This window comes from Sturnus vulgaris, chromosome 1 (assembly GCF_052056855.1).
Source record: "Sturnus vulgaris isolate bStuVul1 chromosome 1, bStuVul1.hap1, whole genome shotgun sequence".
Taxonomy (NCBI): Eukaryota; Metazoa; Chordata; class Aves; order Passeriformes; family Sturnidae; genus Sturnus; species Sturnus vulgaris.
Window position 1 is genome coordinate 70,423,986 of NC_142243.1, and position 142,713 is coordinate 70,566,698.

At 44.5% G+C, this 142,713-nt stretch overlaps 5 protein-coding genes across 6 annotated transcripts; 3 read left to right on the top strand and 2 right to left on the bottom strand.

The window, feature by feature from the left end:
* Window positions 1–496: 496 nt before the first annotated feature.
* GCM2 (GCM transcription factor 2) lies at window positions 497–5,190 on the top strand. Its single transcript, XM_014878787.2, has 5 exons — window positions 497–541; window positions 1,766–2,018; window positions 2,378–2,490; window positions 3,949–4,074; window positions 4,304–5,190. The coding sequence occupies exons 1-5, from the start codon at window positions 500–502 to the stop codon at window positions 5,183–5,185; spliced, it is 1,416 nt and encodes a 471-aa protein (XP_014734273.1). The 5' UTR covers window positions 497–499; the 3' UTR covers window positions 5,186–5,190.
* Window positions 5,191–13,111: 7,921 nt separating this feature from the next.
* Window positions 13,112–43,433, top strand: MAK (male germ cell associated kinase). Of its 2 annotated transcripts, XM_014878778.2 has the most exons (15): window positions 13,112–13,189; window positions 18,369–18,705; window positions 20,364–20,418; window positions 21,346–21,467; window positions 22,509–22,588; window positions 24,425–24,557; window positions 24,649–24,820; window positions 29,070–29,237; window positions 30,750–31,064; window positions 32,093–32,283; window positions 32,802–32,932; window positions 34,849–34,980; window positions 36,795–36,869; window positions 38,344–38,472; window positions 41,162–43,433. In XM_014878778.2, the coding sequence occupies exons 2-15, from the start codon at window positions 18,605–18,607 to the stop codon at window positions 41,311–41,313; spliced, it is 1,956 nt and encodes a 651-aa protein (XP_014734264.2). In that variant the 5' UTR covers window positions 13,112–13,189; window positions 18,369–18,604; the 3' UTR covers window positions 41,314–43,433. The 2 variants fall into 2 exon arrangements, with proteins under 2 accessions (XP_014734264.2, XP_014734249.2); XM_014878763.2 differs by lacking the exon at window positions 36,795–36,869.
* A 1,614-nt stretch (window positions 43,434–45,047) lies between these two features.
* Window positions 45,048–48,700, bottom strand: LOC106854736 (transmembrane protein 14C-like). The gene is made up of 4 exons (XM_014878797.2): window positions 48,516–48,700; window positions 48,110–48,211; window positions 46,064–46,148; window positions 45,048–45,836 (listed from the first exon to the last, which is right to left on the bottom strand). The coding sequence occupies exons 1-4, from the start codon at window positions 48,589–48,591 to the stop codon at window positions 45,785–45,787; spliced, it is 315 nt and encodes a 104-aa protein (XP_014734283.1). The 5' UTR covers window positions 48,592–48,700; the 3' UTR covers window positions 45,048–45,784.
* A 150-nt stretch (window positions 48,701–48,850) lies between these two features.
* On the bottom strand, window positions 48,851–72,105 carry GCNT2 (glucosaminyl (N-acetyl) transferase 2 (I blood group)). The gene is given in 10 exon segments (XM_088169563.1): window positions 48,851–55,511; window positions 57,354–57,446; window positions 66,605–66,838; window positions 66,841–66,950; window positions 66,952–66,980; window positions 66,982–67,078; window positions 67,080–67,248; window positions 67,251–67,715; window positions 69,071–69,218; window positions 71,763–72,105. Coding segments are annotated over 7 exon segments (1,011 nt in total). The 5' UTR covers window positions 67,588–67,715; window positions 69,071–69,218; window positions 71,763–72,105; the 3' UTR covers window positions 48,851–55,511; window positions 57,354–57,411.
* A 23,612-nt stretch (window positions 72,106–95,717) lies between these two features.
* On the top strand, window positions 95,718–110,618 carry TFAP2A (transcription factor AP-2 alpha). The gene is given in 8 exon segments (XM_088169566.1): window positions 95,718–95,909; window positions 95,911–96,111; window positions 98,452–98,886; window positions 101,807–101,858; window positions 103,506–103,737; window positions 104,693–104,811; window positions 107,128–107,269; window positions 108,823–110,618. Coding segments are annotated over 8 exon segments (1,662 nt in total). The 3' UTR covers window positions 109,112–110,618.
* Window positions 110,619–142,713: the final 32,095 nt, after the last annotated feature.

Genomic DNA, 142,713 nt, shown 5'->3' on the forward strand with positions numbered 1-142,713 from the left:
CGCGAAGGGGAAACCTGCTAAATAAGGCCGATTTCGTTTACGTCCAAAGAGTGCGTTATTCAGCATCTTTGCCTCCCTCCGGAAGCTTTACAAGCTTCGGGCAGCTCCGAGCCACGCACAAAATCCAAGATCAGGAGGACCCGGTGGGGCAGAGACGAGTCCCCCAGCTCCGCATCACCCCGGCCACCCGCGGGAGCGAGCGGCAGAGCCCCACGGCAGCCGGGTTGGACTTCCAAAACCTGCTCAAATTTGCCCAGGTGACGGCCCCCAGTGCTCGGGGCGGATTCGTGCACAGCCCCTGCTTCTGTCCCCGTCACACACCTTCAGGTGAGGGTAGCGAAACTCGCCTGTGGCGTGGAGGGGGAGCGCAGCTCCTGCCCAGCCAGGGGCCTCGGTGGGGTTCGGTGATGGAGCTTCTGTCCCTCCTACGAAACCGGCTAAGAGCGACGCCCCGACAGCATAAAAAAGCGGGAGCCGCCACCCACGGCCACTCTGCGCCATGAAGCTCACCTGGGACATCAACGACCCCAAGCTGCCGCAGGTAACGGGAGGCGGGGAGGTACTGGGGAAAGTCTCCCTCCAGGTCTAACGCGGAGCTGGCGAATAGCGGAACGAACTTCACTCTAATCAAAGCTTTGGTTTACTTCTGCTTTATTTCTCCTGCGCCTTCTCACTTTTTAATTTTTTTTCTTGGTTTTGTAGTCTTTATACAGTGACTTGTAATAAAAGTATGGATTTGATACATAACTTGGCCTAGCTGGATATTTGGACATTTTCCTTCTCCCTCCTTCCCCCCTTCCTTGTTCAAGAAATCTTGAATAGGAGTTTGAATTTACTACTGTGATCCAAGTTATCTAATTATTTCTTTGGTTTATTGATGCAACACTTTAATGCCAATGAGCACTCCACTCTTGTCTAGTTGTGAGTTTCAAATGCGTTTTTTACTTTGCAACTTTTTTCATCTTAGAGTTTGAATTTACAGAGCCCATGCTGTTATGTCTTAATGCTGTACATGCTGGTAGTTTCCTTCTGTTTGCTGGGATTGCTCTCACATGTGGTACATACATACGTTAAATATGTATTATAAATATTTGCAGTTTAAAATCTTCTTTCGTAGTTCAGTGTAACTATATTGGAATAAGGAACTCCAGAAAGCCACGAAATCCCAAATGAAAGTTCTTTGTTTGCGCCACTACACATATACTGGAAGTACATTTGTAATGACAAATTTTTTTATCTCTACTTTTTGGGAAAAGCCTTATTCAAATCATATTATATACACTTTAAGAAGCCATTCTGCAGCTAAATTTTCTAGTTTTCTGCCTGCAGGTGCATGGTCCCACAACAAGAAGAACTTAATAGCAGTCATGATCAGGATGGCTTGTGTCCTGTCTGGCCATATTGATAGTAGACTACTCAGTAAATTCTGGGAGTAAGGTTGATGTCTTATAGCTGGTAACCTCACTGTAAAAGGCCTATTGTCAGCAGAAAGTACTGCAATGAATCAGGATGCAAAAGAGGAAAGGATCCTGACTTTCTTTTCCGATATGGAATCTCAGACTGCCCTAGCCCTTTTAGAGAGCACTTCTGAACAAGCTCTTCTTTCATTGTTTCTTTTTCTGTTGCTTGGCTGGTTATAGAAAAAGCTTTTTTTCCCGTCATGTGTTTTACAACAAGGCAAAATATCAGGTTGTACTATGCCAATAACGTTTTCTCGCTCTTCTCCTTGCTGCCTTGCCCTGCCACCCCACCTGCCCCGCTGCAGGAGCCCAAGCACTTCGATGCCTTCCAGGAGTGGCCCGATGGCTACGTGCGGCTCATCTACTCGAGCGAGGAGAAGAACGCGCAGCGGCACCTCAGCGGCTGGGCCATGCGCAACACCAACAACCACAACTGCCAGATCCTCAAGAAGTCCTGCCTGGGCGTGGTGGTGTGTGCCCGCAGCTGCTCCCTGCCCGGCGGGGCCAGGCTGCAGCTCCGCCCCGCCATATGCGACAAGGCTCGGCAGAAGCAACAAAGTGAGGGACCCCGTTTCTTTCACCTGGGCTTGGTTTCCAAACTCGAGTCGCTCTTACTCGCGTGTAGATTAAGGCATAATTGCAATGAGTGGTTAATTCCAAATTTCGTCGATGTCTGTTTGCAAATACTTAAGGGGATATGGATTTAAATCTTTTAAATTACCGGCATTTATAACTAGTGGGCAGCTCTGGCTCGTATCATTTCGCTATGTTTGGTAGTCCATGTTGCATTTCCTTGAACACTACATTTTAATCTGAATTTTGGACAAGTCTGATCATGTTGCTCTTGAGCTCTGTTTGCTCTCAGGCAGCATCCTTGTCCTTAACCAATCTCTTCAGCAGTTTCTGTCTGTTCACAGAGAAAGCCTGTCCCAACTGTAACTCTGCCCTCGAGCTGATTCCTTGCCGAGGACACAGTGGCTATCCTGTCACGAACTTCTGGAGGCTTGATGGCAAAGCAATATTTTTCCAGGTAGAAAACAGCTGAATGTATTTGTGCACACTATAGAAGTTATACATGTATATAAAATAATACCTGTAAAGAGAGAGATTTATTCCTCCTTCTCCCCCCTTTTTTATGTAACACAGACCATGATGAGCATGATGGAGGTCTAGTCTATGACTGAATTTCTCTTTAGTATGAACATGATAAGAACAAATAAAACAATAACACTTGGCTGTCTCTTTAAAAGCAGTACTTATGGCTTGGCAGTATTCACTTTTAACTACAGCATCATCAATGGCTAAAATTATCCTGTTTACAGAACACAAATACGAACAAAGAAGTTGTCTTGCACCCTGGTGCGTATTACAACTGAATCTCTTCAATGTTTATTTCCAAATTTATTTCCTACAAAAATAAATAGGAAGAACCTTAATTTACATGAGTTGAAACACGAAAAATCTACTTCATGTGAAACTTGCTTTCAATTTTGAAGGATTTAAAATCTTGACAGAAAAAAAGAAGAATCTTAGCTGAAATCTGAAATTTCATCTTGATTTTTCTTTTTTTTAGCAACATTGGAACAAAAAATAAACAAAAAGTTTCTGTTCTATGAGATTACGTTTTCTCCTAGAGAAGTTTTTCCCCTGACTCACACAGCAGTGAATTCTGTTCTCCAGTCAGTAAGTGGAAGAAAACCGGCTGTATTGCCAGATTCCCTCCTATATTATTCTTATTCAAATGTTCTCTTTGCAAACATGCAAAACTGGAAGATTTTACTATCAAAAAAGTTGATAAATCCTTGCTTAGAAGTTAATTTCTGCTTGAGAAAGGACAGTGTTTGAAAAGCAACTTTTAGCTTCCTACTTTGTATTAGGGACTGCATGTAGATCTTTCCAGACAAATGAGTAAGGAAATGTAGTGTCCATTACTTCATCGTACATCAGTGTAACTTTGGTTGCCTAGATATGCATACCCACAGATGTTTTAATAGTGGAGCATCTTCAGATGGTTTTCCAGGATACAATTTTCAGTCCTGTTCAAGGTGGTGTATTGCTTTAAGAGAATATTTGTCATCCTGTGGCATAAAACCTCTTTAAAGCCTATTTATACTATTTATACATGTGGTTATAAAGCAGAACTGAGATGCTAGATTGCAGAAAACCATTCAAACAAAATTTATTTTTTCCCCCCTTGGTTCTAATTATCTACTCCTGAATGTCACAAACTTAGGTAGTACTTTTGCTCTTTCACCAGCTCCTTAGTTCTCACTGAATTCTCCCTCACTTTTTCCTTCTATCTACATCCAAATAATGATTTATTCTATTCATTTATTTTCAAAATGAATTTGTCCTTTTTTACTTTCTCTTTCCTTTTTTTCTTGTGCCAAACCACAGACCATGCTGTGACTACCTACTACTTAGAGCTTTTTCTCTTATCTTACCCCCTTCCAGGTTCACATCTAATTCTCATTTAATCCTAATTTAGGCTAAAGGAGTGCATGACCACCCCCGGCCAGAGAGTAAACTGGAGGCAGAGGCAAGAAGAAGTGCAATTAAGAAACAAATGTCCTCTTATCACCATTCCCAAAAAAAGAGATCTCTAAACTCAGAGGTAAGTCAAACTTATTGGTGAAATAACAAGGTGACATAGATGAAGACTTTTCTTTGTCGATTAAAAAGGTGTGATAAGCATGCACTTGGGATCCCAGGGCAAAACAAAGCTTTAGATCATGCTGCATCTGTTAATTTGGGGCTGAAACTGGCAATAGCACAAGCATTGAGGCATATGTGTGTGGGCAGTATTGATTCCTGTGTCTTAAAGATCTACTTCTCCTCGTCAGGCAGGAAGGTACCATGACAGCAGTGGTTACACCAATAACCTACAGAATTTTCACTGCATGGATGGCCCAGAAAGAGTTGGTATCTTCACAGACACCAGTTTTTCGATTCCAGCCCAGTCTTACCCTTCGCTGCAGAATGCAGACCTCTACAAGGCACCTTACGACTCAGCCAGCTTCCAAGAGGACCAGCTGTCATCATACCCCAAATGCCCAAATCCAAGGATCTACATGCCCATGCCATGCAGTTACGAGTTTGGAGTTCCTACCTTCATAAGCTCGAGCCCTTACCCAACATTTTACAAAGATCTGACCAGTCCTGCCATTGATGCAGACCCCCTCAGTCTAAACGGGTCTCACTACAGCGCTGTGACCACCCACGATAAGAGCTTTGACAGCCCTGGCAGGCATTACGGACTGAAACCAGCGTGGGGGAAACCCGGCAGCGGAGACCGCAGTGACTACGGGCAGATGCCAACAAGTGCTCCCCACCCTTACTACAGTGGGGAGTATCCGTGCAGGTACAGCCCCAGCCCCGCTCCCGCGGCCCCGCCGCTGCAGACCGTCATCACCACCACCACCAAGGTGTCCTACCAGGCCTACAAGCCACCCGCGCTGAAATACAGCGACGGCCTCTGCGACGTGAAAAACCTCCAGAGCTACACCCACGTGGCAGAAAACGTCTCGGGTGCCATCTACTCAGGGATGAAGATTCAGGAAGACTTTGGGATGATAAAGTCAGCGTTGCTCTACCAGCACGACTCCATCCCCATAAAATCCAAACCAGCTGAGAGCGTGGAGAGCTATCGGTATGGGCTCCCTCTGGGGAACAGCTTTGCTGAGCATGAAGGCCAGGCCCTAAGGTTTGAGACCGCTGAATATTGACTAAACCGTGCCTAAATGGCAAATACCTGCAGATAGGAGAACAGATTATTGTGCTGACCATGTGAGTGCTAAGCCAAGTGCTTTAGGATTTGAGGAGATGTAAGGAAGCAGAACATCAGCTTTTTCTCAAAAGCAGTTTTCTAGAGCTGTGTGCTGAGTGAATTACACTTTGCATCTAATTTCAAAGAAACCCCACACAATTTCTAAAATGGCACAAAGAACTGAGCCCAAAACACACCTAGGAGAAAGTAATATGGAGGCACAGCTCCTCTGGAAGTCAAGTCTCTTCTGACAGCAAGTGCAATCCACTTACAGCTACAACTCCTGCCAGATGCCGCAAGCTTTGAGAGAAATGTAAGAAGGAAAAGACTAATCAGGTAATGGAAAAAAAATGAAGGAAGATGGCTGTAGATTACAGTCAACTGAAGGAAATGGCAGGGAAAGAAAGAAATAAATGTGAAAGCAAGACAATTTGTGGAATAATTCACCTCCATGACCCTTTTGATGAATGGAAAGATCAGCTAAGTTTCTCTGAAATGTGAAATGAAAAACCTGAAAGCTAAGAAATGAAACATGCTAAATTCATGTTGCTTTTTGATCCCCTATATCCAGAGTAGCGACTACCCAGCCTTTCTACATAGGAAGGAAGCCCAGCACAGCCACACCAGGAACTGATGCCCTGTAACACTCAGCCTGGAGGCAGGAAGGCTCAGGTGGCCCCCACCAAGCCTCCTCAGCATCACATGGCTGCTAGAATTAACTTGTGTGGTCCTGAAAACCATTTGCAGTGAAACTGGTTTTTGGTTAACGGGGCCTGGCAAGCTGGTCATTGGTTATTGGTGCAGAATTCTCTTAACCCATGAACACAACTCGTCCTGTCTAAGAATGCAACATACCAGCTGCTTAGGATAGGTCAGTGTTGAATGAACCTTTCCTCCCTGCCTCTCTGCACTCCATCTCTGTCAGGTCTTTCTCCATCTCACAAGGGACTTCTGGTGATTTTCCTCTCTCTAATCATAACTCCCCATCACAGCACTACTTCGGAAATTAAATAAGCAGCCAACGGAGAGGTTACAAAACAAAATCTCCGATCTGAACTAAGCAAAGAAAATGTACGGAAATACATTCCCAGATTCATCCCTAAACCAACTAATTCTTAATTAATCTGGAAAGAAGAAAAAAACAGAGCAGTGCTAGTTTAAAACTAAAGATATTTTGAAAGCTGCCTAGTACTGGGGAATAGAACCCTCATCCAAAATGTGTGTTCCAATCAAGGGAGCTAAGACAAGGGGCATTGATCAGGGTCAAAAAATTTCTTTTGGTAACATTATTATTAAGTTACCAGGTATCTTTAACTTTTTGAACTTTTTACCTATGTCTTATGTATATTTTTGCATACTACCGTAGTCTTGCAATAAATGTGAAATCACAGTTAAAAGCAAGGTACCATGTAAAGTAATGTGACCATTTGGCTAGTTAGAATTATAAGGTTCTGTGCACTGAAGCCATCATTAAACTGGTAAACAAACTATATTTTCAAAGAACAGCATACAATTATCTGAGGTTTAAATATAGTTCTTTCTGATGTAGTATATTTTCTTTCTTTTTATATTTTTATGAAAAACAAGGAGTTCAGTCTGAGATGTGAAACTGAGCCCAGCAGGAATTTGGTAAATAGCATCCTGTTTCAGCAGTGGATTGTTCAGCATTTTAAAAATTCAAGCCAGACAAGATGGAATTCACAAAAAAGACTACATTAATTTACCTACAGCAAGCTTACTCTATCTTTTAGCTCCAGTGTACTTGCTGTGTATGTCCCTTGGCTTTTGTTAAACTCTTATGGCAATTCTTCTACCAACTGTTTTGAATTACTGATAAGAAGAGATTCAGGTGAACAACACCAATTTGATAATTAGCCCACATACTAACCTTTAAAAAAGGAAAAAAATAAAGGTGGTTTGTGAGTTATTACCCAGAAAGACTGACACAAAATTTTAGAGTTTAGGAATGTATAACACTATGCCTGTTTACAGAACTGGGATTTCTCAGCTGTATGCCAAATCGTATTGAGGCATTTAACATGTAGAATAAAAATCAAGGCTTACAGCCTTATAAGTTTAAAGGGGAAAAAAAGTATAAGAGGGGAATAAGGCCAAACAAAATGACTAAAAAAGCTAAAAGTATTCACCCCAGATGTGAAAATCAAGGGAGATATTAAAACTGTAAATTGCTCTATTTTATAGTGATTTTAGAGGAATTAGCCAACCACAACTCAAGCACAAGTTATTAAAATACTACACGCTATTAAAACTGACAAGCTGTGGGGGTTGCATGCTGTTTACATTCCTGGTATAAAACTTGTCATTGTAGTTGTATGCCTAAATCGTTATGCTATCCAATTAAACATAGCCTTTAAAGCAGAACTTTGTACACCAGTAAAGCAAATGCAGCCAATTGTGTTAAGATGCTACTTTTAGGGTGTGGATTTATTTATAATAAACATGACAGTTGTTTAAGCCCAGTGAAAAGCTATGGTGGTGATTACCTTGCTGCATCATCTGAGCAGTACAACAAATAAAGCCACTCTAAAGGTTATTGCAGTCTTTCTTCACCTTGATTCCTCTCATGTACAAGTGTCTGAGATTAGCTGTATGTTTGTATGCATTACCTTTTACAGATAAAAAATCAGATGAGAAAAGTCTAGAGCTGTAGGCAGTTTTTCTCTACAAAATACATAAATGTAAAGTCAATGGGAGTTTCTGTAACAAAAAAACCCAAACAAACAAAAAAAAGGCTGAAATTGAAAGCCTCATTGTAGATTTATACAGCTGCAGCATTGAGTTTAAAAGCATGTTCCTCAGGCAAAGCAGCATCCTGAAGCAAGATAGTCCCTGAGTAAGCACCTTCCATTAATCATCCCTTTCAAGTGTGGTTTCTGGTTCTGCGTGGAGCACCTGAGAGGAGCCCTTCACCAGCCTTTACCCTCTACTCTGACAGACATCTTCATCTAACAAACTCCAGTTGTTATGGCAAAATCACAGAGGGAGTGGAGGAGAAGGTGCTTTCAAGTCTCAGTTTCCTGTGGCTCTGGCTTCAAATGGGTTACAAGGGCCCTACTGAGGTAAAGTACCATCTGTCCCCCTGCTGAGGATGCCCTTTGTACCAAAACAGCAGCCTTACAATAGCAAAGGTTAAAAGCTCAAGCGTTGAATGGATGCCTCCCAGAGACAAGAGGCCCCGTGACAATGTTTTTCAGTCGTGAACCCATGAAATGCAGCCATGTGTCACACGCCTGACAGATGCAAATACCTATGGGCATCACATCATGGTCACATCTCCTCGTGGGGAGCAGACAGAGCCTGGCACACTGTCCTGCTCCATGACCATATGCATCCACCCAGTCCTGCTAAAGCCTTCCTGTGAGAGTTTTACTAAGCCTTTGCTCCTCTTCTGGAACCAGGTTATCTCTGGGCTTTTCAAATGTGTTAAATGCTACAAACATGGCACACAGGAACTTGGCTGTTTTGGGCTTATTCAGCCTGAAGTAGTTGATCTCTTATTTGGGGGTACAAACCATCACCTTAGAGACAAGCTTTTCTCTGAGTTCCATGAGTGGAAACCAGCAGTGTAAGAGTTGAATATGATTGGAGACTTCTTCCTTCCTGGGGATTTTCTAGGATTTCTTGGGGTTTTTTATTGTCTTTTTGGGGGAAAGCTATCTAATACAACTGAAACAGCTTTCACCAAAGTAGGTCATGTTTCTTGAGAGACATCATTTAATAGGATGCACAATGCAGCTCTAGGGGTGCATTTAGGAAAGTTCATGTCATTCCCACCCTTATCAGTAGAAGTCACATTCAGACAAAAAGGAGAGAACTGAGGCATTTTGTATTGGAATGGTTCCTCTCAACATGTACATCAAAAAGTTAGTCCAGGCCTGTTAAAATCCCTCTGCCTGAGAAATAACGAGAGTGGTGTACAGTGGTTATCCACACCTGGATTACTGCCTTTGGTGTTCTACCTGCCTAAAGTTAAGTATCTGTCTGCTACTCACAAGCAAAGGGAAGGTGAACCAGATAGCGTTTATGTAGTGCCACACCTGGGGATGTGCACAATGGAGAGTGCATTTCAACACAGCACCTCTCCAGGGTTGCAAGAGTCCACACGAGACACAAAGATCAGTGGGATGACCCAGGTGCAAGTAAGTATCACAGGAAACATTGCTAGTTTGGCTCAACCTTATTCAAACAAACAGAAAAATGAAGTTTACACAGTCCCTATAAGCTTCAACATGCATGCTAGCACTTATGATGGTGTTTGGGAGAGGGTGGTTTCAGGTATTTTGGCTGGCACTTGAGCGTAGCATCAACACCTTTAAGGACCAGAACCAAAGGAGGTTCTTTCAACAGAAAATTACCAGTGGGTCTGCTTGTGTTGTTTTGTAAAACAAGCAGGGAAGCAGGTGCATAAGGATGTTCTCAGGGGTGCTTTAGAAGGGTTCACAAACATCCTGGCTCTCTTTGTTCCATCCTGTTGCCTTTCCTTCAGCTTCCTGGTTCATAGCAAGAGCACGGGAGAGCATCTCTCTCCTGTCTTTATGACAAAATGAAGTGTTAAGTGACTGGCTTACAGCGCTTGTACTGCAACTCCACACCATGTTGCAGTCTGGCTCAAACACTGGCAAGTGCTGTCTACAGCCTTTTGTCTTCAAGTGTGTAAAATGTTGGGGACCATTAAAAAAGTACCAACAATTGACAGACACAAGATCCTGGAAACAGAATTTAGACTTAAGTGTTTCTCTTGTGCAAAACTAATACAGAAATTATTTAAATATAAACCCCTTGCTTGTGCCAGATCTCTTATAAGTGACTATAATTAGACTGGAAATGCCTCACAGGCAACCAAAAGCATTTTCATCTTGTTCAGCAACATGGACAGTGGGATTGAATGTACCCTCAGCGTGGTTGATAATGACACTGAGCTGCGTGGTGCAGTCAGCACGCTGGAGGGAAGGGGTGGCATCCAGAAGGACCTGGACAGGCTGGAGAGGTGGGACTGTGTGAATCTCATGGAGCTCAACAAGGCCAAATACAAGGTCCTACACCTGGGTCAGGGCAATCCCAAGGACAAATACAGGCTGGGGGAGAATGGATTAAGAGCAGCCCTGAGAAGGACTAGGGTCTGTTGGCTGCTCAGCATGACCCAGCAGTGTGTGCCTGCAGCCCAGAAAGCCAAATGTGTCCTGGACTGTATCCACATCAGCATGGCCAGCAGGCTGGGAGAGGTTATTCTGCCCCTCTGCCCTGCTCTGGTGAGACCCCACCTGCAGTGCTGCATCCAGCTCTGGGTCTCCCAACATAAGAAGCACATGGACCTTCTGAGCAAGTCCAGAGGAGGCCACGAAGATGTTTATAGGGCTGAAGCTCTTCTCCTATGAAGACAGGCTGAGAGAGCTGGGGTTGTTCAGCCTGGAGAAAAAAGGGTTCTGGGCTGACCTTGTAGCATCCTTCCAGTACCTAATGGGGACCTGCAAGAGAGCTGGAGGAGGACTTCTTACATGAGCATGTAGGGATAAGACAAGGGGGAATGGCTGTACTGTGAGACAGGGTGGGTTTAGATTAGATATTAGGCAGAAATTCTTTATTCTGAAGGTGGTGAGGCACTGGGACAGGTTGCCTACAAAAGATATGGATGGCCTGGAAGTATTCAAGGCCAGGTTTGGATCAGGCTCTGAGACATCTGGTCTAGTGGAAAGTGCTCCTGACCATGCCAGGGAGGTTGGAACTAGATGATTTTTAAGATTCCTTCCATCCCAAATCATTCTGTGATCTTATGAAACTGAGTGGCAGCAGCAGAGGAAAAGGGGGGAGCTCATCACTGGGAAAGGACAATCATGGGATGTGGCTAAACTGTAGAGAGAGGAAAGGATACAAGGGCAGGAAGGGGACATCACAGGCTAACTGCTGCATCATTTCCACTGACAGTGGAGAGGTGTTTTCTCATATATAAGGTAGGGATGTATCCATGTAGTAGAGATGAAACATATTCTTAGAGGTTAATGCGTGGTTAAATTCTTTGCTATGTGCAGTCAGCTCTTGTTGAATCTCTGCTTGAATTTTGCTGTGTGGGTTATGGTACTTTCTTCTTTCTCATGCCTAAGTCTCACCTTTGAACTTTATTTTACCTGGCAGTCACCTCTGATGTTTTATTTCAGTAAAGAAAACAGGTATATTTTGTTTCAGAAAATATAATGTTGTTTTCTTGTACTTTCATTTTAGCAAGCTATGTGCAAGTAGTCAAATCCTTTGAATTCCAGAAAACCAATTCCCATAGCCCCACGTTCCACCCAGTTGACTTGAGGTAGAATCAATTAATCTATCAACAGTTCTTAAACCATCACAAAGTTACCACGCCAATTAATGAGGAACAGGGAGGAGAGAGAAAAAAATGTAAAATGAAGACAGCATCCCATTTTTGCTCAGCAAGGCTGAGCTGCCAGCAGATAGGAATCTGAATTTCTAGAACAATTTTCTGCCTTTCCCTCTATGGCTCTTCTAGTAGTTATTCTGTTGAAATGATCTCCTTTTCTTACCTCTCACTCTCAAAAACATTAAAAAATAGGAAGCTCAAGCTAATGTTGAGAATTCATGATTAAAATGAGACTTCCCTGCCAAAAGCATCTCTGGATCAGACACTAAATTTGCCATTTTTATTAACTGTGCCTTCTACACACCCTGGAGAAATGCAAGATTACAAAGGAACAAGAAGTTCATTATTATTTTTGTAATAGAAATATATATATTTTAGAATGCATAGAGCACTCAAAATTCACCCCCCTCCATCAGTACTAACAGCATGCATTTTGACAAATTGCTTGCAATAAATAGTTTTTAAAAATGCTAGGGGGAAAAATTCCCTCAGGTTTCACTACAGCTGTGAGTATTACAGGTGGGAGTTTCTGTACAAATCCTAAGTACACTGTGGCTTAGCTGGTAGCTTTATTTCATATGATCAGAGAATGGTTTGGATTGGAAGGGGACCTTGAAGTTCATCTAGTTCCAAAACCTTTGCCATGGGCAGGGACACATTCCACTAGACCAGGATGCTCAGAGTCCCATTCAGCCTGTCTTTGAATACCTCCAGGAATGGGGCATCCACAGTTTCCCTGGGCAACGTGTGTCTGTGCCTCACCAGCATCACAGTAAAGATTTCCCCCCCCTAATATCTAATCACTTTCAATTTGAAGCCGTTTCCCTTTGTCCACGCTCTTGTAAATAGACTCTATCCATCTTCCCTGAAAGTTCCCTTTAGGTACTGGAAAGCTGCTCTAAGGTCTCACTCGAGCCTTCTCTTCTCCCGGCTGAACAGCTCCAGCTGTCTCAGCCTATATTCGTAGGAGAGGTGCTCCAGCCTTCTGAGCATCACAGAGCATCCTGGCTCTGTATTTGCTCCAGCAGGTCCATGTCCTTCCTGTGCTAGGGAACCCAGAGCTGGATGCAGCACTACAGGTGAGCTCTCAACAGAGCACCAAATATATATTCAGCATATCATTACTATTAGCAGTAATTATAATATAGAATTATATATATTTTATATATTACATTGTAATTATAATATATTGTTAAGTAGATAATTAAAATAATAGTAATAATAATTATAGTGACTGTCTAAAGACGATCTCGCGTATCATGGGGCCACCTTCAGGGAACCTGTGATGGGGCTCTCGTCATCAGGCTCAGCTCCCGTTGGGCACCACTCCCTTTCCAACGGGGCGGTGTCCCCGCTCCCCACAGCGCTGTTTATCCATCACCTCCGCGCTCCCCCGGGATCCCCAGCAGCCGTGCCCGCGGCCGTGAGGGCGGTGCTGGCGGCGGGGCCCGCCCCAGCCCGGGCCCGGCCCCGCGCCCGTCGCCCCGGTGACAGGGCAGAGCGGCCCGGCCGAGGGAGGCGGCGGGCGGGCCGGGGGCTCGGCGGCACCGGGCTGGCTCCGCCCGCAGCACCACGGTGAGTGCGGGCCGGCGGAGACGGGGCGACCCCCGCTGGGCCGGGCCGGGTCGGGCCGAGCCGGGCTGGTGAGTGCCCGTGGCCCGGGGGCTGGGCCTCTCTGGGGTCCTCCCAGCACGGAGGAGGTGCTGGTCTGGGCTGCCGCGGGAGCGTTTGGAGCTCCGCTCCTACAGAGAGGAGCTGGAGCCGGCCCCCAGCGCGGTTCGGAGCTTGGGTCGCTGGTGGGGTGAGCTGGCGTGTGCGGGGAGCTGCGCCGCTGCCGGGCTGGGCTTTGGGAGCGGCAGCGCCGCGGGGGTGCGGAGCCGGCGAGGACACGGACCCTGCCTGCTTTGGCTTCCGTAGGTAGGGTAGAGCCGGCCTTGGCGGCCTCAGAGCTCCGAGGTCAGTGAGAGGAGGTGAAGTTTTGTTTAGGAGAACTGGGGTGAAACTGGCAGGCCGGGCAGTGCCGAGTGTTATTGCCTGAGTGAGCGGCAAGAGCGCCGTGGTCCCCTTGGCGCTGTGAGTGCTAAGGAAGGTACCTGAACACTCTTGGGAGGCGACTGAATGTCACCCGGTGGAACTGAAATGGAAACAAGCATCTGTTTCCATTCTCAAGACTGAGAGGGGATCTCACTAGTGAGTATAATTATCTCAAAGGCAGGCACCGAGAGGACGGTGCCAGACTCTTTTCAGTAGTGCCTGGCGACAGGACGAGGAGCAATGGCCATAAACTGAAGCACAAGAAGTTCCACCTCAACATGAGGAAGAAATTCTTTACACTGAGGGTGGCAGAGCACTGGAACAGGCTCCCCAGGGAGGGTGTGTCGTCTCTCTCTCTGGAGACATTCCAAACCCTCCTGGATGTGTTCCTGTGTCACCTGCTCTAAGTCACCCTGCCTTGTCAGGGGGGTTGGACTGGATCTCCAGAGGTTCCTTCCAATCTCAACCATTCTGTGTTTTATTGAAACTTACAGTGGATGCTGAAAGATGAGTGGTTCATGTTCCTTCTGGACACTGCCCAAAACTGGACACTTGAAATTCCAGCAGCACCGAACCATTGTTATCCTGAAACTTGCTGTAGTGCATTGTGAAAGGGGGTTTCTTGGGGGTAGGAAGAGGTAGCCTTGCTGGCATGGTGGGAATCTCCTGAAAAAGTTGGTGTAAGTAATTTTGGTTTGAAACCAGAGCTAGTTTGGAACAAAACGGGATAATACTACAAGCAAACTGGAGCTCTTGGTTTGATATGCCCCATCCTGAATGCCTGATAGACACAAGTAGAACAATGTATTAGATTTTTAAAGGGACTTAAAAAAAAAAGTAATTTAAGGCAGTCTATTTCAAAGCACTAGTATTTATTGTCAATGTTACTGACTTCTTTCTTGCAGCTGAGAGTCCTGCTTTTAAATAACTGCTGGTCTTTGATTAGAGTAATGGATTTGAGGTTAATCTCAAGAACTAGATCCACCTGTCACGGGACCTGATTACTGGCAGCTTTAGTAATGTACAGTCACTACCAAGAAGTTTCTTGTAGCAAAATCTGTTGTTTTGTGGTTGGATTTGGTTTTGGGTTTATTTTTACTTTTAAAATCTCTATCAGCATATGTTCTGTGCGTTGCAATACTGCCAGTTCTGATCACTGAGAACAGTACTGTGCCATGCAAACAGTTCTGGTGATTTCATCAGTTACTGTAAGCAGGTTGGTAAAATTTGATTGTGAGTGTTTTGCTTCTCTGCATGGGAGGTCTTATCGGGTCATATATCCTAGTTTCTATTTATTTGAGGGTAGTTTGTTTAGGATGCAAATGTAGAGCTCTTGGTAAAGCCTAGTATTTGTATATAAGAAATGTAGGTGATTTGCTGCTGTTCGTTACATTTTGAAATGTAATTTAGACATCTAAAATAATACAAAATTGTTGTTAGTGCTTTAAAACATCAGTAACACAGTAAAAGTGATGATTTGTTCCAATTTCCTAGTACTTGTTCAGATTTGCTAAATTTGCACAAATTATAGATTCTGTCAAGCTATTGTATTTTGTCCTCTATTTGTCCCTGGCTTTAATCTATCCTTAATCCTGTGTAAAGAGATTATGCACACGATGTCATTAGGAGTATTGAACAAGCTGTTGTTTAGACTAGGATTTCTCTTGTCTGTTTGTTAGCTGTTATGACAATTTTACATTTTAGAGCTTTGCATCACTGAGGAAATAATAACATGAGCATTAGTATGGAAGAGGCCACTCCAAAGGCTTGTTTTAACCAGAAAAGCTAGACTGGGCCCTTGCTTTTCCTCAGGTTGGTAAAAAAACAAAACTGAACTGCAGATTTGAAAACGAAAATACAGATAGACCACTGAGGAAAAAATTGCACACCTGAGCTGGGTAGGGTGGTGTAAAGTACAAAGTATGCAGAAGTCTGTTGTAGTGAAATGTGAATCTCTGGAGCATTTATGTTCTAATTATCATGCTCTGTAATTCCAGCACGTCACTGTAGGGTAGGTGTGATGGTACATGTGATAACACATTGTTATCAGGGTACACACCTTGTTTTGTGCATTTCCATGGAGTGGATTTGACACTTCCACCTGATCATTGAAGAAATGCGCTGGCTTTTCTGTACTTTACTTGATCAGGTGTTTTCATACCCTAAAAATCGAAGTATACAGCAGAAAAGGAGTAAGGCAATAAAATATATTACAGAACAGACAAAATTAATAATTAGGTCTGTGATGTGTTGTATTACACAGAATTTTTGGAGGAAAGGAACACTTCATATGAGGTTGTTTTGATTGCACGTGCCAAAATATCAGAATTGGACAAAAGGAATAATTGTAAAAGCATGTGATTAATATATACTCCAATGAAAATTACTTGGAAAGTTGATAGGATTTAGGCACCAGAATTAGAGGATTTAAAGGTCAAAACTTGAGGTCTGTGTCTAGATCTTGTTCTGTTTATTGCAAATACAAGTTTTCCTCTTTTTTTTTTTTTTTTTTTTTTGTTCACTTTGTTAGAGAGCAAAAGGTTGAGCATGAAATGCATGCAAATTCTCCAACTTAATGTAACTAGGAGTTCAAGCTAGGGCCATCTGTGGCAGATATTGCTGAATCCCCTCAAAAAAACCCATACCTTAAACAATGCACAGTGATTTGTTGCAACAGAGAAATACAAGCACCCAAAATTTGTTACATTTCACTTCACATGATATGCCTGTGTATACCTATACGCAAAATGCATATGCAGTTTATCATTGCTGATGCTTTAGATGTGATGCTGTGTTTAAAATGGATATAAGAATATCCTCAAGGTCTTTGTGTTGTTTTTTTTTTTAATATATACATAGAGCTAACTATTGACAACTTGCAAGATGTGTATGCAGAATGTATCTTAACTTGGACTAAACACACTTGATCATCTGCTTATTACCAGAGTCAACAAATAGCCTTGTTGTAAAAAGGCATTATTGGTGATATTAACGACTAGAGTGCATGCAGGTATTTTTGAGAATAAGATATAAAGATGAACTCTGAGAAGAGAAATTTGCTTAAATATTTGAAAGTCCAATTTAAAATCTAGTCATAATTTGAGATGTCTTTGTTACTTTTTGTTAAATCTGGTTTTTAGCTTTGTTTCAGAATACACTGTTAGCCAGAAATCTTATTTCACTATAGCTGTGGCTTTAGCGGGGGAGAGGTGTAGATGGGTGTGGAAAAAAACTTCTTAATAACTTTCCCTGACAAAATGAAGGTTGCCTGGTCTGAATATGTTAAAGATTATGAATTGAGATGTCCATTTGTTACTGGCATCTTGACAGGTGATGATGTGAGATTCTTTCCTGATAACAGAAGCAACAGAGAGTAACACTCTGTGTTATGACTTCTTTGAGGAAGCAGCATTTCATCTAAGAACATCTTAGAAACATTGGTCTATTGTCCAGGCAGCTGTTTCCTTTACATAGCAGGCTAGACTGCTTGAGAATTTATATTTCACACTCCTTGAGAGGCCAATTTTCTTGTTATTTTGCCAGGCCTATAAATCTCAAAGCCTGAGTCTTGTTATCAGCTGAATCAGACTTTCTTATTCTGTTTGAATAGACCAGACTGTAGCTAATTCTGGTATAAGCATAAGGACTAGAGAGTTGCATGCTGAGTTCTCTATCCCCTGTAAAGGTAGACTGATGGTGTGTTCCCATTGATTTGAGTTTAATTTTGTATTTTCAGACAGCAGAGGCAAAAGGCAGAGCATGCTGTTATTCAGTTAACATTCAGTGTTTGTTTGTGTATTAGTATTTGTGTTACAGTGAGTAAATGGTACAATGAGAGGTTGTTTGTTTTTCCTACTCCTGCATAAATAAGTGGGTGACTCTTGTGAGTTGTGTGTTTGACGTCAGGCAACTGGCCTTCATGTAAAGTGTTGGTGACAGATAGTATTCTGTGTAATGGAAGCTGGGGTACAGATTCAAATTTGAATTGGGATTCAAATTAATATTTGCATGGATTCAAATATGGTGATTCAACATTGTTCAATATGGATTCTTTTCCAAATGACAGTTCAGATTTAATCTTCCATACCAATGCATGGAAGCTCTATGCTTCTCTCTGCAAGCCTTGTAAAACTGAAGAATAAAATTAACTTTTCAGCCATTACCGTACATAAGAATTATGTGAACTTCAGAGCAAGATGTCCATGTACATGTACATTTATCAGCTTATGTGGGTGAAGAATGCAGCGGTTATCTTGCTGCTCCACCTCCCTTCCTCACTAACTTTTAAGTATAGAAAGCCTGCTTCCATCACCAATCCAAAACACAGTGTTTAGACCTGAAGTTTGCCATGGCACCCTGTGCAGAATTTGTGTCCTTATGTTTTCCAAAACAAACTGTGCCTTTATTACAGTTCAGGAAGCTGCTGCTTTCTGCAAATTCAGAGTAACGGCTTCCATCAGAATACACCAGCATTAAAACCACTTTGCTTGTTCTAGGGCAAATTATAGTAGTAACCTTGGCTCTTTAGTTTCTTTTTAACCCTAATTGTACAGTAGGCACCTTCTGTGGTTTGAAAAATTTAAAGGAACGAATTACATTTAAATCTATTTAAAGAGCACATATGACCCTGGAGCGTGCTATTGTTTGATACAAATAGTAGTGTCTCTTTTCTAAAATACTGTAAAACTACTTAGTCTTTTATTTGTTTGTTTGTTTTAAGGATCTGTATGAGAATGACCATGTTCTTCTGTCTCCCATTCTTCATAACTGGAGCTCAAAGTAACTACAGTTTGGAAGAGCGCAGTGAATATCCTGCTCAGTTATGAGAAACATTCACCAACATAAAACAGTCTGGAACAAGACTTCTCTTAAGAAAATCAAAGAGCACAGAACCCTTTAATAAAACAGAAGACATTTAGCATTTCATAAGCTTTTGGCTGTCTGAGTCATAAAAAAATGAATCGTTACACAATTATGAAACAACTGGGTGATGGCACCTATGGCAGCGTGTTGATGGGGAAGAGCAATGAGTCAGGAGAACTTGTGGCTATCAAAAGGTATGTAACATCTCAGTTCAGTAAAGGTGCTTGCAAAACCTTGGATTTTCACTTTTGACTTTATTGTTGTCTCCCATTTGTGTACAATAGAAAAAAGTCCCCTTTTAAAAGGAAATTAACATAACAACTTTTTTTTTCATTAAGATATTTAACAAGGTGATTGTGAGACAGATTTCTGGTAACTGATCAATAGAGACACATCAGTTTAATTTACTGATTTACATTGTCTTGTAAAATTGCATGCTGCTTTTGTTCAGTTTGAACATGCTTCCTTTTAAAAATGTTAGGCCAGTAGCCATGGAGAAGCAGAAGTGAATGTGATGAATTAGGGAGTTTATTTATATGAACTGCAGAATAGCAATATTAGCAGGTAGTTTTGAAATTCCATCCCAGCCTCCCAAATCTTTTTAAATACTGCACTAAGCTTCATGTGTTGCTACAGTGATAAATAACAGTAACAATCTGGTCAGGTAAATAAAGGCTGTCTCCTTGGCTCTAATAAATTCAGAGTTCTGTATAGTCAAGAGCATTGTCATACTTGCCTTAAAAGACAATTATGAAACAAGAAAAATTCTACTCAAGGCATGGCGAAGTTTGCCTTGTATTCCTAGGGAATTGCAAGCAGGATATAAAGTGTAAGTTGAAATACCAGAAATTGTATCTTGCTCAGATATGGATTTACTGCAGTAAGATAATTGTAATATAATTGACTGACTTTTTCTCTTTAAGGATTTCTGAGAATTTCACCATATTTTGTTGGTACTGTTACTGAAGTTAATATTAACCTAAGCTAAAGAAAGAATGTCCAATTGATTATTTTAATTATCTTTAGCAAAAGGAACAACATTTTGTGGGAAGTGGTTAATTCTTGTGATTTCAGGATTTGGAATTCTGTTGTGTGAATTTTTAAGTTTGGGACTTGAGAGGGTACAGTTTTGCTTGAAGATATTTTTATTTTAAATTAAAATCTTGGGTTTAAATCTCTTCACTTTAGGTGCTAAAACTTTACCAAAACACAGCAATGACATTCACAACTTCGTTCCAAGATGTGAGCAACACCAGATGTCCACATTTGGATTTATGCAGGATTTACAAATAAATGTATTACACTGTTATGTTTAACAATTAGTTTAGAGGCTATGATGTTGCTTGAAAAAAATGAAACCTTTTTTTTTTAATATCTTAGAAGAGATTTTTAAAATGACTGATACCTAATCAGATATCTAATTATAGTAGAAAGCAGTCCAAATATTTTGCAGATATCGAAAATTTAATTTTTTTGTTTTCCAAGAATATGCAACTTAGGCATAAGGATATGATTTTCCATATTATATGTGCAATGTCATTGTTGATTACTTTATTATTAGAAGCACAATTCAAATGATACAAAGGGGTTTTATGTCCCTTTTACTTGGAGCAGCATAGTCTCTGGCTGTACTTTTCATAAAAATATGTTTCAGTATTTGATGATGAATTACTGTAAATTTTTAGCAATTCTGTTGTTTTTAATTATATTGCTGAATGGGTATGCTAGAATGCTTTAAATTGAGTTCAAAATATAGATAATGCTAATCTGAGAAAATACCGTTTAGGTTTTCTAATTCTAAAAGCATTCTGTACTGTCCACTGAAAATACTTTATTTTGAACTTTATTTCAGAATGAAAAGAAAGTTCTATTCATGGGATGAATGTATGAATTTGAGAGAAGTCAAGGTAAAGTGGTGAACATACCACATTTAGAAATAAGTGTCTGGTTAGGCTTGCATGAAGGAAAAGGGCAGCTACCATATCCATGCCTAAGGCCAAACTCTATGAACTCCTTAAATGCTGACAGATTTCACAAAACCGTGGGCTGCTGGCACTCTTAGAGGTCCTGCTGATTTGTGGAACATCCTACTATTCTCAAGCAGTGGCCATGTCTCGTAGCCAAGCCTCTTGTCTTTGAGAAAGGGAAAGAAATTGATTTTGTATGTGGGTATTTCTGTGGTTTGCCATCCTCTTCTTTCATTTTACTTCCAGATTTCTAGCTGTGTATCCATTCTGTATATCTAGTGTTTAGGGCATCTGTAGAAAGCACTGGGAGTTTTGGCTAGCCAAGTGATAGAATAACACTTGAAAACCTGGGTTTAAATTCCAAATAATTTAATGTTTTGGGCATCTGATTTTCTGTATATACAAAGCTCCCAACTAAAGGGCTTTAGATTTAACTTATTGGAGATTTCACACAAATCAGTATGTCCAAAATGGACATCTGTAAGAGAATCCTTCTTCATGAAAGTTTCCTGCCAAAAGGAAGGGGGAAAAAATGCAGGTTTTCTTATTCAGTTCAGCTAGCACAAGCTCTTTCAGCTTCAGATTTGTCTTTTGTTGTAGGGAATTAGGTTTTTGTGCTAATCTTTACTCCAGCTCTGAGGTAATCCCTAGAAATAGGTTTAAAGTACTATTAATATAGTCGTTACTTTTATTTTGAAATTTGTTTAAACTTTTGGGTTGTTCTTTAAAACAGATTACAAGATAAGTAATGAGTATGAATATGTTGTGTGGATTCTGCGCTAGAAACTCATATGTTAAAAATTTAGTTCTGGTAAGGAATCAAGGTCACTGTGGGGTTATCTGAAGCTGTATTTTGCTCTACTACAGTCTCTGAAGAAGCTAAACCATGCCAATGTAATAAAATTGAAGGAAGTCATACGAGAAAATGACCACCTTTACTTTGTATTTGAATACATGAAGGAAAATCTCTATCAGCTAATGAAGGATAGGTATGGTTTTTTTTTTCCACATAAAAGTAGTGTGCTATGATACTTTATTTAATGATTCTCATACTACCTTGAAGAACACTTCAGGATTTCTGATTTTGGCTCTTCTTGCAGCCCCAATGATATGAACAGGAGTTGCTGCACATGCTTATCTGAGGGTAGAATTCTGCATTGCTCTGTTACAGCACTGCACATTGTAATGCTTTTGGAAATAAGTTTGATCACTTGTTAACAGGAGAGTTTGCATGCCTTTGTATACCATGAGAGAAATTCTAAATAGTTGTGTTTTGTTTTTTTTTTTTTTCTTCAATAGCCTTAATTTTAATTTATGAAGGATTGGGTGAACACTGTTCATGCTACTTTTGCTCATGGGTTTGAGTTAGGGTGGGGATGGTACATGCATGCATCCTTGTAAGAATGGCCTGTATGTAGGTTAACTCTGATGTTGCAATCTTAGACAAACACTACATAGCAAGGCTTGCAAGGTGGACTTTGGAACAGGACCTGCCTTTTCAATAACATTTTCCTTTGGTGATTTGTTTTGCCTTCAGTGTGGGTTTCCTTCAGACTTTCTCATGCACTTTTATCTCCTAATGTGCCAAGCTCTTGGGCTGACATCCTGAGGTGGCTGCTGGTGACATTAACACAATGTTACTCTGTGGCTGAGCACAATTGCTCTTATCAGGGTTCCCTTAAGGGCACCACTGGGTAGTGCACCTACCAGAGCTGCATTGTGCCATCTCTGCCTTGCTGCACCACTGTGCATTCCCTGTTCACCTGGTCAAGCACACTGCTGGCCAGCCAGCTTCTACAGAGAGCTAGCACCATGAACCTCTCAGCACAGGAGTTCTGCTGCTGCACTTGAAAGTGGTTGAGGTTAAGGCCCAGTTGAGTTTTGAAATTAGAGTTGCATCTCTCTTACTTTGACTTGATGGGTCTGTTTTCATGTGTTCATGATGTGTTAGGCAAAATAAAGAAACACGTGTGTTCTGAAGATACATAATTAAGAAAAATAATGTAAATTTTTACCCTGTTTCTTCACAGAAACAAGTTTTTCCCTGAGTCAGTCATCAGAAACATGATGTATCAGATATTGCAAGGGCTGGCTTTCATCCACAAACATGGTAGGTTTCCTACTAGAGTTTAACTGTGTAGCAGTTTTTTTGGAAAATAAGATCATGCACAGAAATAACATGAATAAAATAATCTAGCAAGGGCTATTATTTATCTCAGATAGAATCATGGTTACCTGTTTCAAGTGTGGTGCAGTTTTGAACTTTGCCTGAACTTACTCTTTGTTTTTGTATAATTGGATTTTCCTCTTTCTCTTGGAAAGCACTGGATGTTGTTCATACACCGTGCAGTAGTTTTTTTCTATTTTAGTTAGCAGATAAATAAACAAACTGAAGAATCTGGTGTGTTGTGCTATACTAAACACTTCTGCTTCCTCAAAAAGATCTAACCAAGGAGCACTGATACATCAATACTCTTCTGTTGAGATACTGTAACTAATGTGATACTGTACATATAAAAAATACTAAAATAACTTTTTCACTAAGAAATTTGAACAGCATCCTTATCAAATACAACCTGGATTTAAATATTTTATTAAGTGGGATGTTTCTAGGAATTACAGGCACAGTCTATGGTAAGAGGTGAGGTGTGCTTACAACAATAAAAAGTTTCACAGGGTTTGCAAAACTCCCAGTGCCCATGTTTAATATCTATCTGCAAACTGTATTCTGAAATACTGGTATGAAACTACTTTGCATTTAAAAAGGTCGTAATTTACTCTCATGCTAAGTTGGGGTTTTTTTGTCGTTGTTCTTTACATCACATTGGTATCCCTAAACTTTTCAAAGACAATAAACATTAGCTGAAAATAAAATAAGAAACAGTGTTCTAGCGAGGTTTGATTTGCTTTCAATGTACCCTGAAGAGGCGTGTTGGTGAATTAAATGAATAATTAGTTCTGTTCAGTATTATCAAATACCCAGAAACTGATATTTTCTTGTCCTTCTGATCAGGATCATATACTGTTCTCTGATTGTAAACATCCTTCTTTCCTACCTAATTTCTCTGTGAAATAAATGAGAAAATTAGATTTTAAGAAAAACTTTCAGTTTTAAGTTACAATATTAATATCTTGATTTGACCGTAAGTGTATAAGTGAACACCAGGTATGATAAATTTGAACATTTACATTTCACTGTAATAATTTCAACCAATTTCTTACATTAGTTTTTAATTTCTGCATGTAGTGCTTTATTCTAGCAAGTGGATTTCAATCAAATTAATGTAAAACATAACAAATTGTGTGTTCCAATTAAACAGCAGAATTAATTTGCTTGGTGACTTAACCACTGCCCAGATATAGAGGTCCTCAAGCCAACAACAAGCACTGAAGAAACTTTATTTACTAATTTACTATTTATTTTAATACATTTTATATTTTAGTAGCTTTATTTACTAATATTAGTATTTCTGAGCAGGATTTGGATATCCTTTATATGTGTATCTCCAAATTGTTGTCACAATGATAAGTAACTAGCTAAAAATCATTCAAGCAATTTTATGAATCAAGTAAGTGTATCAGATGCTCGATTTTCCATTATCCAAAACCGACAAAGCACTTGTAGTTTTTGCAAAAGATTTCATTGTGACATTGGTTTTTTACTTGATGTTGCTGCTATGCAATTCATTTTCCTTACTGTCCTAATGACAGTTTATATTTGTTAATTTAAGAACACTTGGTGTAATGATCACTGGAGGGAAAATGCATTTGTTGGGGGAGAGTTCCAATTATTTTATATTGAATTTAAAAACAAACAACCTGCAAACCACTATATTATTCCAAAACATCCTAAAGTAAATATAAAGTAAATAATTCCTATTAGAAGTTGCTGCTTAAGAAGTGATTCTGTGAAATCTGTGATTCTTTTCTGTTTGGTCTGCTACAGGATTTTTTCATAGGGATATGAAGCCTGAAAACCTTCTCTGTAGTGGACCAGAACTTGTGAAAATTGCAGATTTTGGGTTGGCTAGAGAACTAAGATCTCAGCCACCTTACACAGATTATGTTTCTACCAGGTGGTAAGTATATCAAGAATTTAATATGTTAGCTTAAGTAATTACCTTCCTATGACTATTTTAACTTATTTATTATTTCCTTCCATGCTCACAGGTACCGTGCCCCTGAAGTTTTGCTGAGATCTTCTGTCTATAGCTCACCTATTGATATATGGGCAGTTGGCAGCATAATGGCTGAGTTATACACACTCAGACCTCTTTTCCCAGGCACAAGTGAAGTAGATGAAATCTTCAAAATTTGCCAAGTCCTAGGGACTCCAAAGAAGGTAAGGCTTAAAAAACTTCACACAATTTTATTACAAAAAAAATTAAATCAAATTATTACAAAATATTCAGTGTTACCTTTCAGAACATGCACATTGAATTATTGTTTCAGTAAGTTTCCTGCAGACTTACTGTTTGCTCAACTATATTTCTTTTCAGCTTCCATTAAGGCATGTAATGATAATCTTTTATTGTATATCAGCATCTGTTGTATATCATTATGTGAAATCTTGCTCTCTTATGATGAAAGCCAGATAAAATTGTTTAATTTATATATTTAAAGCTATTCATAATGGAAAGCAAATCAAAAGTCTCCTGGGATTTAATTTACCAGAGCCAATTTTCTTTCCCTTCCTGAAAGTGTAATTCTTCTGTGCTGGCATATGGAATTTGAAGCTTGTAAAAATTACCATAAATAAGACAATTATGCTTTTCTTACTTTTAAAGCATAAAAGAAACATTTCATCTCAAACACAGATGTCTCATAAATATTATTAACAATAAGAAGTAATGGAGGGAAAATGTGCAGTATTTTAAAGAGGAAACAATTCTTTTTGCTTATTTTCTGGAGGAGCTAAATACTATGTAAAATTGCAAGGAAGGTTTGGGTAGTATAAAAATGGATGCACTTATATTCAGTTTAAAAGTTGTTTTAGTAAATGGGTGGAAAAACATGCAAGAAAGAATAAGTTTACCTTCAAAATTTTGAATTAACTGAAAAAAGATCACATGCTGTTAAATATTTTTGTAGGCTAAAGTAAGATGTAGATGTAAGATGTAAAGGCAGATGTATATCAGTATTTTATGGGTGCAAATGGAACTTGGTGGAATAACTGATCAAACACAGTCCACCTAGATCTGAAAATCCTAAGGGTGGAGAGAAAAACGTTTCATTAGTGTTCTACTTATATAAAATTCAGTATAATTCTTGTCCAGTAAAGGAGCTGTTATCAGTAGAGAAGTAAGCAGCAGAAAACTTAAAACAGAAATAGATTAAGCTTAGCTAGGAACATGCAGAGCTTGAACTGGTGGGAAAACATCCAAGAGAACATACTGAGAAACAGGTGCAAACTCCTGACAGAGCAAAGAGGAAAAGGTCAGGTGGAGAGTTATAGATGATATGTTGTGGAAGTGAAAATTGAATCAGGACTCAGTGAAAATTCGTATGATGTGTAAAACAGTGCTTGCCATGACACAGTCGTGCCTCAGCAATAATGTGCAATACGAGCACTGTTTTATGACTTGAGTTTTCAAATGCAGATGTGAACTTTCTTAAGCAGATTACAAATCTAGGATAGTAAGAGGAACATTTTGATGTATATGAAGAATATCTGAAAGACAGCACCATACTGACTTCTGGAATATTTTCAATGTACAGCATAAAAGCTCTGAAGTGCAGGGAGATCAGAGAGAGGTTTTCACTGTGTGCAGTTGCAGAGCTGCACTGAGCTGACTGCTGTGTTTTTTCTCTACTCTTACAAGGAGCTAACAGAAGCAAATCATGTTTAGAGTCTGTAATTCCCTGACTAGAAAGCTTATTGCTTGGGAAAGCAGGGAGCATTATCAGCTCAGTATTCCAGAGAAAACTTCACTAAAGACCTTAGGAGTTAAGGACCTATTTAAGTCAGCCCTGTAGGATCAGGAAACTGTAATTAATTACTTTGTGCCACTGTCATCTGCTGGGCAGACTTGAGAATTTTCTGTCCTTATGACAATGCTAAGGCATTCTTCAGGTATATTGCTGTGTAAAAGGTGTACTTAAATACTATGATAGGAATTACCACAATAAATAATGCATTTGTTACAAGTATTTAGATTCTGAAAAATGTAATCAGTTATTTTAATAGTCTGATTTTTGCTGATAGTTTTACAAATACTATTATTTCAGACATGCATTTGCATTTATTCCATTATTCTGCAATAATGAATTACAGGAATTATGCCCAGAAGCTATCTTCATTCCAGTTTACCCTCCTGTGCATAAGTCCATAACAATGTACCAATGACTTCTGTGAATATGGGTGTTTAAAAAAGTGTCAGGGAACTATTTTGTTTTATTTTATAAATTAAGTTTATAAAAACTTATTTATAAAATAAATAAATTTTTTATTTAAATTAAATTAAATTGCACCATTCAAGTATTGGCAGTGGTGGTGCACTTGTAATGTGTGTATTTATTGAAAAAATTTATGACAATCTCAATAGGAAAAATGAATTAAATAAATTTTCATTAGTTGAAGGTTGGCAATGGCACTTTAAAAAATTGCAAGTTATTTTTTTATATAAGTGTATTTTTCATTTTTGCTCTTGTACTGTTTTTACTTTATCCCTATGCTTCACTAGTTCAACATGCAGCCCTTGGTACTTGTTGTATACTGTTGCTTTATCACTATTTCTAGCAGGTAGAATGCCACCAAACTCAATAAAGAAGGCCAGTGCAGTGAAGGAGCAAGGTCTTTCTCCATTAATGTAAATGAACAAAGTGGTCTCTGAGGTGGAATAGGAAATCACTTGAAATCTTGAATATTTTTTTAAACCAGATGTGATTTACAATTATATTTGAGGTTTTTTTGTTACCATGGACTGTGCTAACAAAGCTAAAACTGTTGTACATAAAAAGATGAGTAATGGCTGTCATGGTACCTTAAGACCAAACTGTATCCAATCAGTCCAGTTTGCCCTGGAGCAGTGTAACAAGCTTGGTGGATAGAGGAAGAGCACAAATGTCATACCTTGTCTTCAGTAAGGTTTGTGATGCTGTCCCTCATAACATTCTCAGCAGCATATTTCTATACAAACTGCAGGGTAAGAGCATACCTGTTTGGAAAGACACAGAGACTAAGCTTCACTGGCTCTTATTGAGTGGTTCTGCCTCTGATGAAAGTTTTTAAATTGCATTGAAGGCTGTCTGGTGGAGTAGATTTTGCTACTTAAGATAGCAGGCTAAGAAGGATTATGTTAGAAAACAAGATTAGAATTTAGAGAGGTTTTTTAATGTATAAAATTAGGGATGTAGCTTTAAAGAAATCTTTTCAGTAGTGCATAGAATATTCCTGCTGAAGTACAGCAATCAGCTACATCAATAGCTGTGGACAACCATGCAGCTAACACTTCTGTAGGAGAGGCCATAGGAGCTGTTTAGTGTATTGTATGTCTAAAGACATATACCATACCAGTGTGTAGAAAAAGGAGTATTGCCCATTAACAGGTGAACTAATCTTTCTGTTTCCCTTGCTATATTCTATACAGTTTAGTGTTTTCCTTTTCAACAGAGAAAAAATCAGAGTCTAGAGACGAAATAAAACTTAAATATCCTAGACCCTAGGAATTGTTTTGGTTTCTTTAGCCTGTACAAAGAAAGACTGGAAGAAAGGAAAATAAATCCACCTCCCAATGTATAAAAAGGCCACTCTAGAGGGAAAAATCACATAGTCCTTCTTGGTATCTGATAGGACACTCAACAATGTTCATCTATTTTTGTACGAGAAACCTCCATTCTCCGAAGCTTGAGGAGATTATTCTCTGGGATAGTCTGTATAGACTGGCTGTGAATTGCCAGAAATTGGAAGCTTTTTGAGACTTAACACCTGTCAGGAAGAGACAAGGGCACGTAGTAAATGATCTCTTGAGGTCTTTGATAATCCTATAGTTCTGTATTCCAAGAATGCAGTTATCAAGCAAAAAAGGATTTCAGTGTTTACTTTTGGAAAGTTAAACACTTGAAAAAAAAGTTCTTATCTGGTGGTCATGGTTTTTTAATGTTGCAATACTGTCTAGTTGTAACTTAATAATGACTGTTGTAATGGTGGGATCAGTGCTATATTGTATAAGCTGCATCATGGTTATACAACTGTGGCATGGTGAATGGAAGGACATGGAAGGACCTCATCTCTGATATTTCCATAAAGAGAGCACGTTGAAGTCAGCTGCTGGGCTCGTTTCTGTGGCAGATGGGATGTTCAGTACCATTCCTGGTGCTGCTGCACTCTCGTCTCCTTCAGTTGGAATGTGTCCAAGTGTGTTATTGAGGGTGATGGTTCCACCTTTAGCTACAGGAGACCTCAGGGGGACCGCCATTGGAGACTGGTGCTGCATTCACTGGTGGTGTAATAATTGTCATGGAAAACAAGAATGCTTGTTTTCAATATAGGAAGGAGCCATGCAGACCAAACATGACTCAAGCTGCCTTAAATTTTGTCTAAATACATCTTTGTTCTTTTTTGGTGCTGATTTTTCTTTCCTTTGAGACAGAGTGACTGGATAGAAGGATACCACCTCGCTTCTGCCATGAATTTCCGTTTCCCACAATGTGTCCCTATAAGCCTGAAAACTCTCATCCCAAATGCAAGCAATGAAGCAATACAGCTGATGAGTGATATGCTGAACTGGAATCCAAAGAAGAGACCTACAGCAAGTCAGGTCTGAGCACATGAATGATTAAGTATAAGACTGAATTTTCTTGCATTGTTCAAGAATTGTAGATACAGAGAGCAGTTGATTGTCACAATAGTGATGACCACAAATGTCTCCTCATTTTGAACACTTTGGTGGGAATGAGACTAAGTGGTAAAAAGACAAAGTTCTAAACCTGGCTCAGCAGACATAAGAAATTCTTCAGTTATTTCTGCAATGTTGTCTTCTGTATTGGTTTATCTTAAAATTCTCTCTCTACAGGAGAGAGAAATAGCTTAGGTTCAAGTGTTTCAGTTGTGTCTATCAGTCACTTCTGCCACTTTTGTACAAAGGGAGCTACTGAAAACTTTGAAAACTGCTTTTTGTGAAGCTGCAGATGGAATGCAGTATGGGAGAGCTAAGGATTATTTTTACTTGGAATGTAAATTGTACTAAGTGATGAAGAAAGAACTTTGTGAAGAACATGCCAATAGGTCACAAAGGTCACAATTTTTCTCCAAGTTAATTTTCAAAAAGCATATTTCAAGGACAAAAGATAGTTACATTCTGTGGATTTTTTTCTTTGTATTATTCATACCCAATGTAATCCTATTTAGAACATATGAAAGAGGAATACAATTGGGAAAGAAAGGACATGCTGCAAGCTACCCTAGGTGGATGTAGTATAAGTGATTCAGAAGCAGTTTAGCAGATGGTACCAAATAAAGCAACCATTCCTCTTCACTTTATAAAGCATGTCTATTGTACAGTGATGGAGATCTATCTGTAGTCCAGTACTGTATACTCTACACAAAATACTGTATGGTGCTTTATAAAAGCAAATAAGCGGCTTTTACCCAGGTGAGTTATTGAGGAAGCAGCTGCAGCAGTTGTGTAATCCAGTCAAAAGGGAGAGTTTAATGCATACACGTGGCAGTGTGTTCAAAGGCAGCAATTCTTGAGTGCAGCTGAGGCAAAACATGTATTTGAGCACTAAAAAAAGAATAGGATCCTACCCAGAAGGATTAGCAGAGTAGGTTGTTTTGATACAGGAGGAGGTGTGTTACTAAGGTGTGTTCATGCTCTGCATCTAGCAGAGGACTTGGAAAGGCCACAGGAAAAGATCAAAAATGCAAATCAAAAAAGACAGAATATTGTATTTTCTTAATAAACACCATGAAGGCAAGCAAGCACAGTGAATGTATTTTAAAGATAAGTAAAAGCTGGTGATAAGAAAAATGGGGGAGAAACCTTGTTTGCACCTCAAAACACAGACACCTAGCAATAAAGAAGGGAACAAAAGGATATGACTGCTGTCATATGTACAAGTGGATCAGTCTTACTAAGTTATGTGATGGGAAGAGTTTGAAATACAGAACTGCCCGTTCTCAATACACACTTTACATATGATGTCATTATGCATCCATCTTCCATCTGTTCTGCTTGCTCAAATGCTTCAGAAACCTGCTTAGATCCTTGATGAGGTTACCAAAGTCAACTTATTGAAGTAAAATTAATGTGTTATATCTTCTTCTGCAGGCTTTGAAATACCCTTACTTTCAAGTTGGCCAAATTTTAGGACCTCCTCCACAGTATATGGAGAAGCAGACTTCTGTCAAAGTGGTTCAGCCAACAGAGCCAAAGCCATCTTTACCTAAACTGGAAGCTAAGCCAGAACCTCAGTCTTCACCTGATTTACCTGACAAAACACAGCCACAGCACTTGCCAAAGGTTAACCACCAGCCTCTCCAACAAATTCAGTTGCCTCAGAATACAGCTAACCAGCAAGTACCAAAGCAGCAGCAGCCACAGGCACAACCACTTTTTCCAAATATCAATAAAAACTCACCGCCTGTAAGTTGTCTTCAATAACTACATAGATGGTTTTATTAGAAGTTCTTAGTATGTTCAGCCAGGTGCTCCCTTGAAAATTGTCATATGTTTTATTAGAGGAGATACAGATAGATAACTAGGGACTAATTGAGGATAACTGTCTGCTTATTAAAATTTTATAGCAAGTCAGAAGAATAGATTGCTTGCAACAACAGTGTTCATTATAATAGCTCTCGGTGATGTGCTTAGGCAGTAATGGAGTTGAAATAGCTATCACTTATTGACCTTTGAGAAACAATTCACAACTATACTGTCAGTACACAACAGAGATGTGGAAAGGGAGAACTTCACTTGCCTCATGCAGGAAAATACCAAAAAAGGTTTACTCAGTTCCTAACCTTGTAAGAATTTAGCAATTATGATTTTTAGGGAGATGAATAGTAAACTTTGGTTTGTAATTTCCATTTTGCTTTCAACTTCTACTCACTGAACTGCAATACAAAGTATGTTAAAAATAATAGGTAGTCAGAGAATACTGGAAAGCAAATGATAAATAGAAGGACAGTTTTAAAACTTAGTAATTTCATTGGAACAGAATGTTAAAGAAAAGGCCTAATGAGTATCTTTTATTTGCTGTATTTGCTTTGGGCGCACAGCAATATTCTGCACCACTGTGCTCTATTTCTTGACAGCTCACCTACCACTGTTGAGAGCATGAGTTCAGCATGATGCCAGAAATAATGGTTGAGCACTGAACTGGGTTTGCAAACAGAATGTTAATCTCACTACTTCAGGTAGACTTGAGCAATTCAATTATGACAGTCTAAAGAATTACACTCCAAATACATGCTGGCATTATTGTTATGTTTCGTTTTTAAAGTCATAATGAGACTATGACCAAAATAGGTACAACACACTGGGAAAAATACCCTCAAAGTCTGCAAGCAGTAGTCAGGAGTTATACTAGATACAAAATATAAAATTTTAGAATTGAATTAAAGAGCTTTTATTATTATAATTTTAACTTTTTTTTTTTTAATTTAAAATAGAAACAAGCAGCTAATGGCCCTCTGAATGGTGTAGTAGGTCCTAAAACCTGCAGAAGACGGTGGGGACAGACTTTGGTAAAGGCTGTGGATAGCTGGGATGAGTTGGATGACCCTGAATTTGGAATGTCATGTTCAAAGAAGCCTAGCATTGCACTGTTAAAAGAAAAGAAAAACAAGGAATTTCTTTTTAGGTATGTCCTACAATTATAAAATCACATTTTCTTTTAGTAAACGGTGTCCAGAAATAGATTTATAGATTGATTAAGTTTATTAAAATTCAAGTCACCAAAATCCTGCAAGAATGCAAAGAATTGCATGAGCAGATCAGCTTTGGGTGTTATTATAGTGCCAGTAATATCCAAACAGAATCATATTTATTTTCAGGCACTATATGGTTCAGGTTGCTTGTTGTGTATTTAAGAAACTGTTTTACTAAAATTTGACATACTAACATTACTTCCTTTATCAGTTAAATGGTACTGTGTTCTGGCATTTGACTACATTTGCTTTTATTCCATAGTGTTAGATACATTTCTTTCTTCAAATCCCAGGTCGTGAGGTGTTAGGTTTGACTGTAACCTTGTGTGAACAGATTCTACTGAGAAAAGTAGGATAAGTGAAGAGCACTGTATTCTTCAAGCTAAGGTCAGCTTGTGGTATTCTGAGCTGGAGTTGTTGGTCACATGGTTTGAAAATTTTGATTTTTCAGTGTGCCAGAATCAAAAGCTTCATGCTCTATCCAGCCAGGAGGGGGAAACAAGATTCTGATGAGAAATGATTCTGAAAGATCAAATACATCAGCAAAAGATTACTATATAAACCAATCAAGATATCTGCCTGGTAAGGTTAAAAGTCAATACATATGGAAAATGCAAGCTGTGTACAATTTAAATACAGTACATTTAAGCTTTAGATTTAAACTGGATAGTTTTATTTTTCATAACCAGCTAAATTTTCAAGTTTTGGACTAAATGCCTTTACCAGAACATATAACAATAGATGCAGCAGTTCCTGGCTATATAAACATGGTAGGACCTCACCACTGCTTGTACACCATAAAAGTTCACAGGCCCTCTTATGACCAGTAACATAAAAAATCCTCAATAATATAAATCCAATGTATCTTGGATTACTAGGAATAGGTCCTGATTGATCTGTAAGCAGATGTATGTGAGGACGAAAGGAACCACATACATTTTTTTTCATCAGGACCATAGTGATAGGACTAGGAGTAATGGATTCAAATGGAAAGAGGGGAAATTTAGAAAAGATACATAGAAGAAATTCTTTACTGTGAGGGTGGTTGAGGCACTGGACAGGTTGTCCAGTGGACCTGTGGATGCCCCATTCCTGGCAGTGTTCTAAGGCAGGCTGGATGGAAGACTGAGTAACCTGATCTAGTGGAAAGTGTCCCTGTCCATGGCAGGGCCGTTGGAACCAGATGATCTTTAAGGTCCCTTCCAACCCAAACCATTCTGTGATTTTATATAATGCATATTTACCAATTTTGCAGTGTCAGGATGTTTGGGGTTTTCTGAACGTAAGTTCTGATAAACACAGGGGACTTCCTTGTACAAAGTGTTTAGAAATATCCATCTACTGACACTGGTAGGAATTCACACACTCACTTCCTTTCCCAAGGCAGTAATCTTTCTTTAGAAAGAGATATCTTAGTCTAAATCTGGGTGATTTTGTGAGGCAAATAACATGATATTAATTACTGGGAATGAGAATGTAAAGGAGAAAGCAAAGAGAATGTTTCATTTAGTTAGTATTCTGAATATATTCTATAATTAAATTATTTTCTTGGTGTCTCAATATCTTTTGTTACCGTGGTGGTTTGTACAATTACCATAATCATACCATGAATTCTGTAATCCACGTTTGAGAATTTATAGGGCTCACAGAGGAATTCTCCATTGTCAGGCAAGTTGTTTTGTTACAACATACGATTAATTTGTCAGGAACTCATTAGGGCAGTGATGACTTCTGAATATGAAATCAATTCTTGAATGTTCAATAGGATGCTCAGAGATTCAACAGTTAAATTCCAAAATAAAAGAAAAATATAAAGAGTGAGGAACTTCCCTATCTAAAGGTAACACAAATGGAAGACTCATCTGTATTTCTTATCTTTTTTAAGCACAATTCTAATATCTCTATGGTTTTCAATGAGAAGGCATAGATGTAAAAAATAATTAATTTCAACATTTAAGAGAATAATAGGTCCAAGAAACATAGTTGTTATTTATTCATATTACTTTAGTTCTGCAAGCACTAGATCTGGGAGCTGCTTTCCTGTGTTGTAATCCTATTAACTCTTTTAATGCTTGCAACATGCAGAAGTAACAAGAACCTTTTCCTACTTTCTAACTTAACCCTTGAAGAAATAGTTTATTTTCAGCCTTGGGAACCCCAGCGTTTGATAAATATTTTTAATTTGTGTGTTCTTTTTATGACAGGCAAAAATATCAATTATGAAATTATGGTTTTATAGAAACTAAGTACCTATACTAAGAAGTCTTTTAAAAGTTCTCTTGAAAGCATGAAGATAATTGTTCTTAAATTAATATCACTGGTTTTCATGGCTCAGCTTAAAAATCTAATCAATGGATATAGTTAATTTACATTAATGGTGTTTAGCATTATAAGGCAAATGATTCAGTGTTGGTGTTCTGTTCTAGAAATGTCATTTATTGGTTTAATTAGGTTTGAAATTCGGTATTTATAACATTTTCTGTCATTTGTTTTCTAAGGCGTGAACCCAAAGAGTGTCTCTTTAGCAGCAGTCAATAAAGAAGGATCACACGGAACCTGGAGCAACCAGTTGTTTGCTAAATCACTGGCAAATGCTGGGGGAGGATTGACTTACAGCAGAAATACTACAGGTAAAAGTGTAATTGAAAATGGTCGCATTATATCTCCTTATACTTTAATTAATTTAGTTAAGACCATCTGATTTAACTTCTGCAGTTAAGCTTAGATTCTAGGCTCTTTTTTTTCTCTTGTTTTAGCAAGAGACTCTTTAAAAAACAACTTTTTCGCACGTGATATTATGTATTTTGCTTTCTGAACAGAAGGTATCAACTAGCCCCTATTTATAACGTTCTGTCAAGATAAATTTTGTATATAATCCACTGAGACCATTATTTTACTGTATTTAAGCAAGTAGTTTGGCCTCATTACTGCCTGCTCCCTATGCCATGGAACACTGTCAAACAGCAGCCTCACCCACGAAAACAAAAAGGGTGGGTGGTGTGCTCATGTAATAAAAGTGCTGCCTAATATTTTAGATATATCTTTTATTAATTTACTGGCTTTGTCCTAAATCCGTTGCTGCAAGAACAGTCCCCTTATTTCCAGCAAGGAACTTCAAGTGAGACTATGTTTTGTGAAGAACACTAGTTAAACACTTTATCTAAGATTTCAGTGAGGAAAGCATCAGGCTCTGGACTGAAATCTGTCTTCTCAGCACCAAGTCCTATACCTCAGGTACCCTGTCCCTGTTATGGGAGGTTACCTTGTTAACAACTCTGCAGCCATTGTCCTGCTTGCACGAGTCACTCTCCAAATATTTTAGTGCCAATAAACCCCCCCTGCTTTACGTGCTTGTACAGCAAGAACTTCAGGAGGTTTGTTTACATGCAGATGCTGCACCCCTTCTTAATAGAACTTTAGTAGTGTCTGAATTCTGCACTGTCAACAAACCTGATTTTTCCCTCTGAAAGTCAGGTGAGCTGAAGTTGTTCATCTGAATTAACGTGCAAGATTTTAGAAAGTGGAAAAACAACAGCACCTACCAGATTTTTTTGTGGAATAGAAGAGGTTTTTTAAAGCAATCATCTTGCATATCTTTTTTGTTTTCTGAAATAGAGTATCCATGTGCTTCAGAAGTAAATTATTTATAAATAATCTTGCAAGGGACTCAGGTGCAGAAAAGCAAGTAACTGCTTCCAAAAGTTTTCATCAAAAGACTAGATATCTACCTACTGAACTGCACTGAAGATAAAATTATGATGAATGCTAATGGTAGAAATCCTGCATTTGTCTTACTACCAAGAATTTAAAGATAAAAAAGCACTAAAACTGATTAAGTTTTGTTTGAAAATACTTGGTATTATTTCCATCAGTATCTTAAATTGCATGTGATATTTCATATGCTGGGGAGACAGCAACATTTAAGAGAGACACACATGAAACCAGGATAGATGGATCACAGAAATACAAGACATGTAAAATATGTCTTTTCTCTCTTCATATTGACAGTCTGAAAGTGAACACTGCTGTGTTTAAATAACTATGTATAGTTTATTTAAGTAAGCTTTTTTTACATCAGCCACAACATTGCTCCAAGGCAAAATAAGATCAAACAGTTAATAAATGCTTTATTTATGAATGATTGTCAACTTTGAAGATATTACCAAGTCCTTAAAATTGTAAATGGAATGTAATTGTATTGTTGGTAAATCATATTGTTAGTCCATAATTAGAATGGACCCTGTAAAGAAGCTTGTTGGAGTAACGTTTCCTGCTTAAGAAAACAAGGATAAGACATTGTATTTACTAATGTGCTAGATATTCATTCTTGCTTGCCTTTTTTCCCTCCTCATTTCTTTTACATCACCTAGACTGGTTCTTCATATCCTTCTTCTAAAGTTCTGTCCTTCCATCTTTTTCTTCCTTTAATTTCTCTTGTCTACAGATGAAAACTTAATTATACCTATTGAAAAGCTATCATGCAAAGAAAGATTGAATGAAAAATTAGAGGATCCTAAAGGTAACTTATAGTAACTTATACCCTGGTTCTTTGTACATTTCCTATTTATGTTTTACAGTTTCTTGTAAAGAAAATTGCACTTACAATGCAGGTTCCTGATAATTGTATACTTCCATTTTCAGTAGCAATCTCTTTCATCAGACCTTGTTTCATTACGGCTTCTTATGGATTCTTAGAACTTACTGTGCTTTAAAAGGCAGAGAATATCTTATTACCTTGATTATAATCCACAGCAGGTCACTGGGTAATGGTGAGGAAGTGATACTAAAGCAGCACATGCATGTCCCCTCGGGGATAGGTTGTTTGTGACAGCACTCAGGACTTGCACCTTTTTCTGCATTTGGATTCTCTGTCCATTACACTGATCTTGCAGTGCTCTGCTTGCACAGGTTTTGGTGGAGTTACCTTAGAGTAAAAAGGAAACTCAGGATTCCAGACAGCCTAGTTTGTGCCTTTTAGTTCCACTGCTCTGAGCTCTGAAATTATCAAAGAGGTCTGGGAGTGTTTGTGTGAAGAGGAACTTTATGGGATTGCACAAAGGCCAAAGATTTAGAAGACAGAAAAACTGGCAAAGCAGATACTGTGTTTTGCTGCAACGACTACTGAGGCTATGATGAAGATGCTCACACTTGATGAAAGTCAAAGTAAACTACTCTGTATAGCCTTCTACTTCACAAATTTAATACTACTGAACACAGCCATACCACAAGAGAAAAGCATTTCTCTCTGGACATTATGCCAACACTGTCTTAACACTGTCCCAAGTGATGATAGACATGAAGAAGTAAGACATTTTCTTGGATCAGGGAGTGTAAGTATTGTAACAGATCTTCCACTGGACACTAATTTTGTGTGTACATGTATACATGTACATGTACATTGCTTCCCAGCTTCCAAATGAGGATGGTTATGTCAGCCTTCCCAGGGTAGCACTGCTTTAAAGAAAGATCTGGACCAAAACTAGGCACAAATAAAATTAAACTAGGGTTAAAGAGAGAGGATAATTGGGTCTGATTTTAATTTTATAGCAGGCTTTCAACTGTGGGAACTGTCAAAGTCAACTCCAAGTGGTACACTACTTTGCACAAGAGATGTTGGATTCCATTCTTTTCAATAAATTTAGGCCAAACATGTTGAGCACAAGAGTAATATCTACATTTCTCTGCAACTCAGTGTACAGCTTGCTATGTCGTCTTAAGTTTAGTGGAAGTACTAATGAAATGTTCATTCTGCTCTTTGTCTTTATTCCTGCTGAATTTCTGTCTTATTAAGTGCTGAAAAGGGTCCAACTAATCTACAAAGCAAAGAATTAATTCAGTGAATTTGTTTTTCAAGAGATAAGCACTAGGGAGTTTGTAAAGAACACTCATACTTGGTACTCTTGTGGTACTGCAAATATAATTTGAAGTGACTATAAAAAGTAGGCAGTGTTCTGAATGCAGCTGAAAATTCTAAAATTCTGTAATGTAAACAGGAAATCCTGGCTTTGTAAGTAGTGGTGCCTACAACCCATCAGGACTATACACCTCTTCCTTCCATAAAAAAGAAGTTGGATCAGCTGGACAACGGATACAGCTAGCACCTCTTGGTGCACCTGTATCGGGTAAGAAATATTCTTTTACTCCTCATATCCAGGACAAAGAGAAAGGTTCATTTTCCATGCTTCCTAAGAGATGTATTAGCCCTTGGTAAGGTTTTGCTCAAGTTTTGTAAATAAAATTGTAGGGCATAAATTCTTCTTAATACAAGTGAACTGCACATAGGTGCCTAGAGGCTGTCTTGATAGAGACACTACTGCTACTAATATTTGTTAGAAAATAATTACAAAAGGTGCAAAGAAGATTTGGACCATTTGTTAAACTACTGTTCATTAGTGGTGATGGGCTAATCAGACTTGTAAAAACATGTAACTCCACAACTCTATAGTAAATGTTAATGTAGCTGGGTCTCCATTCATTTGTTAAAAACAATGTGAAACATGTTCTGGATGTAACTGTTACCTTGGATCCTCTGCAGTGATGGTGACATTCTGAGCACCTTCTTCACTGTCATGTATTCTGATTCAGAGAAGATGAACAGGAGTGCTCAGGATGCAGGAGAAACTGGTTTGTGAGTGAAGATTTAGAGCTGTTGTCCACACCCAGCAGCTCCCTTCTCTAGTTACTTCAGAGGAAATAGCAAGGCCCTAAACCAATGGTGAATTGTTTAACCAAAGGGCCCATGGCAGACCAATCTGATATGGTCTTAATAATGTTGTCTTTTTGCTGACATGCTCCTTTGAGTTGCCTCTTCTTCAGAACTTGCAAGTGGCTTCAGAGAACTAAAGCAAGAGGGAAAGAAGATGGCACACACACATATATATAGAATATGGTTGGATTTATCCATGTTCTGTGTCTGACTTGATCAGAAACCCACCAAGGAAGGCTGGAGCTGCACTTTATTTTCTTACTGATTCATTGCTGAAACACAACTGCGAGAGTTGCTTTGTCACAATGCATGTATCAGGAACTTCACAGGACAAAAAATGCAATTCTCTCTAGACTGCTGTGAATAGTGCAAAAAAAAAAAAAAGGAATCACATGTGGTGTTCCAAAGGAAGTAGTCTGTAATTAGAAATGGAATATGTGTAGTACAATGTGTAGTAGAAGTCAGAAAGGCTCGCAGATGGAGGTCAGTTAAGATACTCTTCCATGTCCTAGAGAAGAACAAGAATCCTATCGTTTAAACCACTCGTATTTACCTGAAAGTCTTCAGACTTGTATGGGAAGAGAGAGAAGATAAGAACATAGCAAATGGCAGGTTTGATCTCCTAGATGTATTTGAACATTAACATTTTTGGTGACCCTTTGCTTTATCTTATCCAAAATGTAATAAGTTATGCTCTCAATTGTTTTTGCTCTTTTAATTTTCTCTGTTTAATTTTTTAGTGCCATAATTTTAAATAATTTAATGTAGCATACAAGATCCATTTTTCTGAGGAAAATACCAGGAAAAGTGACCTTTATTGCCAAGATAGTGCAGGCTGGAATCATACTTGCTGATGGAAGATAGGGAATGCCAGTCTACAATAAAAATAAACAGTTTTCAAAGAGGTCAGGGAGACCTGACCCCCCCAGCTTCAGCTCCTTGATGGTTCCCCTTTTTAAATGTCTTGCTCCTCACCTGTTCCTTAACAGTTTCAATCAGCTGCTGAAAAACGCTACCAAAAATAGGTGGCTTTCTCTAAGAAACTGAATGATACCTAGGCACCCATTCAGTTTAAATGTTAAATTTTGTTTTAAAGAGTATCAGTACATAGTAAGACTAAACTTCAAAAGCGGGAATGGAAGGGGCAGGATTTATCTTAGGAACGGTAAGGAAACAAGGGAAAGGTATAGCAGGAATCTGGATAAAAGGGGTCCTGGCTGGCTGATTTTAAAGACTTGGGGAAAATGGCTGAATTAGTCATGAACATGAAGAAATGTCAGCCCCTGCAGCAGGGCAATTACTTTAATCACATGAAACACGAGGAAGTAGCAACTACCTGAAATGTCAAAAAGGGAAATCTGAATAGGAAGGCCAGAAATACATTAGTGTGCTACTGCTAGTGCCTGAGATCAGGTGGGTGCCAATATTAAGAGAAAAAAAAAAGCTTTCAAACTTGGAATAAATCCTAGGAAATCAATGAAGAAATGGGAAATGGAGCAAAGAAGACTTACCACCAAGTACACCTGGAGTTCTGAGCTAAGCATGAGGGAAATAAAAGGTATAAAATCTCAAAATGAGCAAGAGGGCCTCCAGAAGTTGTCTTTCAGTCTAAGCTGTCTGAATCTTATTATTCAGTGTTATAATGACATGCTTATTTAAATATTTGAGATAGAAGAAAGAACACTTTTATACTGTACCAGTTTTGTAATAGGAGATACAGACTTGTAGACATTTGCATTCGTTTTTCCACTGAATTTCATTCTCAGTGTTTTTTTTGAGGGATTGCTGCAAAACAACTAATCAGTAGGTGAGAATAATACACACAAACTATTGGAAGAAATAACCTTATCTGAAACCAAGCATAGACAGCATGGTCTCAGGCACATGGTGACTCTTGGGGTTGTCCTGTGTGGGGCAGGAGTTGGACTCTTCATCCTTGCGGGTCCCTTCCAGAGTGTTTTATGACATATAGAAGACCTAAGCATCTTGCTACATTAGCATCCTTGAGTACCATAAGTCATCTGTAAGCTCTCATTCTTTTCTCTGTAGAGGTATATAAAGTACCTTTTTAGTCATAATTAATTCTGAGTTCTTGTACCTTTCAGATTATTCCTGGAAAAATAAGGCTGCTCGTCCTCCATTGCCAGGTCCTACTTTCAATGCAGCAGGAAAAAACATGAATATCTTAACTCGCCCCCCAATTCAGCGAGTACATGGGAGAACAGACTGGGTGGCCAAATATGGAGGGAACAGATAGAAAATACCATCCTGTGTGGATATTACATGCTCAGCGTTCAGTCCTCCTGCACTTGGAAACCTGAAAAGCCTATTTGCTCCAGCTTTTCCTAAGACTATGCAACAGTAAAGAAAAAAAATAGACCTTGTGTTCTGTTACCTGTATAGTACATATATTACCATGTAAAATACTGGCTGTAAAGTAGGATACAATGAAGTATTGTACAACAAATATTGCCAAAACTGAGAAGCAGATTTCACCTGATGTTTTCTACAGATAGATCTCCTGTTCTCGTACTCTTTGGAATAACTAGCTTTAGGGCTGTTCATCCAGTGCAACATGTGCTGCTGGGATGTGCTTGAAGCACACAAGTAGCACGAAGAAGGGCTGAAGCAGAGCAGCACCAGGCTTCCAGGTGTTAGGCTGGTTCCTTAGCAGGAAGATGAGAGTGAAAGCACAGATCTGGCTTTGTGAAAAACATCAGTCTCCTGCAAGGATTTCAGAACTCACTTGTAACTGAGAGTTACTCGGGGTCTGTAAGGTGCAAATATTCACGTAGCAATGAGAACTGAAACCCTTGTAGTAGGACATAGGCAATCCACTGATAGACACTACCCAAGGAAGGTCTAGAAATATGGCTGGTAGAGGGCTGTTGAATGCAATATTGGAAAATAGCTAAATAAGTACTGAATACTACTTACCAAGCTATGAAGTGAAGCCTAACAATCAGCTTCTGTTTTAATTAACTTGTTGCCATTTTTTGGTCAAAGATCTGTAGAGATTTATCTCTGTCCTGTCAAGAGAGTGTCACAATAACCTTTTAAAGAGCCTAAATCACTGCAATCTGTCAGTCATTTTAAGGGAGAATTAGCCAAAAATGCCTAAGTTATTACTAAACTCTTGTTCCTACATATCTTTATTGAGTGATCAGACTAAACTACAGAGTTTCAATAGGCTACATGAGGAAGAATATTGGTCTGTTCTTCAAAGACATTGCTTTCTGTTTTAGATCTTAAAGGCCAACTTAGGTACCTGAAAACACAGACAAAACTTTAATAATTCAATATGTCACTGTTTATATGTTCATTCAGTACCTTCCCCAGCTTTTATAATAATATTGCCCAAAGGACTTTGCAATGTACAGTAAATTGTTTATTAGGATGTTGAGCTGGGCTACTTCTGTTAACAACATTTAGAATAAATGCTTTAGACTTTATAGTAACATTAAACTTGCCATTTTAAAGTACAAACTGAATATGCTTTTTAAAGATGTAAAGTTGTTAATGATGACTTCAAGCATTGTAAAAAAAAATTATTTGTATGGCTTTTATAAATGGATATTAAAATTTAAACTCCTGTTGTTGACCCAGTGTGTCATAACATAGGGATTACATTAACTTCCTGGAAAGCAATTTAATCTAAAACAGTTGTACCAAAAAGTCAAATATTTTGTTAGGAAAATTGCACTTTAAGAAAACACCACTTTTTTTTAATACTTGTAGAGCTATGCAAGGATAGGGCTGTCTGGTTAACAATGTACTAGAGAGTTTAATTAAATTGCTACTGGTCTAGGAGTATTTCTCATTCCTTAGTACTAAGAGATGCCTCTATGCTACTTAAATGCATCTTAATTTAACTGTAGAACATATCTGTAACTTGCTATGGCAATGAAGGACACCCTCAGACAGTTTGTAACAAGCATAAAAGCTATGATTTTATAATTAAAAAACAAAATAAATTAATCACTTGTCTCTAGTGTGTGATGCCAATGACAGTGAAAAATCACAGCCTGGTCAAGGAATTTACCAATAATGTGCCCATAGCTCACGTGTCTGTGAGTCACCTTAGAGCAAAACAAACGGGTACTGTTTATGGCATTAAATATGGTTAGAAGAAACATGCTGTCCTTGTCACATGCTAATGAACCTTGAAAGGGCTTTGACATAACCAGATCAGTCTGTACGTGTCCACAAGCAAAGCATAACAAGTGTTGAAAAATTATTGTTGCAAACAGCAAAAAAAGGCTAACAGGTTTTGTATAATCATTTAAGTCTGACTTGTTGGTACACATGGGACTGCTAGTGCAGAAATGCTTAAAAAAAATATTATATTCTAATAAAATTTCAAAGGCGTAAAAAGCATGTAAGGCTAAGATTTTTGTCTTGTCCCTTTGCCTGTATTACTGCTGTTTCTCCTGAGCATAAGCGTTCTACCACAAGTTCTAAATGACTTCTACAAGCAGTTCTCAAGTCAACCTATTGCTTTCCAAAGCTAAGGAAACAACAGCAGGGGTTCACACTGATCTAAAAGTTTAAAACCTTACCAGTCCGGTTTTCTGCTTTCTATTGTCTTTATTATGTTAAAGACAACTGCAATCCAAATTCACAAGTTACCTGATTTGAGACCAGCATTATACAATTACAAAACTGCTGGGTCATGACTGTTCTCAGTTTATTTCAGGAGATGCAGTTATATTTGCATCCTACTCCTACAGAGGAAAACTGCTTCAACAGTAGCATGAAGAGGCAAAAAATCCCCCATAAAGCAGTTTAAAGAGAAGTGTCTTAAATGCTAATATCTGCCTTACTAACTTTCTCAAATTAGAACAAAGACATGGAGAAACCTGCCCACCAATGCTACACACTTAAAAGAATGACATACTAACAAACCATCTGCTGTCCTGCACACCCCTTATTTCTATGCAGGGAGGTAGGAGAGAAATGTAAATACAGGTGAACACCTGAAGCTGAACTCTGCAGGGTGATGAATAAAGGCTCTAAGAAGATGCTCTGAGCACAGTTCCCATTCCAGATCTGTCTGTGCTCAAGCCAGCTCTGACCCAAGTTGTCTGGCCTGGGACCAGGCTGCTGATACTGTTTTGCTGGAGCTGCACCCGTTCCTGGCCATGTCCCTGCAGATCTGGAACTCAGTCTGATTGACCTGGCGTCCTGGCTTGACCTCAGCCCTGCCTCATCCCTGTGACTTGCCTGGCAAACCATTGCCCTGCTGGCAGAGCCTGGCTGTGGCCACTGGCCCAGCTCTGCGCCTCCTGCTCACGCAGCACAAGGTCACTGCCCTGCCTGTTTTGCTGCGACAAGGGAGGAGGGAAGAAAAACCACAGGATGTGACCCTCCTGCCAAGGTACTACCCTGATACTCAGAGAATTCTGAGCAACTTCAGAGTCTCACCAATCTAATGGACCAGCCCTCTTGCTTCCATCTCTCTCAGTACCAGGCACCAAAGAAAGAAGGTTGAAGAAATTGAAGCTCAGGATCTGTGCAAAAAGGGACATAAGTTAAATGAGACCAGAAAAGGGATACATTACCATCCATGTGTCTCTTCCAGGATATTTCTCTATGGAAGGTTTATATTTAGAATGATTTCAGGCATTAAGGGAATCAACTGAGGACAATGACTGATCAAATAAGCCCTTTGGTCTTTAAATAAACTTTCATACAGTATTTTCTACATCAAAAACAGATTATCCCCTAAGGAAAAACAAACAAATTAAAAAAGAACCTAATCCCAAACTAAAACCTTTAATACACTTGTCTGAATATGTGGTCTGTATGCTTTTGCGTTCTCCCTCCCAGTTCAGATTCTTATATTTACAAGTTACTAGATTCAGGGATAGAACAGATTATTTATATAATTCATGCTCACAAATATATCCTGCCACCCTGCACGAAAGGCACCAAACTGTATCAGTCCAGATGAACAATTAGAGACAAAATACACTGTGTAGAACACGAAAGTTTGCAATAATAATTTCTTAGTTTATTTAAAATAACATTTTAATAAAGCTGTGCCTATAATTCAGTATTACCAAATAAAGCATATTTTTGATTTATGAGTAGTAACCTGTAGAAGTGAAATGAATGACATATAGCTGAGCTTACAAGTGATTGCAAGGCATGAGAAAGCATTTATTGCATTACAGCAGAGCCTTGACAGCCGGCTCCAGGACTGTGTTTTGTGGGACCAGGTTCAAACACAGTGTTGGGAGAACAAACCTCCTGACTGACAAACACTGTGAATGGATAAACTGGCATGGAAAGGGAAATGGAACATCATAAACCTGTTTATTGTATTAATTGCTAGTGACAAATTGGCAACTCCTCTCCCGTGGTTTCAGAGGTATACATGATTTTAGACAGACAAGTCAGATGTGCATTTAAGCTTCAGTCCTGGATATATCTGAATGCAAGGACCAGGAGGTTTTTGTTAAAAGTAAGTTGCAGGACCAGAAGCTAAACTGATGCTATACTCATATTTTCTTGCTTGCTTTCAGAGCAGAAAATATTAAAACAAATACCATGACAAGGGCTCTCTATGTCAGTCCTTTAAAAATACAACCCACGTGCATTAGGATATGAAAAATACAACGCACAGGTAGCAGTGCCTTTTCCACTTATGTGCAGCACATTTAGGCAGTTGCATTTTTGGGCTTCTCAGTCATGTGTCTTCAAGTCACTTGATGCAGATTTATAGCTTAATAGGTTTTTTCCATCATCTGCAATCCAAGCCGTCCAACCATCAGTAAACTGTGGAACAGAATAGTTGTTATAAAAAGAGGGAGGTGGAGGCAAAAATCCCATAAAGAACAAGAAGGAAGAAAACATTGACATAATTTCATTTAGCTGAACACCACCACAAGATTTCATTTTTACAGAACTTACCATGTAACATTTTTAAAACAATATAATCCACAAATAAGTTCAATAAAATGTCTATTCAATAATATAGATGAGAACAAAGGACAGAGGGTTACCTGGCACCAGCAATTATCCCAGGCATTGCCTTTTTGGAGTTGTAAAATCTCATTCCCATAACAACAGACAAGGTGCCAGACGCCACTGTTGAAAAGAAGCCCAGTCAGAACCATTTGACACAGAAATGCCAGCACATCATTGGTTGGTCTGCTCAGTGTCCAAGTGTGGCAAACAGACCTACACGTACAGACAGGAATGCCTCCCTCTATGACTAAAAAATCTGATTTTCTTCAGCTTCAAAGCTTCATTACAAGCTTCCCAGCAGCTTTGGTAAGCACACTCCACTGTTCACCAGAAGCGAGGAGATCTCATCAGAGTTGAGACGCCGGTCTGATCACACACAAACTCTAATCCTCTGAACAGGTCACTAGCTCTCCCTCAACCCTTATTTACAAAAGAATGATTACTCCCTCGAACACAGGCAAGCTCAAAACTACCAGAAAGCTGGGACGGTGACAGTATTTGCTATGTGGAAGGTAAATATTATTTACACTTCCAATTTCTCTGCGACATTCTGAACTGGAAAGTGGTACTAAATACCACAGCTGGAAAGAAAACAACCCCATTTGAAAATTATTAGAAAACATAAAGCAATCCAAAGGATGAAACTGAAAGAGCAATCAACATCTTAGACACTACTCCAAATTATTTCATCTCTAAATGTGGAGAAGGAATCTCATCAACATTCACATGAAATTTACAGGGCCATTGTTTCTTTGAAGAAGAAAGGCAGGTGAAAGTGCCGTATACCTTTTCCCAAAGCCTCAAGTCTGCATCAGACAGGGTAAAAGGTATTCTAGAGATCTCTGTCAAAGTTCTGTTTCTGCATTTCTACCCCTGATGTAGTGGGACTAACTTACAGCTCTGCAGGAGCTACAGCTGCATGTCGGACGGAGGGCTGAGGAGGAATGGATGGATGGATGGATGGATGGATGGATGGATGGATGGATGGATGGATGGATGGATGGATGGATGGATGGATGGAGAGCTGTACTAGACTGTCACACATCTCTGCTTACAAGAGGTCAATTTGAAAGCACTTCACACACATCAGGATATAAAAAATCTGGTCATCCCTCTTCCATGACGCTGCCTAAAAACCCGTGCCAGAGATGCACAGCACTCCCATAGCATGTCAGAGTGGAAGGACAGTTCACAAATGGAAATTGTGCTTTACATTGAGCTGCATTCTATGTTTCATTCCTTACCACAAGGCTGATCCTCTACAGTGGCTTCATAGAGCCTTTCAGCACATTAGTCCTATTGCTTTAAAATAGTCTTAAATCACTGTAAAGCTATAGCACTAGTAACATTATGGAGTAGTTACAGAACTAGCAGGATCCTCAAGAAGTCATCCAGGATACCCTAGTGCCTGAAGTGCCACCTGATAGTGGTTTAACCAGATTACACTCCTGCAGCAAAGGAACTCCCTAAGGTTCACCTGAGTGCTTCATAATACTTTCCACAGTGATTTCATCCTTCTCCTTCCCCTGAAGAGTTAACTGCAAGCTTAACACCCACAACTTCTTGTAAGTTCTACTGTAAGCAAGCAGATAGACCACTACCTCTTTTCTTTTACATACTGTTTCTTCCAGAGTGTACGATGCATTGGAACATGCACTGCTCCTGAGATGCTTGTGCAAACCAGGGTTCCATAAGGCCACATACCACCTGTCACAGTGCTGTCACTAGAGCAAAAATAGTGCTTATTCCACCACCATAGGCTAAAAACACTGCTTCACAATCAAAAATTTTCCTCGTATGTTTCCTCCACCTAATGTGCTGGTTTAACATAGTATCTAATCTGGCAGAGGAGACAGGTATTTCTCACCAACTCTGGATTCAAACGGGACAATCCAGGTCTTCAACCCAGGTATCGTGCTCTTACACAAACACCTCCTGGCTTTGGGCAGGAGGCCCTGCCGCCACTTAAAACACTTGTATAGGTAAAAGGACACAGGGCAGCTGAAACATTCTAGGAAAAAAAGAGTCCTGTTCCCACCGCTACCAGTAACACTCAGTACTGGGCTGCCGAGCACACTTACCGAGGGAAAGCCACACATTCTTCGGATCTTTGGACTGCTGGTAAGCGCCTAGTCCCGCTAAGCCGCCGAACAGAAGCCCGGCAGCTAGAGAAGGGACGCTGCCTTGAATAAAAAATAAAGCAGTCAGCGGAAGAACACGCACAGAGTCAGCCTGCACACCAAACGAAAGCACTTCGCGACTTTCCCGTACTAGCAAATCCACAAAACCAACCTAAGCAAAGCATTAGGGGTTAGGCTGTGGGGGTTGAGGAGGTTTTTTAAGACATTCTGCGAGCACCGTTTCGGTGGCAACAAGGATTTAGCGGGACTGGCGGGGTCGCTGCCGGCAGCGGCCCCGGAGCGCGGCGGAGCCGAGCGGGCGCTGCCTGCGGGCACGGCCGGGACAGGGACGGCCACCAGCACCCACCTGCCTTGGCGTAGCCCACGACACCGCCCGTGGCCACCAGCGCCGCGTAGCCGAAGCCCAGCCAGTCGTACTCCATCTGCGGGCAGCAGCCAAGAGCCGGGCAGGGCAGGGCAGGGTACGGCAGGGCCGACCTTGGGCCGCTCTCCCTCCGTCCCTCCCCGCCCCGGGGCCGCCTCCCGGAGGTCCCGCCCGCCGCCCGTGACGGCACCCGGGGAAGGCCGCGCCGTGGCCGTGCTGGTTCGGCTCCGGGGGGATTTGCTTGATTGACTGCCCATCAGTAACACAGGTGGGAAGTCAGAAGTCAGAAACACCCACCTCCCCTTTTCCTCACAGGCACTGCTGGGGGAGGGAAAGGGGAGGTTGCGGTCGGGCCGTAGCGCCTCTCCTCGCACTCCTGCCGTGCCCTAGCAGGTCTGTCCTGGAGCTGGCTGACTCTGCCCAGCATGAGGGTAGGTCCTGCTGTCTCCTCTGAGAAGCCAACCTTGCCCTGGAAGCCCAGTGCAGATGTCAAAAGAAGGCATCTGGATTCCTGGCAGCCCAGCTGAGGATGCCGCGCACATGCGGAGCGATGGTGCTGCTGTGCTACAGCGCACAATCCCCAGCAACACGTGGAGCAGCCTGCCCTGCACTGCACTGGATGCAGTCCTTTGTCCCAAAGGCAGGTCTGCACTGCTTGCACTGAACTGATGTCCAGTGCCAGTTCACTCACTGACACAGATATTTCCATTTTTCATGCTAGTTTGCACCAAGTAGGGAGTTTGGTCTGCTCATCTGTCTTCAATACTTTACACTATGTATGTGTTTTAACAAACTAATTGCACCAATTATACTATTTATTTTAACAAACTAAGGCAAAAGCATTCATTACTTGACTTTTCTATAAGTAGTATCTGACTCCCTGTCCATTTACTGGTTAATATCGGTTGCTTCTCATGCTAATTAGCCCACAGGTGCAGTTCTTCTCTCCATTTGAGTCTGCGGTCTGTTTCGAGTAGGTGGTCAGTGAGTCGGTGGTTGTGATTGACCACTGCCAGAATTTCCTGCTGCCAGTTACTGCTCAGTTCTGCTGACTTCACTCCTGGTGGCTCTTGTCCAGACAGCCCATTGATCTTGAGATTGTCCTCTCTTTTCCTTAAAACAAAGGATCAGACAAGGATATGATGCTCACAGTACAACTGCTGTCCAGCAATAACTGTCCAGCAACAGCTACTGATTAACAAAAAAAAATTGCAAAGTTTGACTCGAACCCCTGTTCAAATCCTGAGGGGCTTGGTATAAGTCCCAGTCCCTGAAGGACAGTGCAGCTCTCCTGGTCTGGGTCTGCAGAGGTGCCTGGGACTGACTGGCTGAAGAGCAGCTTTGCTGCAGTTTTCCCACTCCTGGAGGATGGGAAAGGTCTTGGACATTCTAGAGTGTCACAAGAAGTTGCCCATGAGGCAGCAACATGCTCTTGCAGCAAAAGTGGGAGGCAGCACCCTGGGTTGCATTAGACAAATTAGGTTTGGGCAGATGATCCTTCCCCTCAGCTCTGTGGTAAGACAGCTGGAATCTTGGGAATTCTGCTCTAGGCTCAGTGGTGCAGGGCAGGCATTGACATACTGAAGCTGGTCCAGCAAAGGGCTCTGAAGGTGATTAAGGGCTTGGAGCATCTTTCATTGCAAGTGTCTGAGAGAGCTGGAACTGTTCAGTCTGCATGTGAAGCTCAGGGACTCCTTATTGATCCGTATAAATATCTGCTGGGAAAGGCTAAAGCAGATAGAGCCAGGGTCTTCCCAGTGGTACAGCACAAGGGGTAATAAGCACAAGTCGAAATACCAGAAATTTCATTCAAACATAAATTAAAACCGTTTTCATTTTGAAGGTGGCCAAACAAACAGAAGAGGCTCTCAGGCAGGCTGTGAAGTCTCCATCCATGGAGATATTCTTCCCCAAACTGGACACAGCCCTGACCATGCTTTGAGAAAGGAGGGTTGGTCTTGGTGGGCTTCGGAAGTCCCTTCCAGCCCCAGCTGGTCCATGACTCTGTATGGCACAAACACAGTGAAACTGATGTTTTCTGATGAAATTTCTCAGCTGATCTCTGCCTCCTCCCTTCCCAGACAGGGTTTGAGAACTGAGCACTGACGTTTGTGTTTGTGACAAAATCTTTTATGTATTTTACAGAAAGGAATATGCCATTAGGCCCATGACACAAGAGACAAATTACCTCTGACAGGGCTTGTGCTTTAATGTATACCCAAAGATTTACTGAACTTGGCAAGTTTCAAGTCCTGCCTACAGAGCAACACAAATGACCTGTCGATATTGCTTTCTGCTTTGTTTTTTTCCCCACCTTCAATAGTAAGGGTAGCTGTGCTTGAACCTGGGTAGATTTGCAAGGAAAAGAAATCAGATCTGAAGCTGGAGCACAATAGGCTATGAGTCAGACCAGTTCTTTCACAAGGCAGTGATTTTTCCTTCATGCTGGCTTCCATAAAAGACTCTGAAGAAGAGGTGTGCAGGCTAGAACTTTGTTCTGTTTTATATGAACAGTGAAGAGTACAAATACATTTCAACTGAAAGTAAATTAATGTGATTGTCAGGCTTTCATGAAACAAACAAAAAAAACCAAACCTCAAGCCAAAACAAACAAGAAACCCCAAAACAAAACACAGAAGGCCATCTACTGCTCTTTCACAAGCTCAATGTCAAACTAACAGTTTGCACCAGGTTATCTGGAAAAGCAGACTTAACACTGAACAAATGACACTTAGCAAAACAGTATTTTTACCCTCTTTAGCTTATCACCCCTTCACACTCTCAGTTCATTCTCTCATGTGCTGTTTTCCCTTTCCCATCTTTGTTTTCCTCTTGCCTCCTCCCGATTTTTGTCCTAAGGCTTTTTCTATTTTTTCAGTTGTCCTCCCCTTCCCCATGTTCTCAGAGCTCTATGCCTGGAAAAGACTTAAGATATTTGCTGAAGGTTGCAGTCTTTTGTGGAGAGAGCTCGATTTGCATTTTTGTGCCATTAGATGGCCTGAAGCATCTGGCTAACACGGTGCTAATGACTGTCAGCAGTGACTTGTTGATCAAAACCAGGCTGGCTCCTTTGTTTGAAGCAAAATCTTTACTTTTACTTTAAGTACCTAATCAAATCAGATAGAAAGGTTTGGTGTTACCTACTTAATGCCATTGTTTTGCCTTGAGTGCCTATTTCTAGGCCTATTTCTAATGCCTGTTTCCAGCCTCTTCCTGTGCCCCTCACAATAATTACATTCACACACCAGCGAATTGTTTGTCGTTCTTATGAGTGAGCCTTCATGCCCACATAGAAAACCACCACCGTGCTGGCTGTCACCAGCCACGGGACAGCAGGATTTGATAGGCAAACACCTTTTCTTGGATGACCTTCTGTTACCAGAGGTCTGAATCTTCCCTGGATTCCTAGCGTGGGGAGAGGAAGGAGATGGAAAGCAAAGCCATAGCTAGAGGATGGCACTGTGAATCTGGGGCAATGAAAATTGGTCCATAAATCCATTGACAATGATTTGCAGAGGGTCATCAAAAGTGCCTTTCTGCTGTGCAGTAAAGCCAGAAAATTTTTTTAAGCATTATGTCAAACTGTTTATTAGATGTTTGTATGATCACAGGCTGGTTCCTGGTGAAAGCTGAGGGTGTTGATCTATTCCTGCACATCACAACATAATACATTATAGTGACCTCTGAATTAGTGTGTCCTAATGGGTTGATTTTGACAGCATCCTTCATTATGTTTGCAGCACCTTAATCCATTTTTTGGTGCTGCTGATGTCACTGCTGATCTCACAGCTCACATAAGTCAGAATCTTCGGTGCTTTAACTGAAATTGGAAGCCAGTGAACAGACAACCCTACTGGCTACTTCTGGTTTATGCCTCTTGTGGCTATGCTATGATTTATTCATGGGTGCCAAAGCTTCAGCCTTTCATTTGTGGGTTTCAAAATGATGGGTTTGTGGTAGCTGTATGCACACAAATCAAGTAAGATGAGGTTTGATGGATAAGGCAGAGGAATTGATACAGCTAACAGAGGAATGAGATATGCAAGAGAGCAAACCAAACCAGACTACAAGCTCACTAAATTGAGCTTGGATTTTGCTCTGTTCTGCATCTCTGGATGCCCCTGGAAGTGTTCCAGGTCAGGTTGGATGGGGGCCTGCTCTAGTGAATGACATTCCTGTCCATGGCAGGGATGTTGGAACTAAATGATCTTTACAGTTCCTTCCAACCTAAACCATTCTATAATACTATGATTCTACATACACATTGCTTTCATTCCTAAAGTGAAGTTGAAAGGATACTTTGGTAAACCTCTATTTTAAATTTTTCCTTTTCCCGTTTGTTGTTGTTGTTTTTGTTGTTGTTTTTGTTGTCCTGTGTGTCACTAGACTCAGCTTGAGCATCTGCCTGGCTCCTAGTCCTAGGATTATCTCTGCTATATCTTCTTTTGGGCTGGCACAAGTACTGCTTGGCCTATTGGCAGAGGAATTGATACAGCTCAGGCACAGACAATTCTAGCAGGAGTGGGAATAGGAGGGCTGTGAGCCTGCTGGTTTAGGCTGGCACTGCAGCCAGACATTAAGCCACAAGCTCGGCCTAAGACTTGTCCTCCTTTTAACAAATCCTGTTGGTGGACCTGCTGCCAGGGAATTTATTTCAGGCGCCCAGACCGGAGTGCTAGAGCAGCATCTGTGCAGGTGCCTGGCTGGCAGTGTCAGGCTCAGGCGCTCCAGGGAGCAGGAGGAGGCGCAGTGCTGCATCCTGCTTCCCTTGGACCCCCTCTCACGGCTGTGCTCCCGAGGGCTCTGCCACAAACCCTGCAGTCTGGCACCTGGCACCAGACATTTTTGGCTGCTGTGCACACCTCTGATGCCAGAGGCACACACAGGACATACACCTTCACAGGGGAGGGGTTAGGGTAGCATTTGGGTGTGTTCAGCTAAAAGGCGAATTGCATGAAACCTGCAAGTGATTCTGCTTAGATCAGGCCCCGTGAGCTGTCTCAGCTCTCCTGTTAACACAGTGCTGTTCTGTGGGGTGGAAAACAAGCACCTGACAGTGCTTACCCGGAGAAACAGCGTGTCTGAGGAAGGTGAAAGTTTGTGAAAAAATCCTCAGCTCCCACGTCTCACAGATAGGAACCCCTGTAAGGGAAAGCTCCACTTAATTTGAGGTTTAGCAAGCATTGGCCCTGTCAGCTCACACATCCCACTGCAACTACTCTGCTGCAGAGCTGCCCAGCTCCATGTCTTGCAGTAATAGTTAAACAAACCCTGACGATGAGTTCAAGATAAAGCAAGCTCTTGTGAGCAATGGTGATGTCTCCTCCCCACCTCTGACAGGAGGTGCAATGCTAGCTCCTCCAAATGTCTTCTCCCTACCTCACACACAGAATGACAGAAGAGTCCTGTGTCAGAGAATACATGCTGCTTCTGTCTTTCATTTTTGATATATTGAATATCTCAGATGCTAGGGAATTAAGGGAAAGCGTTGCAGTATCTACACTAGGCACAAAGGTTTGCACAGTCATGGAGCTGCTGGTACAGGATCATGCAATGCCTGAAATCACCCTTGGAGTGCCCAAAGGTTGAGGAGAGGGAACTGATGATTTTCATTCATAAGCATGAATCCTAATCCCAAAGTGATGGCAGCCTCTGCAGCTGTACTTGTCATGGCTTCAGGCCTTTTTCCAGTTGGCTTCTGAGCCCCTCCAAGGATGGAGACTGCCCACCCTCCCTGACAGCCTGTTCCTGTTTTCAGTTTAATATAAAGAGGGTAAAAAAGGCTGCAGTTCCACATACAACCTACAGTGAGATTTCAGCTCTTTGGACAAGTTGTGTGGAAGTCTTTAGGAGCAAATAAGTAGAAAGGCATCCAGTGGGTTGTCTAAGCAAATTGACTGCAGTGGAAAGTCTGACTTGCTTGGAAATTATATTGATTCAGAAATATTCCTCAATTCAGAATTCATTCAGAATTCAGAATTTATTTTTTTTTTTTGCCGTATTTATAGAAGACCAGGAGGTACAGATACAGGAGCCCAAGCTCTCTCTGTGGAGGTGCACCACGGCTGCTGAACTGAATCACTGCTGTTACTGTTGTGCAGGGGACTCTAACCTTCCTTAATATCCTTCCTACCAGCCACCCCCTCCAGTTTTTCATCTTTCCCTGTCTTTTACTGCTATTTCAAAGTAACACTAGTATGGTGAGGTCTCACTCGTTTCGATGCACTTTTTCAGTTTGGCTGCCAAAAAGCATTGTTTTGTCTCTTCTACAGTGATTAACTGTATTGTTCTTTCTAAAAAAAAAAAAAGACTGATGAAGCACCCAAATATCGGTCACACAGTGAAAACAGATTAATTTACTTACACAAAAGCATAACCTGGAATAGCATTCATGAAAACAAAACAAAACAAAAATGTAAAGACCTCATTAAATAACATATGGACAGAAATCTGTGATGTTTTTCTGGATTCTTACTTGAACAGGTAATATATCTGTATACCCATAAACTATCTGTATTTCTTCAGGTTCATAGTGCAACATGCTGTTAATAGCCATAAGTTTCAAACTGCCAAGCTCATTGCTTCTGTTGCTGAGTGATATTTTGCTATTCACCTCTGGAGTCTGAACAATAAAATGTGATGTTGTTTGCACTCTGAGCTACTTTAAATACACAAAGTGGTGAGCTTGGCTTTATTTTGTTTGGGATTTTTCAGTTTGAGAGATATTCAGCTTGTTAGTCCAAGGAAGGGATGGGCTGGTGCCAGATCTCTCTTAAGTTCTTAAGTCTCTAGACCTTCCTAAAACTCACTGTTTAAAATAATTACTCACTCTGAAATATTTCTCTCTTCAGCTTCCTGTGTGACATCAAGATAGCAAAGCTCTCTTCCCCCCTGTTCAAAATACTGAACAGAATTTCTTCTCTGGAGGTAAACTTCTGGTGCCTTTCTGCCAGAATCCACATCATTAGGTGTTGGCAGCTGTAAAAGCAGAATAAGCTGACTGAGGCAGATCCTGTCTGTTCAGAACCTTCCCTGTGGGTTACCAGCACGCTCCAGGACATCTAAATGTGTTGTGTTCCTGTTACAGAACTGCTGCAGTTTGCAATCCAGTTTGTTAAAAGACCCTGAAATTAGCAATGTTTTCATAAAGTTGGTGGTAAATTGTTGTTATTCAAGAGGTATTCTTTGAGCCATTACTGCTTGCTCAGAAGAAAGGCAGGCGAGCAGCACACAGTCTCCCTAGATTCAGCATCCCGATTTTTACTGCTTTTGTGCAGCTGACTGGGTCACTCAACAGTGCTGCTAACATGCCATGTGAATACAACCACAATAGCTGGAGGAATAAACATTCATAGGTTTGCTTCCTTGCTTTGTTTTTTTTAGGACATGATGACTGATACCCGTGACCTTTGTCTTCTGTTTGCCACACTAAAATATTCTCAAGCCCCATTCTTTTTTTTTTTAATTTTTTTCCCCCTCTGCAGCATGCTTGGTCGGTTGAGATTTTGTGTACTTTACGAATAGTTTGAAGGGGAAATCTGCTCAGGCGTTGGATGACCTCCCTCTAGTGGCTGTTACTGTGGAATTAAAATAGGGCTGTGATCTACGGAACCCAAGGTTTTGTTTGTATCAACCACTGTATTCCATGAAAGTGAGTAAACTTGGGAAGAAGTCTTACACCACATCAAAATACAAATCAGAAACACTACATTATTGCCAAAGCTTAGTTACTGCTTTTTCAGTCCTGAAAATACTTATCCTCCCTACTTTCTCTCTCTCCGTGTCCTTACACAGGACCATCTAAGGACACTGCATGTAAAATCTGCATGTAAATAATTTTTAATTTTTTTTCCCCAGTTCAGTTAGTCGGCCAAGTAAGACAAGTATACAAGCCTCTGTTTTTCAGATATGGACTCCTGTGCCTGAAAGCCTATCTGATTTTTCTAACCAGGCACATTGATCTAGTAAAAGATCCTGTTTGCTATAACAAACCTTGTCCCAACAGATATTTAAAGAACAGGTATGATCTGGGAAATGCAGCATCTTTATTCCATTTCCAGTAGTTTTCTGTTATTCTCTGTAGTAAATATCAGTATCTTTGACAAAATCATATCTGTATGTATATCCATCAGTTGTATTCCTATGTTTAAGATCTTGCTGATTGTGATTGATTACACTTGTCTGTTAGACATGAAAAGTGCCAGGAATGCATGGCTGTGTTTGTATTTTTGTAGGAAAAGATAGCAATGACAGGGTAGCAAGACAAAAGTTGGAGCTAGAAAACATTCCATTAAAAATGACAAAAATGGAAAGCTCCTGCAGCTGCAAGAGGAGCTTTGCCCTGGTGTCTCCTTTTGGATCTCTCATACTTTGTCTCCAAGTGTTAAGTGATTTGCAGGCAGTGTGAGACAACCCAAGCTGCATTTACAGAACTTCCCTAAAAATCCTGTCTCATGAGTTTATGCTCTGACACAGCAAAAGTTAAGGTTGCTACTGCTATTCTCTTGACTGCTTTTAGTGATGTTGTAGGCTGGGGTGTTGTCACCTGAAAATACCAATTGAATTTCCTCTGTCAGTGGAGAGAAAACAATACTTTTACACACATTAGATTTTCCACAAACTAATTCTGGGTGCTATTTGTGTATTTTCACTGGTTTCAATATAGTTGTATTGATGTGAAATTGCTGTCATTGAAGCTGACTGAAGTTCTCAATTTTTTTCTCATCAATAAACGTAACTGTATTATTGATTAAGTATTCTAGAAATAAAATATTTGTTGCTAGCATAGGAAGAAAAAATTGAGAAAAACACACACATTACCATGACAACCTCCATGGCTCTCTTCCATATCAATCCATTCACCACTTCCACCTCCCCATCATGTGTTGGCTATGGATCCTGGGACATCTGAAACTAGGTAACAGAAAATCAAATAGTTAGTCCTTATAAGAGCTTTGAGTTCAGGTTCATGTCCACTCTCTGTGACCTTTCTCCACAGAACTGGGGTAAAATGCTTTGGAATACACATCAACAGATGCCTGGCTGCTAATATGGTTGTCAGGTTTCTTTGCTGAGAGAGACTTTCATGACATGGACAAGATGTCAACCCAAAAGACCTAAAGATTTCATTTGAGAAATAAAATCCCACTTCTGCAACAGCTTCAGTATAATACTGCACATGATCATTCATTGTCTTTACCAGCACTGCCTTCCAAGTGCTATTTGAACATTGAGCCACTAACACACAGCACCTTCACATGAATTTAGTGGTAAGTACTGGGTTTTTGCTTTGGTTTTTGTTGTTGGCTGGTTGGTTGGTTGGTTTAAGTAAATAGACTAACAGAACAAATTCAAGCATTATAAAATTGGAAGGAGTTATTGAAACTCAATTACAGCCTATGATGTTATGTAATAATAGATATAGATTTAGGCAGATCAGCGGCCTATCCAGGATATAAATGGGTAAGATTTTATCCTCTGCTTCTCACTAATTACCACCTTCTACCTGTCACTAAAAACACCTTTTACTAGCCTGGGTTTCTCAAAGTCCCATCCAAACTGGTCTTGAACACTTCCAGGGATGGGGCATCCACAACTCCTCTGGACAACCTGTCCAGTGCCTCACCACCCTCACAGTAAAGAATTTCTTCCATATATCCAATCTAAAACCATCCTCTTTCAGTGTAAAGCCATTCCCCCGTGTCTTATCCCTACATACCCCTGTACAAGGTCCCTCTCTCCTCCAGGCTGAACAGCCCCAGCTCTCTCAGCCTGTCTTCATAGGAGAGGTGCTCCAGGCTCTCATCATCTTTGTAGTCCTCCTCTGGCCTTGCTCCAGCAAGTCCATGTTCTTCTCATGCTGGGGGACCCAGAACTGGATGCAGAAGTCCCAGTGGGTTCTCATGAGGATGGAGTAGGAGGGAGTACCACCTCTCCCAGCCTGCTGGCCACGCTGATTTGGATACAGTCCAGGACACATTTGGCTTTCTGGGCTGCAGGCACACACTGCTGGGTCATGCTGAGCAGCCAACAGACCCTAGTCCTTCTCAGGGCTGCTCTCAATCCATTCTCCCCCAGCCTGTATTTGTCCTTGGGATTGCCCTGACCCAGGTGCAGAACTACCATAGCACTTTTCCATAAACAACAGTGTGTGTCAGCTATAACCAACACCTCATGACTTTATTTCTCCCCTTCTGTATATTGGGTTTATCAAATAAACCAACATACCAGAAAGTGTAGTTTTGTCCCAGGGAAAATTCAGAAAAATATTACTTTTTCACAGAAAGCATTAAGGTAAAGATAACACTTTATGAAAGAGAAGAAGAGATAGTGATGGCAGGGGATAAATGCTTTAAATAGCCTGGGATGTGCATTATCATCCCAAATTAAAAATCTGTTCTTAACAGATGGCAATAAATGTGGTGTGCAGGAAGTTTTGGAAAATGCTGATACAATGGCAAAGCAGAAAGATATCTGACAAAACAGGAATGACCCCAGGACATCCACAAAAATACTGGAAGGCACTGCCTTCCAGGAATACAAAACTACTGACTTCACATTATTCACCATTTCCCAAATTGAGGAAACTAGACATCTTTGTAAGTTAATTAAAAAGTAGGGTAAAGTGTAGCTCAACATGGGCAAAAAAATAATTTATCATATTTTTCTTTAAACAGTTGCTCGAGCAACTGATTTCAGGTTCAGAATTTTCCTGGGGTGCTGTTCTTAAAAAGTTTGTCTGAGAAGTGATGCTGCTTATGAAAGTTAAAATAAATTTTGCCATGGCCTGCTCACTATACTTTTGTTCACCTCTTTTCTCCCGTTCCATCATGGTTACCAGAGTTTTGTCCTTGAAAACCAGGAGCAGGGAAGAGCCACCTCGTGGGCAGCAATACTGAGCACTGCTCTGGAAACAAGTTTGCTCCAACCAGGTCTGAAGAGCAGCCACCAGCAGCACTGCACTGCTCAGGTGTAGAGACAGCCACAAGAGAGATGGGTCAGCCCTTCTGATTTAATTTAATTTAACCAGCCTTTAATTTCATGCCTTTTCTTACTGGTGGAGGTTTGGAGGAAGGAAAAACATTGCTTCAGAGCCTGAACCTCTCTCACAGGACAAACGCAGCACAATCCCAAAGGCAACATCCCCTCTAAGCCCTTCCCTTCAGTTTTTTTGCCATTACACTTCCAGAGTGAGCTGTTCTACATGTGTTGACTCCAAGAGGCAGCCCCTTCCCTTTCCTCCTTGTGTCCCCACCACAGATTATGAGGGCAAATACAGGCAGCTTACACAGCGTGAGCCACTGCACCCACATTTCTGTAACATACACACTTAAACCAACATTAGGCTGGAAATCTTGCAGCATAAAAGGCTGCCTGATTTGCCTTGACCTTCCAAATGCCATACTTGTGATTCCAGGATCAAACCTAGCTACCAACAGGCTAATCTCCACCATCCCCCCGAAACAGCCTGTGCTTCCCTTTCAGCACTTCCCTCTATGCACAGGGGCAAATTCTTTGCACTCCTATGCCACCAACTGATGCGAGCTTTTCTCCTGCACTTTACAAGCTGAGGCACAGGAGTTTGCTCTTTAGAAATCTACCTGAACTGTTCCCATCGTTGGGAATATTATTCTGCAAGACATGATTGAAATCAACAGTAACTTTTGCTGGGCACTGGAGACATGTATTTACGTTTGGGAGACATGCAGGGCTTGAGGTGGGTCACGTATGAGTGGGCTGCAGGAGACTTACAATGGGCAAGATTGTTGAGCTTGACCTCAGAACCTGGAAAGAAAGAATTAAACCTCAGGAAAAAGCAAGAAGCTTATTTAAAACGAAGTGTTCTGATTTAAGGCAAAGCATGACATCTTCTTGAGCTGTTAGGCTGCTGAGTGCTAAACTGCACCTCCTATGTTTAATAATTTGATGGACAGTAAGGAAAAGGTCTAAGTTCTAGTAGTTTCCTCTGATATGTTTTGGAGGGAACTTTTTGAGCTATTTTTGACCCATAAACTAATTATAGTGTATATGGGAGAGTTGCAGTCCTGGTTGAGAGGAGCTGAATTCTAGAGGGCAGTTCAGGCTTTTCCTAGTGGGAGTAAGCTGGACCTGTGGGGACATGCTGGGTGCCAAGGCAGACAACGAGAGAGCTGCTCTGCAGGAACTGCCAGTGCCCACCCCAGCACCCATTTAGGCAGGGTAATGCCAATTTCCACCCTAGCTGTGTGCTGGCACCAGAGTTTGCATCTCAACATGTGCTTTAGGTGTGGTCAGATGAATTTGCTCGTAGGTGAAAGGAGGGGATAGGCTCAGGTGGTCTGGCTGGATCTTCCCTAAAAAAACCCCAGTGCTGTTGGCAACTCAGAATCTGGAAATGTCAAGAAAAGTCTCTGTTACTGCTGGGCTGAAGTTTCGTTAGTTACATGCATGAGTTATCACAAACATTACCTGATGTTGGTATTTAGAGAGAAAAACAAATCTTCCTTAAATTACTCTCATCTAATTCTGTTCTTCAAGGAGCTGCACTCTTTGAAGCCTCTAATACCAATGTCTGATAGTTGAAAAGGTAAAGGAGAACCAAGTGAGGGAGCACAAGCTCATTTAGTAGCTGTGCTTTTTCAACAAGTCATATTGAAGACATACCTATCCTTATCCCATCATCACTAAGTGTTGTTTCAGTGAGAAGCAAACATGTTGTGAAGAAAACGATTATTCCTTTCAGTACTTAAATTCCAATGACTGTGAATTACATATAGACCAAAGCCTGCTTTAAGTTATATCTTTTCAAGTTAACTATAATATCTGAATGGAGGCTAGAGGACAAGAGTAACTTTTCAGAAATTCTGCAATTAAGATGTTTTTGTGGTTGCTGCAATGGTGTTGCAACACTTGCCCTTGAGCAGGTTTTTCAAAAGAGGAAGATTTTGATGGTGAGATTACAACAAATTTGTGAGCATGAGATTCAAAAACAGCCACAGGAAAATCCCTATTTTTTTAATACTTTATTCCTATGAGAAGTTCTTGCTCAATCAGGAAGTCTCATTAAACTAATGGAGAATATGAACAAAAGAATGAGGATTAGTTATATGAGTAATGATGAAGACATAGGTACAAAATACCTTTTTTCTTTACAGCATGGCTTATTCAACCAGCATCACTGTCTGGAACCATATAAAAAAAAAACAACTTGTGTGTCTCTGTTTGTCTGACTTTTGAAGGGTGGGGACTAAGCTAAGGAAAATTAACAATTATTCCAGGCAGAACATGACGTGTGTGTTGCAGGGAAGGTTGTTCCAAGAGCCCATCTGCAAATGACAATGGGATGGAGTGATACCAAAATGATTTTGAATTATTAAGTTGCTGTGGTGAAAAGTTCATTGCAAGCTAAAGCATCTGAAAAAAACTACAGGTTTCTCTGTCCAAGCAACTGGCCACGTAAAAACTTAAAATGTTAAAATAAGGAAATGGCTAACGTGGTAGATTAATATACTAGTAGTGCTACTCAGAATTTTCTGGTTTTTCTTGTTTATCTCACACTCATATCCAAGAGGTGTTAATGAGGCGTTCTTTGACAGCTAACAGCTCTATTTGGGAAGTAAGACTACTGCATCAGACAAACTGCAGTGAAGGACAACTCCCATCTCCCTTGAGATCCTACATCCACTACCAGAGATATACCTGTGGCCATTTGTCTTATTTTTCTTATTTTTCTGTCTACCATTCAGCTCCCAAATGAGGAGTTGACATCAAGATGATAAAGATATACTTTCGAGGTCTAGGAGTGGTTTAACTCCACCCACAAACAAAGTATCCGCCGTTTTCATTCCTTTGCGATAATAGACAAAATTTATGGCTATATCAACAACTTTCTTCCTGCCTAGATAGAGCTGAGGTGAGTCTGATTCTTTGAGTTTAGGCAGACACAATAAGCAGCTGTATCAAAACCACTTGGAATTGTGGCTGGCACACAGCTATCTGGATCCTTGGAAAATTCACAGGCTTGAACGCAACATCATCTTCCGTTGGTTCCCAATTTTAGTGTCAGATTAGCAAAATACAAAAAATACATTGAAAAACTGAAGGTTTAGGCTGCTCATGTTCTCAAATGTGATGGAAGGCAGCCCTGTGCTTTCAGATCATGAGTGGTCTGGGCTTGTGGGCTTGCACAGGACACTGCGGGCTGCCTGCTCTAGTAACCAACTACCTGATATTCACACTGATGCAGAAGTCTGTCAGGTTTGCAGCAGGCAGTGACAGCATGTTGTGCACCCCACGTCCCTTTTGAGCTGGCACACGAGTGGCTGTGACACAGTGCTCCTTTCCCACCCCCTTCCCCTGGGACACAGGACACACATTTTGGGGAAGAGAGAGGAGCCACACATTAGTGTCTTTTCTCGCATGGAAGCTCGGAAGGGCTGCTCCAGCATGTCAGGATGGGCTGCAGCCTTGTTCAGTAGCCAGGACAGACCTGGGCACAGGGAAGGGAGTGAATGGGTGATGGCTGTGACAGCCAGTTGTTACAGGCAAACTTTCTCTTGCAGCTCTTAGCCTGAGGGGATTGCTAAGCGTTTAGCAGCTCTTATATTTCGATTGGTAATACTCACTGAATTGCTGCCTTAGCCGAATGATCACCCAGTAGCTTAGTGTGTTCCCACACCTCCCTGCAATGAGTGCATCTGAGGAGATACGAGTGCTGGGGTGAGGTTATTGATGCTGGGCTTAGAGTGAGATGGGAAAACCAGCGTCTGGGTGGGAATGTTGTCATGCAAGGGTTTTTTTGCGGTATTCAGGAACAAAGATCCGGGATGAGTGCTAGACCCTGCTGTCTCTTACACTTGTCATCAGGGAAGGAAAGCAGCAGGAAAGGAGAGCATTGGAAAACTGGTCCCCACAGCAGCAGAGGCTTTGCACATATCCTATTAAAGCAGGTAGGAGACAATGCCTCCAATAATGCCTCCGATTGCCAAGAAGCTGTCAAGAGGGACTCCAGGAAGGGTTATTTTGGCAACAAAGAGCTTCTGGTGCTCAGGGATCTTGCACACAGTCACCCTCAGCAAAGAGAGCAGAGCCGACAGCACAACCACGTTCTGTTATTCCACAAGTGAGCCAGCTCTGAAAAGCAGCTTAGTCCAGTGCATTAGACGAGGACTCAGGTGTCAGTGTACCAGTGTGGCTTTGCCCATGGTCTGCTTTAAGACACTGGGAATATCATTTCACCCTTTTCTGCCTGCTTCTGTGAATGGAAAATAAAAGCACTGATCTCCCTTGTAAAAGCATGTTGGTGTCTCTGACTGAGAAGTGCTGGTATTACTTCTTGTGACCTTTATTTTCCCACTTGACCAAGGCATACCCTGAGGGATTGTTTTCACCCGGCACTGCTTATGTCCCAAATTCATATGCTGTGATTATATTGCATGGAAGTGAAGGCAAGAATTTGGCTTGGAAGAAGTAAGGAGGCTCAACAGCACGGCCTGGAGATGCACACCTCTCCCACGGCCATCAGAACCTACTTTCTGCTTTCTATGAGCAGAGAGAGGAAAGGTGTCCCATTGCTGACACCACTGGTCTGGGACGTGGCCACTGACGTGCCCTGTGATGGTGCATGCTTCTCCAGAGTCCTGGGGAAAGCCATCAAGGGCCAGACAGACACTTAGACCTACATACCTTGGAAATACTTTCCCTCAATTCTCCCATGCTTCTCTTTCTTATCTGAAAGGTGACTTTCAAGAATTTTCTGTCATGCAGGAGTCATGTGCAAGATAAGCGGCCTGAGATAAATACCAAAGATAAGTTAAGGCTGTTATTTGAAAACCAGCTGAATAGGATTGAAAGTCTTTAGCCTTTAAGGGGGTAAGAAAAAGTCTTGGTCTTCATTACATGACTCTAGGCAATAAGCATGCTATTTTAAGATTTGAGGACAAGTGTGTTTTTATCTTTTATCTGAACTGAGATTATTATGGCTGATACTGATGCTACAAATAACTGTTTGGTTTAGTTCTTTCATGGTATGCTACCCATCCAAACTGGCCCTTAAATGACTCCTCTGCTTGCCTGGAGGCCTGCAACTTTCTGTTCTAACAGCTGGGCCACGTCCTGACATCATCATCTCCCTTTGATGTGCCTGAAAACTTAAAGGAAGTGGCTTGGTCTAACTTGGACAGGAGTTTTTTGTTAGAGACTGGAAGTGAGTCCCAGACTAACATCTGAGAGGGATGACTTCTCACCCCAGAGTTGTCCAGCACTCTTGGATCTGACTTGGATACATTCAGGTGAGTGTCTGACTGAGTGTTATCCTTGTAAGTTTGGGTTCAAAATCTGTGCAACCACAGCCTCTGAGCACATCTGTCAGAGCCACATGGACACTTTTGGACATGCGATCTAATGTGATGGCAAGGAAAAAAAAAAGGAAGAGGAAAAAAGGACTTATGTGCTCTGGAACTGTTGCATCTTTCAGATGGAAAAAGAGCAACCACAAGAAAATGTTATGCCCATACTGGAAAACATACAGTGGTTATCATGGAAACAGCAATGAAATATGCAGGCTATGTGAGCTACACAGTGCAGCACAACAAATGTCAACCACCTAAAGTTTCTGACTGTGGAGAACATATCTGGTACCAGATTTGTGGCTTCTGAGTCAATGGACTGTAGTAACATCACAGCAACTGGCTCCCTGGAAAAGTGATCTAGCTACAAATAATATATGCTCATAATTATACTATAAATATCTCAATCAGTAATCACTTGTGCTTCTTGTGCAGGCCAGCTGTAAAATACAGTTATCAGAAGAGAAAGCACTATGCTCATAAAGTTATGTTCTATTTTGAAAGTTAAAGAAGCTCTTCCTCTCTTACTGCTCCCTATGTTTATTTCCCACAAGTTACAGTAGGGAGAAAGTGGAAAGAAAGTAAAACACAGGAGAAAAAATTGACCTGTGCTTCCATTCCTCATGTCCCTGCTCTGGGCTGATATCCCTGCTCTGTGCTGCTGGGAAGCTCTAGGCAGTCCAAAGCAGTGGAGTCCTACCAGGTGCTTCTAAAAGCAACATGTGTGAGGGTGAAATCCTGTTCATCTTCCAACACTTTCCCAGTCATGAAAACAAGGTGAAAGTAATAGTAAATGCACACAGTAAAGATGAAAATACTGGTTCTGATTCTGCTTCTCTGCATAAATTCTGGACCTTGTACAATGGAGTTTAGGCAGTAGTTATGAGTTATTTTGCAATTGCTGTGGGAGAGCTGCTGTGTGTGGTCCGATAGAAAAGCATGTGAAGACTAGCAGTCCACTCCAGCCTGAATTCAGATTTTCTGGGAGGAACTTACTTCAATTTGTTGAAAAATAAAATTTCCCACACCAAAACAAACATCTTGTACAAAATTTCTTCACTACAATGCTTGCATAGATGGCATATTTTAATCTTTATTACTTCTGTTTTCATCATCTCAGATTTTACAGGTGAATCAGCTGAAGTGTCCAAGGATTTCTGTCTGAACTTAGATCCCCAGGCATCTTTCTCTCAGACATGGAATGGTAATGCCCATTATGGACAGCACAGACACCTCTCCCTCAATGCTCAAAAAAAGCCAGTAAGATTATTTGATAGATCAGCCTTATACAGAAATTTAATTTTTCATCTAGGTTTTGCCAAAATCAACTTCAGATAATGTTTATACATGTGTATGTGCATGTACACCTATGAAATAGAATTGTAAAATGGTTTGGGTTGGAAAAAGATCTTAAAGATTTTGTGGTTCCAAACCCCTTTCCATGGGCAGGGACACTTTCCACTAGACCAGATTCCTCAATGTCCCATCCAACCTGGCCTCGAATACTTCCAGGGATGGGCCATTCACCACTTCTGTGGGCAGCCTGTTCCTTTGCCACACCACCACCACCACAGCAAAGAATTTCTTCCTTATATGTAATCTAAACCTACCCTTTTTAAATTTAAGGCCATTCCTCCCATCCTATCACTGCATACTCTTACAAGAAGTCCCTCTCCAGCTTTATCCGTGTGTGAAACAAGCAGAAGTGTGTGTATCCACAGAAAATGCAAGTGAAAGCATGCTCACCTGGGATCCTGCAGGACATCACCCAGAATTGTCTCTCAGGGCTGCTGGTGTCCTTGGGCCAGGCCAGCAGATGGAGAGCACACTGGTCCTGCAATGAACCCCATAAAGAGCCAGGTGACAGCCTGAGCCAAAATAGATGGTCAGGTTTTGTGGCCAGGGGCATCTTGCACACAAATGTCCACAGCATGAAAGAAAAGGAAGAGTAAAATTGCTCCCTGTGCACGTATTTGTACAGGTGGTGACGTGGGGAGGTGGCAGGACCCTGGGTGCAATGTTCTTGCCCTCAAGGCCCTTCAGAAGGTGGATGATCTCCCTGTTGTTCTTCAAGGAGAGGTCCTGACCACTACTTGACTAGGTAGCACCAGGGCATGGCCAAGGGCAAGCAGGTCTCTCATGCAGTGGAGGTCAGTCCACAGGAGAGATGCTGCCCTAGACCTCTTTGCCCAGGAAACGAGGCAGGTGCTGAGAAAGCAGCACTGCCTACTGGAAGGGAGATGGTCCTTGAATGACATCCACATGAGCACAGCAGACATTCTGGAGTGTGAATAGCTCCCTGAAGAAAAGCTCAAAGGTCTCAAACTCTTCGTGCAATGTCACGAAGTGAGGGTGCAGGAGGCTCCTGGGCTGCAAGGGAGCAGTGATGGGTGGTTCTGTGTGAGGTACTCTGTGCAGTTGGGTTCTCTGAACGCTATTTTCCTCCAGAAGGACACCTTCTCTTCAGTAAGTGCTTTACAGGCTTCTGCTAAAATCAAACTCACTGAGAAGTTCAGCCTCCTAAGAGGTTTTTGTGTTTGCAAATTAACAGCTTAAAAAACAAACGAAAGTAAAACACTGTGACTCAGAAGAGCAAAAAGGCAATATCTGGGTGTTGCATAGAGGAGCGATTCACTGCTCCTCAGAAAAAGTCTCTCTTGAAATACAATATCAGACAGTACCAACAGTTTGTTTTGTTGTCTGTGCTCGCTTCCTGCTGGAGGACACATGGATCCATCTGATGCAGAGTGTGTAGCTGCTGCCCTTACTTTCAATATTAATAGTTGCACAGTCGTCACTGATGTGGAAGCAGCGTAAGTAAAGAACAACTTGCAGGTGGAAGCTACTCCACAGCACCCTGAAGATTAAGCAGACATATTGCATAATTATGTCTTGGCAATGAGCAGCTGGCACATATTTCAGAGTGTCCCCAAATTCAGTTTATGGGTATTTTCTTAACTGCTCCCTCCCCGTTCTCCCTGCATGTATCATATAGCTGTTAAAATATCTGTGCATGCACCCTGTGACAGGAAAACTTCATATTTATCTCATACAATATGTGTGAAATACATATGTATTTCATATGTATTTCATACAATTCCTTTTTTTTTTTTTACTTGCAGGATTTTTTTTACCACCCCAATGGGTCAGTCATCACTGCTTCTGAATTGTGAAAGACTTGTAACATGAAATAAATCTTACTTCAATATGTCTGTGACAATTACACTTCTAGATCAAGCATATATATAAGCTATTGTGGCCTTTCTGCTCTTTGATATTCTGGATAAATATAATTTCTAGAAGGCAATTATCAGAAACCCAGTTCAATACATACCATTTTCCAGCCAAAGAACAGAATGAAGAAGAACTACTCATCTATCTTCCACCTCTATATTTCTGTCTCCACTATTTTTCATTTCTCATGTAAGGCCACCAACACACATATAAGAAGTAAAAGAATTCTTTTGCCCCTGTGTAGAGTTATGTCACAGCCATCAGGTTTTTTTTCAGCAATATTTTCATTTGCAAATTTGAAATCTGACAAATAGTTTCTGCTAAGAGTCATGGATGACTTGTAATGAGCTTCAGGCTTACATCCATCATAAGGAACTGGATTAGCAAAACCTGCTATTTCAACTACTAAAACTAACCCTAGGCTTTCTGATGAGACATTTGTATTTCTAAGAACTATGTATGCATCTGGTATAACATGCTTATGCAATGAGAGCTTGACATAGCTCAGACTAAAGTGAAATCCTTGGTGAGTCTCTGTTCCAGCTGTGAGTCTGTTCATGTGGATCTCCTGCCATGACACAGCATGTTTGGGGCATGTAAACTTTTCCCAACACCATTTGCTCTAATGTGAAGCAATGCTGAGGCAAATCAGTTGATCTGAGAATTTGCCAGTAAATGTTCTGGATGTTCAGTACATTGTACTACAGAGGGAGAAATACCATCACCTACCTTCCAGCTCCTGCTGACAAGCCACCTCAGGTGCTGGCAGGTCCCTCCCAGAAGCTGCTCTTCCCTCCCATCCTGGCCCTAAACAGCCTACAGGAATCTGTTCAAACAGATTGCAAGCTCCTGGCAGTGGCTTCAGCCCATCAAATACAGTCAAAAGATGAGGAGAGGAGCACTGGAGAAGCTTTGTAAGGGTTTATGGACAGACTATCCCTAAGAGCAGTGCAGGACAGATCTGGCAGTCAAGCTTACCTGGAGACAGCAAGCAGCTGAGCCACTCCTCACTGGGCAGTCAGCAGGGACAGGCAGGGATAGCTGTCTCACACTGGAGGTCCAGGGCAATATTCTTCGTGTGCACCAGTGCTTTCAGGAGGAGAACTGCTCCAATGGAACTGAGGAGCTAGAATGGAGGTGGGCAAAGAACAGAGACTCACCCAATGCTGCTGCAGACCAACAGTATAGCTTGTTAAAAGATGCACAGATCCTGAGCTGAGACACTGCACAAGTCCAGCAAAGAAATGCACAGCAAACGCGACCATGAGGGGAAACCATGTCCCAGCTCAGTCACTGGTGAATGCTGTCCTAGGGAGCACAGACCTGCCCAGTGCTTCTAACTCATTCCCAGTCTGATTGTTACACTGCATTATACCCAGGTACAAACTCCACTCCCCTGTCTGACACCTCAGAAAAGCAAATTGCCATGACAGCTGGTGACTGTAAGGCCAGCAGCCTCTTGCTGTCCTCTGTGGATTCCACAGACTGTGGAGCTCATAGCCTTCCCACCTCCTCACTGGGTCAGCTGGCAGCAGCACCATCCTCCCCTTCTGCCATAGTCTTAACGTGAGACCTCCATCCAGCTGGAGTTAGGAGGGTGTAGAAGGAGAAAAGCAGGGGGAAAGATGCCAGCATTCCTGCAGGAGTCAGGGTTTCATTGAGAGGGGTCTCAGCTGGGGGCAAAGAGCACAGGAAGCTTTTCTGAAGTACAAAGGCTGAGATCCTTCAAGGCATTTAGATGTCTTGGAAACTGTCAGATCTTTTAAAACTGCAGTAGGCACTGTGTAATCTGCTACACAGCTAGGAAAGCCTCTAGGATTTCAAAATATATACATTATATATATATATATATATCTGTAAGGAGCTTTTTAGTTGTTGAAGCCATGCATTACTAGCATGGTCCATATGAAACAAGTAAAGCTACATGCAGAAAATGAGTCTACTCTTCACAGAACTGCAATGCAAGACTTAATTTTTCCTTGATGCGCTTTGTTGTTGGTTTGGGCTTTTTTTTCCGTGCACAGACATTGCTGCAACACCTTTGCAGAAATCCAGATTCACTGTGATCCTTCGGTACCAATGGCCTTGGGGGAAAGAAGGCTGCATGCATGGTGCTACTTCTTAATCCCAGGGCCTTGATTCTCTGGCACGGTTAATATTTAGATACCTGAAAACATACATGAAATGATTGCTGTGGGAAATCAAGCTGTCAGAATCTTCAGAGTTTTGAGGTTTGTTTGGGTTTGTCTTTTAGCACTAGTTCTGCCTTGTGCTGCTCTGTGTGAAATAGACCCATGCTTGAATTATGGGCAAAGATCATCTAGCCAAACTAACCCTTCCACCTCAGAAAAAAAAACAAAAAAAACCAAGACCAACACACAAGCTCAAAAAACCAAACCAAAGCCAGTCAAATAAGCAAAAAAAAAAAAAGTGTATAAGTCACATGAGCCACCTCAATGGAAAGAGTCTTTGTCAGGTATCAGTGTTGTTTATTTACAGACTCATCCAAAGTTCAGATGCAAGGAGCAGCCAAATCTAGATGTACATCTGAACCATATTAAGGCACCTATCACCACCAAGGTGTGAGGAAACATCATGGGGGTCCTAGCTTCGTCTGTTGCATATTGTATTGTACCTCTGCATATTCTGGGGGCAAGAACAGAGTTATGTGACAAAAAAAAAATAATAGATGATTGAATATACTATGTAATTTAACAAATAGGCTGTGTAAAAGGGTTCTGTGCTGGCAGAACTAAAACTGCTACTGACTGAGTTTTGCAGTGCCACTCCTTTCTATTGTTCTCTGGACCTGCATTTAAGCGATTTTCATTTTAGCATGAGAAGAGTTTTTGGTGTGGCTCCTGTAGTAGAAACATACTCCCCAGTAGGATTGGGGACTGAAATGTCTTCCATGTGGATGAATGGGAATAGACCTTTCCAGACAATGAGGATATTATCTTAGGAATAGGGTAAGTACTCAGTAAACTGCTCCTGGCCTTAATAAATATAGGTAATTGGTTTCAGCTAATTTGTAGCTAATTAAAAAGCAAGATGCACAGGTTTTGCACACTGGTTTTGAGTTCCTGTTTGGCCTCAGTAAGTAGTGATGAATGTGATGCTTTTCATGTTTATTTGGAGTCATTTGGCATTTTTTATTCTGTTGTTAAGACAAAAGTATCATGATATTCCTTTTCCTGGCCTTCTCATGCAAAGCTGTCAGTTTGAACTGGAACCACTGTTAAATTCACAGTGAACCTGTAGGGAGCAAACAATTTTTTCCTCAGTGTGGTTTCTCTGGTTAGGAAGTGCAAGTAGCCACAGATTGCTGTTCTGTGCCCACGTAAAGGATCTCTTCATCCCTCACGCCCTTTGAACTGAATGAGATGAAACTTCTTTGGTCTTGTGTTGGTTTGGGATGCCCTAAAATGTGCATGGTCTCTTTAAAACTCCCCTTGGAGCAGCCCTGCCTGGCAGGGGTCTTTTCTAACACATGCCCTGTCTGAGCTCACTGTATAACACAGGGAAAGTGAAAGCAGACTCTGAGTACAAAAGCAGTCAGAATTTATTCCTCTCTCTCCTCTTCTTCCTTGTTCATAGCAGTCCCTGCCATTCCTGCACTTCTCAGCCAGCCATAATCTGAGTATTGAAAGAGAAGAAAATTCAAACCTACCTGAAGCAGGAGCTCCCAGGCAGACGCATTGACACCGGACAGTCACAACGCAGCAGCACAGGCAGCAAACAGGAGGAGAGGTGAAATGACACATCGAGGCAAATGCTAGCTCAGCTCACATGGTCCAGCAAAACCATCAAGTAATCTCATTGCACACAGTCAGTGAGCACATCTGTCTGCACAAACAGCAGGGGCCAGACAGTGCACCATCTCCCCGCCTTTGTCTTGCTGTGCTCTCGAGTTCCAGACACAGAGCCTCTTACCCTGCAGGAGCTTCGCTGCTCGTCTGCGTTTGCAGTAGACTGTAGTACAAAGGTTTTGGGAATAGGTAAGCTGCCTAGCCTCTTAGCAGAGCGCATTTTCAAGTCAGACTTACTACTGCTCCAAAGCAGAGCACTCGACAGCTCCCTTCTCCAATTAATTTCCAACAGGGACACGTACTCACCTCTGTGCAAACCACTCCTCATCAGCTGCTCAGGAGCAACAGCACGGCATTCTCTTCCCTGCTCATTTATCCTCCTGCACAGGGAAAGCAAGACATAATTAAACACATCCTAATAGAGGACAGGCAGGCTGTGGTGGTGAAGCTGGTTTTCTTCTGTAAATATGACTAGAATTTACAGCTGACACTGGTGTAGGCCAGGCACGGATAGGGATCTGTTTTCTCACTGCCGATTAACACACACGTTAGTGTACAGTAAAGTGCAAATGCACACGTGCAGCTACTATTTGCCCTGGAGGAGTGTCCAAAGGCACCTTACAATGGGTTTTGCAAATGTTTGGGCACTTGCTAGCTTTATGAACACGAACCCAAGGTGTTCCCCTCAGTGTGTGAAGTGAGGCAGCTGGTGTTAGACCCTCAGAGAGGTGTCAGGTCAGGGCAGTGTCCCTGCAGCCTGATGCCCACATGGCCAAGGGTCTGCTCCCAGCTGCAGGTGTGTGTGTTAGCAGCTGGAGGAGTAAAGCAGCTCCGTTTGCAGACTGGGAGTCACCTGCTCTGCCAAGCAAGTCTGACCACAGCCCTGGCTGCTAGTACAGGTGACTGGCTGTGTCAGAGAGAACAGATATGTGGATCAGATCACTGTTAGTATTTTTAATGCCTCCACTAAAGATGTAGCATTATCATGTTCTCTATTCTGACAATATAACTTGTTGAGGAGAGAAGTCATAACACCTACTGTCCAGAATGACTGAAAAATATATATGTTTATTACGGCACTAAAGGAAAAAAAAAAAAGGGCAGGAAGCCTTCAAATATGTAAAAAAGGTGAACCAGAAGCAAATTCTGGTTCAAACAGGGAGGGAGTAGCTGATTCTCTCTGTTCTCTGTGCATAGGACAAGAACTAATCATCTTAGATAGCATCAGAAGAGGTGAAGATCAGACATAATGGAAGCTTTGTAGTGATAAACAGTTAAATGTGGATTAGATTGTCTGGAGAGGCTGGAATTTTCCTGATGATGGTTTTCATTTGTAGGTTAGGCACAGCTTTTTCAGCAGTTTTACAGGTCATACTGGTTCAGACCTGGCTGATTTTCTGGGTAATTTTCTAGGTCTTTTCCAGCTTTCTTTCCTATGACAGTCCATATTACAGTACCGTACCTTGGTTGTGGCCGTGCTGGGGATCCTGTTATACTTGGCAATGGTAACTAGAGGAGTTTGGCATCATTTAGAAATATGCTCATGATCTCTGCTAATTGCTATTAACATTGCAGTCCTGGACCATTCAGGAAGAAAAAACATTTGTGATATTTTGTGATTCATCCTAAGCACAAAGAAAAATCATTTCATAAATGCTAAGTCTGTTACAGTTTACCTATTGACAAGTATTTCACATCTCATGCCTTATCGTAACACAAATTAGCTTGATGACTGTTCCATTTCTTTATCATTCAATGAATTACCAGGATTCTTTTTCAGAGGGCTGTATTAAGTATCTGCTGTCCCTAATGTCTTCCTACCTAGGAGAGACTTTTCAGTAGATTTAGGTAGAGCCAAGCCAGGACTTGCCTTGGAAAAGCATTTTTCTTCTCATCACCAGCACCTGTGGGGTGCCACCTGGGTTTTGGGGCTCTGGAATCTCCCAAAAGGCTTTAGGATTGAAAGCATCCCCATCACACTGCACTGCAAGTCTCCTCAGGAGATAATATTAGACCTCCTTGACTGTTAGAGCCTGCCAGGTTCTTTGTGAGTAATGACAAAACGCTGGCAGAAGTACAAACCCTGGCTGTCAGGGAAGGAAGTCGACCAGTGCTGCACAGCTGCAGCTTTCTTCCCACCAGTGGAAATGCCACCATTTGTAGCCCAAAGGTTTTCTTAAGATTTAGCCTAAGATTTTCAACTTCTGTTGCCTTGTTTTCCCTTTTGAGGCTTTGCTGTGTGCCAGGGTCTCCTCACTGTGTAACCAACAGTCTGGGCAAAGCAGCCTGTGCTGCTGAGCCCTCCACCTCACACTACGTGAACCCCAAACTTGCACTAGAAGTTACCACAGCTCTAATGTGAAGAGGGGATTTTTTCCCAGTCTTTGCCATCCACAGACACATGGAAGCCTGTATCACCTTTTTCAGAAGGAGCCTTGCTTCAGGCTCTATCAAGTTTTCACATCATCTCCACGTCTTTTTCCTGGTTATCTTCTGGAGCTGCTGATGTGCACACACTCAAAACTGCTCAGCAAAAGCCTCGAACTCCATTCCTGAGTGTTTCAAATTGCCGAGCACCTTTCTGTTTGCTTTTGCTTAGGGTGGAGGCTCACGTTTATGTTTTGGTCCCTTGTTCAACTGCTTAAACAAAACCCTTTTATGGCTGTCTTACGGGAAGGGGAGTAGCTGCAATCACCATTCCCCATGGAGTTAAAGACAGACCCTGATGGCATTACTGAAGCTGGGACAATCTTGTCTCCCCATACTGGGTCACTGGAAATTTGCCAAGACAATTATAAAGGGGCAAAGAGACCAGAAAACTACTGGAAATGTGCCTTGCACAACATCGCATTCCTCAGCTCCTGCAGACAGTCTTGTCTTGTCTGGTCCTTTCCTGCTAAACAGCTTCTCCCAGGCCGAGGTTTTCTTACTGGGTTGCCCAGTTACTATACACACCTAGCAGTTGGTATCCTAGCATCTCTTTTCTGTCCTGAGACAGGTTATTTCATGGTGCTTTCTGGAACCTTTCTTTGCAGCATGTCTGCATCCTACTTTGAATTACAATTGTACTCTGCAGTCAAAATTCTGGAAGTGTTTGTTTCTTTTCTTCCACGTTAGCTCAGTTTCTGTTTGGAAACTACTTACAGCTTCTTGGCTGTTGCTCACACTGAGAATGCTCCTTGGTCTGAATCCCAAGCCTTTATTTAAGTTTAGGTTTTGCTATACCACTTTTTATTTGCAAAGAATGTAGACTTTTCCTTGTACCTACAGCAATCAGAAGAAAACAGACAGCTTTATTCCTAAGCCCTTGCTTATTCCATCTCTGTGGGCTCTGTTACATGGCTAGGCAAGTTCATGACAGAGAATCATTTTTGGATACACAGGAGTTATGTCCTTCTCAGAAGGTCCTGGTCTACAAATGGCTGTAGGCTGGAAGGGTGCCAGGAAAAGCTCCACTTTTGCTTGCACTTCTCCTTTGCTCTTCCAGAGGCCTAAGCACCTTCTGGGGACACAATACTGGTCTGGGATGTTATGACCCTCCTGAGTTCCTGCTCCATCTCAGGGATGCACAGATGATTGCTTTTCTCAGTCTCAGACCCTTTTCACACACACACACACACACACACACACACACACACACACACAAACACAGAGCTCAGCTGCAAACACTGCCCTGCTCCAGGCCATTGGTTGTCAGTAGATTCTGAGATTTCTCCAAGTCAGGTCTTGCTCAGGACCTGAGCTTACATGAGCTCAGTGTCTTGAATGGTGGCTTCTGTTGTGACAAAACAGTATGGGAGTCTGAGCTGCTCCTGGTGGCCAGCCTGAGCAGACCACAGAGAGATACACTGCACCCCTCAGCAGGCTCTGAGGTTTCTCACACACCCAGGTTGCTGTGTCCAGCATGAGGCCATCATGTCCTCTAATCAATACAGCAGTTCTGAAGTAGCTTGGCTTCTCTCACAGAAAACAGTGGTGGATTTATGTGCCTGTATTCATACAGTACCATATTAAAAATTTCAGCTGGGCCATCTCATAGTGGAAGTAAGACTTTTTCCAGGGGCATTAGCTATGGGATCTCCAGAGTTATAGCCACATTAATCACGAATTCCCCAAGAAACTGCCCTACCCCATTAAATACACTGGCATATTTTTTAATAAGGTCACCTGCCTTGTGTCAGCTGAGATGGAACAATTCCCACTTTCATTACCAGTTTGATCAATTTAATATCCAGCCTGCTCAGGGACTAAACTCTAGTGATGCTGCTGTGTGTACAGAATGAAATTTGTGGTGTTTTACATCCTATTTGATTGAGTCTTAAAGCACATCATGTCTGTTGATGGCCCCCTGTTTTACCTTCCTCTTGCAAAGGTGGGTTCTTATTCTCTTTTCCTCCAGCTAGTCCTACTCTTGCCACACAAACATGGAAAACTGCATAGCCATCTGGGGAACTAGCTGAAGCTTCTGCTTGTTCTCACCTTCTTCTGAGACCTGACTGCATTCATGGGAACACCAGGAGTGTGGTCCTCTTCCTGCTGGCTGCCTGCTCTTAAGTATCACATATTCCACCCTGGTTTCAGTTGCACAGACACTTGGAGCTGTTTATCAGCTCTTTGTGGCAAATCTGTTGCATACTCCATGCTGTCCCCAAGTAGTCTGCCCCTGATGTTCACCAACCAGCACCTTCTGATCTGCAGTGATAAACTCTGCTATGGCAGCAGGACCTGCCTCCTGATGGAGGGCCAGCAGTTGCACTGGGACTTGCAGAGTAACCTCTGTGCTGTCCCTTTCACCCAGCTTTTGCACAAAGTAAACAGACCTTTTGATTCCTCTTATGCAACTACTTACCATAGAATTATATATGCAAGGAATAGGTTGGAAAAGACCTCCAAGACAACTGAGTCCAGCCTCTGACCAAACACCACCATGCCAAGTAAACCATAGCACTAAGTGCCACATCCAGTCAGTTCTTGAACACTTTAGGGATGATGAATCCACCACTTCCCTGGGCAGCTTATTCCAATGCTTTACCACCTCTTCAGGGGAAAAATTCTTCCTAATGTTCAACCTAAGCCTACCCTATCACAGTTAAGGTCATTTTCTCTTGACCTATTATTTGTTCCCTGGGAGGTCAACCCCCACCTGACTGCAGCCTCCTTTCAGGTAGCTGTAAAGAGCTATAGGGTGACCCCTGAGCCTCCATTTCTCCAGGATAAACATCCCCAGATCCTTCAGCTGGTCCTCATGTGACTCTCTGATCTCCACTGCGCTTCTCTGGACAAACTCCAGCCCCTCAATGTCTTCCCTGTGGTGAGGGACCCAGACCTGAACACAGGATTGGAGGTGTGGCCTCACCAGTGCCACGTGCAGGGGGACAATCACTGCCCTGGTCCTGCTGGCCACACCATTGCTGATACAGACCAGGATGCCCTTGGCCTTCTTGGTCACCTGGGCACACACTGGCTCATATGCTCAGCCACTGTTGATCTGCATCCTTGGGTCCTTTTCCAGTGGGCAGCTTTCCAGCTGCTTCTGTTCCCCATCCTGTAGAGCTGCATGGGGTTGTTGTGGCCAAAGTGCAAGGCCTGGCACCTGGCCATGCTGGAGTTCATTTCATTGGCCTTGACCCTTCAATCCAGCCTGTCCAGATCTTCTGCAAAGCCTTCCTGCTTTCAGCACATCAACACTCCTGCTGAGCTAAGTGTCTTCCATGGATTTACTGAGGGTACACTCAATCCCCTCATCCAGATCAAGGATAAAGACATTATACAGGACTGTCCCCAGTACTAAGCTGGGGGAAACCCTGCTAGTGACTGGCCATCATGGGGATGTGGCACCAGTCACCACCACAGTGGGTGACCATCCAGACAGATTTTAACCTAGCAAAGAGTGTCCCCAAGCAAGCTGTGGGCTGTCAGCTTGTCCAGCATTGTGCCATAGAAGTCCAGACAGATAACATCCACAACCTTTCCCTCATCCACCAGGCAGATCACCTGGTCATAAAAGGAGATCAGGTTGGTCAAGCAGGACCTGCCTTTCATAAACCCTTGCTGGCCAGGCCTGATTTCCCGATTGTCCTGTCTGTGCCATGTGATTGCACCCAAGATGATCTGTTCCATTACCTTTCCCAGCACCAAGGACAGGCTGACAGGACTGTATTTCCTCAGATCCTCCTTCCAACCCTTCTTGGGGATGGGCTTTTCATTGACTAACCTCCAGTCATCTTGGACCTCCTCAATTCACCAGGACTGATGAGAAATGTTATAATTTAAACACAAGCAGTTGGTTTTCAATTCTCTTTCATCCAAATAGTAGTGAAAATTTGCTGTTAATGGCTTCTTTGGCTTGGGCTTTGGTCCTTTGCAACCCTGCAATTCAGAGGATTCAGAGGATTTCTCTCTGGGCAGCAAGAAATGGCACATGGCTATGCCATGAAGAGTGGGTGGATATATTCCCAAGACAGATCAATGTAAATATTGTGAGTCTTCTTAGGAAAAGAATGATTCCATATTTTTGCAGATAATTTTAACCAGTAGTCTTCTGTGTTTCTTACATAATACTTGAGGTTTTGGAGAACAACCTGGCTAGCAAAATCTCAGAGAAAAATGAATAAATAAATAAATATGGCTAGATGAGTAGAACAGACTGACCATTTATAATCTACTCAGTTCTGCAATCCATAGAGGGATACTAAAGCAGACTTCTGACTGTTAAAGCACTAGTGTGAATTTATACCAGGGAAAGCAAAAGAAAAACCAAACCAACAACAACAAAAAACAGAGCACAACAGAAAACTTCGAATAAAAGCAGGATCCACTGGCAGGTGTTCTCTGAAAGGGCCAGGAACCTTTCAGTCAGTATTCCATTCCCTGCCTACGTTAAATTTTGGCCGCCTTTTTCTCGACATCCCGGTTGCAGCCGGGTGGTACCAAACGGCGGTGTCGCAGGCTGGCAATAAATGACTTTTTCCATCCAGCCACCAGATTGCTGCCCGAGTGCGGGCCAGCCTGTCAAGCCGCATCCCCGCCGGCTAGAGCGCTTAAACTGCAGAAGGTCCCCGCTCCCATCCGCTCCCATGCATCCGCGAGCTGCGCTGCCGTTTGTCGCCTGTGCCACTGGATGGCAATGCTGGATAAAGTATGGCAGCGGGGAGAGGCGAAAGAGGAGGAAGAGCGGGGCTCGCAGCGCCGGCAGACGGACGGGGTATGGACAACGCCAGGCAGGAGCGGGCACTGCGGCGGAGAGCCCGTGGGAAAAGCGTCCCGCTGGGATGTCGCACACTTTGCTGTGATTTTCAACCTGAAAGGAGATGCCCAAACCACGAAGCGTGATTTCTCAGAAGCCCCGCACTTGGAGGGTTCGAATCACGGAAAACTAATGTTTGGTGTCGAGTTTTTAAGCGTCGGAAGGAGCTGTCGGCAGGAGTGACTGGAGCCATGCATTGGCGCGGCTTGCTAGAAATTGCCCAATTTTTATACTTAAAAACTGTACTTACACTTTGTTAAAAAAATTACTTTGTAAGCACGGCATGGCTGGGCTCAATGACTATTCAGTGAACTCATTTGAATGTGCATAGGCAGGGCTTGCTTGAACTGCTGCATCAAAGAGAAATGCTGAAATGAGTCATTTGTGAATCACGGCTTATTTTCTGTTGTTAGCTCATCTGGAATCCCATGGTGATCAAACAGCCTTTTACAATGTGTTAATACATCGCTACTCCATGTGTTTAGCAACAGCTCTGTTCCAATAAATTGTAGGTAGTCACCCATTACAAAGAGGCAGTTTTTTCCTGCCGCATGTAAACCGGCTGGGAAGAACTCGGAGATGAAAACATCAGCAAAATTTCGTGCTGCTCCAAACACTACTGTCCACGCTGCTTCCATTCCAATACCATACATGCCTTCTGTCTCCTTGCTTGCAGGGCACAGTCCAGCCAGGAGAGATTGCCTGTAAGGACTAACGCTCCTGTCCTCCGAGAGGCTGCAAGCAGCAGCAGGCAAACCACTTTCCAGGCACAGGAATGAAAGGGCAGGAAAATTCATCCTCAGCAGCAGTTTAAGGTAAGGCCGTGTTTTCCAGATTGGCGACTGTTCCTATCCTCTGCCTTTGGCTGACTGGAGATACTGTACCAGATTATAAGCAGTTTCAGGCCTTGGTCTGCCTAAATTTGAAGTGAACAGTAATCTTCCCTCTTTTTTTTTTTTTTCCTCTGTAACAAACTGAATCAGTTTAGCAGGTCTGCAAAAAGTTGACAAGAGTCTGAAGAAGAGGGTGTGAATCCCTTAAGGCTGCTATTGTCATTGTACTCTCCGTGGTGTGAAACCACAGCCTGAGGTGCTGAGCTTCTACCAAGAGCAACTGAGACTGAGGAACCAATTTCCCTTCTGCCAGCTCTTTTATTAGAGTGAGTGGCTGGAGATGGAAACATCTTCAACCAGTACAGCAAGCTTCACCACAACACGTCTGTCAGAGCCCGAAGCCCTGTCTGCTTGTGAGTTACTTAGCCATAAAGGCCCAAATACTCTCTGCCATCATACTTAGGTTTCTTCTGTCACACATAATTGTAGCTCAAAGGTCCTGAATAATTATATTCCTATTGGGGCTGGTCCAGCCCCCAGTAATAATCTTAATAACATTGCTCTTAACCAGCCACATGAATTCCTTTCAATCTCCAACGCAGGCTCAGTCACGCTGTAACACAATGGAGGAAGCCATTCACTGTGGGGCTAATTCAGTTTAAATTGTAGCCAGCCTATTTATGGGACAATTTTTTGTTCATGCTCTAAATTCTTATGCACGATCAACAGCCTGTAAACCTGGTCAAACCAACACATTAGTTGTTGCCCATTAGTGCAGGCACTTGGGACTTACAGACTTAGGAGCCGTGTTTGTGCTGTGCTGCCTCACAAGTGGGATATATCCCATATTTAGTCAATGGGCCCTGTCAGAGGGGAAAAGCATAGAAACTCTTTTCCTGCACTGGAAATCAATTTCATACAATCCCAGGATGAATTTGACCTCACACTCGTTCAGTAGCTTTTGTGAGCAATGCCAGCCTTGCAAAATAAAGAAGCACCACTTTTTCTCTGTGATGAGAGAGCAGAAAATTAAGGTAAGTAAAAGAGTATCGCCCCACTGGTTGTGTTGCCAGGAACATGGGGAAAGGCTTTTGCTCTTGGGAAGGTTCCACAGAAGGACTAGACTATTAGCAAAGCTCAGGTTCCTTAATGGTCTAAAAGAAGATTAAGTAGCAGCTTGTTCTTAAGTTTAGAAATTCATCCCACAGCGTGCAAGACCAGATAGGGGTTAAGACATGCCAATATCCAGCAGGGGAACAGGCATCAAGGTAGATGACCTAAGTCCTGACACCAGGCAAGTCCCCTGAATTAGGTAACACCCTAATTTTTTCTTCAGGGTTATTTTTAGGCTGACTACCTGAATTCAGCAGCATACCTTACCAAAAACTTTTGTGGGGCGATTTGACATTGCATGAAGGAAGGGTAGAAACAAAAAAAAGAAGCAGGTGGGAGAAATGTTTTGGGATAGCTTCCCCTGGTATGGTTGCCTTAGGGAGCAGATTTACCTCTGACAAGGAAGGCTACAGTGGAAGAGCTGGTGAAAGAAGTAATAAGTGCTCCAGGTGGGAAATGAAGGCAGCGTAACCTGCCCATAAATATAGGCAGGGAAGGCCTACATCTACATTGCCTACAGCTGCAGCCATCTGTCTAAAGGCAGGCACGGGTGTCAGGAAAGGAGGGCCTTTTCCAGGTTAGTGAGGTTGAGTGTGAAGCAGGTGATGCTGAGTCTGGGACAAGTGATAGCCTGCCTGAATGTTTGCATGCCATATTTTTTTCCAGTGACACTTTGCAGAGTGTGTGTTTGTATGTCTTCTAAATAGCCCCAAATAAACACCACACCCCTCAGACATGCCCATCTCTTACTTGTTTTGAAATAAGGACCGACAGCTGGAAGGCAGGAAAGAGGACAAAGACTTATGAGACTCATTTCTGCAGAGCCCATTTGTACCAGGACCTCCAACAGAGTAAATCTTGCCAGAACTTGGGCTGGCTGCATTTCCTTCCTCTATGTCCAGCTGCTTGCCACATCCCTGTACCCTTAGGCTACTCACTTCATTCCTCTGTGTCACAGTTATTTTGAAGATATGGAATGAATAAATAAAGCCAACTACCTCACAGAAAAATATATTTACAGTTCATCTCAGGATTTTGCTAATTTTTTTGTGTTAAGTATCTTCTACCTCTGCCTTCACTTTTGAAGAAAAATTGATTGTAGTGCAATCCTGATGCAGAGATATAGACAAGTATTTCACATGTATTGCCTGTCTAGTTTGTAAATCTGACACTTTGATAGCTTAAGATCCATCAAATGCATTTTGGTTTGGTGGGTGGTTATTTTAACCTATTGTCTTTAAGGCTTTTTCTGGTCTGGACCTCAGATATACTAGGAGATAAAGGGATGTAGAAAAGCTAGTGATAAATGTCCTGACTCCAGGAAGTGATGTTCTAAGGACATTAGCCGCTATGGAGAAAGTTGCCAAAGAAGGCAATTCCAGCAATCTTCTAGCGTCTAAGGGTAAGAGTGGAAATGGCAGAGCTCAAATTAGAGTCTGGCCACTGGGTAGCATTATCCAGGCTGTCCTGGCAGAGCTCTCCTAGTTTCGAATGCAGTGTTTCTGGTTCTGGGTTAAAGGGGGAAAAGCCTGGGGTTGCTTTTCAGCTGAATTTCCCAAAAAGAAGACACACAGGGGCGCCAAAGTCTCAGGAAAAGAAACCCAAGCTTAAGCCATTTTCCTTTTCCCGCTTTTCTCTGGCAGGCTCCTCAGCCGGTGCAGCCAGAGGTGTTCAGTGCTGCTCCCGAGAGAGCAGCGTTGAGGGAGCAGCTCATCAGCTCCGCGCTGATTTCACTTGCAAACTCACCGGGGCTTCGCAATCGCTTCCACTGGCGCGGTGTAAACAGGCTGGGAGGCTGCTGGTACCTCTGTGCCTCTCCCACGGGGAGTCCTGAGGAGAGATGGGATGTGCCCAGGTGGGGGGGGTCTGATTCCCGTGGGGGGCTGGTGCATCCATTTGTCCTTCTTGCACGGCACTTGCAAGCATGGCCTAAGATTTGTTCTGGACAAACTTCCCAGATTTATTTGGAAAAGTGCCATTCTATCAGTGTGGTAGTACCACGCTTTGGAGAATAAAAAGTTTGTTCGTCCAGTGTCCAACTGTTTGCGTTCCTGGGTGTGACGATGACAGTCTAAACCTCTGTCTGGTCAGTTTGCCCCCGTGAGCTGAACCTGGCGTGGTGGTGCCTGCAGCTGCTGGCATGGACACCAAGGTGAAAATCCCCAGGACAGCTGTAATGTGGGCGCTCGTCAGCCACAACCCCAAACCGCGCCCTTCTTTCCCTTTGACAGAGGGAGGAGGCTGGCGCAAGAGCTCTTTCATCAGCCCCTGACTGCAATTAGATTGTACATATAGCGGGTTGGTATTCCTTCAGTGGCTGTATGGAACGATTACACCAGATTATCCAGCGCACAGCCTGCTCTTTCACTCACCTCCAGAAGTTTTGCTCCATAGTTGTCAGGCAGGCAGGACATTTTGGTATAAAACACCACATAAACCCAGCTGAGCCAAGCAAACTATACCCATAGCATAAGCTGCCATGGAAAACAGGGCCATGTTGTTCACTCTTCTGTTTTGTCTTGCTCTCCACTGAGTGATATATCTTAGTGACAAGTTGCTGTAGCCACACAGCAATTCTTTTAATACCATAAAGTGTCGTGGGGTGTAGACATGTCCCAGGACAATGGCTAGAGCTAATGTTAAAGGCTAAATGTATTGCAGCTGCATACAAGCTGGGCTACATTAAAGACTAGAGCTTTGGAAGTTTCTTGTTAAAAAAAAAATCACTTAACAGATTTTTTTTTTTGTGCAGATTAATTTTGGTTTGGACGTCAGAGCCTCCAACAGTCATTTTCCAGTAATACGTCTTATTGTAATTACTTGACACTTTAAAATATGTGCCTTACAGACAGCAGTTCCAATGTTAGCATAGAAATATCAAAGTAGATTTTATTAAAACTCTGCTGTGGGTAATTCCAGGCTTTGTTTTCTAAACATGTCTTATTAGGGTGTTTTATTCCATGTATTGAAAATTAAATTCCACTTCCATTATATCATGCCATGCCAGGATGGATGCAACACCAAAGTATCATTGGAAAAGCTGAGAGTTTCAAGTGTGAGTACCCAAGTTTAGCCACCACCAGAGTACAGTCAGGTATCAGACTGGAAGTGGCCTTTTTTTATGGAGTTTCCAATTGCCTGCTCCTCCTCTTAATATTGCTTTCCTGGCTATGGGACATGCTCTGGTGGTTAGTTCCATCCCTGTTCCTGGTTTCCTTTCCTTCCCTTGATCTCAAGCAAACCAGCTGCAAGACCTTGGGGAAATTCCTTATCTTCCCCTTGCATCAGTTTACTTATCTGTAAAACAGATAAACTAATAACACTGCACTTCTCGAGGGTTTGTGGAAGCTTATTATACAGCAGTGAGTGCTGTAAGAGGGAAGTAATTACAAAAATGACAGTTTTAATATGACATGGAGGTAACATGAAGGAGCCCCATTCTGCTCCATACAAGCCAGTGGAGCTCTGTTATTTGCTTTAGCAGAAGCAGGGATCTGGCCTATGCTTAAATGACTTGCATTTGTTTTTCTTCTTGAATGCTAATATAGAGTTAAGAGATAGCATTACAAGGAAAGCTCATTCCTGCCTATGTGTAAATATTTAGCAGCTGAATAGGCATTATTTAGCAGGGCACAGTTTCTGCTTCTCCACAGTTTTCAAGGATGTCATTCTAAGCTGCTGCAGATCAGAAGATACACTGAAATTACCAGATCAAAATCCTTCCCATATAAGTGTACACATGCAGAATTTATTTTACTGGGCAATTAAATGTGTAAGATAAATATCCCTGGGGGAGGAGGGTTGTTTGAGGTTTTATGGTATATCTTATTATGGGCTCAGTTTCGAAATCTTAATCCAAGCAAAACTCCCTATGTGGAGACTTAATGCTGGAGTGTAACTGTGTTTTGTACTCAGGATATGTGCAGTTGCATCAGTGGATTTAGGGCAAGGGGGTAGCAAAGGCAGTGAAGCTTTGCCTAGAAAAAAGCAGCCCTTCCTAGAACATGTATAATTGGCAATAACCCTTTGATCAAACATGACGTGCTAAAGGACCTTAGGCAGCATATCCTTTTCCAGATTTCATCTGGCAATGGTATTGATGAAAAATTGAAAATAAATGTAAAATAGTACTTATTTGTAATTATTTTGGGGTGGCATGATCAGTACAACTGCAATCTACTGCAGCTATGAGGTTGTTGGCAGCATAATTGCCTGTGTTTCAAATGCAAAAGCTTTTTGAAGGACATGTGAGCAGTCAGAATTGCCCAGAAAATGCTCCAATTTTATATCCAAGCTGAAAATGCAATTTTTTTCTTAAAACTGGGTGTGTTTTGTCTGTTCAGAAAATGAAATGTACGACAGAAGAAAGCATCCAAGTTGGAGTGAACAAATAATCAGATCTTGACAAGTGGATATATTTATTTTTCTAAAGACAAAAGTGATTAGTATTTCTAACTTGATTTTATTCTGCTTTGCAAGGGGGAAAAAAAAACCTCACCACATTTGTACTTGAGATACTTGAGACCATACAACTACTCCCTGGGGAATTCAAAAAAATATGAAGCCCAGAGTTTTACCCCACCGAAGCTTTACTCATAGGGATAATATTTTTAGGAGCTTATTTTCTGGAAATGGCAATGACAGTAGCTAGTCCATAAGGGCCTACCTAGATTGAGAAAGGTATCTGGTGAAGCAGAATATACGGGTTACCTTTCCCTACGAGGTCTAAAGCATGGGAATTTGTACCATGTGGTTGCTCATGCAAACACTGCCAGTCGTCGGTAGCTGGATTGCATTGGCACCGCAGTGTGTGCTCAGTATTAACTCCTGATTACTTGCCGGTTTTGCTTGTTTAGTTGGTTTAGTGTAGTTAGTTTAGCAAATAAATATTAAAGGAGCAGGTGAGACCCACGTGCTCCTTGGAAAAAACTTTGCTTTTTCTCCCCCCTCCAAAAAAAGTTTTCATCTCGCGCCCAAAAAATTGCACTCAAACACATCTCCCACACCGTCGTTTGGGCATTGAAAAAAGTTGCTAGTTGTATGCATTTATAAGTATTTATTTGCTGATTTCCAAACTGACCAGCCTCCTGACAACACTCTGGGGGTTCACACAGCAGGCCGGGGGCAAAGGCGGTCTCGGAATGGGCTGTGAGTGGGAATAGCCGAGACGCGCGGAAAGGTACCACAGTGCCGTAACTCAGGGACACAGCATCCTCATCCTTCTCCTCCGCCCCTCTGCAGAGGCTGCGCAGGGGCCACGGCTACGTGTCTTGTCCAAGCGGGACGTCCCGCATTCCCCTTCAAAGCGTATCCCAGAGCAAAGTCGCGCCGCGGGGAGCCGGAGGAGGAAGGACAGGGAAGGGGCACTTGGTTTCCTGAGCTCCCGGGAGCAGCTGAAGTGACCTCTTGCACTCGGTGAGCTTCTCTCCTGTGGGAAAGGGCCTTGAAAAAAACCAAACTCTGCTAGACTAAATAGCTGGGAGACAGCACAGTGGACAAGGCGGTCACAGGTGGGCGCATACGAATTTCTTCTCTTATCCTTTCTTTTCTTTCATTTGCAACGTCCCAAGTCGCCCATTGGAAGGGCTCTCCCGGCTCCACAGGGTTGAGATTGCTCTACTCGGAGACCCGTCTGCCCCCACAGCAGAGCATAAAAACAAGACACAAACCCCCAAAACAACAGAGGAAAAACCTCTCCGCCAACATCCGAGATACATCACCTCCCCATCTCCAGCACCGGTCTCCCAAAAGTAGTTGAATCGTGTTGGACCGCAAAGTGCGAGCGAGAGCGAAAAAGGGCGGGGAGTATCTGTACTTCCCCCCACCAACCCCCTTTTTTTTGTTTTTGTTTTGTAGGGTTTGGGGTACTTTTACGTCCTGCCGGTTTTTGCCTCATTCTTTCTGCTTCCCTCTCTGCTATAAGAGAGCCCGGGAAGACACCCCGTACCCACATTGAAGGCAACCCTCATCCCGGGACAGCGGCCATCCCGCTTCCCCCCAGCCTCGTAAAGCCGAGGTGGACCCGCACCAACCTGAACCTCTCCTTTCTCCCTCCGAAGATACCGGCGCCAGGAGTTCAGCCCGGCAGAGGAGCCCACCCCGCTGCCGGCCGCAGCCACGCGTCCCCCCGGAGTGTCTGTGTGTCTGTCCGGGACGGCGCGCAGCGGCTGAGCTGCCAGCGGCCCCACGGGCGCAGACCAGCCGCTGCCAAAAATTACTTTAGAGAAAGAAAGGAAAAAAAAAAAAAAAGGCAGCTATTTATGTGTCAGCGAGCCGGCGGAAATAAGCCGCATTGAGCTTCTCCCCAGCCGGGTGGCACTGGGGCAGGGAGAACTGGAAAGAAACAGTGAAAAGGAGAACCAAACCTAAACTCCCCGGAGAGAATCAGGAGCCAGATTAATCTAAACGCTCTTGCGGCTCGCCCTGGGGGCCGGCAGAACAGGCAGGAGGGAGTAGGAAACCTGTCCGGCACCTGGGAGCCTGGCGGGTGGGGACACTGAGAGGTGAGATCCGTAACTCAGACCGGCTGGGGAACCTCGACGCCGGGAAGGTGAATGGTCCCCAAGACCATCTCTTCCCTACTTTCTCGTTGGGAAGAGATCCGTGGCGGGGTTTAGCCATAAGAAAGCTGCCAGTGGAGGGAGAGGGAAGCGGGTTCGGCTTTGCCCCGTGTTCTACCCGCGCTGTGACACACGGGGAAGGATCCTGCGAGTCCATTGGAAATAAATCAGGGGGCACAGAGCTCCGCGATGACTCCCTCGGAGCCACCTGCCAAAATCACCAGCTGTGAGCCAGACGGTGTGACACAGAGGAGCGAGGACGTGTCTTTGTGCTAGAAGACAGTTTTGTCTGAGGAGAGAAGGTGCCTCAACTTCAGTTTCCCTTTGCGCAGGGAGGAGGCAGGCGGCAGAGCGAGACAGCTGGCACTTCAAGGATGACAGTAGCTCAGGGTGCGGCGATTTTAGTCCCCTACACGGGCCGGGTGTGCCCTCACGGCTGAGAGGGAAAGGCGTCCTCTAAAGGTCTGGGCCAAGGAAGTCGAACTCACCCCCAAAGTGTGGTCACCAAATGCCCCAGGGAGGGGAAATGGAGCGCCCCACAACCCCAGGCTCTGCTGCGCGCCCAGCCCTTGCCCTCTACCCCTAGGCTAAAAAAAAAGAGCACGGGTGAGCCCGGGCTGCCCACAGCCCCGAAAGCCCGGCTCACTCCCCGCGGGCAGGCTGTGTTCGGGCCACCTCGCTGCTAAGTGCCGCGGGGCAGAGCCGGGCTGTGGGAGCTGCGTCCCGAGCCCGGAGATTTAACCCTGTGCGGGGAACGCTGGAGTTAGGCAGAAGGGAAAGGTCCTACCGGGAGAAGTGTGGCACCCAAGTTTACTGGAACGTTTCGCAGAAGGCCAACTTAAAATCGAATTAATTCGCCACCCTTCTCCGCAAAATAGCAATAAAAGCTGGCATTTTAAATAATCGTTACGGGCCCAAAATTGCCGCCCCCTGGAGAGGGCAGGGCGAGCAGCAAGCGGGGAAAGGAGGGGCGGCAGGGTTCCGGAGCCACGAAACCTCTGTACGTCTTCCCCGTCCCTTTCCCGTTTTGCAACGGGCAGTCTTTGCTCCGCGTCGTCCCCGAGCAGGAGGCTCCCCAGGACCGAGGGGGGTGGGAAAGGGGCAGGGCTGTGTAATTAAATTCCGGTGCCCGGTTAATTGCTGTAATTTGACGCTAACTGTACACCGCGGGCCGGCTCTGGGAGCGGCGGTGCGAAGCGCGCCTCGCACGGCCCATTGACCGCGCCCCGCCCCGCCGACGCGCAGGAGCCGCCGGGCTCTGCCCCGAGTGCCCGGGCTCCGCCGACCCCGGCTGGCTGGGACCGTGGATGAGAAGCGAAGCCCCGCAGGAGCCGACGATTCGGCTGCAGCGGCCCCGGCATCCAATGGCTGCGGGTGCCAGTTCTTGCTTCCCTCTTCCTACCTGCCTGGAGAGAGGGAAGGAACTTCCTTCTATAAGATCCTTGTATCCAAGCCCTTATGGTGGGGCGATGGGGTGTGATCCCCTTCCTTTTACTAGAGACTGGGGTCAGCCCAGGACCCAACCCAACACAGCCTCACTGGTGGGTGACAATGCACCCCGACATGCAGGAAGCCTCAAACTGTCCCATACCTGGGACATGATGCCCCATTCACCTGTCTCTGAATTGTGAAAGGGCTTGCTGTGCAACTCTGAGGTGGAAATTGTTTGTATGCTTCCCCAAAATCCTGTAGCTGAAGTGCTGCCTCTCCCCACGCCCCCAGTGCCCTGCCGCTACAAATGAGGCACGGTCCGTGCTTCCTCGCTCTTCGGGGTGTGAAATCAGGGCTGCGCGATACACTGGCGAGCTTCCAGGGCACTTCGGCTCTCGAATCCCCGAGGGGGAAAAAGCCAACAAAACGTGGGCGAGGACAAGGGGTACGGACATGGAGAGGCGCAAGGGCCACAGGCTGTCGCCGGACAGCTTCCCCCGGGGGAACGCAGCATCCCTCATCCCACGCCACTCCCGCGCAGCCCGGCGGGACAGACCCCTTCCAGCCTGGTGCGCATCACCACGTCCGCTGCAGACTGCCCCCTCTTGGCCCCCGTACCAGGGGCTGGAAAGACTGTCTGCACTGCAGGGGGGGTGTCTTTGTTTCTCCCTGGACTCTCCTGGCAATTTGCAGCGTTTCCGTCACCCATCTGGGCTAGTTCAGCCCTCCCGGTGCTTTGCCTTTCTGGGCTACTGATGTTGCTGTCATTATTACTACTACTACTATTATTATTATTATTATTATTACTATTATTGTTATTATTACTGCGACCATATACTCCTTGACAACTTACCTCCGAGGTAACCTTCCACTGGCCCCCGGGGGAAGGTGAAGCCTGGGGGGCTCTCCCGCCCGCACCCGGGCACCCGGGCACCCGGGCGGACAGACCTGCCCTCTGCTCGCTGCTGGGGGAGCACCGGGACGCGACACCATGGCGAAGCGGGCAGGGGTCCGGCGGCTGCAGGACGCCCGGGACACGCTCGGGAGCCTCCCCGGGGGCACGGGCGCCGGTCCCCCGGGAGCGCAGGGGCCGGGCGGGCGCGGTGGGAGCGCGGTGGCGGGGGGCAGCGCGCAGGCAGCGCGGAGGCAGCGCGCAGGCGCGGGCAGGGAGCACCCAGCTCTTTATGGCCAGGTGAGAGAGTCCCGGCTCAGGTAAGGGGAGGATTTACCCACAGGCGTCCCAGGCGAGTGGCTTGCCCTCGCAGTCCATGACCAGCAGGGACCTGGGGACTCGGAGCCCGCAGCCAGGATGTCTATCCTTGCCAAGATGGGGGACTGGCAGGTAAGGTGACCCTCTGCCCTGAGGGGGCTTTATTGTTATTTTGGGACTGGAGGCAGGGCTGGAGCGAGAAAGGTGACGGGCCCGGAGGGAGTTGGGGGCAAGCCTGACGCTGGGGTTGGGTGTTTTACGTCTCTCGGTTCTGGGGCTGCCCGCAGACACTCGTGAGGCCCGGCTGCAACAGGTAGAGAGCGGTCGACTGGGGTCGAGAGGGGCGAAAGCTGCTCCGCGGCCGCCGCGGGTGACACGACCCCGGCAGCGTGGGCCGGCCCAGGGCGGCGTGTGCTCGCCCGGCGTCCCTGTGCCCGAGGCTGGCGGCGGCCGGCCCGCCGCGGAGCCCTGGGGCTGCCCACGGGACGCGGCGGGACCCCACGCGGGGCAGGGCCCGCAGCCTCCGGCTGACCCACCGCGCATCGGGGACGCGCCGCGGGAGCTGTAACCTCTCTAGGAGCTCCCACCCCAGCCTGTCCCATGGAAAAATAACGCGGCCGGGTCCCACCCGGCGGTAGATGGACCGGGGCCGCCCGTGGAAAGCACTCCCGCGGGATGAGCTGAAGGGAAAAGCAGAACCCACCAGCGAAAGAGGCCAAGCGGGGAACACGCGGCCCGCCGGGGCCTTGGCCGGCCCCACGGGACCCAGGGGACCCACACGCACCACGGGCGAGACTACACGTGTGGAGTTACGGAGGCTCACGAACCGGGAGACACTTGAGAAACCCTGGAGCGCCCTGATGCCCGTCCGCTCGGGCCGCATGACCGCAGTTTGCCGACTATTGAAAGGGAAGATGCACCGTTCTGTTCAAGCACACGGGATTTTCTTAGAGAAAAAGACCTTTTAAAAATTTATTCTTCCCCAGGACAGTCCAGTTCCAGATAGGAGCCAAGTTTCTTTTTTTGCTTCCAACTTTTCGAATCTCTCCACTAAGTATTTCCTTAGACTACCTTATTTTATTTCTTTAGGATAACAGCAATTCGTCTTAAAAAAAAAAAAAAAAAAAAAAAAAAAAGTGGGGGAACAAAATAAGTAAACAAAAAAAAAAATTAATTATTTTTATATCTGCTAGCATCTTTTTATCAGACCGGGGCGAAAAAGCGATCAAAATAAGATTTTCTTTTCTTTCGCTGAAATCAATTCTTGCGCAATAGTATTTACAGGTTATCTGCCTTGAGATCTATTCCCGAGTTTTCCTTACACCCTGGCCTTCCTTGCTCCTTCTCCCCGGCGCTGCGGGGCCCCCCCCTCGCCGCTTCTGGCCGGAGGGGCCGGGCCGCACGGACCCGCCTCCCGCTGCCCGGTGTGGATCTCTCGGGGAAAACCGCCCCCTCCCCTCGCAACCCTGCCCTCCCCCGGCCCGGGCCTGGGCCTGGGGAGAGAAGGCAAGAGGGTCAGGCCTTTGGCCCACGGGAGTGCCGAGCAGCCACAGGTGGGAGGCTGTCCCGGGTGGGAGGCTTTCCCGACCGCCCCGGTTCAGACAGGACGGCGCTAAGGGGCGATGGGCCCCTTCGTCAACCCCCTTCCCTCTTTTTCTCATCTACAGCACCACCCCCCGTCCCCCCCGGGGCATTAACTAGGCTTAATCTGCCAGCTCCATTTGAACCTCAATGGGAGTAAAAACAACAATTTACTCTCCTGCCAGTGGCAGACAAAAGCGCTGGTGAAAAAGAGCATCGGGAGTGGGAGTATGGTGGAGGAGGGGGGAAGGGGGGAAAAAAAAATCCTTTTAGGGGACATGGATGTGTGTGTGCGTGAAGGAGCAGACCCGGGAGCTCGGAGGCTCTGCCACCCTTCCCGGCGTGGCGACACGTGGGCCGGGCCCCCGAGGGCCCACTGCGGCTCCCCATCGGAGTGCAGGGGCCATTTGCTCCTAGAGGCAGTAAATTTTCTCCGACGTCGAAGGCGTGGGGGGAGGGTGGCCCCCGGAGGGTCTTCCAGGCCGACAAGGCAGGTTTTGCCGTCGGCAAAAGGAAGTTTCGGTGAGCAGCAGGGCAGCCAGGTGCACAGGCAGCCATGGGGATGCCCGGCTCCTGGGGACGCCTGGGGACACGGCTAGCGTGGCGAGCTGCGCCAGCCCCACGGAGAGGGGAATGCCTCGCCCTTAAGTGAAGCGAGGGATCACCCAGAGAGGGAGGAAAAGAAAAAAAAAAAAAAAAAAGAAGCCTTTCGGTGGATAGATCAAGGCTGGGCACCCGGGGAAATAAAAGAGGAGAAGGGTGGAGAAGCAGCCCCCCGGCAGGGCAGCCTGAGCGCTCTCTTAGCGGCACATTGTTAAGCAAACGAAGCGCTCCACCTAAGAAAGTACCGAAGTTTTATTGTGGTCATTGTTTTGTCCTTTTGCTCAAGTGCTTGCAAAAGACTTTTTGGCTCCTGCTACAGTCAGTTTACCGCTCGCCCACTTCTATTTGGGAGATAATGTCAGATTTGTTTGGGGTGGTGTTTTTTTGAAGACCAATAGCCAACAGAGCCGATAAGAAAAAAAATAGTTTGCGAAGGAAAGAAGCTTTTAAAATGTCCACAAAAAAAGACCAAATCTAGAGGGCAAAAGAAGCCTCCGCAGACAATAACCTCGTTCGAGCAGGACTCGAGTCTCGTTTCTCCTCGCTTTCCTTCCTTTAACTCCCGTGGAAAAAAAAAAAAAAAAAGAGAAAGAAAAAAGGTGGATGGGGGAGAGATAAATCCCATGGGGTTTTCATGGCTAGCCCCAAACTTTCCGCGGATCGGACTATAGCCTCTTTGATTTCGCTGGCCACTTTCCTCCCCGCTGGCAGGCAGAGGCACGGGTGCTAGCAGCGGCCCGCAGGCAGACAGGCAGGGCCCACTGCCCCCCCGCGCCGGGGCTCGGCAGGTCGAAGAAAGATTTTTTTTTTTTTTTTTTTTTGTCGTTAGTTTATTATTAGGTTTTTTTTCTTGCTTGTGGGTCCCTTCTACCTGTGTCCATCGCTGCAGGTTGTTGTGCTGGCGAGCAATTGGGCTGTTGTTGATATGCTAATGAGGCGATTAGACTGTGGGTAAAGAGCTGGAAAAGGGAAAAGTTTCCACCATTAGAGGGAGATCTCCGAGCGCGGACGGGAGCGCTGCCGAGCCTCCGCCAGCCGCGCTCCCCACGCCGCCCGGCACCGCCACCGTAGGGAGAGGCAAGGCAGGGAGAACCAAATCCTCTCTCACGCCAATCCATGAAAATGCTTTGGAAACTAACGGATAATATCAAGTATGAGGAATGTGAGGTAAGCGCTTCCCCCGGGCCCGGGCAGAGCCCCGGCCTCACAGCTGCAAGCGGGAGCCTTCAGCATCCCTCCGTCTCTCAATTTCGTTTAGGAAAACTTCTTCTCGGTCGTCAGGCTTCCTTGCGGTCCTGCAGCCGGAGAGGGGTTGGGGTCCTTCCCCAGGAACTTCGGGGCTTTTGGAAACACGGCTTTGTCGGAAGTGTATGAGGAAAGGCAAACGGGATCCAGAAGCAGCCTGGTCTATAGGTAGATCCTCCGTAGATAAGGCTCTTGTAGGATGCTACACTCATCCATATGGATGGATGGATGGATAGGCGGCTGGCTGAATGAATGGACAGATGAATGAATGAGAGGGCCAAGAGACAAAGGGAAGAAAATTATTCTTGCACTCTAGGTACCAGAGGCATCCAAATAAATTGGCTCAGGACCGACGCTTAAATTCAGCCTTTTCGATCTATCTGCGGGTGCATTATACCGAGCTGCACAAATTTACAGGGGTCAGCTGCCTAACTGAAATCACGGGTTTGGTAGCAGTGTTTCCCCAGCCTCCTAATTTTCAGGGCCACATTCCCACGGGTTTGAGACATAGTAATTTAACCGCTTGGGGAAAAAAAAAATAATCCATCTCATTCGGTTTTGGAGCCGTTCAGCACAGATTATATGCGCGCATCTCTCTGTCTGTATGTGCATCCATATTTTTAGAAAGAGGCAAGTGTCTTTTAATCTGACAAAAAGGAGAAGAAGAGGAAAAAGAAGAGCGATTCCCAAGACCCATGCCTAGTCTCAAACCAACGAATACTATTGTCACCCGTTTCGAAAAGTTGCCTGTGCAGTGCGTTCAAACCGCGCAATAAAAGACTCTACTTTGCAAGTGAACGCTGTTATTTGGTCGTGACCCACGCGGGAAGATCCCCTCAACCTCGGCGGACATGCATCTCTGGGTCGAAGGGGGCACTCTCCCGTCCGACCCTGACGCTGTTTTGGGCGATGCTGTAGTTTAGGAAAGGGACCGAGGACTCGGCAGGCTCAGCGCCGATTTGGTGATCTAGTCCTGGATGGAGGAGTTTGGGATGAAGCTGTCTCCCGATGCGGGAGCTGAGCTTTAGATCATTGGCGGGTGCTTGATTTCTATGAATGAGGTGTCAGGAGTGTTGGGGTTTGTGGTTGTATAAGGTTTTTTTAATTATTATTTTTGGTTGCCTGGGTTGGGTTTTCTGGTGTTTTGGATTTTAAAAAAAATTGTTTCAGCCTGGAAAAAAGGACACATATTCCTCAGCTGCATTTCGGCTGGAAAGCGTGCCTCTTCCCCCTCCCTCCCCTCAGGACCGGTCTTCCAGTTTGCACACGTGCGAGCGTGTGGATTTCATCGCAAATGGCTTTTGTTGCCTTGCGTTAATGGGACTTAGCACCGAGGTGTTACCAAACACGGAGGGAGCAGCAGCCGCTCCGCGAACCGGACGAATTTTGTGCGTACGTGTGGGGTTGGCTCTCCATGTTTATCTCGGGAGTGGGTGCAAGGACACTTTTAAGAGAGGATGGAAAAGAAGGTGGCTGTACCCCGCCAGGGGAAGAACCTGCCTTAAAATTAAAAAAAAAAAAAAAAAAGGAAAAAAGAAACAAAAAAGGAATGAAAGCTGAATGGAAGAAAAAAAAAAAAAAAAAAAAAAAAAAAAGAAAGAACAACAAAAATAAACCCAGAAAAAGGGCATGAAAGCCCGGCCAGTCGCGCTCAGCGCCCGGGGCGGCCGGAGCGCCGGGGGGTCGGGGCGGGCGGGCGGAGCGTGGGGCCGGGCGCCGGCGGCGCGGCGGCTGCGGCGGGGCAGCGGCGGCGGCGAGCGGAGCGGTGCCTGTTTTAAGGGAGTTGTTTTGGAGTTGCACAGCCAGTCCGACGGGTTGCGCCGGAGCCTCGGCTTGTCTGGGCCGGGAGAAGCGCTCGCCTTGCCTCTTTTCCCAGCTCCCGCTCCCCACCGCGTCCCTCCCGCCCTCCTTCCCTCCCCGCCTTGCTGCCTCCTGCCTTTTTCCCCCGTCTCTTCCCGGATCCTCCGAGAGGGGGGCCTCGGGGAGCCCGGCGGATGCTCTTTGGGCTCCCCAGCCCCCCCGCCCCGGGCGCCCGCTGGTCTCGGCGTTGGGCTCCAACCGGAGGAGGAGGAAGAGGAGGAGGGCTGACACCCAGAGGGGGAGACACCCAAAAAAACTTTCCCAGCCGGTTTCCGGGACGTGGGGCACGGAGGCGAGCCGGCTCGGCGGCGCGGGGCGGCCGCCGCGGGGGGCAGCGGCCAGGGGAGCCCCTCGGCGGGGCGCCGTCGAGGCATGGACGGGGCGGCGGCGGCGGGCGGTCCCGCGGAGCCCACCCCGCGCAAAGGCGGCGGCGGTGCGGCCGAGGGCGGCAAGAACCAAGCGGGAAGCGAGCAGCCGCTCTTCTCCCTGGGCTTTGAGGCCGGCTACGCGCAGCAGCCGCAGCCCGAGGTGCGCCCGCGAAGGACTGCGGGGCTGGGGACATGGGGAGGCGGCAGCCGGGGGGAAGGGAAGGGAAGCGAAGCGAAGGGAAGGTGAGGAAGGAAGAGGGGGGGGATCCCGCGCCCCCTCCCCTCTCTTCTTCTGCCCGTCTCTCCCACTCCCTCCCCGCCCCCCCCCCCCCCTTTCTTCACCCCCCCCTCCTGGCTCCCACCCTCTCCCTCTCTCCGGATCTCTTTCTCTTTCACTTTTGCATGCCCTGCAACCTTTTAAAATGTTGCCCCTTTCCTGTGATTCGTCAGACGCAGCAGCATGTGCCCCCTCTCTCTCTCCCGCTCCCTCTCTCTCCCTTTTTGTCTCTCTCTCCCTCTCCCTCTCCCCCATCTCTGATTAGATACACTGATTCTTCATTCAATGGACGTCATTTAGAACAGGCTCTGCCTTGAGTTGCCTTCTCGCTTCACGCTCGATTTCCAGCCATTCTTCCCTTATTAAGTGTTCGTGTAATATTAATAGTCATGAATATCTGCTATTAGGAGTCTCCAGGAAGGCAGCAGATCTGTTATTAGGAGCTCAAGTGAAGCAGCAGCTAAGTCAAAGGAGAAAAAGAAAGAAAGAGTCAGAGGAAAAAAAAGGATTAAGAAACAAACATACACACGCTTAAAAAAAAAAAGGAAAAAAAAGCGCAAAACAAACAAAAAACCAAACCAAAAAAAAAAAAAAAAAAAAAAAAGAAAAAAAGCAACCAACTTTGACTCCTCACACCGCGCCAGGATAGAGAGCTCGCCTTGGGAACACCCGATGAAGGGCAGCAGAGATCGGTGCAAGTTCTGATGGATTATCGTGGCGCGCCCGCGGTGCAGGAGCAGCCCCGGCGTCCCGGTCCTGCCGCCCGCGCCTAGCGCCGGGCTCCGGCCGCGCTCCCTCCGCGCCCGCGCCGCGCCCGCACCCGCGGGGCTCCGCCGGGGGCTGCGCGCTCCGCCGGTCCCTTTCCTCTGCCTTTTTGTTATTTTTTTCTACCTTGACTTGTAACCCCCGACTCTTCGCAGATGTTAGTACACAGTTTTTCGGCTATGGTGAGTTGCTTCACGTTTCTCTCGGAGGGGGTTCGGTGCGCGCTGGGTGTTGCTATTGTTGTCGGCGGTGGCAGTGGGGGTTTCGCACCCAGCTTTCCGGAGAGGGCTTTTTTTCCTTTCTTTCATTTTTATAAATTCGGTGGTTTACATTTCTCCCTTTCTCTATATTTTCTTCCTTCCCCCTCCCTCTCCCTTTTCTTTTTTTCTTCTTTTTCAAATTTTTTTTTTGTCTGCTTCGAGAGAACGGCAAAAGCCTTTGCTTGGACCTTACTGCTTCGATTCCTTCACCTTGCCACCTGCAAACGTTGTATTTTCGCTTTCTCGTTTCCCTTTTTCGGGACCGTGGTTCCTTCCTTCGAATTCTCCTTCGTGGAGGCCATTCCTTTTGCCCCAGACATTTACGTGGGCTCATCTGCCCAGCCTCGAGAGCCGGCAGAACCGTGCCGAAACGCCCGGGCTAATTTCGGTGCCGCTCGCCCGTCGGGGCGGCGGCGCTTCCCCGGCTCCCTGCCGCATTCCTCCGCTTCCCCGGCGGCCGGGCCGCCGCTGCCCGCTCCGCTCCCGAATCGCACGCTGGCGAACCCGGGGTTCGGCCGGGCGTCGGGACGGCTCTCCCCGTAGGTGGGGGATCATGGCAGTGCTTTCTCCCCGAAACATTTCTAAAACTCTTGTGGGGAGCTACTGGTTTGTTTGGAGCCTATTTCGGCGTGCTCTGGTAACAAAATGGCAGTGGGCTTGGATTTTCCGGGGTTTTCTTGGGACGCGATCGGTAATGCCAGCGACAGTATTGATCTTGGTTCTGTTTAGGGCCAGAGGAAGGATTTTTGGTTGTGGCAGAATTATTATTTCAATAACGCTCGATTGTGAATTATTCTTTTTATCCGTGGGAAATACCTGCTCCTGAAATGCCGGGGCGCGATCTGTTGTGAATCCACGTTGTATCGCCGCAATGTTTTATTAATTATTATTAGCTGTCCTATTCTAATTATTGCTATTATTGCTGTTATCATTATTGCCGTTATTATTGCTTTTTAAAAAGCGAGGCTGCCTCTTAATTATTTGGGAAGGGAAATCAGAGGCAGAGAGATCTCCAGATCTGCTTTTCTCCGCCTCGGAGACGATTATTTGCCCCTCATTGCCCTATAGATGAAATTTTCAAGGCGATTTTGAGGAAAATCAGTTTGATATTATCTTTGTTTTTCTTTTCTCCTTTCCCCTCCCCCTCCTCTACCCCCTCCACCTCCCGCCCCCCCCCCGCTCCCGCTCCCCACCTCAGGAGCGCCACGACAGTACCAGCAACGGGACAGCCCGGCTACCCCAGTTGGGGACCGTGGGTCAGTCTCCCTACACCAGCGCCCCACCGCTCTCCCACACCCCCAACGCCGACTTCCAGCCCCCTTACTTCCCCCCCCCTTACCAGCCCATCTACCCCCAGTCTCAGGACCCCTACTCCCACGTGAACGACCCGTACAGCCTCAACCCCCTCCATGCCCAGCCACAGCCCCAGCACCCAGGATGGCCGGGACAGAGGCAGAGCCAGGAGACGGGGCTGCTCCACACGCACCGGGGTTTGCCCCACCAGCTCTCGGGGCTCGACCCACGCAGGGACTACCGGCGGCACGACGACCTGCTGCACGCCCCGCACGGGCTGGGCTCGGGGCTGGCCGATCTGCCCCTCCACTCCATCCCCCACGCCATCGAGGACGTGCCGGTAAGCCAAGGGGGCCGCCCCGGGGCCCACCCGTCCCTCTTACCGCGGAGCTCAACGTCGTGGGGAGAGAGGGAGGGAGGAAGCGGAACAACCCCCCCCCCCCCCCCCCCCCCCCAAAAAGAAAAAAAAAAAAAAGGGAGGAAGGGAAGAAGAGAACTCCCCCTCATCCCCCAGGGAAAAGTGAAGCCCCCACCTAGAACAAAAGGTTCTTGCAGCTCGTCCCTGCGCAATGCCTCCCCACTAACTTGCCCACTAAAATATAAATAAATCAAATTACTGTCATCGTTAACAATATCTTTCCTTCTCAATGACAATAAGCTGTTACGATTGGAAGAATATATAATATCACCACAGGGCCGTGCATTTGGGGATTTCTTACTGCCTTGGGAAAGACACGAGTCTGAAATGCCTGTGAGGACATTTAACGAGATCTCACAAATGTAAAGGGGGGGTAGGGGGGAAGTGGGTGAAAGTGGCCTAAGAAGTAAAAATTGGTTTCCCATGATTACAGGATTGGCATATGGGATAACCACATACAAACTTATAAGATGGTATGGGCAGATCCTCTTCTCTAAAGGAATTAATTGACAAATCAGGGAAGAGGTATACTAAAACGCTGCCGCCTTCTTTTAGTAGCGGTGGAAAGGGATGACCTCATAAATCATTACCTATAGGTTATCGAATTCGAGTCAGACCTGCTACACCCTATATTAAATTAAATGTTGGGAGCCTATTGGAGGATGCATTATTTGGGGGACCTAATTCTGTTATCGATGAGTACAGACTTTAAAAATGATTTCTAATTAAGCATGACATTAATGCACAGGCTACTTACAAAGCAAGCCAGGGCTATTGTTCAGTTAGGAAAGTGGCCTTATGCAACATGATAGGTCATGATCAAAGTTCATCTTTCTGGGTTTCTCCCCGAAAATGGAATTAGAACATAGCAATAAATTTATTAAAGCCCACAGAGCTCATGCTGAGGGACTGAAGCTGCTCGACTTGCAGAAGGAAAGAGGAGGAGAGAACTGTGGTATCTGGATGTGATTTTTGCCGAAATGCCATCCCAAATTACAGGATCAAATATTACAACAATATATTCGCTGACAGTTTAATGAGTACAGTTTTGTGTTGCAAGGATAATGTTCAGATGAACTTACCTATTTTTGGGGGTAATTTTGAAATCTTTTATAAATTATACTCAGAGAAAATAGCGAATTTATTACAGCCCTCATCTGGCTAAATTAGCCACAGAAAATTGCTGGTTGTGTTTAGCAGTTTTGTAATAAACGCATACGTTTTCCAAAGTGGAGGATTTAGTAAGCAATTTGGATCCGTTAAAAGCAGGTCGACTCTTTAAACTTGATATAAAATAACATGGAGGCAATCGTAAGAATAAACTAATTTGTTGACTGCAAGCTCCTGATTGCTGTAGGAAGAACATGACCTAAAATGTTCTCTTGAATTCTCCCTCTCCTCAGTTGTGCTCCATGGCAGTGGGCTGATTCGGGAAGCCTCCTCTGCAGATCTATGAATTAATAGCACTGCTATACTTCGTGAAAACCAAATACCATCTGGTTTAAATCCTTGAGCCAGCCTAGCCATTTTTTTTCCTCTGTAAGACTGAATCAGCAGGGTTCGTGTAGGAGAGTATAAAATAAGAGGGTACATCTTTTAGGTGTATTTTATCTAGTTAAAAAATAAAACAAATCCCTTACAGAAATCTGAGTTGGGAGGGTAATTTTTGAATTTTTCTGTTGTTGCAACAGTTAACCTTTAATAAAAACGACTGCTAAATATTTAAGAAAGTCAAGTAGATGGTGAAAATTATTTAATCATAAATATCTCTGTGGGATTTTAAACTTAACAGTCCTCCCTGTACGGAATATGTGTAGAAATAACACAAATAAAAGTATTATGCCACACTACATTTACTTTATGGGTTTAGGGTGCATGCATAAAGGGATCATATTTCCCCATATAGTTAAAACACAAGAACTGCAGCAGTAGTCATTTCTGAACATTTCTCAATTTAATTATACTTAAATCCAGAAGCACTTTAGGCAAGTTACAAATGAGAGCATTGAGTATAATAAAACCTGTAATAAAGCAACTTAGTACCATCCACCCGGAATCATTGAGATCAGGCACAATTAACAGGAGCATAAATCCAAGACAGAATGGAAAATGTTAGAATCAGTATTATTGTTGGACAAAGACTAGAGAAGGAAGTAATAGTTTTTTAAATGGTAATGCCTGGGTTTTGTAACGATTGCGAAATCTTCTATCTCAGCAGCACTGGTGTTAATTTGTAAACACAGCCAGACATTATATTGCCTGTCAGTTTTTGGAATTAGAAAACATGATTTCATTTGACTTTCTAATCACGTCGTGACTCCGCCGCGCGAACCCCAGCTGTAGCCGCGGCCGCGGAACCTGCGAGGGGACAATAGTGGGGGAGCCCGGGGGTGCTGGGCCCCCGGCCCCGCGCCGCTCCGCGCTCCTTTGTGCTTTCCCTCCCGCGGGCGCGGGAGCGGGCGCAGCGGCGGGCAAGGGCTGGGCCGGCCCGGGGCCGCTTCCCGGGGAGGAGGGAAGGGACAGCAGGAGGGAGCCCTCAGAAGCTTAAAGGCCGCTCGGGCCCCGGGGGCGTGTGAGTGATTTATTATATTTTTCTTGGGGATCGGAGGAAGAGCTAGGAGAGATGCAGGATTCTTCTTGATAAAGAAAATCCCCCCCCAAGTCTCCTTCTTCCCTTCTCCCTCCTCTTTTCAATGCAGGATCTGTTGCTTCCCTCCCCATACCGTGACCAGGAATGGGGGGGGGGACACGAAACTTCTCCTGCACCCCATCCCACCTCGGCCCTCCCTGCCTTTTGTTGTGGTCGTACACTGACATCCCTGCCTGTTCCCTTTTGTTGCAGCACGTAGAAGACCCCGGTATTAACATCCCAGATCAAACTGTAATTAAGAAAGGTAAGCTGTTTCCTTGCGCATACCAAACATGTCGTCACAGGCTGGGGACTGCTCGCAGGGAGGACTTACCCGGCCTCCCCCTCTCCCCTCCAGCCCCCCGGCCCCTGGCTCCTTCCTCTGGCATGTACTGTTGGCCGAAAGGTTGGAAGCAAAGAAAAACGGGCGATGCGGGTTGAAATCTATCCTCTTAAATGGCCACGTTTGCCGGGTATTTTAATTATTATTGTCGTTAACGAAGAAAAATGTTAGCAGATGATCTCTAGAAAATCCGAGGCAGTCTTTTAGTGCATTGGTGTACAATTGGGTTTCATGGTTTGCCCCATGCATCTGGCTGAGCAGAGGGCTTGAATCGTTGTTGGTAAAGGGGGTTGTGAAAGTGAAATCGTTGTTCCCCCTCCTTCGGGTTTTCTTATTTGAATCATGTCGGTGATGAGGTGGACTGGTGGAGAACAAGGGGCGAGTTTCTAGAAACTGGTGTCTGTTGGTGGATAGGATGGTTTGGTTTTCGTTGGCTTTGTGCGCTTGCTTCACTTGGAATTGAATTGCTTGGAAGCTGGTACCCAAATCGTGCAAAATATTTATTGCAAATTTTCACTCGATTTTCATTTCCCGTCTTTCTTCGAACAACCGAATGACTGGGAAAGGTGGCACAGGGCATATTGCAAAGCAGGTTCTCGGCAGAAAGTGATGGGTTTTGTGTTTGGATGCTGTGCAGTGAGACGCTGTTGGAGTAAAACTGGCAGGGTGGAAGGCGCAGCTAGCTTCTGCCTGCTCTGAGGGGTGGCATGGCTGCTTGGCCGCCTGGAATTTGGGTACCCAAGCCACCACAGGAGAGAGGTGCTGAGTAGAGGCACTCTCCTCTCTAACCCTAATCACTGTACAGCCAGCGAACCTGAAGTTTCATACCCCCCCCCACCCCCCGCCTGTAAAGCCTTTGTCACGTCAAATTAGATGTGCAAGGGATAAATCTTAAGAGATGCTCTTTCCAAGTCGACATGATAATTGGCTCTTTTATTAGTAATCTCAAGAGTTCGTTTAACTCCTGTTGTATCTATTAGCCTTCCCAGAGCTATTAATGTCACAAGTGATCTATCCAAAACGGAGAGAAGCCCCCCGCTTGGTTGGACTGTGCCCGCCAAGCGCAGCGGGCTAAGGCAGAGGAGAAAGGGAAGGCGGCCGGGACCCGCGGCACCGAGCGGCCGCACGGCACGGCGCCTCCCCGCCGGCCAAGGACCAAACTATATTTTGGGGTGCTGGTTCTCCGCCGCGTTACGGGTTTTCCACGTCTAAATTTGTGCACTGCCGGGCTGTCGGGGCCCCAGGGTTGCCGCACATCCTGCCGGCTGCGCGGCTGCCGGGCACTGCGCGCCCGACACGGCGGTACCGACGTGCGGCACCCGGCGGCCTCGGCGCCCGGCAGGGGCTGCTGGCTCTTCTCAATTTCTCCACTGCGGGTCGAGGGGTGTCCGGCTCTCTCCCTGCGCCTCCCGACTAGAGAGGGGACGGGTGCCCCCGCTGCGTCCCCGCTGCCCCGCAGGCGGTGCGGGGCCGGGGCTGGACGCAGAGAGCGGCTCGGGTGCTTCCCCCTCCGTCCCCGGCTCCCCGCCCGCTCCTCACCCTCACTTCCCTGCTCCTCCCTCCCTGCAGGCCCCGTGTCCCTCTCCAAGTCTAACAACAACGCCGTCTCCTCCATCCCCATCAACAAGGACGCGCTCTTCGGCGGGGTGGTGAACCCCAACGAGGTCTTCTGCTCGGTGCCGGGCCGCCTCTCGCTGCTCAGCTCCACCTCCAAGTACAAGGTCACGGTGGCGGAAGTGCAGAGACGCCTGTCGCCGCCCGAGTGCCTCAACGCCTCCCTGCTGGGCGGAGTGCTCCGGAGGTGAGGGGCGGGGGGACGCGGGAGGCGGGATGCCGGGCTGTGCCGTGCGGGAGGGAGGGAGGGAGGCAGGCAGGGAAGGAGGGATGGGATGGAGGCCGGGAAGGAGGAGGACGAGCGCCCACGCGGGGCGGTGGCGCGGGGGGAGTGCGGCGGCCGCCGCTAGGGGGCGGGGCGCGCGCGGCCGGCGGGGCAGCGCGGCCGGGCGGCGGGAGGGGGCCCCGGGCACGGTCGCCATGGCAACGCGCGGCCTTGCCCTGGGGGCCACTGCGTGTCCCTGGCCCTCCCGTGGCCGTGGGGGCTTCTGTGTGTCCCTGCCCCTGCGTGTCCTTGCCCCTCCCGTGGCCGTGAGCACCTCCGTGGCCCCCACACAAACACACACACACACACACACACACACACACACACCCAGGACACCCTGCCATGGGCTCCCACCCTGTGGCCTCACCCCAGGCAATTAGGCAGTACCTGGGCAGGGAATAACGTCCAGGATTAATTAAGGCAGCTCCCAGCTCTGCAGCCCTGCTTAGCCCAGCTCTGCTGTGAAGCCACAGATGGGCTGCGTAGAGTTTGGCGTGAGGGTGGTGATGCTCTGGGGCTGCCGGCCCTGCAGATCAGTCTCCTCCTGTCACACCTGGGGAGAAGCTCCATGGCGCCTTGGGAGCTCAGGGAGACATCTCAAGGCTCCACATCAGCTCTGGGGTTTATCCGGACCTTAGTAGGGCCCGCTGTTCTCTAGATGTGGAAACATCCAAAGCACCATCCCTATTTCTGGGATTCAGCTTTCAGCAACAGTTGGTCTTGAGCTTCCCACAGCCATGTATCCCATCCCTTGTGCCTAAACCCTTTATTCCCTTCCTTGGGAAAGGATGTGTTGGGGGCATGTGTGGGCGGGAGCCAAAGTAGGGGCAGGTGTTTCCCCAAGCTCCATTTCTCAATGCCTTTCTTTGTGGAGCAGGGCAAAGTCGAAAAATGGAGGGAGATCTCTGAGGGAGAAACTGGACAAAATAGGACTAAACCTGCCAGCCGGGAGGCGTAAAGCTGCTAACGTTACCTTGCTCACATCACTCGTGGAGGGTAAGTGACTCAAAGAGCTGGGAGGGCTTGTTTGGAAAACGTGCCTATTGCTTTTGCCAAATGGGAGACGACTTGCTGTTAGGTCGTTCGGGTTTTCTTTCTCCTTTCCCAGAGTCAGTGCTGCTCATTGGCATTTGGAAGGTGTTATTTTCTATGTCTTAAAAAAAGATTGGGTTAATTGTGTGTCTTTGCTTTTTGTTATAACGTGAAACGGGTTTGTGCGAGTCCTGCAGACTCAGCAAAGTGTTCTATTATTTATTTGCTTTTAAGTTTCGAGCTAGACGTTTTCAGGGCCCCATCTTGCTCGCTCATTCAAATGAGTAATCTGTCTGCGGAGTAAGCAGATCTCATTGGGAGCAGAAGGGAAGGATCCCTATGAAGGGGGATTGTGGGCTTAGCCCCATAAGAGACCCATGAGTATCAAGTTGGAAGTTAAGAGCAGCAGAGCCTCTAATACTTCACTGCTGTTCTTCTGCCACAGGTGGACAACCGAGCAATTTTAAATGTCAGAAACTCCAGCTACTTTAAGTTTGTTCTCCCTCCCAGCCTGCAGCCTAGTAAATCATTTAACTTTTCTGACATCTGCATTTGAGAAATGCGTGACCATTACTTCCTGAATTAATTTGGGAATCCTTGACCTCAGCCATGAATTAATGGTGTCCTGAAAGCCTCAAAGTTGCACCACTGCCAGCCCCCACTCCCTTTTGGTTCTCATTTTCAGAACACATGTTCCCTTGGCTATATCATTCTCCTCTGCTTTGCTTTGGCCGGAAAAGGTGCAACTTGCTTTTAATGCCTTGGGATGTCCTGTGCAGTCTGTACGGTGAGGTGGGAAGCTCAAGAGTGTGAAGTCATTCAGTTTTGAAGCAGTGGCTGTGTCACACTGGCTGACACCAAGTATGTCTGAGGCCTGCAGATAGACCCCTCTCCTTTCCCCTTACTTATGAGTTTGGCTGCGTTTTAGACTGGTTCCGTTTGTAAAGTGCTTTTAAACTCAGCCTGAGCTGCCCAGGTTCAGCTTAAGTTTGGTTGTGCAGGCGGGAATTTGTTTTGTTGTCGCTTCGCGTTCTGCAAGAAATGTTTCATGTTCAAAGAGATGGGGGAAGAAGCGCTGTGTGATGATGCCAGGCGTCATTTTTTTAAACATCAGGATTAGTGAACAAACTATATTTATACTGCGTGAAAATTACCGCATCTTCATGTTTCTGAAAAGGCTTTGCAATTGCATTGACACGCTGTGGTAAAAAAAAAAAAAAATCACGAGGGGAAAACTTGTAAAAAGTCTAGATTTGGTAGATGCTTAACATTATTTGTGATGGTAATGAATATGGAGAAGGTTTTATGGTAATCCATTGTTCTGTTTGGCTTTCACGTACAATGGCTTTGAAAAGAATGATTTTTAAAGAAAACAAAACCAGAGGCCTGATCTTCAGATAACTTAGTGATGGTGGCTAATTTTGGGGAGATGGTAGTGTAAACATTGCTGGGGCTTTGAGTCCCATAGCGATGAGGCAGTTTCTAGAGTACTGTTATTGTTTATGATCCGCTCCATTTTATGGAAACAAGCTCACTGGACTGAGGCTTTGAAGCTCTAATTGGCGCATGCGTTCTTCCGGAGCTAGAGCTAATGGCAGGAAGCCCTGCAGTAAAAACCAACTGGTTCAGGAAATTAAAACCAAAGATTTGAAAATCAACAAAACAGACAGACTCGGTGGAATGACCCTAAAATTCTCATGGTTAATCGTTTGGGGGTGAACATATAATTATATGCGATCAAGTTAAATTTTAAACACTTAGCTGTTTAATGCATTTTATTTAGAAGAGCTCTAGGAGTAATTATGATCAATATTAATCATTGGTGCATTGCAAAAGAATATAGAGATGTGGCTGAGGCAAACACATTTTCAGAGTAAATAGCTGTGAATAAAATGTACATAAATGGCTCTCTATATGTATGGACATGTAAATCGAAGCACACGTTCTAGGTGGATGGAGCCTGTCTATCTTAAAGTATCTCTTAGTCAATGTGAAGTTTTAAAAATTCTTATGCTAGATTTCACTCGTAACAATTGTTATGAAAATACTCATTTGCATTACCTTCAACTGAAGCAAAGAAAACTGCGAGATAAGATGTAATTAGCATTTCTGGCCCTAACTTTTTCAAAGAGAAAATGTCCAAGCTTTTGACAAGAAAACCCCAAGTAGAATGTAGTGGGGGTTTTGATTTTTTTTTTTTTCAAATGGATTTTTGCCTCTGTGCGATGTGTACTGATGAGCTGTGTTTCTTTCCATCCCCACCCGTGCCTCCCTATTCAGGAGAAGCAGTACATCTAGCTAGAGATTTTGGGTACGTTTGTGAGACAGAATTTCCTGCCAAAGCAGTAGCTGAATTTCTCAACCGACAACATTCCGATCCAAACGAGCAAGTCACAAGAAAAAACATGCTTCTAGCTACAAAGTAAGACATTTAACTTTCTGGCATGTTGCTTAGAAATGAGGGAGGGGGACAAACTCAAGTTTGGGGCTTTTATTTGTGAAGATATTTGTTTGCTGCATAACCAGTGGTTGATGGCTTTGTAAGTTGTGAGGGTGTGTGTTGGCCTCCTGGTATAGGAGAACTCTACAGACCACCTTGGTTTCCTACAAATCAGTTTGTGCAGATTACCTTGAACGTGAATTGTGCAAATTGAGGGTAGATGTTTAGTTACAGAAAAAGCAATAATTCTGCAAAGCAAAATATTTTCTGGGCCTATTCACTTAGCTTATCAATTTAAGTAGGAGGGGAAGGCTTCTCATTGACAGTAAAATAAAACTGGCATATTAAACTGATTTCAGTTCATTAAAATCAGCAATGGTTCTTCCTGCCTAAGCAGCTCTGTTACTTAGCAAATACAGAGATATTAAAAATATATTTTAAATGACAATCTGTACGCAGTTAAAATGCTAGCGGAGTTTATTGTTGGTGGGGCTGCCTAGACTTCCAGGTGGTGCGTGAAAAGAAAATGATTGTTTTGGTATGTTTGCTGGAAATTAAAAGGGTTGTTCAGTAGCCCTTAATTACCAGTGGAGGTGTCACCAAAGGGCACAGTGCCAGAGGACACAAGCAGGAGATGGGAGCTGCTTTATGGCTGGAAGACATTAATGTGGGTTAGAATACAAACTGTTTCAACACGCCTCTGAGCTCTCTTGCTGTAAGGTGTGTTATTTCTCCAACCATTTGTGCAATGAGTGGGTGATATAACCTATCTTCTGCACCATGCCCTCGTATCCTCCCTTCTCACCTCCCTGGAAGGAAATTTCCAGGCACTGGTTAGCGTCAGCCTTCCCCTCTGTGGAAAGGTCCCTTTGGATTTGGAGATAGAGATTTACATATATAAATGTTTCAGAATACCCTAATTTAAATCCTCAGTTGCCCGCTCTGCCCTCACTCTTTTTCCTGACACACAGGTGTGTATTTTAGCCTTGTGAAGGAAGAGGCCCATATCTCTTTCTGGTTCTCCCCCAAAAAAGGAATCTTCTAAGATATGGATAAATCCCTTAGCCTAACTTTGGGTCTTATAGCTGTCCGTTAAGCCTGCTCAGAACTTTAAAGTATGTTTGTGCTCCAAACCCCAGCTGGGCAGGGATGTGTGTTTGTGGAGGGTGTTAGGGGCTGTGATACAGAGAGCAGTGGGTCAAGAGGCATATGTCTCCATGTCCTGTGTGTGGAATGGGGCTGGGGTGTGATGTGTGGTGTGCTGTCGTGTGTGCATACAAGGTGAAGGGAAGAGGTTTGTGTGTTCTGGGGAAGTGTGAGAATTAGGGGAAGGGATGCATAGAGAGGAGAGGGAGAAGGGGGAAGAGTGTGTGCTCGGGAGCAGGAGTCCCTTTGATCCTGGGGCTTGTGCAATCTAGCAGGGAGAATGCACGGGCTTTGCTGCCACCAGTGATGGTTCATTTCTCTCCCTCTCTCTTCTTTTCCCTCCCTCCCTTCCTCCCTCCCTCTGTCTCTCTGCTCCATTTGTGCTACAGACAGATCTGTAAAGAGTTCACCGACCTGCTGGCTCAGGACCGATCTCCCCTGGGGAACTCGCGGCCCAACCCCATTTTGGAGCCGGGCATCCAGAGCTGCCTGACCCACTTCAACCTCATCTCGCACGGCTTTGGGAGCCCGGCGGTGTGTGCTGCCGTCACCGCCCTGCAGAACTATCTCACCGAGGCGCTCAAGGCCATGGACAAAATGTACCTCAGCAACAACCCCAACAGCCACACAGACAACAGCACCAAAAGCGGCGACAAAGAGGAGAAGCACCGAAAGTGAGGATCCCCCCCACATACACTCCTCTCCCTTCCCCCTCATAGCCCATCGATCCATTCATCTCCCTCCTCCCTCTCCCCGGCACCCAGCACCCCAGGCTACAGCAACAGAATGAGCGTCCTTCTGCCAGTCCTGTTCTCTGACTCTGCAGGACAGCTCTGCCCTCTCTCCACACCCCTTCCCGGCATCCACATTTCCATTTGCTTCCGCTTAAATTTCCCCCCTCTTCCCACTGCCACCATCGTTTTACCCCAGTTTGGAGCCTAAGAGAACAGAACAGGGGGACGGAGCCAGCAAAGAAAAAAAGTTCTGTCTTGAGTTTGTGAACTTTTTTTTAAATAAAACAAAAGGAGGAAAAAAACCAACAAAAAAATAAAACAAAAAAGAAAAGGACTTTTTTTTCTAAAAATATATTAAAAAATTAAAAAAAAAACAAACAAAAAGAAATAAATAATACTTAAAAATTCTATGAGCTTCACCGGACTGAATCACCACCTTCCCTTACATAAACTTCAGTTAAGATTGTAGCCATACTAAAAATGAAAAAAAGAAGTGAAAAAGTACAACAGCAACAGGAGGCATACAAAAGGCAAAAAGGACTGATGACATTTTATCAGTATTGTGAATAAACTTGAACACAAAACACAAGCAGTTCCATGTCATATCTTCAGTTGTAGAACTTTTTCCTGTCCAAGGTAAAGCGACCAACTTGAACTTTCTATTGCAACACGATTCACGGTTATTATATAAGGGAATCAGTGTTCATGTATGTATATATTTATTTATGTGTAATTTAATGGGAATTGTAAATATGGTGAGTCTGTTTTAAGCCTTTTTTTATTTATCTGGTGATCTCGTTTACCTCTTGTTTAGTGGGTTTTAAATCTTCCCCTCTTAGTTCATCATGTGGTTCATGGTACTTATTTAGATATCAGAGGTTTTTTGGGGGTTTTTCTCTGGGATTCATCATTTTTAGCCCTGTTGTAGCATGTTAAAAGCGACAATGAAGCAGCAGAACAAATAAAAAAACATTAATTTTTATATATAATTAGTATGACATTTAGTTTCTCATTGAAGATAAAATAAAGTGATGTTGGACCCTGGCAAGGTTTTTAAACATGTTAGTGGTTTTACAACCCTTATGTGTTGTGGAAAATGAAAAAAGTTATTTTCATCCACTGTTATTCTCCTGAAAGCACCAACAGAGCAATAAATTAATATTGTCTTTTAAAACAAGATTTAGCTTTACTTTCCTTTTTCCCCCGCCCTTTTTTTTTTTCTTTCTCCCTTTCTTTTGTTTTTATTTTTCTCCTTTTTTTCTTTGCTTTTTTTTTTTTTTTTCCCAAAGAACTTCAAACATTCGGGACCACCTGGTATCCTGTATTTCCACTGGCCATATTGGAAGCAGTTATAGTTGTGTTGTATTGAGTTGTGCCGGCAGTAGTTTCCATGCCTATCAATGTATCATAGTCCTTTGTTGCCCAGATAAATAAATATTTGATACGCTTTATGTCGATTTTTTTATTCAGTAGCTGTCTTTACCCAGGCGTATTTTTGTTCTTGGCAGTATTTTTTATTCAGTATGGTTACAGTAATTGAGTTTAACTCTCCCTTGACAATTGCTCCTTGCAATAAGCAGCTGAACCCATTGTTTCCCTCAAGTATAATAAAAACTTACTTTCAACTTGGAGTTCAGAGCAGGGTATCATTTAGATATTCCACTGAGTCTGTATTCAGACAAATGACACAATAAAGCACAATGTATTCTTTTGGATAAAAAATTGTCTGTACTACTAACAAAAATGACACACTATCTTTTCTTTGACCAAAACATAATTTTATTTAAAAAATAAAAGTTTTATTTTATTTATGTTGACCTCTAGGTTTTTATTTATGTTTATATATAGCATACAGAATTATAAGCCTATAAAATTTTTGTACATGTAGTTGACCTAATGGAGAGCAGAGACAAAAAAAAATACATATCAAGAAAGGCTTATTTATAAAAGAATCATTACTGAGAAAATGCTGAAAATTAATGCTATGAAAAAAAATTATACTGATAAATCAGAGCTCGGTGCTCCCTCCCCCTGAAGAAAAAAGAAAAGCTCCGTAGTTGATGCCAACAAAATCATCTCACGGTTGTGAACTTTAGTGAAATCTTGCAGGAGACAGATTATTTCTGATTGATGGTTCGTGTTTTAGTGGAATGCACAGACTGACATTTTGAGATGGCTGTGTCAGTTTATAAGGGACTGAAATTTTTATCTTGAGTTTCTTCTTGTGGAAACCAGTTGTGAAAAAGGGAAGTTCGCTTTAAAAAAACGGAGTGTATGTCTTGAAGATGGTCTATAAAAACATGTGAGAATTCAGATTTTGGATCTATTTTCTTTGGCCTGGGGGGTAGGTGAAATCAGGATCAGGCTGGATTATGTTATATCATAGGAAGGGAGACTTAATGCATTTTAGAATGTAAAGGCATTTTAAAGAGAGGGTTTCCTTTAAGTGCTGATGGTATTTTGGTAGTGGAGGCTGATTTTTCTCTCTCTTTCCTTTCCTCCCTGACTCTCTCTCTCCCCCTTTTTTCCCCTTTTTGTTCAGGCAGAAATTGAAGAGGTTAGGAAGGAGGTGTTTACAATAAAGCTGCACAGAGAATTAGCATTTACTCATATATTTTGACGTTTGGTAGAGCTGGTGAAGCAAAGCATTAGATAAAGCCCAAGATGTTTCATTTTGCTTTGGTAATCTACTTATGGAAGGCAGTGTAAAATCAATCTTGCCAAGCAGAAAGAGAGTTGGTGGAGTCTAAATTCTATTTTCGAGAGCCAGCTAGTTTATAAAAATGGTGAATATTTTTTTTCTATAAATTGAAAGTGGATCTTTTGAATGCAAAGCTGCAATTGTTTTAAAAACAGTTATTTATTATTTCCAAGAGAGACTGGTTAACCGTAAAGTAGATGTAACAAAATAATGAGGTGAATGAACCCTAACTGTACATATTCTTGACATAAATGAAATGCACAGTATTGTAGCAGGTGAAGTGAAGCATTGTCTATCAGGGCTGTTTTTCTTGGCTGCATCTCAGATTGTGTGTGGGATCCTAACCTCAGGCACAATAGCATTCATAAACAGCAATACATTGCTGCTCTTTCTACAGCAACACATAAATACTCATTTTTAAACGAAAACAATCTTATTAAATACCATTCATTCATATCTGGATTTACAGATGCTTGTTACTTTTTGAAACCTGTACCCAATATAATCGTTTTATACTGGTCAATGTATAAAGCAGTCTTATGCTAGAACATTATAAGGTCATAATAAGTAATGTTTTAAACATATAATTAGCTACTTCATGGTAGGAGAGCGCATTTTAGGTATCCTGCTGCTGGATTAGCAAGCCACCAAAAACCAGAAATGAAATGACCTTGCATAGATTTCTTTATTACTGTTATTTGTAAGGAAGGATATTACAGGCGATAATGGAAATCAGACTAGGTTCGGTTCAGCCTCTTCTGCTGTGACCCGTGTGCAGTTACTAAAACGTGCTAATTACTTCAGCATTCTTTGGATGCATTTTTAATGTTGTGATCGAGGTGCAGCAGTGAAATTCTGGGTCATGCTTTTTATACACTAAACAAAAATCTGTTGTTATTTTTTTCCCTCCCCCAGATCGGTTGAAGCGAGGGTGAGTGGTGGCTGAACGTTAGAGCGTTGCTGCCACGCTGAGCTAATTCCTACATGTGAACCAAAATACAGCTTGGTGCTCTTTCACCGTGAACAAGGACAGCCCTCCTCTTTGTACCGTATTTTACCCCACCCTCCAAAAATCAAATATTAATATAATTTGAAATTTAACTGGTGGAACAGCCATCAGGACAGCAATGCCCCGCAGCTGAAATAATATTTAAAATAGAAGAGATTTGACATTTGAGAAGTCAGTGGCTTGAAATACCCAGTTGTACTTAGCTAATTCAGTCCTTAACCTCTGGTTTCAAATAAATCAATTACAGTCGATTCCACTTCAGTTCAGAAGTGCACAAGGTTTTTAGTTAATTGAATACATTTTATTCACTTGCTAGGAGTATTCATTTACCCAAACCCTTACATTTAAAGGCAATTTCTTTATTGTCCATGATAAATTCGACTGCATAATCAGATCAGCTCCTTGTTTGTTTACTTGTCTTCTACCTTCCATTTAAATTCCAGAATGTGCATTTCCCTCCTTGGTACATGAATATCTCAGCCCAGATTCCCAGAGTCTCAGCCCTCATGTTAGGAAAGTGTAGCTAAAACAACAAGCGTCCTTCTGACGGGGAGCAGCATGAAGTCCATCCCAGCTAGTGAGGGCACAGTGATTTAAACTGGATCCATAATGAAACGTGAAAGATTTGGAGTATAAAAAAAATTAATGGTGCCTTTGATTTTGTCCCGTGCACCTTTTCTGCGTGAAAGAGCTATGTCTCTGCTCCCTGCCCTGCAAGCAGCTGGAGCTGTTAACTCCTAGAGAGGATTTGGAGCCAGCTTGGTGTCAGCAGGATAAGGATTTTGTCGAGCACCGGGCAATGAAGTTGTGTCTCTGATCCACTTTGAGCAGATACTGGTATATACTTTGTGTGTGTTGTTTGCAGAATCCTGCTGGCGTTGGTTTACTGTTTTGGAAAGGAAAGGGGTTAATTAGCGTCATTATCAATCACTAATGCTCGTCTAACGTGTCCAAAGAATAATCAAGTTAGGGAACTGCATGAAGCTAACATCTGCTTCATTCCAGTTAAAGATTTTTCCTTATATCGTTCAATTATTGGAAGTCCACACCGGTTTCAGGCTTTGTCAGGGCCATAAAGCAGGGTCAGATCGTTAGAAATCTAGAATGGAGGGGAAAGTGCAATATAAATAACAAATGGCTTCATTATTTGAGTTACAGGTGCAAGAATGGCTGTGAAAATGAGTAGGGATTACTAGAATGTGTTCCTTCTTTTTATCTCCAATACGGAGGAAAAAATAAATCAGCCGAGCCCAGTTCTTAAATCATTTATTCTGCATAGGCTGCAGCCTCTGCATTTGCAGTATTTAGTAACCCCAAACTCCCAAAAAGAAACGCTTAAAGCAAGCGTTTGGAAACAGAGGAAAAGTGAAAGTCTTTTATGACCCATTACTAGCAGAGCCTTACTGGCTTCAGAAGACCAAAATAGTCTTGTTTTTCTTCTTCTAGTTAAAGTTTCTCAGCTTTCTTGGGTGGATGAAACAGCTGACATTTCAGGCAGGATAAACAGATGTATCGCTCAGGAAGGCAGTAAATATTTGCACCCTTAACTGTTACTCCTTTCTGATACTGTAAATACGAAGGTGTCAATCTGTGGTCTTTTATTCCCCCTTACAACAACTGCAGTCATGTCCCTCTGATGCTGAGTTTAACTTTGGTGGCCCAAAATTTTTATCATACCGACAGAGCTGTTAGAGCATCTTCACTGAGTGAATGTAGTGTGGAAATCAGAGTAAGACTATTGAGAGCTTTCTGGTAGTGTAGGAGGGACCTGCTGGTTCCCTGTGGCACTTTTCCGTCAGGCTCTGATTTTGCAAGGCGCATGCTGGCACCCAGAGCCTGTGGTTTCCCCATGAGTCCCTCCCTCTCAAAACAAGGGCCCTGAGGTTACTCCAAGCTCCACGGTTATTGTCCTGTTTGTAGTCACAGAGCTCATTTGCACAGCGGATCTTCAAACCAGGCCAAGGAGGGTAAACTGGGAAAGCATAGCCTAGGTGAGGAAAAAATTGTCTTGTGTTCAGCAGGAAGGTGGAGGACTGTCAGGTGTGAAGTGCAAGCCATTTCACCATGTTGTTCCTGAGCATACTGTGCACACATACACACATATCCTACTTTCTATAGGAGATATGCAGCATCTACATGAAGACTTCTCTGTCCAGAGATGCTGTTAAGCCCCACTGCTGTTGTTGCCTGTGGTATAGTTAATTTTCATTGTAATACTTGATTAAAAGCAGATGCAGGGGCTCTGAATAGAGAGTTGTTTTCTAGTGGGTGTATTAGCTGTGCAGTTACACTCACAGGTTGAGAGATGTATATTGCTTCTATAAAATGTTTTTGGTTATGTTCCTACCTGCTCCTTCATCCCGCAGAACTTCCTACCTCTGCACTGCTTTGGGCAGAGCTGGCCCCCTCCTCTCTGTGTACGATTCATCCTAATCCCCAAAGCTAAGGATAAATAAGAAGAGATGTGAAATATTTGGGGCACATTTCTGGTTGTAGAGCAGAGCATTTTTGAGGCTCCCAGGGGAAGGAAAGAACTGCATTCCCTTTTCTTCCCTATTTCTCCCTCCCATCAAAGTTTGCTGGCAGGCACCCTTCCCTCCAGCTTGTCCCCCTTGTCCTCTACCTTGCTGCTGGATGCTGCTCCCTGTGTTTGTCCTGTCTCCTCCTCTCCTGTGGTATGTATCTCTCTGCCCTGCAAAGCAGAGGGATGGCTTGGACAACACCTGGGGGGACACCCCACACTGTGGCAGGTGCTAGGGGAGGCCAGCAGGGCAGTGCTGGGAGGAAAAGTAGGGGCTGTGCCTGGCCTCAGTGCTCTTTTTCCTCATCAGGCCTAACGAACTACATTATACTAGTGCTAAAAATGTGCTCCTGCCATGCCTGCCTGAGTTTTGGAGCCTGCGTGTGGGTGTAGATGATCCAGGACAGGGGATGATGGGTGTCCCATTGCCACGGAACCTCACTGAGGTCTGTTCCTGGCATGCTGATGTTTGGGATGGGGGCTGACAGGCTGGATGCTGGGGCTTCTTCCCATCCTCATGCCCTTGGGAGAGCTTGCAGCTATCCTGCTAGAAAGAGTGAGGTTTTGCAGGGAGCTAGGGAAAGAAAACAGGAGGTGGCTGTGGCTTAGAAGAACATCAGATGGAAAAGGGGCAATTGAAGTTTTGCTTTGTGTTTCCAGGAGGGCCTGGATGTGGCCCTGGTAGGGGATATGGAGATCACCCATTCCTTGCTGCAGCTGCTTTTGGAAAGTTTCCTGGGAAAGGTCTGGGGAAACTGGAGCCTCCAGCAGAACTGGCTGCTGCTATGACCTTCTTAGAGGCCGACTGTTTATTTGTTCGCATTGTCATGCCCAGGGAGGTTTTTCACCTAGGGCGCCTCTTGCTCCTGCCTATCTATGCAGAGCTGGTGTGCCAGCGCCATGTGCACATGCAGCCGTACCTAGAGGTGTGTGTTCATCTGTATTTTTTGGGTGTTTGCGTGTTTGTTCGTATCTATCTATCTTTATGGGTGTGTATATTTATGTCTCCATCCCTGAGACTTTTGGAGAGGCTGGGATAAGAGGGGGTGGGGTGGGCTGTCTCCCGGATAGTTGATATTCCAGGTTCAGCCTCTTTCTCCGCTCTCATTCTCTAAACCCAGCCAGGGGGAGTGTCGCCCCAGGCCGAACATATGCTTCTTTCCATTGCACTAATCCACCTTCAGCGTGGAGGAATAATTGCTCGAGTGTCCATGGCTCCTCGGCGCTTTGTCCCTCGCTGGCTCCCATCAGCTTGGCACACGCCATTTCAATCAAATCCTTTCAGAGCCCTGTCTCCTTTTATCACGTCCCCGCTCCGGCGAGAGGAGGGAGGGGAGGACCGGGCTCCCCGCAGCCCCGGCGGGCCGAGCCGAGCCAGACCGGGTCTCCCCACTGCGAACAAAAGGGCGGCCGAGCAGCACCGGGCTGAGGTTGCTCTGTCTGCAGAGGCGTTAGAGTATGATGTTGATGTTGTTGTGGAAAAAAAAAAAAAGAAAAAAAAAAAAGAAAAAAAGCCATCCCGCGGGGTGGTTGAGCTCTGTTTCCTTTCACTGTGAAGAGCTCCGGTAGTCCAAGCAGGCATTAGGTTTTGAAGAGGTGTGTGGAACCCCCACCTCTCGGTGGCTGTGCTGCTGGTGATAGGAGAAGGACTGGGAATTAGCGGCTGGAAAACTCCCGCGACTCTCTGTGGTCAGCGGAATGGGAGATTTTTGCAGAAATCTGCCTCCATCCCGATTTTCCTCTTTCACTCGGTGGAGCCAGCTGCAACCCAGCGGGACAGAGCGGCTGGGCACGGAAGAGGAGCAGGGATGCTCCTGCCCTCTCCGGCCGGCTCGGGACCCCGGAGGGGCACGGTGGGGCAGGCTCTGCCCTGCTGCAGGGAAAGACTCCGTCTTTTACTTTTGTTTTGACTCTCTTCTTCAGACGAGGGAGTCCTGATGTTATGAAGGGGGTTAAAAATTCTACCTAGGATCCCCTAACTGAGAGAGTAAAAGAAGAGCAAGGCAGGATGGTTAACCGAGGGAGATTTAAAATTAAAGAGGAAAGAAAAGGGAAAAAGAGAGAGAGAGAGAGAGAGAGAGAGAGAGAGAGAAACGTGTGCGATGTTTACATCCTTGCGGGATTCTTCAGGTCTTTCTTCTTGTTTTTGCGCAGCTGCCTGGGGTGGCTGATGCGGGGCAGCCCTCCCCACCACCCCGGGCTAGCAGCGCGGCCGACCCCGGGCCCACTTTTCCTCGGAAGGCCGCTGAGCTCCCCAAGGATGCCTGCTGTCCTGTCCGCCTTGCTGCTGCTGGGACGCGGGGACAGGGGGGCTCCGAGTGGGGGTCCTGCCTCCCCCATCCTCGCTGTTGGGTTCACCGCAGGTGAGGAAGGACCGAGACTTTAACAAGAGAACGGGGTGTCGGGCCACCGACGGGATGGCCGCATTTCGCACCTTGCCATCTCTCCATCCTCCTCACCCTGCCCTCCGAGGGAGAGGGCAGAGCCCGGACCCGGGCGAAGCTGCCCCGGGAGCTGCGAGGGGCTTTGCCGCCACAGACGGGCCGGGCTGGGGGCGAGAGCACGGGGGAGCTGCCGCGGGGGCAGAGCCGTGTGGGAGTGTGCCGGCGTTTGCTCCTCTCAGTGTGCGCCCCGTCAGTCCCTGAATAGTTCTCTTACTAAAGCGTGGGTCTTTCCTGCTGCTGAGAAAAATCACCTTTATCTATCTATCTATCTATCTATCTATCTATCTATCTATCTATCTATCTACCTATCTATTAAAAAAAATTTAAATCCCGTTTCCACTATTCCACTACGTTTGTATTTAACCGCAACATCCACAGAAACTGCCTTATGGAAACCAGACTTTTCTATGCAAAGACTCTTCTGGCAGCAATTAGTCTGGCTTTCTTTAACAGAATTCTTTGTAATGTCATTCAGCGGAAAAAAAAAATAATCCCAGGATAATTCTGATTACACAGTTAAAAAAAAAGTAAAATAAAAAATATTAAAATTAGCATGTTCGGGTTTGTCCTGGGAAAAAAAAAAAAAAAAAAAAAAAAAAGGTTTAAATTTCCTATTGATCGGAAAAACACGCTGAGATTGTGCGAGGGTGGGCTTTCACGGGAAACAGACCCGTTCAGTTCCTGTGTGATGGGCATAGAGGGCATTAACGCACACACTCGTTACCGAGTTATTTTGGGGGCTTTGCCTCAGCCTCGCAGCCCAGCCCCACCAGCCTCCAGTGGGAGTCTCGTGTCCGGCCCCACGCAGCTGCGCCCGCCCCCCGGCAGGCAGCGCTCGGCTTCCCTTTGCTCCGCACCCCTCTCCGGGAGACGGCTGTCCCCGCCTGAGTCCCGACCCTCGGCAGGGCAGAGGGTGTCCCCCCGGCTCCTGGGCGGCAACCAGCTCGCTCCCTGCCCACCGGAGGAGGATGAGGGAGTGGGGGAGTGAGGGGAGAAGAAATGTGGCCCCGGGAGGCGGAGGAGGGTGGGGGTAGCTGCCTACCTGGAAGCGTGTCGCGGATGCTCGGGCAAAGCCAGTCCCTCCGCCTCATTCGCAGGTTTTTGCTACTTTCCCCCTCCTCTCTCTCTCTCCGTGCTCTGGTGAAAGGTTGCATGTTCCAGCCCAGAGAGTCAAACGTTAAATTGTTAAACCAGGGTAGGAAAGGAGGGGGGAAGAGGGAAAAAAAAAAAAAAAAAAAAAAGAAAGGCGTGTTTATATTTTAAAAGGTCGACTTTAATTAGGTTAAATGCAAGTATTATTGGCCCAGAAGCACGTACTTCAATAAGCTCGTTACAAGCCTAATTGCAAAGAAAAAAAAAAAAGGAACAAAAGTGTGTGTGGAGGGAGACGCCGTGCTCTTTCGGCACGACCCACCTCCTAAAGTGCGTGCGTGGGGATGCGCGGCGCCCCACGCCGCAGTTACCGCGCATCCCCACACAGGACGGCCGTGCGCATCCCTCCCCACCGCGGCTTCCATCCTTTGGGAATGAGTTTGGTCTTTGCCCGCGGTGCTTGCCCATACTGGGGGGCTCCTTTTGTGGTTGAGCGAGGTGTGGGGTGTCTGTGCATGAATCTAATCTGAACTTGCCATAAAGCTCAGTCCTTCTCGACCCTCTAAAATAGCTCTTCTTCCCAGCTGGTCCTTCTCTCTCAACCCCTTGGCAACACAACTTGGGGGGAAGGGGGAACCATTTGCCCTGAATCACAAATTTTCATGGCTTGGAAAGAAAAAGGTAACCCTCATGTCTAGCTCAATTAATAAACATGGTGATTTCACACCCAAAAGGAGGACATTATTTCACGGGAGCGCTATCAGCTCCATCACAAAGGGTCACAGCGCAGCTGTGGCGAGCCCGGGGTTATTATGCAGCCTGATGATAGGATCCCGCTTGCCATCCCGGCTCGTTCCTCGGGGCGACCAATAGCCCCCGGCAGGGCTTGTGCCACCTCATGATAAAGGACTTACCCGATGTGTGAGGAAATGGAGCAGCTTTCAGATGAGAGGTAATAAGCTTGCAGGCGCAGCCCCAGCCCTTCTTTTCCCCCCCACCCCCTGTCTCCTGCCTTTCCATTTAACTTTTTTTTTTTCTCCTCCCCCAGACAACAACAGCAAGAAGTTATTATTCATTTGAACGCAAACCTGACGCTCCCTCTCACCTTCTCCGTCCCCCTGCGGGGAGCAGAGGCGGGAGACCCCGGTCCCCCCTCTCGGCCAGCCCCCACGGCTGCCGGTGGCAGGAGGAGCTGCCTCCCCGCAAGGAGGGACAGTTGTGGCTGATGGATTTCTGGTGTCAGAAATTGGGTCCAGAAGCTGTGAGGCAACATATTAACTGCGATCCCATAATCTCTTAATCACATTACATTTTAAGTGAGCATGTGTAATTTCACCCATCAATGATTTATTTAAGCAAGGGAGCACAATTACTTGTCTCGCACACAAACGCTGGCTGGGGGAGCATTGTTTGCCAGAAATAAAGTCTGCGGTTTCAGGGACTATCTGTTTCTCCGTGCTGAGAAACCCCAGACCCCCGCTCCTGAGGACAGGAGTTAGGCGGCTGATCCTCCTACACAGGGAAGGAAGGCGAGGGCGAGGTTTCCCACCCTTCCCATCCATCCTCTTTCCAGAACCAGCCCGGCAGCAATGTCTGAAGCTGGAGCGGTGAGAACTGTCTTCAGCTGCCCAGTCTCTCCCCAGTGCTGCCTGCAAGCTCTTGCTCGGGGGTACGTGCCAGAGAAGCCGGGGGAGGTTTGCTGGCGTGTGGGGGATCTGGCCCTTCTGCACCGTTTTGATTAAAGCAGGTATAATTTACCGGGGGAGCCGATGTAACACGGCGTTACTCTTCCCGAAACCTACATTAAAGAGGAGGAAAAGTCGAGTAACCTCTCCTGGCGTGTTGCTGAGCACTGGTCTGGGCATTTGACTCCTCCGGCTCTGGCCTGGACATATCCAGCACGGTGAGAGCTGAAGCGCGCCCGCATTTTGGCACTCCAGTCCCCTCCGCCCGGGCTGTCCCCGCTTTCCCCCGCTCCGGACTGAGCCTTAAAAGTTCCCCCAAGAAGACCAAAGCGACGTGTCAGCGGGAAATCAGCATCCTCCATCCTCTCTTCTTTTCGGCCCCAGGGCCAAACTAGCCACCACTAGCCGGTGCCAGGATCCGCTTTCCGGGCTGCGGGGCACCATCCCCGGCAGCTCCTGCTTGGGGACCGAGACCGCCGGAGGCCAGACCTCCGAGCCTCACTGTCTGCCTGCGGAGAGGGGAGGCGGGCACGCAGGGGACTCCTCCGGCTCCCCCAGACCACCCCTGGCTCCGGGCCTCCTGGTCCCGTTGTGCAGCTTGGCCCCAGCACCAGGCTTGAATCACCTCCACAGCTTCATGTTATTATCGTTATTATTGGTGTCATTGCTATTAACCCCCCGGCAGATCGCTCTGTGCAGAGCGGTCGCGCCTGCGGCCAGGAGGGAAAACCACGGGAGAAACGCGTGGGACTGCCCCGGGGCCGATGTCTTCCTCAAACCGGGCTGGGGTTCTCCACGTGCCGCTATCTTTACTAAACAGTCGATGGAAAAAGGTCCCTGAGAGGTAAAATGTTCGGCTACAGAGAGAGAAAAAGACCCCTCTCCTCTTTCAGTAGCTTTAATTTTTTTTTTTTCTTTTTTTATTTTCTGGAGCTGCCTTAGTCAGACATTTGGCAGATTTAGCGTCGCAGAGGAAACAAAGAAAAAAAGTAATTACATTTTTGGAAAACAAACAATAATTACACGATACAATCGGTATAACAGTAAGTGAAACACAGCAGCGGGAGTTAAAAACAATATTCTAGCCATGGAGATGGGCTCCGCCGCTGACTCAGCGGTTTTGAATACTCCAAATTATCCTTACATCGGATTTCGGTAGCGCAGTTCAACTGCAGTCTACTGGCTTTTAAATTAAAACATATCTCACTGATTAGGCATGTATTACGGTCTATTAAAACAAAAAAAACAAATTAAAAAACCCCCAAAACCCAAAACAAGGAAGAAGGTTTCTCAAGGCAAAAATTATTCTGGTGGATCAGGAATATTTCATGAGCCCCTATTTCCCACCCGTATGTCAAGTGGAGGAGCTGCGTTCGGAGGGGCAGCCCCTGCTCCCCGGTTCCCGATGCCCGGGGCGGGAGGGGAGCAGGAGCGGCTGCATCGCATCTGAACTGCTGCAGCACCTGTCACCTGGAGAAGCTGTGACTTCACATGCCCCGCGGCTCTGACTTCACGTTGGAGCGCATTATTCCATCACTGAGCAGTGTGGACATAAACATTTCCTCCCCCCCACCCCGACCTTCTACTCCCTCTCCCCCTGCTTGCCCGACTTTCACACGAATATTTGGGATGATGTCTAAGGCAGAAGAAAAGTTCTACGTGTGTATTTTTTTTTTTTTTTTGTAATTAACCATTTTTTCAATTTTTTTTTCAATTGACTCAGTTTTATTTTAATCAAGAGCCCTTAGGATTAGTTGTAATGATATGAATGGTTAAAGTGGGAAGAGCTGAAGACTCAAGAATGCTCTCTCCTCGGAAGAAAATATCAGACATCCCACAGAAACAGCCGTGCAGAGTGTAGGTCTTATGTAAATGGATAGAAATCATAAGGCTGCCTCTGTAATGTGAAGTGTACGTGAAATCTAACATTTGTTCAATCAAACCTTTGTTTTGCTTCCCATGAACTGCCAAACCAAAAGGAAGAGGGAAAACAAAAAAAAAAAAAAAAAAAAAAAGGAAGAGAGAAGAGGAAAAACCCCAACTTTGACTGCTGCAAAATTCTGATTCTCATCACTTAAGACATTTATCCCAGAGAAAAGTTTCGAGTTGTGCCAATGTTCAGTCTCGGTACTGCCCTCAGGACTCCCAAATCCCCAGTGAACAGGCACACACAAGTGATGATGAAAACAACAGCAGCAAATACGAGGCTCCTCGCCGCCTGCTCTATTTGGAAGCAAACCCGCTCTATTTTTCGTCAGGCAACCCCAGACAGAAGTGGCAACTAAAGCTTTAAACCCTTTGGAAATTCCTTTCTGGTTTTAAGAGAGCCAGGGGGCTTTCGTCCTCTCCCTGCCGTTGGTTGTGAGGAAGGGCAACAAAAGAGCTAAAATGCCTTCTCCAGCTAACTGGCTCAGCGTTTCACATGCATCAAAGGGAAGGCAAGAGCTAATCCGAAAATGACCACTTTAATGTACACGAACCCATGGCTACAGCAGCAGAACCGAGGGGGATTTTGAACTCTCTACCACAACAAAACCCTACACTTAATGTCATAATAACAGATATTAAACAAAGGGGAGTGAAAGGATCTCACGCTGGGTTTTCTGCATTCTTGAGTCTAATTAAAAATATACAGAAAAAAGACATAGTTTGGGTCAAAATGGCATGAGAGACGCCTTGTGCCAGTGAAGAGGCTGCAATTATCAGCTTAGAGACAATGTCCTAGAGGTCTTATTCACTCTTCAGCTCCAGGGGAGCTGAAAGCCAGTGCAGGGGTGAGTGGGGCATATGCACCCGACCAGGGCTGAAAGGACTTGGAGAAAAGGGCTAAGGGCCATTTATCCTCTCCTTTCCCCTTCCCCTAGACAGCAAAGGGGGACTAAAACAAATACAGCAGAGCCCCGCAAGTGGTTTTTGTGGATTTTTTTTTTTTTTGAGGCCACTTGGACTGCCCTTCCATTCAAATGGAGTCCGAGTGTTTACTTAGTGTCAGATTGTATGACTCTGGCTTCTGCCTTTGGGGCTGGTGCCGCCAACTGGGAGGGGAATCCTGCGGTGAGCAACAAGTGCCCTGCATGACAATACTTCCTGGGGAGAAAATACCTTGCAGAAAAGGGATCTTCTCCAAAACAGCAGGCCAAAAACTGGAGCCAGACAAATTCAAATGCAAGATAAGGAACAGGCAGGCCATTTACCATGTGAGTAAGTTACTGAGAGCTGAACTGGTCCTATTCCCCTTACATTTTGGCAGAAGCGTGGATACAGAAGCGTGGATACATCCATATAGGTGATGTGACTGAGTCTAATCCAAGTGATTTGGCTCAATATACAGCACAGCCTAGTGTATGACAGAAGTCTGATGAAGTCGTCAAAGCTGTGACTAATAAATGACTTCAAGACTTTGTGATCCGGCCCCTTAAAAATATCCACAGTGCTGGTTTTGGGTATTGGTGTTTGACTGATGTTACTTAGACATAACAGGAGGCAAACTGTCTTTTCCTAGGCTCCTATGAGAACCGACCTCTTTCAATGCTTGCTTATTTTGCTTCCAGAGGAGCCAGGCTTGGCCAGGTATCAGGAAGATGGGTCTTCAGTGAAGAGGCAAGTGTTGCCACTCTCCCTTAGTTTGAGACTTTTCTTGGTATCTGCAAGCATCTTGGGCTATACCCAAGGTACTCCCATCCACCAGCAAGGCAAGTGATGGGCAGAGGTTCCTTCAGCCAAAACAGCTGAGATCTAAGGATGTTACTCCCACTACAGAGAAGGGACATAATTGTGGTGGAAATCAAAACAGAGAGAGAGGGGAGCAATGCTGCTCTCATCCCATGGCAGCCACATGGGCGCAAAATACACCCAACTCAAATATTCTATTTATCCCTCCTCAGCTGGTCAAATGGACCAATTCAGATTTACTCAAGGTATTGAATTAGATGTATAAAGACATAGCAGAGAGCAGCCCTGACTCTTGCTGCCAGGAAGACATGGGTGACCTGATGGATCCTTCTTTCCTAACTCCTGTCTATGTCTTGTCCTCAGGGGCTTCGTCTGCCCAGGCCACCCTGCCTTAAAGTCTTTCTTGCACAGAGAAGAAGGGTCTTTCCAGATTGCCTGTCAAGACCTTCCTAACCTGAGGGCCTTTGCAAGTGGCCCAGGAAACCTTTCCCTGTGGAAAGGTACTCAAGGGTACTCACTCAGGGTACTCACTCTGCAGGGTACTCACTCAGGGCTGTGTGTGCGGTGCAATCACCATTTATGAATATGGTGACTCCTAGTAACCCTGCAGCACAGCTGCCTTACTGCAGCTAAAGATTAATTACTGCCCGTAAATCCAAGAGGTCTTCTGAAGGCAACATCACTAACACTTCTGAGGCTGGTCGTATACTGAGTTTTTGAGAAAAAACTGTAAAATGAAGGTTTCAGCTAACATTGCTCCTCACCCTGCAAAATCCTAGAGAGGGGAGAAGAATTTTTGTTATTTAAGGGTTTGCGCTCAGGCTTTCTGCCTTCTGTTTTCTTTATGGCTTTGGAGTGACACCTATGAAGTGGTGTTTGAAACATTTATGTGCTGTTTTCAGTGAACACCTGGAGAGCAATCCCACTGCCCTTGCAGGGAACACTGACAGGAGAGGATAGGGAGGGATACCATAGCTCATTTTCACACCTGCAGGTGTAAGTTTATGATACTTAATCCCATTGTGATTTTTGGCTAGTGCACCCTTGGGAGCTGAATCACATTTGGCATTACAGGGGTGCTCCCCTCACACTTTCTGTAATGGGCACTGCTCTGCATCCCTCTGGGACACGAAGGCTCCTGCACAGAGCTGATTGGAGATATGCTATCAGGTCTGACAAGGGAAGAAGTCCTACTTCAGACAGGGCTGCCAGCATCCATGCCAGCCCTAACACTGTGGTAGCTTCCTTCGTGGTATGGTGCCCAAGAGATTTAGGAGCTGACTATGAACCTATGAGCACGTCCACAGTGCTCTGCCTGCCTCCTGAAGACCGGATTTAAGTGAAGCTCACAGCCTTAACCACTGACTTTGAAGGAGCTGAGGTGTGATTCCTTAGTGGCTTTGCGTGAGGCTCAGTGTGATAGTGGGAGTGAAGTTCTCATCAGGATGAGTACATTAAAAATAGCAACAGACAGACGGATTTGAAAATAAAAGCAATTCAGTGCAACGGAAGAGCAGCAGAAGAGAGAACAGCGATTCCTTGAGAGAAGGACTTAAGTAACCACACTATTGTAAAGTTGGATTCTTGAGATGAAAACAACAGGAGAAATTTTTTTCTAACAATAAAATCATCAAGATCATCATCATCAGCAGCAGCATCACCTTAAAGGAAATGGTAAATGAAAGCTGGAAGAAGCTTGAGCATCTTTGCCAAGCTAATAAAATAATCTGGTTCATATTGCTTGTATCTGATTAACATTGTGTCCAATTGTCATGCTGGTTGCAGTTCCACTGCCAGTATGACTTTGAAACATTTTATTGTTTTTTTGTAAAACGTTGCCCTCATGTGAGTCTTGGTTTGTACATTACTCACTGGGAAGTGTAAATTTTTAAACCAATGTTATATAGAGTAATTAGCTAAGCCATGAGAATAAACACTGACAACATATAGGGCCCAAACTTGTCAACATTTCACTTTTATTAGTGTGAACACTCACGGCATGTTCTGCATGGGCACATTTTTAGTGGGGCTGCAAATTCATCTCTTGATGGTGTGCTGGGATAGGGATATAGGCAATGGTGATGGGGAGACTAGGAACCAGAGTGGGACCTGGGAGAATTACACTCTTTTCTATTACCTCTGTCATAGGGAACAGGTAGGAGGAGGTGGGATTGCAACACAGTCCACAAGTACTGTGCTTTTGTTGTCTGTTTGAGGAATGTAATTGATTTTAACTGATTAGCACAGGCTCCTGTTCTAAGTTTATCCCCAGCGTTCGTGGATTAAACTGCAAAATATGACTTGCAAGGTGCTGATAACTTGGGAGTAATGAAAGGCACTGTGTCCCTTCTATAATCTACTGTTTGTTCTTCACATTTTTTCACGTAAAGAGGTACTGTGATTACATTCACTGGGTTGTGCCCAGTTCTTGTGCACTGAGAGCAATGGGAAACAGCTAGGTGTCTCTCTGCACTTTCAGGTAGTTCAGTGATTTAAAAATCTGATCCCTGTGTGCTTTGTGTCTATGTCCTTACCTTAAGATCAGCCTAACTGACTTGGAAGCAGGTGAAAATTTTACTAAAAATACTTGCTGGCCTGTTTCTAAGAATAAGTTAGAAAATTAAGACAAAAAGGGTACTCTAGGTCTGTGCCTTTCAAGTTTACATTTGTCAAGGGAGCATCTAATACAGCCATGTGGAAAACTGGATCCTGCAGATGGGATATTTACATGGGACAGTCGTGTATGCACCCATACAGGAGTCTTGTCACTTTAGGAAAGCTGCTCCCAAGCCTTGGTATTTGGAGATCTGGACAAAGGGGTTGAGATGCCACGGCATCATGTCATCCCTCATACCCTTAACTATAGATCCTTCTCTTTTGGTTTTAGTGATAGAATTAATGAGATGGAAAAATCCTCAAGGAAAGGAAGAAAACTACACAACCCTGCTTATAAATAACACCAAGGTTTGAACCCAAAGTGATGGGAAAGTCACATTTTAAGCTGTGCCTGTGTCCTGGATTCACCCTGTTGAATGAGAAAGTAGTACTGTCACTTCCAATTCCCTCCTCACTGCTGCCCTGGCAGTGTCCAGGGTGGGAACAGTTGCATGCATCCACTGCTGCATTTCTTCCACGGCTGTGTCACATTTCTCTGGCTGCTCCTCAAAGGGCTTGTTTGTCCCTAAACTCGATGGCCTGCCCCAGACCCAGTGTCTGGTATTTCACATGAACCTTGCTGGCAGAATGAATCCTGGTGGCCTTTTCCGTAGGGTCCTCTGAATGATGGACAGACAGACCTGTGGCTCCCCATCCACTGCCCTTCATCCTGTCCCTGAGCACCTCCTGTGAACTTCCACAAAAGGACTCTGAACACAGCTGAGCACTGTGATGTGTCTTGGCATCCCTGCCTAGGCCTCTTCAAAATGTGCTTCCCCTTGTTCACAGCAATCAGGCCATTTCTGATGATGGTTCAGCAATGCCTCCCAGGCAAGTGAGGGCATGATCAGTCCTTCTTCTCCAAATTTTGTTCTGAATGAGTCAGATAAGTCATCTAGGCAAGGAGAGGCTCTGCAAGTCAGGGGACAGCAATGGCTTGCAGTGTTCACATGCTCCTCATGGCTGTGCTTGGAGAGGGAAAATCGGTTCTGGAGCCATGCACTCAAGCAGCCTCTGTGCTGCTGGGATGCAGAGAGACTTTGCCAGCACCCCAGCACCTGAGAACAGAGCTTGTAGAGCATAAGGTAGCCGAGCTCTGTAATTACTCCTGTTTCCTTTCCAGTGTGTCCCCCAGGAAATTAGATAGATGGCCCCACTGATGTCGGGGGGGGGTCTTGCTACCAGGAGACTTTGCTACTTTTTGGGTTTACCTAAACCTAATTGAAGAATGATTGATACAAATATTTATTCTCTTTTAGATGTGGCTCTCTAGATGTCTCTATGTTGCTCTGGTGTTATAGCCCAGCATTCCTAGCCCTCGGACTTTTGACATCTTGGGGCTAGGAGATACACAGGTTCTGAATTTAGTGATTTTTATGGGTCCCTGGACTGTAAAAGGAGAACTGATGTATCTGGATGTATCTTCTAAAACAGTGCTGATACGTGGAGAAACAGCAATGTGTCAGTAATAGGATGACAAAATCCAGAAGTAACTCCTCTACCAGCTACTATGAAGTAGCTATTCTAAAAAAGGAATTTTTCCTTTCATTGTTTTTTTTGTATTTTGGTCAATCAATTAATATTTCAACAGGAATCCTGTTGAGACTGGGTTTTATTTTATCATCTCTTAAGCACATGCCAGGATATTTTATGAAAACAAGTCAGGGAAAAAAGGAAGATGTTTTCCATGATTATTTGTATTTGATGCAGCAGGAGACATACAGTATTCTCTCCCAAATTAAACAAACAAACAAACAAACAAACAAATAAATAAATATCCTCCAGCAAGGCATTTTGCATAGTGATTGGGCAAAGGTTTTAAGTGGTTAAGAGTCCACCATGATATTTAACTAACCCCAGCCGTGGCTCAGCATGCCACTCATCCTTCTGCCATTGGAATAATACATCTTAGACAGGAGAACTGATAAACTTCACCCGTGCTGGGGCTTACAAAGACAGAAGCACTTTTTCCTGGGAGATGCTTGGCCTGCAGCCCCACACACATGATGCACCCTAAACTAGTCTCTGGGCAGTTCTTGTTAGCAGGAATCAGGCTGTCTGGGTTGTGGGGCAAAGAGCAGCCGTGAATGGAGGAAGCAGAAACCTTTGCTGTTTCACTTGTCAGTAGGAGCAAAAGCCATGTGAGTGCTGTGCATTTATGGTGCACAACATGTCTGTTGTGGCCTTGAAGGACAGTGTGATGTTAGTCCTTTAGTGAGAGGGGAATCGAAGCACCAAGGTTCAAGGCCAAATATCCCACCCTACACAGTCCTGGAGAGAAATGCAAGCCTCTTGCCTTTCAAACTCTTGTGTAAATAATTTTTCTCTACTCCCCCCTATAGAGTGGCGTAGGGTTTTCCAGCATACTGGAGAAAATAAGCATGGTATAGATATACAGAATAAAAGGATGACATGAAACAGTTTGTACTAGGGTGTGACTTCTCAGGAAACAAACTACAAGTGCCTTGTAAATGGTTTTTTGGATTATTGGGTGCAAAGAAGGATTTGTCCTGTATCCATGGATGGAAACATGAATAAAATGTACTTTAATTAAATCCCACTAACATGTCAGTCTTCTGTGCTGGCATCAGGAGGTAGACTGTAGTCATAAACTCACTGTTCAAGACATGCAGAAGTTAAACATAAGGATATTGCAAATGCAGAAGGTGAGAATAGATGTTTCCCATTCAACTTCTAATTCCTGCTTGATGTGTGAATTTCAAGTGCCTAAATGGTGGTGGTGGGTTTTTCTTTAGTTCTGTTTCCCTTTTAAAGATCCATTTCAAAAGAAATTGTAAAATCTCCAGGTCCAACCCTGTGGTCAGTGTCAGAGCTGCCCTGGCAGGAGCTGCAGGTGAGGAGCCTCCTGCACACTGACTGAAGTGTAGCTCCCTTTGGGAAAGGCTGGCATTCGACAGCCTCAGCTCTCCCGTGCAAGCTGTGGATCAGATTGTCTGTGATGATCTCCTACCTCTCTTTATCTCTCAAAGAGACTTTGCAGAGCATGTGAAACCTCCAATTTATGCAGCCTAGGCTGACTCTTCCTGCCTGCAGCAGCCACCACCACCATTCCCCAGGCCCATTTGCTTCCCGAGCTACAGCAGATGCTTTATGAGCAACAGGGTAAATTAAAAAGCCTGCACAGCCCAGGAGAAAGCCTGTATTTAGCACTTCCTCTGTTGCAGCAGGGAGCTCTGTCTTGCCTCTGCTCTGCCCTGCTGATGGGGTGATATCCCCTCGGTGATATCCCAGCAAGAGCGTCAAACCTGGCTGCAGGTACAATCCCGTCAGCACAAGTGAGCATAGTGGAAATCCAGGGGGGAAAACCCTCGAGAGTTAACTCTACAGCATTATCATAAAAAGTATTCGTCCACAAGGGGCTGTTCTCTTCGCTGTGTTTATGTGGCTCCCCTTTTCGTGCTAATAGCAGTGATGTTCCTATGTCCTGTGGTGGGAACAAGCCTCTTAGTGAATAATATAGTGTTAAGTCCTGGGTAACACATTAAAATGCCAGTAAAACCAGTGCAGTAAGATTAACTGTGGCAGCTCCAGCTTGTGACCAAGCTACTTATAATAATACAAAATCTTAAAATCTGTTGTTCCTCTCCCAGGCATACTGTATTTTGCTTTTTCAAGTCAGAACATGCTTTTGTGAATTTCTTTCTCTTCTGTTTCTTTTTTTTTTCTTTTTTGATAAATCTGTCCTCTCCCCTGTCCTCTCAGAAGGATAGTAAAAATGAGAGTTCAAAGTTTCAGGGAAATCAAGAAGCTTGCATTTCAATTTGCAGTAGAGACCCTCATACTATACTTTGAAGGCAGGCTGGGTGTTTGATGTAAACCAAGAGAAACAAAGTGTGTTTCCAGGTGTGCTTGTACATGAGGTATGTACCAACACCAAGTGCTTATTAATCTGGGGTCTCAGCAACACCGAGATAAACACAGAGTTTAGGAACCATAAGAAAAGGCCATGAGATTAGGAGAAGTCCCTTTTAATTCAATTTTTCTTCTTTTCCATCCTTCTCCCCCATCCCCTGCTTCTGTAGCAACAAATCTAGGTGTCTGTGGAACTCATTTACATGCTTTGCTTCCATTGCCTACTCCCCTAATTTATTCCATATGTTTATTGCCCTTTGTGTGCAATACTCCTGCCTGTGTTCCCTGTTTGCTTATAATTTCCTAATTTTTCAGGTTCTACCTCTTGTGGGTTGGTTTCTCTCTTTTTTTCTTTTTAACCTGCTCACACATGTATGAGCTCTGTGAAATTTCAGCTTGAAGCCAAAGCAGCAGCATTCACCAGTGCTACCTGGAGCCTTGGCAAAGCAGAGCTCTTAAAGCAGTGCCTTGTTCAGAGGTGCTGCACTGAGACTGCAGACAGGATGGGACCTACTGGGAGATTCAATGAGTACGGCTGCTTCAGAGAGTCAGCACTCCCCTTCTCCTCTGCTGAAGAATGGGCCCATAAGCAGAGGAAATAGCAAGACACCTCTCAGGACGTGGCTTGGTTTAAGAAAATGCACAGCAGTTCCAACTCGACAGAAGAATGCTTGGAGTGTGAGAACGTAATTTTGAGCCAAAGATTCGTTTTCAAAAGCAAATTTTGTTTAACTGTGCTGTTTGCAAGAAGAACATAATACTTCCCATTGCTGCAGTTCTTTTATGCCTTGATATTCGTCAATGAATTTTTGTTTATGGGCAAGACTGGGCATTATCTATGCTACATCTTGTGGATACCCCTCAAACCAGACACATTGATGGAGACCCTGCAAACATGATCTTCACAAGACTTTCAAATGCTTGGGCATCTAGATGCCTTGGGGGAGTGCTGCCTGAGCAGAACCTTTTGGGCTTTTAATGAAACTTGCAGCTTTCAGAAGTCTTAGATAGAAGCATGGAAATGCAGTAGGTGATCACGGGCACTCTGCAACAGACACAACTTTGGGTGTTCTGCCCACCTTTGGGAAGGCATGAGCTGCCCATGAGGCTGGTGAGAGGGTTGATGGACTGCAGGGTGGGATACAAGTCTCAAGGTGGCTCTCACACCTGGCTTGAGCTGCTGAGCTCTCTCACAGGTCTGTGACACATCTCAGCAGTCACAAAAGGCAAAGAGCTGCTGCTGAGTTTACTTAGCAGGTAACTCATGGCTGGTAAAAGAATATCAATTAGCTTTAGATTTATTTTTAAATAAAAATAAAACAAGCAGTTTTATTAAAAATAATACAAGTGGTAAAACAAGCAGTAAGTTTAGTGTTTGTGTACCCAAGTATGGGAGCATATTAGACAATTAATAGTTAGTTTCTTAGATATAACTCCTCTTTTTCTTCTCAATGATGCAAGAGTACAAGTCTTTGTGGGCTTTTTTATGTCATCATCAGTGACTCTTCTTTCCAAAAGGATGGAGGTGACTGCTTCAGTGATGGCCTATTCAGAAACACTTAATACTGTCCTTAGCTTTAAACTTGGGAGTTATCTGTTTGACTGTGGGGTCAGACCCATGGATTCTGCATGTGCTTGCATACCATCACCCATCACTGTGTTGGGTAACCTCTTCATAGAGGTCCCTTATGTCTGTGTTTATATCTACATCTCTCTCAAGATGTATATCTATTGTGTGTCATTCCCAAAGATGCAGTATTATGCAGATGTAGATAAATTCATAGGCACAGACACACATAGATAAAACCAAAGCAAAACACTTTGTTGGAGAATTCTGGCCGTAAAGTCTTACAGAAACCTCAATCTGCTTAAATGTGTCTCCCAAGGCATACTCTGTGGATTGCTATCCACTTCACTGTTTTTGACTGTCCTGCAGCGCAGGTGCCTTTAGTAGTGAAGCAAAATTACACCATGCTCTTGGTTCCCTCTGAGCAGGACTTTGCCTTCCTTAGCTGTAGTAGTGATGAGAGATGAGGGCCAGTGACCAGTGCACCACGTGCTGGTACTGGCATTCACTGGTGGCTGCACAACCCACTTCATGTCTTTTTATCTCATACTCACAGGTATTGGGTACTAGACTTCTCAAATACAGATTCCCCTCGAATTATTAACAAAAGTCATTATTGGCAAGCTTGTACCCAAAACAAGATATTGATTTCTGACATTGCACATATCTCACCTTCTTGATTTTATAGAGAAGCTGTGGAATTAAGTAACCCGATCCTTTTTGGAAAAAGGAGTAGGAGAGGCGGGTAAAGAGCATTGCTACCCCCCTTTTCTCCCTCTTGATTCCTGAAGCTTCAGCCAGCCAGCAGCTTGGTAACAACATCTCAGGTTGCCTGACTAGGTGAAAAGCATAGGAGAGGATGGAGAGCGCCCAGAGGGGAAGTGAGACTTGGCTCTGGGAGGAAGGAAGGGAGAGACAGCAGGGAAGAGGAGCCTGAGGTGCACATGAGCATTGAACAGCACCACATTGCTGGAGGTGGGAGAAATCACACAGGTGAAATGTCAGTCCTGCAGAAGTCCAGGAAAGTTTTCTCTTTTCCTTGTTTGGAGCCAGAGTCCCACTGCTTGCTCTCAATATAACCAAACACTTATATTTAGGTATTTTCTTACCTAGCATGGAAATGTATCCTCCTTGGCCATTGCTAAGGGGCTTCTGTTGAAAACAGTCTCCAGGACATTCTATTCCGGGGTGGCATCTCTGTAATACTCCTGTTGCCTCTGACTGGAGCTTAAATCCCTGTGAAGACACAAGAGGTGTTTTGTGTTCACCTTGATGCCATCCTTGTCCTTTCAGTAGATGGCAGCTGCCATCAAGGGTGCCCTGTGTGCCTGACTACTCATCCTTTGGGAATGTTTTTTGTTAAAAGGGGCCCAGGAAGTGCATGCATGGGAAAGCAAACGCCATGATTGTGTATGACACAGGGAGAAATGTGCTTTCCTGGGTACTGGAAGGTGTGAGGTGTTTTTGTGGAGTGGAGGTTGTTTTTGCCAGGGGGATTGGCCTGGCTCCATTCCACACAAGACCACAAATTTTGGCTGGGCCCTTGCCCTTGCCACCCACCTCTCCTCACAACTGGTGTTACACATCTGCGTGTTGTATCTCAACACTCGCTCTTTCATTTTTGGGAGCAGAGACCAGAAGAGTGAGGCTCTCTCTCATGTTATCCTGCCCTTTTCCAGAGGCAGGGCATGATACCTGGGCTGCACAGGGGCACAGGGCTTTGCCTTGTGAGAAACAGCCTGCTCTGGCCACTGTTCCTGGCTCAGCTCCCCAAATTTTTCACTCAGATCCACATGCAAGGGTCATCTACACCTTATGGGAGGCAGCCAGACCAGCCCTCTCTTCCCTTCTCAGCCACCACGGGGGAACACTGAAACCCACTGTTACATTTTTTTTGTTATCCTGTAGTAACCTGCTGATCTGAGCAGGTGAAATTCTGACCTGTTGTTCAGATATTTGTCTGCAAACCCACCTTGATAATTTTTTCTATGTTTTATTAAGCATGTCAAATTGAGGCTAAGGTTTTCACCCTTCTGATTTTTTAACAGTTACTGATTTTACCATGTTTGGTTTGGAAGCTTGGAAAAAAAAATCAACAGAAGGATTACATTTCAGTGGCACAACACCCTAATCCTCAGGCAAATGATTTGTCCAAGCTTAATATGAAGTACTTAGGATGTATTGTTTGATGTAAACACTAGTTCTAATAAAATGGTGCCTGAGGTACAGTTCTTCAACTTGTAATACCCTATTTGCGTTGGCCTGTACACATTGGATTTGAAACCATTATGATAAAATATATCCTCTTTAGTCTGATAAAAAAAACCCCAACAAACTCGAAAAATCAACAGAAATCCACAGCAGACGGCCTACTCTCCAAAGAAGGACACTGAATGCAGCAAGGAGCCTCCTGTGTGCACTGCAAGTGGTGTCAACCAGAAATATGCCCCATCACTCATGGGGTGCATCTAGGGCAGAAATCAGCTCTCTATGGGCAGAACATCAATCTTGGTCTGCTCTTGAGCATTCTGAGGAAAAAGGCTTTCCTGCTCCACAGCTCCAAACTGATGTTCTGGAGTCCATCCAAAGTCCTTCCCAGCTTCTCCCTCAGTCACTGCACCTATTTGAAATTATCTGTGTTTGGCAATACAAATATGCTCCAGGTGTGACCAAGGGTCTTACTAAAATGCTGGATTTTAAAGAATCAGTTAGAGGAGCTGGATGACTGTCTAGGGAGGGGTTGAGGGCACAGGGGCAGAAACACAGCACAGCAAGAATCCCTGCACAAGTCGAGCCCCATCGGGGAGCAGCCAGCTTAGCACCAGCAGGCAAAAACGTTCAGCATGTCAAGATGTTACATTTGTCTTACTACTCCATTAATACACCAGTGACAGAAAGTCACTTCCAGCGACCTCCCCTGCTGCTCGTACTACCTGGGCTCCTGTGAAAGATTTTCACAGAAATATGAGGAAACCCTCACTTCTGGCAGCGTTATGGCAGACTAGAGCTCCACTGCTGCCTGTGTGCTTTTTGCAAGAGGGTAAATACCAACATTTTGGGCAGGCTTCCTTGTGCTCACCCAGCCTTGGCTAGTTGAAAATAATGCTGTCCTTACATCATTTTTTGAAGTCCTTTTACTAAACAAGTTAACAAGGGTAATGATAAACAGGGCAAAGGTATCCCTTTCATGGAGATTCACTGTAGCAGAAATGAAGATTGAGAGAAAAATTATTTAAAGAAAAGAGGAGGTGAGGAAATGCCTGGGGACATACCTATGTACAAGAAGGAGGAAAAAAACTTGCAGGCACAGATGTTAGAGACTAAGAGTGCTTATTATCAGCTTACACAGTATTTTGAGTTGCTCCCTATTAAACAGCACAAATGGTGAATGCTTCAGTCAAGAAAATATAGAAACAGACTTCACATGACTCTGGTAGGAATTCCCAAACTACACAAAGGTCCTTCTGCAAGCTCTGGACCTTCTTATCCCCCTGGCTGGAGAACAGCTCTGCTCAGCTGTGGGGGTCTCTCCTGTTGCTCTTGTGTTCCGCTTCTGCTCCCACACTCAGTGGGTTTTTCCACACCAGTGCTAGCCTGGATGTTGAGAGTCACTTTTATGACTTTCTTGGAGTTTCTTCTTTCTTTTTCCTTCATTGTATAGTAACGTTGACCTTGGCTGGCTACAGGTGCCCATCAAGCTGCTCTATCACTCCCTTTCTCATCTGTGCAGGGGAAAGAAAATACAGTGAAAGGCTTCTGGGTTGAGATCACTCACCAATTACTGTCATGGGTAAAACAGACTAGACTTGGGAAAATTAATTTAATTTTTTACCAATCAAATCAGAGTAGTATATTGAAAGCCCTTCTTTCCAGGCTTAACTTCACTCCTGATTTTCTCTACCTCCTCCCCACAGCAGCACAGGAGGATGGGAAATGAGGGTTGTGGTCACACTGTGGTCACACTGTGGTCTCTGCCACTCCTTCCTCCTCAGGGGCAGAACTTCTCAGACTCTTCTCCTGCTCCAGCATGGGGTTCCTGTCCCAAACCTTGCCATGCAAGCCCAATACAGGCAGTCTCAAAGCACCCAGCAAGCAGGACCTTTTGACACTGCCAGAATAGCCCCTCCATTCCTGGACATGCCTTGGCCAAGCAAGAAGGGAACCAGGTACCCCAGAGAAGGGTGTTGAGCCAAGTCATGGAGGCTGGGAGAGAACAGGTTAAAGTTGAAGCTGTTCTAATGCCACTGGGAAGCAATTACACTGGTTCCCAAGTAAGCTTTCCATCTGCAGGGAAGTGCATTTAAAGACAGAGACATTGCTTTCACTTCAATAATGATAACCCTGCACCACAGTGCCAACAGACAGCTCTGCCTTTCTGGGCTCCCCTTTTCCCCTCAACCTTTCTCATATTTCTTGTGCTGCATAGTGAGCAACATGGGACCGACATTTTCACTCATTAGGGAGTGGCTTGTGCCTTTCAGCCTCTTTGAAAGCAAAGCTGAGAGTTATTCCAACCTTGCAGTCTGTGTGAGGCACCAGTGGTGAGGGACAGGGGGACTTTGCTTGCACAGAGGTCTCAGGCTGGATAGAGAAGGAGCAGTACCTTACAGATTTGTGACATTTCTGTTTATTAATTGTGCATGGAGAAAATGTTCAGCTTTCTTGCTCAGTGCCTTGAGCTGTCTCATGGGACAATCTCATGAAAGTGGAGCATAATTAGATATTCCAGTGTCCTGGGCTCAGCATCTACAGTCACCTACAGCAAGCTATGAGAGCCTGGGTAAATTAGCTGAAGCTTTGACTGTCTTTACTGAAGTGTGTGGATTGACAGAGTTGAATAAAGAATAGGCAAGAGCTAATGTCTTCTCCTGCTTTAGGCCTATCCTGGTGGAAGCTGCACAGATTTCTCTTGCAGAGGGACTGGTGAAATGAAAAAAAGTAAATAGCATCCATTCTTCCCATCATCTCTGAAGCTTGGCTTCACAATCAGGCTTCCAGTGAAAAAAGAAAAAGGTGTGAAAATTCAAGAAGCAACAACAGTTTCTACCCTTTCCCCAGCAGACATCACTCAAGTCACTGCTTGTACCTGATGCTGCTCTTGGCTTCCAATTTTCTCTGTTGCAGCTACTCATAAGCAAGTATTTTTGGAGGTCCCTTTTCCAATAACGAGGTGTGACCAGTTATTTGTTGGTTTTGGGAGAAATCTGGCAGAGTGTTTTGGGAAGGCGACCAGACATCAGGATTTTCTAAGCTGTTGGGAGACACTGTGTCCCAGCTCCAGCATGGTGACAGGAGCTGTCATTGCCACCATACCCACAGAACCTGGGCAGCACCACCAGGCTCAGCTCCAAAACACTGCCTAGGTGGCATGGGGAACTGCTCACATGCTGATGGCCATGCAGCTGCTGCCACCAGTTCTTGCTCCAGCCCCACATGCCCACGGCTGGAGGTTGCACTCCTGAGCCCATTGCCAAACTCGCTGTGACCTGGGGCGTGTTGCAGTCTCTCCACATCCACTCAGTTATTTTAAAAACCAGCACAGCAATGCTTAGCCCCAAACCTAGCAGGGAATTACACACGGAGGCTGATCAGATAACAACTGTGCCTTCCACTCTGGGAGCAGGGGCTGAAATTATACCATGTAATTATAATGTAGTTAACCTGTGACTGTGCTTTATATAATTTTTTTTCCCCTCCAAGCCAATTATTACTAAAACTGTAAACTCAGTATGACTGAGTTGTTTATCACTGCCCTGAGAGGAAATCATCATTTGGCTTCACGCTTCTCGGAAGCCAGGTACAGTACTTACCTTATATTTACACTGTCATTTAGATAACATTATTACTAATTCTGCTATTTTTCTGGTGTTAGCACAATATTGTTGGTATTAATAACACTTAATTCAGGTCCTCAGTTCCTTAGGAGGAATCACAGCCCTTGGTTATTATTAAGCTTGCAACTGGGTAATAAGCAGTTTGTCCCAGCAAAATTATGGTCTTTACAGCAAGGTGGCAATAGACTAGAGGAGCCTCACCTGCTTGACAAAGCCAGTTGAAAAATACTCCCGTGGGCTCAGTGAGCTTTGAATCTGGCTCCCTGTGAGTGAAAAGAGCCAGAAGGGAGCACAGGATCTACAGCCTTGTTATCACCAAGGCTTCAGCAGCTGCAGACAGGGTTGCTGGTGCCACCTGTGATTGTGGCCATCATGCCTCAGCAGAGGTGAGTCCCAGTGAGGGGCTGACATCAAGAGCAGGGAACTTTGCTATTGCTGATTTATGCAATGGAGAGTAGGAAAAGGGAAGGCAAAGTGTGCTGTCAGAGCTGGTGGTGGCTCCTGAAAGGCCATCCCTGGCACCAGAGCAGCAAATCTCAGTCAGTATGATGGGCTGATATGTGTGCTCCTGTCACATGCAGGGCCTGTGTGTGTTCAAGTGAAGCAGCAAATACTGGGGTGGAAAACTAGGGCTGGGCACTGGAATGAAAGTATGGCTTGATCCTTCAAAATATTTCTCATGGATTATCCTCTGAATCTGCTCTTTGACATATTATCTTATCTGCAGTGGTGTCAACTTTACTCTGGTCCTGCAGGAGTTTCTGTGGAGTATTTTTCTCATGGATGACTTGAAAAGTGACAGCATGTAACTGGGGACGCTCTAAGTTCTCAAACAAGGATACGAGCATGTCTTCAACTGGAGCATACCAGGAGGTAAGGTTGTACATTCAGAAATGGTACACTAAAATTTATCCCCCAGGTGACCTGAGAAAAGCAGCCTTCACCCCTTGGTGAATCCTTGGTCTGCAGAGAAAGGGGTCTGCTGCCAGCAGACCAGCTAAATAATCCACAACAAAAATTTCTGAAAACATATTTTTTTGCTAATTCATACTTTTTCAGCCTTTCTAAACACAGTATTTTTTTCCCCCAAACAACTCCACCTGAGATCTCATGCAATAGATCAGAAATATCCTTTATGCCATCAGATACGAAAACATTTTTGTCTTCTATGTTGTTAAAAACCTATTTAATTTGCTCTCAGTAACTACTTGCTTGCCCATTCTTCGTCATACAGAAACCAGCTTTGGCGTCAGTACCATTTTCACTCCAAAATACCCAGAGTGAGCACAGGGTTCTGTGCAGGGTTTATTAATAAAACGCCCCTCTCCCACCACTGTGCTGACTCCTTGCAAACCCAGCAGTGGGCAGAATGTGATCAAGGAAGATGCACTGATAGATGCATCTTACCAGAAAGCTTCCACATAATTAACAACATTTGCAGCCTTAAGTTAGAGTGCACTTTAGAGGCAGCGTGTGTCTATTGCTTTCTGCTCTTCATGCGGATTCAACTGATTCTAGCTGGGCTGACACGCAGTATTCCAATGTTAACATGTTAACAATAATAATAGCTTTTTTTTTTTTTTTTGTAAGGGTTGTGTGCGTGGGGGTGTGTTTGGTTGGACTTTTTGGATTGCTTTTGTTGTTTTTTTTGTTTTTTTTTTTTTTTTTAACGTGTGAAGAAAGAACATACTGTCATGCTGCTGTCAGCCAAAATGCCCCATTTCTTTGTTAATGGTACAGCTTCTGTGTGCTTACACCTCTGGCTGCACAAGAATTAGAGGTCAAATCACTGTCCTCTGACTCGGGTTGGCAAGCTGTGGCTTTCACAAGTAGTCGTCTTGCAGCCAAAAAATTTTACTTCTGTGAGCATATCTTCCTCACGATCTAGGCAGGGAGGCAGAACAACCTGGCCTGCTGCAAATGTCACCAAAAAGCCTGGTTGCTTTGGAGCTGGAGAGATCCAGCAGCTGCCTCGGCCTCTGCTGGGTTACACTGGCTGCGTGGAGCTCATTAAGGAAATATTGATCAGGCAGAAGTTTGAGCAGTGCTTAATTCAGCTCGCTTCCTTTGAAACCGCACAGCCCTCGAACAGATTGCCGGAGCGGGAGAGGGGAGCATGCGCACGCACGTACGAGAGAGGGAAATCAAACGGCTCTGAAATTGAGAAATCTTGCCAAAAAATCAGTGTGTCGGGTTCGGGCTGGGAAGGCGAGCATCAGATAAAAATAACAAGTCACAGGGCCTCGGACGGAGCGCGGGGCTCGGCTGTGGCCCGGGGCCGCGCATGCGCCCTGCGCCGCGGCCCGGCGAGGGCAGCCCGGCCGCCTCCTCCGGCAGAAGGATGGAGCGAGCGGAGGAGGCCTGCGTTTGATGTATGAGCTTTGGCTTGCCATTGTGAGTCACCCCAGAACTAGCTGTAGGCAAAACAAAAATCTTTTGTGATTAATTAGAAAAACTGGACAATTATGAATTGACTGCACGCAGCCAGCGCACGGTGATATAAATAGTAATGAAGCCGGCTGGATGTGATGAACACGCTGTGTTTGTGTGAGATCGCAGAAGAAAGGATCCGATTTAGGTGGTGTCAGTTTAAATAACGTAATTTCTGCTCTCTGACTCTTTGTTCGGTCTTTACCCAGGATTAGATCTGAAACTTTAAAACTGAGTTTTAGTTGTCTTATCTAAATGTCTGGTTGTTCTTTTGATGTCTGCCCGAAACATATGCTTCTCTTCAATGACCATCTAAAATTATTATATTACAATGAATGAATAAGTCGAGCAGTGCCGTAAGTGGTGTGCAGTTATTGTTGCTCCTTTGTGTTTGTCAGTAGCCCTTGCACAGAGTCTGACAGGCTCCATCCATGCACAGGGGCGGAAGATTATTTGAATTCCCCAGGTTTTTGATAGTTTTCAGAGGGGAAGGGGGCGAGAAAAAAGATCTATAGGCGTCTCTCTGAAGCACAATGGATAATTACATTCACAATGTCCTACATCACTCTTCATTTAGCTGCCACCTAATTAAAAAAATATATCGGCGATCAGATGACATCAGCGCCAGAATTTGCCGCCGATGTCGGGGCCGCTGCTGACAGGAGGGACAGCGGTGCCTCTGATTTGGGGCGCCCTGCCCGCTGCTCCCCTTCGGCCTGCGAGAACCAATTCCTCCCTGCCTGTAGGCCGACGAGCAGGGTGCCGTCTCGTCACACGTCGTGACAATCGCGAAATCGCGACAGCAGGTTAAATCGCAACCCGCCCCTCCCTCCACCTCCCCACTCCCCGCCGCTTCAGGAGCAGCCCATCGCTCTCCCGAGCCTGGGAAGGGGTTTGTTCCCCGTGGGGCGATCCCCCGGGACGGTGCCGGAGCCCACCGCCCTCCCCGCCCGGCCCCGCTTTGTTCTCCGGGGCCGCCAGCGCCGCCGCCCGCCCTCGAGGGGAGCCGGTCCTGTCGCGACATGGTCCCGACTCCTCGCCACAGGGCCAGAAGCCGCCCGGGGACCACTGCCCTCGGCACGGGATCCCTCCGGCTGGGAGCGACCTGCCCAGCGGGTCTGGACCCCTCTGTGACGGGAGAAATGGGGAAGGAAGGGAGCATCCACACGGGCCAGCTGCTAGCGCGGTCCGGAGTACCCGCACCGGCCCCCGTTTGTCACCTTCACACCTGGAATTTCTTGGCCCTTTCGTTTCACAGGGAAAATTTTAATCCGAGTATTTCATACTGAAATACGAAAGCGTGCCTGGTGTGGAAGTACCTATGAATGTATTTCCGGAGAGGGCTCCTGGAGGAAAAGTGCTGCACTCTTCCTGCACAAGGAGTAATGATAGTGATGTGCGCGTGGTATTTAATTAGCACTGTGATCCTGCAACAAAAATACACATCACTGTAAGGTGAAGGCATGCCTCTGCTTTAGTCTGCTGCACTTTTACAGCCTCTGAGACAAAGAGCAGCGATTCGGTGGGGCAGGTGTGAGGGGCAAGGTGATAATAAACATTACTTTATGATTGCTATCGATCTTCCAGCAGATACTGTTGACAGAAGGTGGAGATAACATCATGCCAAACAGCGAGTGGCTCATGATGCTATTAAGTATTCTCAGATAGCATCGTGGATTTTTTTACGCTTTGGACACTGCCTGCGTTAGTGGAGCACTGATTAAAAGCTTTGAGTACAGCTGCAAACTGCTGCAAATAACAGTACAAGCACTGTGGGCCTTACCCAGTGCAGTGTCCCACACACATGCAGAGATATGCAGGGTGACACTGGGCAATATTTTTTGCTGATATATTAGCTCCAATGTCAAATTGAATGAAACTGTGCAGTGTCCCACACCATTAGTGAAATGCTCTAGCCTCCCAAGGTCTTAATCATGCACTTGTTTAACGTTTACAGAAGCACAGCCTGAAACTTTGGCTGAAGAATCACCTTACCATCAAGACTCCTTTTGAACTCCATCTGGAAGTGTAGGGTAGCAAGGACAGCACTAATAACCACACTG

What these genes read in the sequence shown, in the direction of transcription:
- GCM2 (XM_014878787.2), top strand. Translation starts at nt 500, where the DNA reads ATGAAGCTCACCTGGGACATCAACGACCCCAAGCTGCCGCAG. An exon ending in GGCTCGGCAGAAGCAACAAA is followed by an intron (nt 2,019 to 2,377) that starts GTGAGGGACCCC and finishes GTCTGTTCACAG; the next exon opens with AGAAAGCCTGTCCCAACTGT. An exon ending in AGAGATCTCTAAACTCAGAG is followed by an intron (nt 4,075 to 4,303) that starts GTAAGTCAAACT and finishes TCTCCTCGTCAG; the next exon opens with GCAGGAAGGTACCATGACAG.
- MAK (XM_014878778.2), top strand. Translation starts at nt 18,605, where the DNA reads ATGAATCGTTACACAATTATGAAACAACTGGGTGATGGCACCTATGGC. An exon ending in TCCTAGGGACTCCAAAGAAG is followed by an intron (nt 24,821 to 29,069) that starts GTAAGGCTTAAA and finishes CCTTTGAGACAG; the next exon opens with AGTGACTGGATAGAAGGATA. An exon ending in TCTTGGTGCACCTGTATCGG is followed by an intron (nt 38,473 to 41,161) that starts GTAAGAAATATT and finishes TGTACCTTTCAG; the next exon opens with ATTATTCCTGGAAAAATAAG.
- LOC106854736 (XM_014878797.2), bottom strand. Translation starts at nt 48,591, where the DNA reads ATGGAGTACGACTGGCTGGGCTTCGGCTACGCGGCGCTGGTGGCCACG. An exon ending in CGTGGGCTACGCCAAGGCAG is followed by an intron (nt 48,212 to 48,515) that starts GTGGGTGCTGGT and finishes TTTTTATTCAAG; the next exon opens with GCAGCGTCCCTTCTCTAGCT. An exon ending in GGGATAATTGCTGGTGCCAG is followed by an intron (nt 45,837 to 46,063) that starts GTAACCCTCTGT and finishes TCTGTTCCACAG; the next exon opens with TTTACTGATGGTTGGACGGC.